The sequence below is a fragment of the Lygodium microphyllum genome, chromosome 28, assembly GCF_053477565.2.
Source record: "Lygodium microphyllum isolate KBCC chromosome 28, Lygodium_microphyllum_v1.1.10, whole genome shotgun sequence".
NCBI classification, from domain to species: Eukaryota; Viridiplantae; Streptophyta; class Polypodiopsida; order Schizaeales; family Lygodiaceae; genus Lygodium; species Lygodium microphyllum.
The window spans coordinates 77,439,187-77,583,365 of record NC_141162.1 but is presented as its reverse complement, the minus strand read 5'-3'; the positions used below and the strand labels follow the sequence as shown (position 1 = coordinate 77,583,365).

The window sequence follows — 144,179 nt, the reverse complement described above, 5'->3', positions numbered from 1 at the left end:
TTTTGCAAATAGATTTTTTCTACCACATAAGTGAGGCAACACTAGGAAATTTTAGGATAGAATTCTATTGAGATAAAATCTTCAATAGCAAAGGTAGGGTGTGCAGTTTGGTTTGGGGTTGGGAAATTTTGGATGCTAGTCATAGTGAGTTTTAGATGGTTAAGGATAGCTCTCAATTGCATCCAAGAGGTTGCAGAAGATTTTTTGATTGAGTTTTTTAAAGATTTCTATATTGTGCTGCTCATGTTTATAGGCTTACACTTATGGACAAAGACATGATAATTCTTAGGAGGTTGAGATACATATTTCAAAGATCATTGAGCTAGTTCCCCTTATTGATGTGAAGACTAAGAAAAGGTAATACATGTGCTAAGGTTGAAGATATTACCCATGAAAAGGACACAAGACTACATGAGAAAGAGAAAATGGCCACAAAAGAGAAGGCAGATAAATGGAGGGAGTATAGAAGGAAGAAGGCAAAGGAAAAGGAAACAGAGCAGCTACCATCTTTTGAAAAGGAGCTATCTACCATTCTTGAAAGGGTTGATCCTAAGGGATTCGATGTCTATTACTTTTTACCTATTACTGATATTAGTAGAAGATTAGATATGATTTTTTTTTTACTCTAACTATGTTCAAATCCTCAAGGATAAAATGACAAAAGTAAATGACTTTATTATTCTTGTTGGGATGAGGTATAATATACCCAAGTTTATTTTTACTCACTATATTTTTCTAGCAATAGGTTTTCATGTTTATGCTCACTATCTCCATTCCTTTGCTAGGTATGTAATGCATGAGCTCCCCTTTGATATTCAACAAAAAATTGAGGTTCTTGATCCATCTATCTCATATTATATAAGGAGTGAGCTTGATGCAAGTGCACTTGATCATTGATTCAATCCAATTGACTTTGAAAGTTTGGAGGTTCTTCTAATTCCATAATATGAAAAGTAAATAATTTGATATTTTGTGAAATTTTATGAGATTTTGTTTTGCTAAATTATTAAAGTATGATTTTTTTCATTTCCCATTGAAGCCTTATTGGAATAGACTGTGTGGAGCAGCAATGTTTTCTCATCAATTCTTTGAAAGGAAGCCATGAAAACGCTTAGATCTAAGTTATATAATCTAGGGCCTTATTGATAATTTGATTTTTTTAACAATTAATCTAAATTTTATTCTTTTTGGTATAGAGCTGTAAAAAGGTTGATTGAAGTGCTAGAGAAAAAGCCTCACATGCCTTCTAATTTACTTACAATAAGGTAATACAAACAATATGTGGCAATGTCTTGATTAATATGGTTGGAACATAATAAGAAAATTTATTCTATTAACTACCATAAATAAGTTTCATAGTTTAACTTTATATTGTTGGTTGCAATATTCTCACTAGGACGATAGTCACTTTTGTGATTGGAGAGTAATTGTAAATGCTAGAAGATGGTTAAGTTTATTTATCTCAATGATTATAAACTTGTAAAGGTAACGTGAAAGATACTAAACTTTAAGATAATAATAATATAGTCCACTGTAAAAAATAACAATGAACTAAAAATCTTTTCTTACAAACATATGACAATTTTTAAGGGATTGCTATACAAGCGAGCATATTTGGTATATAAGAGCAAAGGCCATGAAGTACATAATGGTCAATTTTATGAAACCAAGAATGTACAATAGTGGAGACTTGGACACTTAAGGAGAGGAGGTGCATGTAATTGCAACAAGTGAAGCTATGCCTTCAACACCTAAGCCAACCAAAGCATCAAAGAAAGGCAAAATGACTTGTAGAAAGCATATCCCTTCTCCTAAGAAAAGTCCTCAAAAAAAGAAGTAGCTTTGCCTTATCGCTTGTAAGCCCTTGTGTATAAGTCATGGAGATGGCTTACAAAAATTTGCCACAAAATTTGTACATGTATTGTATATTGATAGTAAAGAGATCTTTTCTTCAATATCTTTATGTTATATATTCTTCTCTCTCATCATTGATATCTGCAAAAAATATGTTACAAATATGTGTTAATTAAGAAGTGGAATCAAATATACACCTAAGTGGATATAATATAATATAAACATTTACTCATTTGTTATAAAGTTAGAACATAAATGAGCATGGTAGTTCAATATCTTCATTTTATAAATCTATACTCACTTGATGTAGTGTACATGATGGTCTAACATTTAGGATTGCAATAATGTCCAAATTGAACCAAACATCAAGATCCACTATAGCATCTTTGCTAAAATTATTAAGATTTTGCTCTAAAGCAACCAAGCTACCACAAACATAATGCCATCTACTATAATAAAAGCTAAGGATGAAAGTTTGAGTAGCAATCATATATTTACAAGCTATAGAGTCTTGATCTACCTTACACATAATTTTTCATTCTATCCTAGTGTTTCATCCTTCATCAACAAATTGTATGACATGATCATATATTATTCTCTTCATTGAAAGCATGGCCTTTGATATTCTTATCTCATTATTAGAAAATAAATCAAAAAATATATTTATAGTCATAAACAAAATAAATTTTCTTAGCCTACTTGAGATATTAGGTTTTAATACTCTCTATATCTTAGAAAATATTTTACATCTATAGACCTCATTAGTAGTTGGACTTGGCAAAGGCCACTCAAAGCTTGAAAATTTTGGCAAAGAAAGGGGAGATATTGATCCACATTGGCTGTGTGTGCATGGAGACAATATAAAAATGGTCATAAAATAATATTATATTCTCTGCAAGCTCTGTGTTCTTTCTATTTTTGTACATTTCTTCTCCAATCGAACCATGCATCACATCAATAACATCAACAATAGACTCGACCGGTTGCCATTCCTCAAGATTAGAGGGCTAGACATCTACAAGGCAAACAAATGTTATAATAGAAAACCTTAAATCAAGTTCAAGAAAAGAAAGACATTAAGAATCAAATTCTTATAATTTGGTCTATGTATTGGAAGATTTGAAGTTCCAGGTTCCAAATATAGCTCTCTAAGCATAAACACATGTTGCACTAGTATCTCTTTTATGCTATTCTTATTTACTCTAAGCTTGAAATACTGGATTCTACCCTTCCAAGCAGAGATGAATGAGCTCTCATATCTTCGTCTTTTCTCACGTTTTGCTTGTTGCATGGTGATCCAATTGCCTTTGCTAATGATAGTAGAAATCCATCTTCCATCTATTTGGAATGAGTTGAACACTAATATGGATGTGATTTGGGAGCTTGGACGCCTTGTTGAAGGTCAAATTTATGTATCCATGGTAGAGAGAGAGAGAGAGAGAGAGAGAGAGAGAGAGAGGACTAGGCTACCACAAAGGAGGGGAAAACACGAGAGGGATAAAAGAAAGGAGGGGGAAAAATGAGTGCCAAGCTTTTTACTTTAGATTAAAATGATCATTATTATTAATCTAGATATATTATTAAATAAAAGTGGTTGAGATTGTATACCATTAATGTAAAGAATGTCATAATTATGAATATAAGAGGCTAAAAATAAACATTTATAACAAAAAATTACAATATTAGTATTTATTTATTTATTTATTTATTTATTTATTTATTTATTTATTTATTTATTTATTTATTTATTACAGAGGCTTTGGTCCTATTGGTCTAGATAAGTCTCTCTCTATCTCTTAAAAGGCATTTTTGAGACCTCAAAAGTCCCCTAATGCTTCCTCGCTTCAATGCACTCCCAGAATAAATGGTTGACTAACTCCCTAGCCTTGCCACACAAGTTGGACCATGATGGAGCTCTACTAGTCTTGGCAAGCTGCTCCCTTGTTGATAGTGTATTCATAATAATTTTCCACAATATTAGGTTAAGCCTTTTGGAAGGTGTACTTGACTAGGCCCTTCTCAACTGGCTTTTCTAGGTGCAAAACCTAGTTTTAGGGAACCTCCTCTTCCAACAGCCATGGATCTTCATGGGATCCTGAACATTAGAAGGCCTAAAGTTTCTTTCTAGCCTTCGCTAAGGACCTACCTTTCTCTATTTTTAGCCACTTGAGGATATTGCCTTGCACTAGTCTGAGTGAAAAGGGCCAATCCTCTCTTCAGTGTGTGAACACCACCTACAACCACTCTGTGTCTTGTTCACTCAGGTTGGCTTTTCTTTTGCATTTATTTGTAGACAACCATCTCAGCTCCTAGCTTTGCCAAACATCCCTGCATGTTATCAGCCCCTTGTCATGAATCCTCTTGGAAAGTTTGGCATTAATTGTGATTGGGAAGAAATTGGCTTGGTAGGAAAAATCATGGTTCCATATCGATTTGTAGAAGACTAGAATGTTATCTCCCATTCTGGGCTCCAGACTTTTTGCTTCTTTTACTACAAACTTCCAAGTTCCCAAACTAATATTTGCACAAGTTTTGAGCCTTGGAACTTCATCTTGATCCCCTTAGAGTAGATCTTCCCATTCTAGGGAGTCTCACTTCCCTAAAGGCAATGTTTCATGGATAATGAAATGCTTGACTATGACTGTGCGTGGCCAGTCAAAGTACGTTGTTTTTCAAAGCTAAAGTAACATCCTCAATGCTTTGTCTTTTAAGGACTCTACACCAAGTCTTCCCTCCTGTTTGGATGTAGTGACAAGATGCCATGGGATTGAATGCTATATTTGTCAATTTTCAGGCAACCACAAAAGAACTCTGAAGAGCTTTTCTAACATCAGCCAGGATTGAGGAGGGAGTGGAATAATAGGTGCTATGGAGACCGTGCAAGACACCAACATGGAGTTGAGGATGACCAGCCTAAGACCATTTTTGGATCTTGCCTCTGACCTTTTGAGCATACCACTCAAACCTTTGTTCTTGGGTGATGCCTAGCTCTAGAGGGGAGTCCAAATACCTAAAAACCTCTCCAATATTGATCAATTTACACCCAAAGTCTATCCTCAATGCTTTGTCCTTTAAGGACTCTACACCAAGTCCTCCCTCCTATTTGGGTGCAATGACAATATGCCATATGATTGAATGCTAGATTTGGGAGTCTCCATGCAACCACAAAAGAACCATGAAGAGTTTTTCTAACATCAGCCAAGATTTAGTAGGGAGTGGAATAATAGTTGATATGAAGACCATGCAAGACACAAACATGGAGTTTAGGATGACCAACCTGGATCCAAAGGAAACACTCCTTGAGACCATTTTTAGATATTGTCTTTGTCATGTTGAGCAAACCACTCAAACCTTTGGTATTGGGTGATGCCTAGCCTTAGAGGGTAGTCCAAATACCTAAAAACCTCTCCAATCTTGATCAATTTACAGTCAAAGTCTCTCAACTAATTTGGGCTCTCCCCTAGCCCTAGGTATAGTATCTCTGTCTCTTTCTGCTGACGAGTGATCTAGATACCTCTAAAAAATCTTCAAAAACCTTCATCAATGCCTCTACCTACTATTTCTCCACAACAACAATGTTAGAATTGTCATTTGTAATGAATTGGGAGATGAAGTGCTTACCATCAGGTAGTCTTAGGGGGCATAAGTGCCTTTTTGCAAATGCCAATCCAACCTATGCATCAGTGGGTCATGTCTCACTAATCAAAGTACTCCAAAAGGCTCTGAAACTGCTCCATTAATGCTAACTTGAGCTGTTGAATTACTGAAAAGGGTGGAAACCATATTGATCAAGTTCTTACCAAAACTAAGAAATTCCAAGCAACAGATTATAAAATCCCAACATACTCTATCACATACCATGCCGGAATCTAAGTTAACCAGGACTCGAAAACTTGCAATGGCCCAATATATAGCCATTGCTAGGTTAAGGATTGGATCATGTATCCTCCTTTGGAAGATGAACCCATACTATTGATGACGAAGAGTTGTAGACAACACTTTAAGTCAGAGTGTTATGGCCTTTGCCACAATGTTGTAGGAGACCATGAGCATGGTCAAAGGCCTCCACAATTTCCTAGCTGTACTCTCTCCTTAATCCGTTGGTTGACATCCCAGTATACACCTTCTCACATTTCTCCTAGAGGGATTTGTACACCTCATCATAGATACTAGGGGTTTTACTATCCTCCATGCACTGGAGGGCCTGCTCCAGCTCAACAATAGTGAAGGGGGACTTCTAGTTTAGCATCTTGTTCATTTGAGATAGGGTTCACATAGCCCTCAAAGAATATGTGAACCTTCTCTTCGTAATCATAAGAGTTATGAAAGGGTTTCCCAACAATGCTGGCTAAGTGTTCTTGAAATGCCTTCAAAATTCCATCTTTGTTAGTCTTGCCTTCTCTATGCTCTATGCAACTCACAAGCTCATGTTTCCCTTTTCTTTCAAGAGCCTCAAAGAAAGTTGAGGTTGGGGCATCACCATTAACCTCCCGCAAGGCTCGAAGTTGAACTCAAGCTGCATGGATTCCTACAACAACATATATGGGTAATGATTGGTAGGATTAATTGAACTTGCAAGTGAAAGGTCGTGCCTTGCCTTAGCACAACTAGACTATTGTTGGCTCTTCTCTTTTTGGCTCGAGCATGACCATGCTCCTTTGTAGCCTTCACACCAATGCCTTGTTCCATGCCATTCAAGTGTCATAGGGAGCTACAAGAATCAATTGCCTCATCCCATGCACTCCCAATCTTCATCATGAACATGGAGTCTTCTAAGAAGCTCATGTTCATCTTGAACAACGGGGGACCTTCCTCAATCTGCCCACTCATGATAGGCCTAAAGGTTAGTTGGATCGAACAATGATCAAAGGCCACCCTTTCTATAAATAAGGATCATCAATTTTCATTCAAGAGAGAACCACTTGGCATTATCATTTTCATAAGCCCTATCCAAGTGGGCAACCCTCTAGAATCCACCAACTTGATGGTTGTGCCATGTGAACAATGAGCTAGCTTGGTTGTTTCTCAACAATGCCAAGTCAGTGAGCCTAAGCTTTAGTTTTTGGTCCTCCCACTCCACCTTCTCACTTTGAAGTATCACTCTAGCTACATGGGACCCATCGACCTTGGCTACTATCATATTCTAGTCACCATACAAAACGTGGGGGACAAGGAAAGATTCTCTACTATCTTCCTCCACTACTCACTTCTTTGCCATGAGTTGTTTACTGCATCATAGACCGAGACAAGTGTGAGCCTTTCACTCCCCACATGAATTTCAGCTGCTAGTATTGAACCTTCATCTTTAGCCCATAAGATTTTGGGCATCCACTAGTCTTTAATCAGCATAATCATACCACCCTTTCTCCTCACACAACCTTTGGCTAGGGAGACATATCCATGAGCTACTAAGATTAATGCTTCTTCCTCTCCTACTTTGATTTCTTGCAACATGATGATATCAAGCTTCCTCCTTTTTACGATGGAATACACTACATCTTTTCTCCTTGTTGAGGATAAGCCCCTAACATTCCATGATAGTGCAAAAATCTTCTTAGCCAAACTTACCATCTTAGTAGACAGGATTGGCAACAAGCTCCACATTGTTACCAAGGGAGACATACTAATTCCTATCCACAAGTGGCATTCTAGTGAGCCACCACTTGATGGACACCTTGTTTTTCTTCTACTTTCTTACCTTGCTGGTATGAAACTTCAAGTCCAAGTTCTCCTTATCCTGCACCCTTTTGTTCCTCTCATGTTGTTGATTCTCCTTTTGCATTGTAGATGTAGAAGCCCCTAATTGCTTTGCTTGTGCATTCCTATTTTTCTTTGGCAGGTCCTCCTTCAATGGCTTGATAGGAGCCTTGCCCTTGTCCATTAGAATGGGAGAAGACAGAGTCCACACCCTTTCAGCCACTGCAATAGGCTCCTTGACCTCATTGGAATATTCTTTGCCATATGCAAACCCTCCATCTTAATATGATTCTCATTACAAAAAAAAAACTTTGGATCCTCATTCTTCAATTAGATAGTTACAATAAAGTGATTGTTGATTTTCTCAAAGTCCAAAGGTGCCTATGCACCCTTTAGTCTTCTTTCATCTTCTATATTGAAAATCAAGATGTAACATTTGTCTGGGTATGTTGTATGATAAGGTTAGAAGGTCCTCTAAATGTTTCTAGAGAAACGAATCACCCTTGTGCACTTTCTCCATTGGCTTCCAATCTACTCCAAAGATTTTAACTAATATGTTGAATGATATTTTCATACCCAATCACATTGTTTTTGTTCTTTGCAAGCCTGTTCCTTGAAAGATTAATCTAAAAACATGAGTCCAAATGAACCAAGATAAAATGACTCTCCTTGATATTCTCCCAATATTCATAGAACTTTGAATATATTCAATCACCTTTAACTTGAAGCCTTGGATGATTCCACGGTCAAGATTATTCAAATTCGACCAATTCATTGAGATCATGTGAAGAAAGCTCTTTCAACCTTTCAAATACTTATGTATTTGTTCAAACAATGTAAGTTGCAAAGTAAAATTATAAATCCTTTTTAGTGAAGAAGGATGATAGATGATTAGGGTAAATAAGTTTACTGAATTTAGCTCACACGGCATTGAATATACTTGTGAGTGACTTTGGTGACTACCACTTTACTGACAATATATACACATGAAGTAGTCAAGTCAATCTACAATCCCTATGAGATAATAAAACCTAAAATAAAAAGATACACTAAATATTAATCTTCCTTAAAAAGATAAATTTCCTTACCTTACAATGAGGTGAAAATTATTACTACAAAGAGAACACACCAAGTGAAGATTCTTTATAGTATACACATGTTGAATGCTTGCATATCTTTTTTATCATATAACTTAAAACCTAGAATTTGTCCCTTCCAAAGTGAAAACTCATATTTTTTTCATTTTCATTTTTTGATCTTGTAAGGACTTTTATAAGAGAAAAGCATTATTATCCAATTATAGAGCTTGTAGATTGTTGGATGCTACATATTATCCTCTCTTATATTGGAGAATGTACATGCATATATAGAGGATTAGATGGCTACCTAGAAAAAGTCATGGAAGAATATGTTTGAGGGATTGACAAGAAATGAGGTTGCAATGGAGTAGAAGTTATACAAAAAGGAGTTTGAAGGAGCTTAGGCACCAAAACAATGATAACTATGAGACAAATGCATACAAAATGGGCATAAACTATAAAAACTTTCAAAACATACATTGGATCAAGATTAAAGTTAAAAGTATTTTAGTTTTTCAATTTTGAAGTGATATTAAAGAACCCAACTTTTATAAAAATCACATCAACATATTGAAAGTAAGAAAAATGAGTAGAAAAAATAGAGAGTCAAATGCTACATTGGACCACACATGGCAATGTCCCATTATCCTATTTACTTATCTCATAATTAGTGAACACTAATTAAAGCGACAATTATCCTTGAAAATTGATGTAATGCTTAGAGTAGCAAGAGTCATTGCACAACGTTAGGGGAAGGATGAGACGATGGATGACTCCATTGTACATGAAGTGAATATTAAAGTAAAAAATGCTTCAAAAAAGGGCCCTTTCTTAATCCATAGATTAACAAAAGGGCCAAAGAATGTTTGCCACGTGTACAAGGATATGATATTCTTGTCTCCTCTTTTTGAAAATAGTAGAGTCCATTTCATGGTTATTCCATCTTTTTCAATCAAAGTCTCAAAAGTTTCCTACATGTTTTGGGAAACCGAATAGTCATCTTTTCTTAAGATTAAGGAAAGCTAGGGGAGGGGGAGGGGGACATGTAAACTCTAGGCCTCATTGCGAATATATTTTCGATGGCCACATGTGGACTTTGGGTAACACAAATAGTGAGTTAAGAGGAAGAGGGTGAAAGTTATCATGTTATGCACATCAAGTTATCTCATAGGCATAATGGGGCACTCCAGTGGGTCAAGAAGCACTATAAAATGAAGGGAAATGAAGGGCAAGAGATTGGAGAGTATCATATTGGATTAAGATTTTTGCCTTAGTATGAGTGTGGAGAATGTGTGTAAATGTAAGCTGCATTACCATATTTGACGTGTATAAAATGCGAAATGAGCATTACACTCCACCATCATTGAGGTGGATAAAACGTCAATCGAAACTATTCCAATATAACAAAATATTGAAGATACTCTCAACTTTATAATAGAGTGGTCTCTCTCTCTTGAAGAAGATAATGCTTTAATATTTTCTAGAGACTCTCCATCTATGTGTTCAAATGTGTTCATCATAGGCCAGTATCAAACGGTAGCAAAGTGGGCAAGAAGAACTGGAGCTGTCCCCCCTCCCCTGTGATGCACCTACACTCACTACTCACTCAACACGGCACAGAAAGGTAACATGATATGTGAGAACAAGGTATACTCTTGTATTATTCAATCAAAGAAACGAGACAACATAGGCACATCCTAGGACTACACCCTCGTGGTGCCGCACATAAGAGGGTTCCCCATTGGGTATAGGGAATCACATGTAGGGTGGAAATCAAGCAAGGCTCAGAGTCACTACTACTCCCTATATAGGTGTTTTCTATAATAATGCCATGGTATAGCTACAAAGCCCTTACACTCACCCCTGCTTGTTGGATTGCTGTCCTCAGCAATCCAAGGTAGCGTTAATTTTTACTCATCTGAGGTCTTAACATAGCGTTTGCTAACAAGCTGGCCAATGTCTGTCGGTCTAGGACTTGGTGAGACATTTTCGGGGTCTTAACGCGGTCTATGTTATCAGATTGCCACACTAGGGCTTGGGGGTCTTAACATAGCTTTTTCTAGCAACCTGGTCAGTGTCTACCCATCTAGACTAGGTAGGGGCTCTTTGGGTTTATTGTTTGGGTTACCATGAAAGTCCACCCTCGACTCAAGTACATTTGAGGAGTGAAGCAATTATTGGGCCTATGATTTGGAGACCATTTGTTTGTGAAGGCTTAAGAGGCATTGGAAGGATTGGTGGGATTCTCCTTGAGCCAGATGGCAAAGGCATCATTGCCATGTTCGCGTGCCTCTGCTTCTGAAATCCAAGTGGCTTCCTTGAGAGGATGCCCACACCACTTGGTGAGATACTTAGGGTATCCTTTTTGTTCCTAGCTTTGAAGGAATGCTTCTACTTCAAAGGGGCTATTGGAATGGAGCATTGGTACGTGCCACCCCCATTGGTTGTTGGGGTAGAACCTGTGTAGAGAAGACGAGCATGAAAAACATTATGAACACGAATACTTTCTGGTAGATTGAGTTTATAGGTGACTTTGTTCAGCACTTGAGTGATGCGGTAGGGTCCGTAGTAGTGGTGATTGAACTTGGGGCTCATATTCTTTGGTAGTGACATATTCTTAGAGCTGACTAGGACCATGTCACCTTTAGTGAAGAGTGTGGGCTTTCTCTTTTTGTTGGCTTGCTCTATCATGGTGATTTTTCTTTGTTCGAGGCTCTTTGGCTGTTGCATTCTAGCCTCTCATTTCTTCAAGAATTCCTTTGCATCTTCATCTTCTACTTTGGCCACTCCATATACTAAGGCAAGGGGTGTAATGACTTCTTTTCCTGTGGCCAATTCAAAGGGTATGTAACCTATGGTGAAGTGAAGTGGATGGAGCTATTATAGTGGAATTCCAACACATCAAGGTACAAGGCCCAATCCTTTTGGTTTGCCCAAGCATAACTCCTGAGATAATCTTCAATGCCTTGGTTGACTCTTTTTTGTTTGCCTATCTATCTCAGGGTGGAAGGATAATGAGAATCACAACTGTGTTTCCAGGGTCTTGAAGAGTTCCTTCCACATGTAACTCATGAATCTTCCATCTCTATTTGACACTATGGCTGAGGGTAGTAGGCCATGTAACTTGAATACATGTGTATAGAGAAGAGGCATGCTACCTCTTTGGCATTCAATGGTGGTTTGGCAAGGATGAAGTGAGATTTCTTGGAGAAGTAGTCCACCACCACAAAATGATGGTGTATCCATGGAATTTAGGGAGCTCCACAATCAAATCCATGCTAATTACATCCCATGGGTGGCTAGGTACTACATAGGTTAAAGCAAGCCGGCTGGCTTAGAGTGTGGTGCCTTGACAAGTTGGCAAGTAGGACATGTCTTGATGTAGTCAATCACTTCTTGTTTCATGTTGGGCCAAAATAACTGCTTCCTAAGGGCCTCTAGTGTCTTACTCTATCCTTTGTGTCCTCCTAGTTTTCCATCATGTATTTCATGTAAGATGAGTTTCTTCGGCTCCACATTGTTGGGGATATACAATCTCTTCCTACAAATATGATTCCCTCCTCAAGGGTGGAATGAATGCAGTGTCTTGTTAGCTTCCACATCTTGTATAATTTTTTGCATGTCTTGGTCCTGTTCCAAGGCTTCTTTCACTAATTCCATGAAGTTGCTACTAACCACACTAAAAAAAATTTAAAGTCAGCTTTCCAACTCAAGGCATTTGCTATCTTATTGGTAGAGCCGGGTTTGTGTTTTACTTCAAGTCAAATTCGGCTAGGAAGTCTAACCAGTGAGCTTGTTTGGCCAATAGCTTGGGTTGGGATTGGAAGTATTTGAGGGAGATGTTATCGATGAAGACTATGTGTTTTTATCTTGAACATAGTGCTTCCATTTTTCAAGGACGTGGATGACTACAAGCATTTTCTTGTCATGTGTGCTCCACCTGGTTTCGATATTTGTGAACTTCTTGGATTCATAAGCTATGGGGTAGCCTTCTTGCACTAGTATGCCCACAATGCCAAAGTCGTATGCATTTGTGGAGATCTCGAAGGGTTTGGTGAAGTTGGGGACTTTCAAGATAGGGGTTTGACTCATGCATTTCTTCATTTATTCAAAAGCATCATGTTGCTCACTACCCCATATAAACATATTGTCTTCTTTGGTGAGGTGGGATAGGGGGCGGTGATGAGTCTGTAATCCTTGATGAACCTTCTACAGAATACTATGAAGCCGAGGAACTCCTGCATTTCCCTTACAGTCTTTAGTACATGCCATTTTTTTATAGCTTCCACTTTCTTGGGGTCCACTTTGATATCATCTGCTCCTATAATGAAGCCTAAGACTTCTAACTCTCTCATTGCAAACTCACATTTTTCTAGTTTGGCATATAGCTTATGTTGCCACACCTTCTCAAAAACTAAGTGTAAGTGTTGCTTGTGTTCTTCTAAGGTTTTGCTATAGACTAGTTCATCATCAATGTAGATAATGACAAATATGCCTATCTTGGGTCTAAAGACTCCATCCATGAGGTCACAAAATGTGCATGGTCAGCCCAAATCCTAAGAATAACCATTCAAAACTACCACATCTGGTGTGGAAAGCTATTTTTGGGATATCTTCTTCTATTATGCGAATCTAGTGGTAGCTTGACCTAAGGTCTATGCGGCTAAAGTACTTGGCTCTATGTAGCCTATCTCTAAGAGGTGCTCTACTAGGGGCATGGGATATTTGTTTTTTATGGTGATTTTATTAAGGGCCCTATAATCTACACATAGTCTAAGCCCCCATCCTTCTTCTTAACAAACAACATTGGGGCACCAATGAAACCTTGTTCTTCTAATTCATATAGCTCTTTCATCAATTCTAGGAGTTTTGTGTGATTCATTAGGTAAGGGGCTCTGGCTGATGGGGCGGATCCTGGAATGAGATCGATTTTGTGATCCACATCTCTTCTGGGTGGGAGACCCTTGGGCAGTTCTACTAGCATTACATCTTTGAACTCCTCGAGTATTTTTGTCACTTTTGTGTTGCTGGTTTGGGGTTTGGGCTTCTTGGTGGTCTCCTGCTCAATGGGTCGAATCACACATAGATAGACCATGTCTCCTTGCTTAACGGATTTCTCCACTTGCTTGGCACTACATGTCATGATACGTGGTCTAATAGGGTTCATTTGACACGATGTTGCTTGGGTTGGCACCCCTAGTTGATTTGGGCTTGACTTCAATATTTGGCAAGTAGCTCCAAGTTTGTTCTCCTTCATTTGCTCTTTGATTGGTGTTCTGCCTGGCAACTGCATTCTTTCACAAGATACTCTAACACTTCTCCTTGCATATCTAGCATCATCTCATTCACTCCCTTTTCAAACATTGCAATGATATATTTATCATAGAATTCCAAGCCTAGGATAACTTCAAAATCATCCATGGGGATTACTAAGAAGTTGAGCTTTCCTTTCCATTTCCCAGCTTCTACTTGTACTGCAAAGACCTGTTTCACTTCTTTGGCCTCTCCTTCTGCAAATGTTACTATCAATCCTTCTGGGGCCTGGGACAATTTCAATAATCCATGTTTGGTTGTGCACTCTGGTGTGATAAAGTTGTGAGTGGTCCCTATGTCCACCATAATAGCATGATTTCCTTCGCTCACTTTGCCTTTAATGTATAGGTGGTGGATAGCTACTACCCAGGCCGCCATGCAATGGGGTCATGCACTGACTGTCTTTTGTTCCTCTCCTCCATACGGACTAGTGGTGTTCACCTCGACCCGCTTGATGAGACCGTGTCTTCCACAAGGCATCCACCATGATGCGTTTGATCCCGTGGGACCATATGATGCACTTGGAGTCAGCCCGTAGTGGTTGTTCCCCCATCTGCCACTTGCTCCTCTTGGTACTAATGCGGATTGTGATGCAGCTAGTGTTATACTAGCCGTCTAGTTCTCGGGGTCCATGAGTTGTTGTTGAGGTTGGTGTTGAATTTGATCTGGTTCCCTTGGGCCGTCCTCTTGCCTTCCAAATCCATTAGTCTTTCAGTCATTCTCATGGCCTCAACTAAGCTGGTTGGCTCATGTCTCTCTACGTCTGTTCTAGCCCATTCTTGCATCCCAAATAAGAAGCCATGCAATTTGGTGTCGGTGTCCATGTTGGGTGGTTGTAGCATGACCTTCCTATATTTGCTGACGTACTCCTTCATCTTCCCTAGCATTTGCATTAGGAGAAATATGGACTCTCTTTTTTGCCCCTTAAGGAGTGAATAAACAAATATAGGCCTAACCAATGAGAGAGCTAGGATTCCAGATTCATGTAACATGAATCTTCTAGCTATATCTTGGCCCAAATCTTCCCTCAACAACAAAATAAGGGGAAATGTGGAGAATACAATGCTGACACTTCCTGGAAGTTTGTGACTTGAATTGTCATTTTCTTTTTTTTTTAAGTTTGACTTTTCATTTCTCCCCTTTTCAATTTTCTCCACTTTCTTAGGCAGAACTCAAATTTATCATATCTGTTTCCTTACTTCTTCTTTCCTGATGAAATCTTACAGCTTCATTGTTGCTTGCCCTATCTATAACCCTGTGAAATTTAATTTCCTCTACAACACAAACAGAGAGTGAGTTTCACATGTTTTATGAGAGTAGAGCTTGTTCTACCAAAGCCCTAAGACTTTCTTCACAAAACTTTACAGGGATATTGTTATATTCCATGGATGTTCTATGGTAAAGTTTTATCTCATTTGGACAAAACCTGTGCAAGTTACGTGCATTCTCTGACATGTAATTTCTTTTTTTTTTGTACTCTAGGAGTCTCTTATAGTCAAGAACAATTATCTTTTGAATACTCAACTTCTTCTATAACATCTTAGGATTTCTTTGTAAACAAAGTTACATGTATGGTGTCTTGTTTTTTTGCTGCTCCATAGTTAAATTTTATCTCATTTGGACAAAATGTATGCAAGCTATATGTATATTGAGCTTTCCTTTGTTTCTTAACTCCAAGAGTCTCTCAGGGTGGAGAACAATGATTTTTTAAAAACTCAACTACTTCAATATCTTTGTGCTTCTTTGCAAAGAGAGCCACAGGTATATTGCCATTTTTTTCTGTTGCTCCATGGTTAAGTTTCAACTCATTTGGGCAAATCCTGTGTAAGTTATATGTATGCTTTGACTCGAGATTTCTTTTGTTTTTGTACTCTAGGAATTTGTCAGTGAAGGAATAATAGTCTTGTTATAAGTCAACTTCTTGTTCAACATCTCTGGGCTTCTTTGTGAAAAGAATTACATGTACAATGCTTTTTTAAAATTTATCCATTTAAATTTCATTTCATTTGGAGAGAACATTTGCAAAGTATTCACATGTTGATATGTAACTTTTCTATTTGGTTATTATAGATGACTTCACGGAGAAAAAACATCAGTAAACATACTTGCAGTGGAGGTCTTCAATAGGAAAGATAGTGGCAGTAATTGGATTTGTGATAAGTACTATAAGTTGGATTGGATTTTGATGCATCCAAGTACTCGAGGGACTTTCAAGGTTAGGCCCAAGGATGTTGCAAACCCCAACAAACATTGGAAATGTAGAATTTTAGAGTTCAAAAAAGTGTTTAATGGAACAAGTACAATAACAGAAGTGCTGATCCAACATGTTTATACACACAAACACATCTCTGTACACGACAAGAACTACATTGCAAATTATAAACAAAATAGTAAGTTTTTAAATTTTATCATTGTTTATTCTTTTGCATCATAGTTGTTTTTAAAAATCTTTGTAGTGTTCTAATTCAATCTTGTTTTACTGACACCTCTATATCCATCAACTTTGCATAAATGACAGAACGTGGAAAGTTTGAGCGGCAAGATACATGTTTGACATGAAGACATAGATTCTTTGATCTATGATAATAACTTTGCAAGTCAATTTGCAACTCAAAATATATTTTTTTATAATTCATTGTATGTAGTAGAAAGCTAGAGATTGCAGCATGTCCCACTACCGCCACTATCTAGAGGTGAATGGTTGATTAGTAGCTTGGAGTTGTCAAGAGCATGTAAGTCCAAGATAAGATATATTTTCAATAGTGCTATGAAACCCATCACATGCTCCAAAGATGTGCATAGTAGTTGGTTTATTCCATTCTCATTGTTTGTACATTTGTTTGGTTCATGTGATGTTCCGAAGAAAACCAAGATTACTTATAAATGCAAGTGTCCATCTGAGGAACGGATGAGTCAGCTACTATCAGGTGAGTCTTGGCAAGTTAAAAGAACACATTTTGATGAGACGATTGAGTGTAGGGTCAATCAATCTGATCTCACATTCAGGTAAATCTTTTTTACTACTTTGCATGCCTTGATTCAATTGACATAGGTCTTGCTTGTGTTAGTCACATTTACTTACCATTATTTTTATTTTTATTACATGTATTTCATTGCTAGAAAAACTATGTGCATTCACTTTCGATATAGAAGATGGTGACTTTTGCGAGGGGAGTGGATCATCTTGGATCAAGATACCCGAGATGAGACACATACAACTCTCATAGATGTGATCATCTTGTGGAATGGTCATAATCCTTTTGTGGTCAGCACCAGAGCCATTGGCCCATTTCTTTTTTGAGATAAGAAATCCAATTAATATCCAATGAGCCCCTCTACAACTTCTATTTTAAGTTAGATAATAGAAAAGTCAGGATTCGTATATTGAGCAATCCATGACATGTAAACAATGTGCTTCTCCATATATTCTTGAGATAATGGAATCCTTGTAAATTTTTAAATAAAGAACTAATATAAACTTTTTAAAACTTTTGAGTAGAAGAGATGAACTTTAAATTTAAATATTAAATTGCATAATGATATATTGTAACTCATCTCTTCTACTAATGTCTTAAATTTAAATATTAAACTTTTGAGTAGAAGAGATGAACTTTAAATTTGAATATTAAATTGCACAATGATATATTGTAGCTCATCTCTTCTACTAGTGTCTTAAATTTAAATATTAAATTGGATCCAAGGGATTTTAAAGGTCTTTTAGATTTCTTTTCTTAAAAAATTTCTATATTTTTTGTAGTTGGACTTGAATGTACTCAGCGATCCAAGTATATTGGAGGATATAATAATGTAGAACAAAGTGTTTGTTTGTATGAGTAATTTTAACAATGACTTTAAAGTATTGAAATAAAGAAACTAAGGTAGGCATTTTAATTTGAAACTTTAGGGTTGAAAAAGAACCTTTATTTAAAACCCTAGATACATAAAAGCTATAACACCAAACTCATTTTCACTTTCATTCTCTACTTTCCTACACTTGTGCTCTCCTTGCTTCTCTCTTTTTGTGCCATGGCTACCACTCCCGCATTTTCCGCATGGATTAGTTCCACATGCTATGCACACATAGGAGACCAGATATACCCTAGCTTTTGCATGATCTTGAGTCTAGAGAGCTCACTTTTCGTTGTAGACCCTAGCTTTTGTGTGACCTTGAGTCTAGAGAGCTCGCTTTTCATCGTAGACCCTAGCTCTAGTATAGCGGCATTGTTTTGTGATGCGGCAAGCCCTCTCACATGCTCTATTCTAGACTCTGCTCTCAGATGGGTCCCCATAGATTTCTTTTATAGTTTATGTGCTAGATCGATCCATGCAAAGGTGATAAATTGAGCCCTCGTGCATGTGGGGCAGCATCTCCGCGCCAGAGTAGTGCCCACCTAATCCCAGGAGCACGCCACGATGGATCTCATCGAGCGCGATGCAGCATTTGCCATATATGTTTTGTGCACTGAGGTGTAAGAGGATAGTTTGACGAAGACATGGATGCACACTCTCACAGCTATAGCTAGAGTATTTCAAGAGGGAGCATGAGGAGATCACACTCAATCCAAGTGTAGAGGTAGCACAAAACTTAGCCATTGTGCACCCACCTCCCTGCCCTGATGAGATGTCGACAAGCAATGAGCCACCCCTTGCTTCTCTCCATGCTATCACCATCAATGGGGTGGAATATCTAATCATGCAGGATGTATTAGAAATTTTGGAGCTAAGAGAAAAGGAACTATACTGTATCATGGTGCGTGATGCACCTGCTGATTTTATAGATTTGGATATACAAGATGCCTTAGCACATGTTGATAAGGTAGCTTGATATGATGGCACGAGTATCGATGACATCTCTCTGCCATTGTGAGCATCCAAGAGCATATTAAGGATGCAGTGCCAGAGTATGAGATCTCAAGTGAGGAGTTTGAGCTATTGCAAGAAAGCCTTTTTGGTCCTCGACCCGATTACACAACACCTTCCCACCAGGAGGGAGACAAGGGTGGCCTAGTTGTAGGAGCAGACCTGGATGCTCCATTACAATAGTAGATAGATGATGCATAGAAGGTAATATTATCAGATTCACGTGCAAATTTACTGGTAGGACCTCTAGGGCATCGGGACCATTGGGATAATTTTTTGCTAGGATCAAGCCCCCACAACAACCCTGCCACAGCCCTGGCTAGAGGCTCACGTCTGGGGGCTTGAATCTGCAACTAGCTTAGAGTTGCGTAACATAGCTATACAAAAACAACATAAGGAACACAGACAAACATGAAAAAGACAACAGAACACAGAGAAAGTGCTTGAGAGTGGAGAAAGGATGTTTTCTATATTGCAGATCATTGAATGCTTATAGATTCACAACATGTAGAATAATGCATTGAGGACTTTCTCTAAGCCCATATTTATAGGGATTACAAAGTGTTGTATTAGCTGCTTGCACTTGTGTTGAGAGGATATCAAATATTTCTTTTGTATAGGATTATACAGGACTGATGCATGTGCACCAAAAAAGCGAATGGCGAACATAGGATAGTGACTACATTGTTTAGCCTATAGTATACAGTACAATAGAATATAGAGTAAAGTGCCAAGTGTTAAGGTGGATGAGAGTGGGACAATAAGTCTACAAGGACATGATCTTTTCTAGGTACATGTTTAAAGTGGATGTCCAACTCATCAAAAAAGAGTGACCACTGCCGAAAAAGTCTTTTATTCCTGATTTTTGTAGGTACCTTTTTTGTTAAGTATCCCTACACATGCTATAGATTTGTGCAGACTGAAAGATTTGAACTCCACAAAGAGACGAAAGGTTTTGATAGCTTTCATGATAGCTAAGATTTCTCTTTGATATGATGGATAATTCTTTTGGGTAGTTGAGAAGACTCTTGATGCATAGCAGAAAATTTGTATGTGTTGAATTTGGCTTGGCGGAGTTGATGGAGAAGTATGTTCACAGAGGATAGCAGCCCAAGCAAGATCAGAGGTGTCCGTGTAAATTACCAAGGGATGTCCAGAGGGTAAATGGAGAGTGGCAATTTGTGGATAATAGCCTTGATTTGCTGCATATTAGTAGTATGTAGATCTTTCCAAATAAAGTGGTTTTTTCACAGTAGTGGGTAGAGGCCTTGAGTATATAAAGCTAGGTTGGGTGTAGAAGAATTTATCCAATTCATGCATCTCTGTCATGAAGGAAAATACAACATTAATATTTGCACCTTGGATTAATTCCAACCTTTGTAAATTTAGCCCTAGCCTATGTGTGCATGTGTGAATAGCCCTTAAGTTTGGAAAGAGGGTTAGAATAAAAGGGACTAGAGGCCAAAGGCAAGACATCTTTTGATCATTCAATAATCTTGGCTTTACCATTTTCTTGGAGTTAACTTCTTCTTAGCCTTTGAAGCACTCAGCCATGGCCGTCATGTATTCTTGAATTCCCAACCATTAATACATGATGAGGATGTCTTGGTGCAATAGATTTGTTAATTCTTTGTTGTAGTTTAGTTAATTTTCAATTTCAGCTAGATTTCATTCCATGGTTGATTGCTTTCATTACATTGGTATCAGAGCAGTAGCTTAGATCCTTGCAGAAGTCATTTTCAAGTACTAGATTCAGTTTCCTAGGCTAGAGAGAGCAAACCATAGTTAGGAATTTGAGTGACAAGACTTGACAGGACATGAAGGCTTCAAACCAGAGTTACATGTGAAGGTCTGCTACAAACAAGGATGAAGATGGTGATTCTTGGCAATATCCATTGGATAATGGAGGTTCAGGGCTAATTTGACAGGTCGTCATCAAATTTTACCCCATTTTGAAGGCTTATGGACCAAAAGAGGGTTAGACATGGCTGGAGGACTCTTTAACTGTGGTTACTTTTGAGAAGGAAGGGTTTCTTCTTCTCTTTCCTCTTTGCTTCAAGCTTTCCTACAAACTGCCATGGACATTTCTTCTCAGATCTTCTTCCCATGACCTCTAGTGCTCAAATGGCTTATGTAAGAATTTTGTAAGGGTCTCAAGCTACCTATTGAATACCTATATGCTTCATATCCATCTCGTTTTCATCACGTGCTGTAAGAGGACGTATTGCAGCAGTTTGCGCTGTTTTTTTATAGACAGCAAGACTCGAGCATCTGCTGTAAGGCCAGCAAATACCAGAGCAATGTGCTCATCAAGTTTCAAAATTTTTCGAACAGTCCTTGTGTCTTGGAGCTTGGCAGTGGATTTCTTCTCCACGCCGAGGACGATCGTGTCGGTCCTGCGGACACCAACAGCAACGTTCCCCTTACGAACGGCCTCGAGCGTGTACTCCACCTGGAATAGATGCCCGTCGAGGGAGAAGACAGTGATCGCTCGGTCGTAACATGCCAACGATCGTGTCGGTCCCGCAAACACCAACAGCAGCGTTGCCCTTATGAACGGCCTCGAGCGTGTACTCCATCTAGAACAGATGCCCGTCTGGGGAGAAGACAGTGATCGCTCAGTCGTAACGTGCCATACCTCTCGCACTCTATCTCGCTCTATCTTCCTCCGCCCTTTCTTCTTCTCCTCCTCCTCCTTCACTTCAAGCCCAAGCGTCTTCTCCAAGGAAAGGAAAAGGATCGCAAATGCCCAAAGGTCAAGTTACAGCCCCCCCCCCCCCCCCTCTTGATCAACAAAACGTGATGCAATGGGAGGTTATACTTTTCATAGGATGATCAAATTGAGTGCAACTATGGAGTATACATCATCTTCTACTTGATCTTTCACTCTTTTGGAAGATGGGAGCTTTCTCAAACCATAGCTTGAAGCTTTGATGGAGCATGGATATGGAGATTGCAAACCCTATGCATAATAGTTTGGGACAGCATCAAAGATTCCTGAAATTTTTGAAGCAAATCATGGGGCTTTTGTGGGCAAAGCATCTCTAAAGCTTCCTCAACCATTTGCCCTCAAGAATCCATCAACATTGGACCGACATTGAAGGAGATTGAAGCCAATGGAGGTCTAGGTATTCAATGGACAGCATGAAACTTTTATGCCATTAAATTTTGGCATTCCCTCTCAAATTTCGGGATCTCTTGGACACATTGAAATCTTCTCTATTACCTATTGCAACCTACTTCAAGTAGAGAGGGTAATCGGTCTTCATCAACCCTCATTTGGAGCATTCATGGAGTCATGGAGCTTTCATGGGATTAATGAAGCTGAAGCTTATCAAAGAAGGGATTATTCTTGAAGATTGAAGATCTCTTGGACTGATTTTAGAAGGATTATCAAGCTCAACTCATCTATGTCAAGCATTATGGATTGAAGGTCATTCCATCAACAATACTCTTCTCCAATCAATCAAATGAGGTACTCTATTCACTCTTAATTTCTCTTTACATCCAATTACTGATCTCATTTCCAATTGTTGAAGAGAAATAAGAGGATTAATGAAGCTTTCATTCATAGCCTCGTGCATTACATGAAGCCTATAGGTTATGTCAGTCATTGTCTTTACTAAACCTCTTCAATTTACTGAAATGGCCATCTCTAAATGTCTCAAACTCTTCCATAATGAATGAGCATTACCCATCTACTTTCATTCACTGAAATCAGTAATTTCTTGAGCTTCATTACTCAATCTTTATTGCCTAACCCTGACATGAAATTGATTGCCTATTTTGCCTCTTGATCATAAGAAAATCATTACCCAATTGGTAAGTGAGAAAAGCTTTGTAAGCAGTGAGTCACTGCTGAGGTAAATACCTCTCCATTTCTCATTTACATTTCAGCCTTTTCAATTCCAATCTTGCATATCATGAAAAGGGCAAATGAAAGGCAATTGTATTTCCTTCCTATTCCATGCATATCATACTGATTTTTAGAGCTAGAATTCACTTGCCATGTACTTGCCCACGAGGAAAAGTGGATGCCGGGCGAGTCGGTAGGACAAAAGAGAGGTGACCCTCCCCTACTGACGAGGACCCTAAAGGGGAGCGCAACCCGGCCCGAGAGGGAACTTTGCAAACCCCTCGGGTCTCGGATCCCACATATTTTCAAGTTTAGGTGCAGGTACAAATCTCAAAGGCACTTGAAATCAGCCTACAGCATGAGTTATGGGCAGTGAGTTCTTGAGATATTGGCAAATGTATGGTACTCATGAATGTATGGCAAATATATGAAGACATATGGCTACAGTAAAATGTATGCATCCTATGGTAAAGACACTATGGTTCAGCATTAAAGTTTGGGACAGAGTATGTATGCATACCCTCATTAAAGATTGCAGTCTACATTGAGTTAAACAGCCATTTTACTGGTTACAGAGGTCATTTTTCAGTATGGGCAGATGTATGAGACTCTCCTACAGGGTTATGAAGTTGGTACATGCTTGGTATTGATGGTACAAGCCATTAATTGACTAGAACAGGGTATTCACTGCCTGCAAGAATTTTCAGATAGCAACAGAAAATCCCTTACAAAAATTTCTATACTCATCCATTTTCTGCACTTGATAGATCGTTGGATAGGCGGCTCTTCAAGCTTCGAATAGAGCCAGAGACCTCGTAATTTGGAGCTCTAGAAGTGAAGATAATCAAGTTTTTCTACTGCAGGAAATTCAGGATAGAAATCAACCCATGGCTAGGAATAAGAAGAGAGACCCTGTTTTGGATACTATCAATGAAGAATTGAAGGAATATCAACAGGAAAGGGGTGAACATGACACTTCTCAAGATGCCATTTACCGAATGCATTATGAGAACGAAGAGGTCGATGCAAGTTCCACCCACTCCCCTACCAATCAACCCATAGAGATGTCTCATATCTCAATGAATTCAAACAGTTTTCAACAATTGTCAAATGACATAAAGGATATGAAATCAGGTTTCGAGGGTATGAGGTTGGGTATTGACAAGCTTGTAGCACTTCTTGGTGAGAAAATGTTGCCTACAGCTGGTCTTAATGTCCCACGTCCTCATAGGGCTGAAGAACCACCTAAACCACCTACTCCTAAGGTGGTAGGTCAATTTGAAGTTGGAGAGTCATCTAAAGCTAAGGATTTTGTTCAGCCCACTTCACTTCAGCCACAATTCCATCAACAAAAGGGTCACTTTCAGCCACATGGGCAGGATCCTCAAGAGAGAGTGCAAACAAACTCAAAGCATGATGAAGACATCCATGGGTGCAACTCTTTCTACAAGCAATTTTACCCTCAAGCAAATGTTGGTGGCTATGAGCAAGGGCATGTTAATTCAGCCCCAAATGCTTTTGGACAGCCACAACATAATTTCTCTACTCAAGTGCATCCCAATAGGCCAAGTCCCATGTCAAATCATGGTTGGAATCAGCAAAATAATGGGCAGCAACCACCTTTCAACTCACCTATGCATGGACAACCTCCCAATGTGAGCAACACATACTTTTAGCCTCAAGGACATTATTTCCAGCCACAAAGTCATGGTATGCATTATGGACAGCAAACTCCTTATGCACAAGGGCATGGAAATAATGAATATCCTAGGCAAGGACCTTTTGGCAATTCTTTTGGGCTACAACACCATAGTGGGCAACAGCACCATAATGGATAACCTCCTCAATACGAGAGAGAGTACAAGGAGAAAATAATTATCTCAGGCTTCAAGGGAGAGAACCCTTCACCCACGGAGTTGGAGGAGTGGTTTGACAAGTTAGAGATGTATTCTTCCCTTTACCCAAGACCCGAGAATGCCAAAGTAAAATTTGCAGCCCTTCATCTAGAAGGCTATGCTCACACTTGGTGGAGATATATGGCGAGGATGGGACATGACTTCTTGTCTTGGGATGCATTGAAAAATGCTATGATTGAAGTCTTTGTTTCCCCTATTGAAAAAGAGCGGTTAGAGAAGAAGTGGTATGCACTTGAGCAATGTGGTCTCTCGGTTAGAGAGTACTCAAATCAGTTTTTGAACCTTTCGATGTATATTCATGGGGTCTCCGATAGTGCCAAGTTGAATAAATACATATTTGGTTTGGAACCTACTCTTTCTTCCGAAGTTGGAGCCATGAACCCTACATCCCTACAAGCTGCCATTCAATTGGTTGAACGTTATGGCAGAAATACAAGGGTTTTCAGCCAAAAACAGGGCATTCTTTTCAGCCTATGTAGTTCCCAAGGACATCAGGCCATTATGGGCATGCTAAAACTGATTTTCAGCATATTGGGAAGCCATCAAATGCTTTCAGCAATACCTACAGCAAGATACCCACTTTTCCTGCTGTTTTTGGGTCAAAACAAAGCAGTAATTTCAGACCTAATGCTGAAAATAGATTTGATGGAAAGGGAACTGATATAAGTGCCAAAACTTCAGCCCCTACTCAAGGCAAACATGTATCGAATGACAAGCTCAAGGATATGTATGCTAAAGGACTATGCTTCAAATGTGGAGAGAAATGGTCACCCGATCATAAGTCCAAATGCAAGGCCAAAAATATGAAGATTAGCATGATCATCGAGGATGATTCCGATGTTGAATCTATTGAAGGAAGCTTGGCTCAACTTGATGTCACAACAACTCAAGAAGAGGCGCATGAAAATGAAGAGAATGTCCATGATGAGTTCTATGATCCGATGGATGGGTTTCCTTTCGACCCGGGAGGTCATTATTTGGATGATTCATGGACTGATTTACATCCATCGCTATGTGCCATATCAAGTGATGCATGGAGTGGTTCAAGAGGGGATAATACCCTACGCCTTAAAGGTCAAATCAAGGGAAGGACCACTCATATACTCATTGATACGGGAAGTACACATAGCTTCATTAATGCTAATGTCAAGATTGTGGGAGAGAAGGAAGGAGTCTCACTTGAAGCTTTCTTACTTGCACAATGGGGGAATACACGAAAGAGTGGAGGCTGAAAACAGTTTTCCTCTTCTTAGTTGTGTAAGCCAAAAGAACTCAAGTACAAAGAAATAGAAGAACCCTATATATGGGTCTCAAACCAAACTCAACTAAGTAAGGTGGCATACTAACTAAGCCACGAACTAGAGTAGATAAGGATAGCTATCATGTAGCTATTATTCATGGGCGGTGTACCAACCGCGTCTGCAACTGACAAGTCGGTGACATAAATACACAACGGTCACCCTGGTGTATCACGAGTGGAGCTCGATATCTCAACACTCCCCCTCGAGCTCAATCCCAATTCCTGCACACCAAGCAGGTCTCTGAACTTGCGCAGCTTCTCTGCGCCCAATGCCTTCGTGAATATGTCAGCTACCTGATCCTCTGTGCTGACATAAACTAGATCAATAAGACCTAGTAAAACCCTCTCTCGCACATAGTGATAATGCACCTCAATGTGCTTTGTTCTAGCATGATAGACTGGGTTATTTGCCAAGTGTATACTACTCATGTTGTCACAATAAATGACAACTGGCCCATCTGTAGACTGATGCATATCATAAAGTAGCTTATGCAACCAAGCTACCTCACATGCAGCCATTGCTGCACCCCTGTACTCAGCCTCTGTTCTCGACAAGGCAACTGTAGGCTGTTTCCTGCTGCTCCAAGTGACTGCAGCACTCCCAAAAGAGAACACATATCCACTGGTAGATCGTCTATCAGAAATACTACCAGCCCAATCAGCATCAGTGTATCCATGCAACTGTATATGAACCCCAGTCTCATAAAATAGTCCATACTGCAATGTGGACTTCACATACCTGAGTATGCGTCTAGCCGCATCCAAATGTGGTTTCCTTGGAGCCTGCATAAACTGACTTACCAATCCAACAGCATAGCTCAAATCTGGCCTGGTAATAGTCATATAAATCAAACTTCCTACTATGCGTCTGTACATAGTAAGGTCTTCTAGAAGCTCACCTGCATCTGTGCTCAGCTTCACATTCTGCTCCAAAGGAATTGAAATAGGCTTACAGCATGCCATCCCATATTTGGACAGCATGTCCAATCCATATTGCCTCTGCAAGAGCTGAATCCCACTTGGTGATCTAATCACCTCAATGCCCAAGAAATAACGCAGCTCTCCCAAATCCTTCATCTCAAACTTCTGCTTCAATAGCATTTTCACATGAAGGATATCTTCATCACTGTCACCTGTCATAATCAAATCATCAACATAAATGACAAGTAGCATAATACCTTTCTCTGTTTTTCTCACATAAAGTGAGAAATCTGCCTTGGAAATCTGAAAGCCAATAGTGACAAGATACTGTCCTATCTTGTCAGACCATGCTCTAGGTGCTTGCTTCAAGCCATACAAGGCTTTCTTCAACCTGCAAACAAACTCAGGATAAACAGCATGCACATAACCCGGTGGCTGCTCCATATAGACCTCTTCTTACAAATCGCCATGCAAGAAGGCATTCTTTACATCCATCTGATGTAAAGACCATCCCTTTGATGCAGCCATAGCAATGACTGCTCTTACGGTTGCCATCCTTGCAACCGGACTGAATGTTTCTTCATAGTCAATGCCATATGTTTGTGCATACCCCTTGACTACTAATCTTGCCTTGTATCTATTCACAAAACCATCTGCATTGTGCTTCACCTTATAAACCCACTTACAGCCAATTGCATTCTTACCTTTAGGCAAAGGTACCAACTCCCATGTAGCATTTGCTTCCAAGGCATCCATTTCTTCATCCATGGCTTTCTCCCATTTTTCTTTTCCCATGGCTTGCTCAAAAGATGTGGGTTCTGGTTCCTGTATCACTTTGACCATATATGCATAGTGAATGGCTGTAAATCCATCATATTTCAGCCTATCCACAGGATACCTAGCTCTCGTAGACCTGCGCAAAGTAGGTTCACTCCTAGGTGCTCTCAAAACATCCATGGTCTTCCTTACTCCAGGTGTAACAATAGAAGGAATACCCAACTCATCATCAATGCTCTGTTCTGAGCCACTGGATTCACCATCCACATAAGAGTGACCTGCATTCACATCAAACATGGGCTGATCAACCTTCTCTTTTCCTTTTCGTGATACCTGCATACCACTATCTGCATTGCTTTGAGAAGATTCTCCTGATCTCAATCTGCCTGTCCATGGCGAAGAATGTGAACCACTGCTAGAGGACGCTCCAGGTCCACTAATATTTTGTGACTGTTGCTGTGAATTCTGTGCAGCATTACCATTTTGTGCATCTACATCATCAATCACATTTACTGGTTTATACCAGCTACTCATCTCATCAAAAACAACATCTCTGCTCACTGTAAACTTACGAGTAGAAGGGTTATAGCATCTATACCCTTTTTGCTGCAGAGAGTAACCAATAAAGGTGCACTTCTCAGCTTTTGGATCCAACTTGGATCTCAACTCATCTGGCACATGTACATAGGCAATGCAACCAAAAATTTTCAAATGAGAAATATCTGGTTTTCTACCAGTATATCTCTCCTCTGGAGTCATCCTATGTATTGCTGCAGTGGGAGTCCTGTTCATTATATAGACTGCTGTAGCAACTGCTTCAGCCCAATAAAAATCAGGCAAGCCTTTTTCATTGAGCATGGCACGAGATACCTCTCCAATATGCCTGTTTTTCCTTTCTACAATTCCATTTTGTTGTGGGGTATAACTACATGAATATTGCTGCTTTATGCCATGCTCCTGCAAGAACTTTGCAAACTCATTTGAGAGGTACTCTCCCCCTCCATCTGACCTTAGGCATTTTATTTGCAGACCTATTTCTTTTTCAGCCATAGCTTTAAGGGTTTTGAAATGCCCAAAAACTTCACTTTTCTTTTTCATAAAATACACCCAAACTTTTCTGCTATAGTCATTAATAAATGTGACAAAATAATGACAGCCTCCAAGAGATGCAGCTTTAGTAGTCCACACATCAGAGTGGATTAATTCCAATGGCTTCCCACTCTCTTGAACATGTCTAGGAAATGGTTTCCTTGCCTGTTTTCCAAACTGACAGGCTTCACATACCTTATGCATTTCTGCAACCTTGAATTTAGGCAATCTTGCAACAATATTTTGGGCCTGCATTGATTTAAGTCGTTGTACATTAACATGACTAATGCGTTTATGCCAGATATCAATATCTGCAACTACACCGGTCCCATGTGCAAACATTGCTGCACTCAATTCAGACATGTCTGCATCCAATGTAAACATTCTGCCCTTCTTCTTTCCTTTTGCTATCAAGCGACCTTTATTTTTCATATCCTCAACAAAGCATCCATGAGGATTAAATCTGACCTGCAAGCCCTGCTCAACCATTTGACCAACAGAAACCAGATTCTTGGTGATATTCGGGACATGAAATACATCGGACAGGTATTTCTTTTTCACATCCTGCATAGACAAGGTAATTTTTCCAATCTGCACAATAGGATGTGCAGTATCATCACCAGTCTCCACAAATCCTGGTTTTTCCATTTTTCTTGCATCCTCCATCCATTCTGCATGACCTGTCATGTGGTTTGATGCACCTGAGTCAACATACCATACATCATTGCTTTCTTCTGCACTTGTCACAGAATTGTTCGTGTGCTGCACCATAAACAAGTGCTCATTTCTGTCATCACCCTGTCTACTAGAAGATGCATAATTCCCTTGTTGCAGTTTTCCATTCATGATGTCATTCTGCTTTTTATAGCAGTCTTTCGCCATATGACCCATTTTACCACAGTAGTAGCATTCAACATTACTGTTTGCATTTTGGCCTCTTTGCCATCCACCACGATCTCTTTGGCTCCCCCTGCCTCTAGAGTTACCACGTCCTCCTCCATAGGACTGGTTTTCTTGAGTTTGGTGCATATTCTGATTTCTACCACGGCCTCCAAATCGGCCTCCTCTACCTCTGCCTCTACCTCTTCCAGCATTTGAGTAGAAGACAGCTTCTTTTGAAGTTCCTCCTGAAGAAGATGCACCACCATTTCTCTGCTCCTCAGAAATTAGAAGAGCAATCAACTCCTCAAAATCAGGAAATATTTCACGGACGGAAATGGATGTTCGGAACTGTGCATAATCCTTTCCTAGACCATTCAAGGTCACGGAAACTAAATCATCATCTTCCACTGGCGACCCAATGGAAGCAAGTGCATCTGCAATCTTCTTCACCTTCATGTGGTACTCGTTGATGCTCATACTTTCTCTTTGCACATTATGCAACTCTTGCTTGAGCTGCATTTTCCTGGCTTGCGTATTTGTGCTATACATTTTTGACAAAGTATCCTATGCCTCCTTTGGCGTACTTGCATCCTGAATATGCACAATCATAGAGTCTGAAATACTGATAGACAGCCAATACATAACTTTCCTGGCTCTCTCATGCCATGTTTTGAATGCCTGCATTTGCTGTTGATTGGGAACATCAGGAAGAACTGGTTCTTCTTCATTTCCTGCAACAAATTCCCAATATCCTTTTTCCATAAGGAAATTCGTCATTCTAAACTTCCATGCTTGGAAGTTGTTCTTGTCAAGCTTTTCAGTGACAATCTGTGAAAGAGAATCAGATGCCATTACAGAACACTGCAAAAAATTCTGTCACTGCAAAAAACACGGCTTCACCCTCACAAGGGAAAATTTGCAAAACTGGCGAAAGTGGTATTTGACCACACAGTCACTTCCTAGTGACAATTTTGCATCAACAGGAAACAGGGATGATTCTGTAACTCCCAATGTCTCTGCGCACAAGCATACGATGCAATTTCTACAGTAACTTTTCACCGACCTGTAGAACAATGGCTGCACAGCATAAAACTGGGCCTTTTTCTGAGTGCGTGCAGAAAACTTCCGCCTCCAAAACAGGCCCCGAAATGGCCTCAAATAATAAAAAAAAGGTCGCCAAGAGCTAAAGCCCTTTCCCGCAGCATATACTGCCCTCTTGCTTCACCGCGAAGGGCGTCTCAACTTGAGACAATGCACTCCTGCACTTTTCGGCTGTGCTACCTGCAGAGATCTGCTCCCAAAACAGAAAATGAAAGCAACACTGCTCCTCTTACCAGAACACCGCGAGCTTGGCTTGCTTTCTTGAGCTCCTTACCACGAACAAGGCTCTGATACCATGTCAAGATTGTGGGAGAGAAGGAAGGAGTCTCACTTGAAGCTTTCTTGCTTGCACAATGGGGGAATACACAAAAGGGTGGAGGTTGAAAACAGTTTTCCTCTTCTTAGTTGTGTAAGCCAAAAGAACTCAAGTACAAAGAAATAGAAGAACCCTATATATGGGTCTCAAACCAAACTCAACTAAGTAAGGTGGCATACTAACTGAGCCACGAACTAGAGTAGATAAGGATAGCTATCATGTAGCTATTATTCATGGGCGGTGTACCAACCGCGTCTGCAACTGACAAGTCGGTGACATAAATACACAACGGTCACCCTGGCGTATCACGAGTGGAGCTCGATATCTCAGCTAAGTCACTCAATGGGCTGAAATTGAATACGCATGAAATGCCTACATCACTCAAAATCCAAGTGGCAAATGGAAATTTTGAGAAGAGCAATCAATGCTGTCCAAATGTACCTATCACCCTTTCCCCATTGTGCACTACATCAGTGAGCCTAATTGCATTAGAAATGGGTCCCATTGATATAATACTTGGCTGCAACTGGCTGAAATCTTTGGGCAGATTTACCATGGATCTCAACAACATGGAAATGGAGTTTAAATGGTGTGGACAACAAGTAACACTACATGGAGTTGAAAAGAAAAGAATGGAGATGCTCAGCCCCAAGAAGGTTAAGAAAGAGATAAATGCAAAGGCATGTATGTTCACCATTCTTCTTTCTAAGATTGAAGAGGATCAGCCCTCTTCTCCTACCAACAACATGGACCCATGTCTTTGTAAATTGCTGAAAGAATATGATGATATTTTTCAGCCACCTACCTCTCTTCCTCCCAAAAGAGAAGTGGATCATCCCATTGACTTGCTGCCCAATACAAAGCCCATCAACAAACCACCATATCGCCTCTCCAAAGTGGAAAGAGAAGAGGTAGAACGCCAAGTCAAAGAGCTTTTGGAAATGGGTCTCATTAAGGCAAGCCAATCACCTTTTGCTTCTCCAGTCCTTCTTGTGAAGAAGAAAGATGGCTCCTTTCGAATGTGCATTGATTACCGCGATCTCAACAAGGTCACTATCAAGAATAGGTATCCAATACCTAGAATAGATGATCTCTTAGATGAATTGAAGGATGCCAAGGTGTTCTCCAAAATTGACTTGAGATCGGGATATCATCAAATACGCATGAAGGAAGGGGATGAATTTAAAACAGCCTTCAGGACGGAGAGGGGTCTTTACTAGTTTATGGTTATGCCTTTTGGGTTATCAAATGCTCCAGCCACATTCTAGTCTCTCATGAATAAGATACTTCAGCCATTGCTCTTTAAAACAGTTTTGGTATTCTTTGATGACATTTTGATCTATAGCAAGAATAAAGAAGACCATTTGCAGCATGTAAAAGAGGTCTTTGACATATTGAGGATACACAAACTGTTTGCCAAGGCCACTAAATGCTCTTTTATGACAAAGGAAGTTGAGTACTTGGGTCATATAGTGGGAGAAGATGGAATCAAAGTGGATCCTAAGAAGGTTCAGTGCGTCAAAGAATGGCCTACACCAACCAATGCCACTTCATTAAGAGGTTTCCTTGGTTTGTCATCCTTTTACCGACGGTTTATGAAGAACTATGCTCATGTTGCAGCTCCTCTTACCGATCGGCTGAAAAAGGAGGCCTTCTTTTGGGATGAGATCACTAACAAGAGCTTTAATGAGCTGAAGCAATTGCTTGTTTCAGCACCCATACTAGTTTGCCCTGACTTCTCCAAGACTTTTACCATTTATGTAGATGCCAGTGGTAGAGGTTTGGGAGCAGTTTTGGTACAGGAGCATGGTGTCATTGCATTTGAGAGCAGAAAATTTGATGACAAAGAGAGAGAGATGCATGTTTATGAGCAGGAGATGCTTGCTATTTTACATGCAATCAAGAAATGGCACCACTACCTCTATGGGACACACTTCAAAGTCAAAAGCGATCATAGGGTCTTGAGATATTTTCTCTCACAGCCCAATCTTTCTCCCAAGCAAAAGAGATGGTTGGCCACTTTGCAATCATATGATTTTGAAATATCATACATGGTTGGCAAGGATAATGTGGTGGCTGATGCGTTATCAAGAATGTGGGCATGCATTCTATCTACTGTGTCTACCATCTATAAGGATTGGATTGAAGACATTCAAGAGGAATATGTGCTTGATGAGCATGCTGCCCATATTTTACAGAAATTACAGCAAGGGTGTGATGTTGAATTTCCTAATTTTAAAGTGCATAGTGGCCTCTTATGGTTTAAGGGTAAAGTGTACTGATTCCCAGCAGTAAATTCAAGCTGAAGGTGCTTCAAGAGATGCATTCATCGCCAATGGCTGGTCACTTGGGCCTTTTCAAGACGTTTGATAGAGTTCATCAAAGCTTCTATTGGGAAGGTCTATGGAAAGATGTTAAAGAGTATGTATCTCAGTGCTTGGAGTGTCAGCAAAATAAGGATTCCACTCTATTACCAGCCGCCTTACTTCAGCCTTTACCCATACCTACGGGCAAATGGACAGATATTTCCATGGATTTCATAACGGGATTGCCTACTACCAGTTGCCTACTACCAGTCATGGATGGAACAGTATCTATGTGGTAGTTGATAGATTGACCAAATCAGCCCACTTTATCCCAACTAAAGTCCAATATTCAGCAAGGCAAGTCGCCGAGCAATTTATGGAAGGTGTGTTCAAACTACATGGTATGCCTATGAGAATAGTATCAGACCGTGATTCAAAGTTTATGGGCAACTTCTGGAAAATTCTATTCTCATCTATGGGTACTTTTCTCACTCCTAGCACGGCCTATCACCCTCAGACTGATGGGCAAACGGAGAGAGTCAATCACTGGGTGGAAGTGTACCTTAGGCATTATTGTCATGACACACAAGCTTCATGGGATCGTTGGATCCACCTTGCTAAATTTTGCTATAATAACACACACCACATGAGCATTGGGATGTCTCCGTTTGAAGCTCTTTATGGGTATAAAGTCCAACTTCCATCAGTTTTATTCCATGAAGACATCAACCCACAAGCAAAGGAAGAGTTGGAAAGAATGGAGTTACTCATGAGGCAATGCAAGGACAGCATAAGGAAAGCACAAGAGGTAATGAAGGTCTATGCAGATGAGAAAAGAAGACATTTAGACTTCAAGGTTGGAGATTGGGTATTTCTCAAAGTGCCCAAGACACATTATGCTTCATTAAAGGGTGGGAACAATAAGCTTGCTCATAGATTTTATGGGGCATACTTGATCTTGGACAAAATTGAAGAGCTTGCTTATAAACTTCAGCTACCATCTTCCACTAGAATACATGATGTATTCCATGTTTCACAGCTGAAGAAGTATGTTGGGCCCGATATACAAGTATTGGAAGAGTTACCACCATTGGATGAGGCAGGACTGATCATATATGAACCTAAAAGCATTATTGGAAAGAGAGAGAAAGTTCTCAGAAATCGTACTCTCATTGAGTATCTCATTAAGTGGAAGAATTTGCCCATTGAAGAGTCTTCTTGGCAACCATCCACTTTTGTCAATAACTTTCCTTGGTTATTACAGGATGATATTTGATGCAATATGCAGTGACTGTGCAAAGACAGCTTGCTGTATGAAATTTTTGCAGACAATAAAACTATCTTGACTTCATCAAAATTTGATTCTGATGTTATGGGGTGATGCTTGGGAGTGTATACTTCGTTTCTACACCTCATACGCCTCATTTGGACCAATATATCAAAAGTTATGGCAGTTTTAGTGAATCAGCCATGTTTGGACAGCAGCCAGTTTTCTCACAGTTTGGCATGCAAAAAGGTCTTCTTTTCATGGACAGGGTGTGTCTGATTCTGAGAACCGGACGCCCGATCTACCAATGATCCGATTCTATGTAAAAATGCTTCAACAGCTCTTAGGAGATTGTAATGAAAGCAATCAACCATGGAATGAAAGCAATCAACAGTCCCTTGGTGGTGACTCCTACGTTGGGAACTGCCTACGAGGTGCTCGCTAAGTTGTTCTGGGGCGGGCTGTGCTTCCAGTCGGTCGTGGGGGTCAATTTTGAGGTTTCCAGTCGGTCGTGGGGGGGAAACCTCAAAATTGACCCCCACGACCGACTGGAAGCACAGCCCGCCCCAGAACAACTTAGCGAGCACCTCGTAGGTAGTTCCCAACGTAGGAGTCACCACCAAGGGACAGGGGGACGCATTGAGAACGGAAATCCAATCTTAGGACCTGTGATCAACCCCCTAGTGAACAGCAAGAAGCAACACAGACCCCAGAATCCACTAGAATGGCCAGGATTTGAGCGACGAAGCTTATCAGGCCCAAGATGAGACAAGAGGGCATAAGCATATAGAGATTGTTGCTGCACTCACATTGAATTCCGCACTTGAAGTGCACATGAGGAAGCTGAAAGCCTGATTGACCACAAGTGCACCAGAAAAGACATACCCTGAGTGAACAATAATTGAGGACTGTATTCAATAAGTCAAGGAACTCACCCAGATAAAACCACTCAAGGAACCCACCAGCAGGAGAGAACCAAGACATAGACAAACCATCAAAGCGCAAAGTAGGACCAAGCAAGGAGTGCCAACAACGAGGATCCATCAAGTCTATTCAATTTGATTGACATCATAGTGGAGCGTGAGAACTCGACCATGACGGAAGAGAGCTCCGACCATCGGTCTAGTGAGGAGCTCGATTTGAACGTATTCCTAGATGCTATTCAGCACAGCTGGTGAGCAGTTACGACACACACGCCTGGTACGAGCACCGTGGCAGGATAGCAGACGCAATCATTGCAGATCTAGAGGAGGAGAGAAGACTAGCCCGTAAGGCATTGCAGGGAATAGCTGAGTACAATAGGGATCAGTAGGCTAGGAGCCAAAGGCAAAGCATGGAGCTGCATGAGGTGCAGCGAGTGCTGAACTTGGCTGGCCGAAACCGAACGGACCATGAGAGAGCACTGGAGGGAGACTTGATGTTAAGCGAGCTCCTCATGAAACGGCTGCTCGATAACACCACAGTAGAGCAGAGTGCCACTGCACTAGCGACTCGCTGCTCACAGGATTAGGGGCAAACCAAGGCTCAAAAAGCCAGGCCAAAATATCGATTGTTGCCAAGTAACTTGATAAGTACCAATCTCATGACCACCCATATAGCTTTGTTGAGCAGTTTGAGCAAGTCTGCGAAGCCAATGGCCTCAACGACCAAACTCAACACTCACAAGCATTCGGGCTTTGCCTAGGTGACAAGGGTAGGACGTGGTATACGAGCCTAGATGCTGCAGAGAGAGCCAACTTCAATGACAGTAAGGATCTCTTCGTCAAGAGATTTGCCGAGCCCAGATACTCCGATAACCTGCTAGTACGCTTGATGAACATCAAGCAAAAAGAGAAAGGAGGACATCTGCGACTACGTGACCCATGTGAGGAGTCTCTTTGAGAGAATCCCCCTAGGCGAGCGACTGACTAACATAGCAGTTTCGACTGTATTCATCAGCGGGATTCGAGACGAGGAGTTGTACAAGGCTTTGGCAGGCAATTCAAGCTTGCAGCGGGACGCGGTGGCTAGAGTGTTTGAGGAAGCCATCAGAGTCGATGATCAGCTGAAAGAGCGGAGCTCCAGGAGCTCAAATCCAGAGGAGACCAACTCGCAAAGCTCAGAGAGAACGTCAGCCTCTAGTGAGCGGTCAATCTCATCATCCCAAGATAAGGGGAAGGCCACCGAGACAGACCATGGCTTGGCTGAGGTCAAGATGGAATTAGCCAAGTTGCAAGACATGTAGAGAAGACCAACGTGCCCGCACATCCAATGCGTGTACTGTGGTAGAAACCACTTGCTGGCCGAGTGTCAAGACCCTAGGTCAAGACCTTGTGCTAACTGCGGTAGATTCGGCCATGATGTCATGCATTGTAGATTACCAAGAAGACTTCCATACTCGCAACCCTACGGCTAGCCTTACCTAGTGAACAGGTCGTAGCCATTCTTCGAAAGGGGAGCCCCATTGGCTCTTCCCACGCCTAACAATATGAAACCAGCCATCCCTAGAATGGACATAAATCCTACAGGCATTCCTAGACCGCTTGGTCCTTACATGACCCACCCACTGAGTGATGCTCCAGTACACTACGTGGAGAATTCGAACGATGAAGAGACCTACATATACCCTTAAGCCTTGCATGACGATGAGGGCAACGTGGTCCTCATGGATTATCGACTTGTGCCGGTGATGGTATTAGGACGAGGACGAGGTAGAGGCCTAGGAGGGCAGCCACCACAGGATCCAATCACTTGTTGGACTTGTGGTCACCCCGGTCATGTCTCATCATGCTGCCCTGAAAGAGAGCAGCAAAACAAAGACAAGGCTGACCAAAGTTGCATAGAGTGCGGAATCACCCATCTTTTCATAGATTGCCCAAAGCGAAAGCCATCCTCTAGCTCAGCCAACTTGCCATCTGTCCCATTGGGGCTGTTTGGTGTCGAAAACCCCGATGGGGAGGCCACACCTATTCCATTGCGGGTCATGACCCGAGCCCAAACAAAGCAGGCCGGTATCTCTCTGCCAGGACCTAGCAATCTTGACGCAACCTCCATAGGGAAGAAAAGTCACAGGCAGAAAAAGAAGAGATCAGAAGCTAAAGTCGCACTAAAAACCGAGAGTGCCACGACTCTGCCTGCGGGAAAGAAGGTTTCAGACGCAGAGGCATAAACTTCAGCCCCTAAGATGGCCGAAAAGGGAAGCACTAAGGTAGGGGAATACCCGCATCCGAAGCAACAATTAGAGGCCATAGAAAAGGTGAAGGAATGGGTGAAGGAGGCTCAAGAGCATCTCAAAGACATTGAGCCCATCATAGAGGACAAGATCGATTGTCACAACTCTATAGAAACAGAATTTGTATCCTTTTTCATTAATTTGTCTATATAATGATTTATTAAATTTATTTTCTTTGCACTAATTAGATATAAAGAAAAGTGCATTGGAGCTGGCCACTGATGAGTGGTCACAGGTTATGGTGGACCCACGCGGTGGGTTAGAGAAAAGATAGTTCACACTTCCACCTATATGACCCGATTGGGCGCCTGTGACTAGAACTCACGCATATCAGGGTTAGACTCGCACACAGAAAGGATTGATGCCTTGAAGTGTGGGCTAGATCCACTAGAACAGACAGTTACAATCAACAAGATGGCATGATCATGAAATGCTTGTATAATGTGCATGTGTGGGCTGAAAGCTTGAAATGCACATTTCTTTGCATAGGAAAGTCACATGAAGATTCGGATACCATTTTTGCGATGTACACGGAAAAAGCTTTCATATGACACCCATATTGGGGGGATCCCTAAATTTTAGGAGATCCCTAAATTTTAGGAGGTCCCTAAAATTTAGGAGCCTCGAATTAGCCTAAAAATGCTAGTCCTAAAAAATAGGGATGTCATTCTAAAAATAGTAAGTTCTGTACTCTGACTGTGCTTACTAAATTTGGTTGTTTCTATTCTTGACAGTATTCAACCCAAAAAGGAAGGCCATAGAGAAGAGACAAGTGTCAAGACACTTGTCACACAAGTTTCCAAGTGTCCCACCACTTGTCACATCTCATGACATGTGGTTGGACACTTGTCTTGTGCTACTCCACTTTCCCCTTTTGTACTAGCTCTCCCCTCTCCTATAAATAAGAGCTCGTTTTTCTTCATTAATCATCATTTTTCTTTGCTGTAAACTCATGTACAGCACCCACAGATAGCCAGAAACTGGCCCCATCCATCCCCATCATCATCCCCCACTTCTTCATTATCAAATTCCTTCATATTCCCTCTTCTATCACTGCTGTTTACAGGACAGCAAGCCTGTAAATTCATCACAACACCTCCTTCTCGAGCTTTTTCTTCCATTTTAGCTACAAGAAGCAAGCCCTATCCATGTACTGCTGATCAACGATGGAGAAAGGCTGAATTTCCCTTTTTCTTCTCTCATACTGAAAAGAAATCAGTTCTTATCATTGCATAATAGATAATGCATGTGTGTTTGTACATCTTTGCATGATCTTGTGAGAGTGAGAATTACTTCTTCTCACTCTCAGGTTGATTGTAACTGAGCTCTTCCCTAAGGGACTTGGGTTGAGCAGAAATGCATTCCTTCGGGGGGGGTTGCCCATCTTCAACCCTCAATCTTGTCTCCATTACTTTTACATTTTCATGGCTGTAATTTTGTGAGTAATTTTCATTTTCAGCTTTAAGTGTTCATTCTCTTTTATATTAAATCTCGAAAACAAGTGAATATCATAATTGTTAAGCATACTACGTTGTTCGGGGCGTTTACATCGATGATCTCTCCAACGTAAGCACGCCAATATCACCACCTCAACCTAAGTCGGCAAAAGCAACTGTGCCACAAGCAGTGCCGCTAAGACCAAGCCTTGACACGACAGAGCCGTAGGTCAGCCTTCGCAGCCAGTGGCCCGGACAATCTGGGTTAGGGGAGGGACGAGTATCCAACGATCTCCTGACCACATTGGTGACTACCCCTGTAACACTTAGCTTGGGGGATCTACTTAAGCAGCATCCTACCCTATGGCAAGACCTTAAGCAGTGGGTCGAAGGGTCACAAGAGCAGGTCACGGCAGGCCCTCAAGACCATGAACGCAATTACCAAGGTTGACGCTGCACTTCGTACCTAAATCCTTGCACGTCAACGCCTTTTGGGAAGGTTCTGAGATGCACGCGGTCTTGTCGGTCCTAGCCCTGGGTGACACAACAAGAAAGGGAATCGTAGACACGGGAGCTAGGGTTAGTGTGCTTAGCCACGCAGTGCTTCACACTTGGGGAAACCCGCCTGTCAAAGCTGCTAGGTTTAATGTCACGCTAGCAAATGGTATGAGAGTGAAGCCATTCGGGATACTGAAGAATTGGCCAGTGAAGATCACAAGTGTCCAGTTCTCAGTCGACTTTATAGTCATGAAGGGAGTGGGCTACGATAGGCCGACCCTGGATGCGAAACACTAGAGTCATCAAAGATTGGGGTAACAGCTTGATCTTCCTTGGCAATAGAACGGACGCCGTAAGAATAGATATGGACACTTGGAAGACCTCACCAGTCAACCTAGACGCCATCTCTGCTATGCTCAAGGGGAACACTCTGCTATGCTCAAGGGGAACACTCCGGTCAAGAAGCCCTATGGGCCCTTGACCAAGTATATCCCATGCCCAGAGGATGAGCGGGATTGGATGCATGTTCTTGCTACAATCGACCTTCCATTCTCAGATCATGAGGCATATGAGCAGGCCATCAAAACAATCGGCAAGTCTAACGAAGCACTCTCTACACCAGTCTGCATGATGGCAGGAAGCCGCTGGGGAAAGCAGAGCCTGTCACCTTCCAAGTACCATCCAACAAAAGGGAACTCCAGGGGATACTGGAATACCTAACAAACCAGCTAGCTGGCAATCCAGCTGCAAATTTCAAACCACTCCAGGATCTCTTAGAGAAATCCAAGTGGCAATGGACTAGAGTGCACGATTTAAACCTCATGTATAACTAGCCCTAGTCCCCGACCAACCGCACGAGACATACCAAACCCTAGGAGAGGACGAGCAGTCGGATGACAAAGATTCTAGCGACGAATATGAAGACTACCAATCCTTCAGTGATGAGAGCGAGGGTGAAGTAGATACCATAGAATACGACACTGAAGGACAAGAAATTGAGCAAATACGAGCAGACGCCAAGCCGCAGAAAAGGCAAACCCTTAGAGTAGAGAGAGGAGTCATGCGCATGGAATGTGATCGTGCTTGGTTGGAACGCATAGGAGCCATAGACCTTGAGCAAGCAGGCCTAACCCAGCCAAAAACGACATCAATACTTAGACTGAATCACCATCTGAACTGCGGCCACCTCTTCCAGCGAAGATGGAGGGTTTGACTCTGAATCGAAAGTTAGTTCGGATAGTGATCTAGAGATCCCTAGGCCACCCACGACCAGATGTACCAAGGGGGACCTACCCGTCCACCTGAGGCACAGACGGGTAAGGCAGGAAAAGGCAAAGCAACCCAGGGATACACGATCAGAAGAACAGCGAAAGCCATAGGACCTCCCTAAACACTTCACAAAATTCAAAAAAGGGGATAGGATAGTAGTTCTGTTAGGTGCTAAACGTCAAGGGCAGACGAGCGAACCAATTAAGGGACCAGCCAAAGTCAAGGAGGTAGACTTAGCCCAGGAAGGGGAAACACCCCGACCAGTGTTCATTGCTGATGGGCAAGGAAGAAACGAGCCTTGTGGCTCTCTTGCGAGAGTATATAGACGTGTTTGCTTGGTCCTTAGAAGAGCTATAGGGGGTAGATCTGAGTGTTGTGACTCACAACATACCCATGACGTCGGACGCGACGCCAGTCAAGCAACGATCGTACCCTATGAATCCAAAACACACTCACGCTGTCAAAGAGGAAATTGACAAGCTGATGAGAGCTGGATTCATTTACAAAATTGAGCACACAGACTGGGTATCACCCATAGTCATTGTGATGAAGAAGAATGGAAAAATCCAAGTGTGCGTCAATTACAAAAAGGTGAACGCTGCTACGAAGAGAGACAACTATCCATTGCCATACACCGAGCACATGCTTGAGAGGGTGGCAGGCAAGGAAGCCTGCAGTTTTTTGGATGGCTTCTCAGGATACAACCAGGTGCAAGTGCATCCTGCAGACATGCACAAGACTGCCTTTGCCACTGAGTGGGGTGTCTTTGCATACATAGACATGCCCTTCAGGTTGACCAATGCCCTCGCCACTTTTCAACGTCTCATGCGCACTATCTTTAAGGACATGCTTCGCAAGGAGTTAGAGGTCTTTGTCGATGATCTTTTGTGTCCATTCGACCTGGATCGAACACTTAGACAAACTCCGCGCAGTCTTTGAACGGTGTCGCTTATATCGTCTCTCCTTGAATCCCTTGAAGTGTCAGCTTTGGGTAAAGCACAGATGCATCTTAGGACACGTGGTATCGAAGAACGGCATTGCCACTGACTTCTCAAAGGTCAGGGTTATTGTTGACCTTCCACCCCCAATTAATTACAAGGGAGTTCAATGCTTCTTAGGCCATACAGGATACTATCGACGATTTGTACTGAACTACGCACTGATCGCCAGACCATTGTACAAGCTGCTGATTGTCTTCGAGTGGACCGAGGCATGCCAATGAGCGTACAAAGAATTGAAAAAGGCTCTAACAATAGCACCAATTCTACGAGCCCCAGATTGGACCATTACCTTCCACGTGTATATCGATGCTTCTAAGTTTGCCATGGGGGCAGTGTTATGCCAACCTGGTGAGCACAACTTAGATTATCTAGTGAGCTTTGCTAGCAGACAACTCACTGAGATGGAGATGAACTACTCGACAAACAGAAAGAGAAGGATTAGCCATGGTGTTCGCTATGAAGAAATTTTGGCATTATCTATTGGCCACACCCTTCATCTTCTTCGTGGACCATCAAGCCTTGCTCTATTTAGTAAACAAACCTTGTGCTACAGGGCGTATAGCTCGATGGCTCCTCCTACTTCTAGAGTTTGATTTCTCCGTGGTAGTACGAAAGGGAAAACAGCATTACATGGTTGATCACATGTCACACATCCCCATAGGAGAAGCAGTTGGACAAGGCATCGTTGACGAGTTACCCGACGCCCACCTATTCCACCTGTCCAGCGAGAGAGATTTATTTAAGGCTGATCTAACGCCATATTGGGCGGATGACATAGTCCAAGTGCTTGAGCACGGACTACCCAAGCGACCAATAGAAAAAGCCCGACTTAGGTGCTTGATCCTGAAGATTTAGCCCTACCAGCTGATTGTAGGCCAACTCTATAGGCTGGGGTAAGACGGATGGCTGCATAGATGCGTGTGTGAGCATGAGATGCATGATGTGCTCTCAGAGGTGCACAACGGCATCGTGGGAGGACACTTTAGTGGAGACACAATGGCATGGAAAGTGCTGCAGTCTCAACTATGGTGGCCCACACTTTTCTGTGATGCCAAGAGATTCGTCAAGCATTGTGATGAGTGTCAACGGACAAAAGTCCCGATTCGTAAGGATCAAATGGAACTAACCCCAATTATTGCTCGCCAACCCTTCAAAAAATGGAGAATTGACTTCATAGGGCCCATTAGTCCTGCGGCGCAATACTCACAAGCTAAGTACATCGTTGTGGCCACGGATTACCTCGCAAAATGGGCAGAGGCAAGAGCCACACGAAAAAACGACGCCAAGATGATTGCCAAGTTCTTATGGAAGCAAGTGATCTCGCGCTTCGATTGCCCCATCGAACTGGTTAGTGACCAAGGCACACACTTCATCAATGAAGTGATAGCATATCTCCTATCCACCTTTCTCATTATCCATCGCAAATCCTCACCATACTACCCTTAGGCAAATGGCCAAGCAAAATCAACTAACAAGATTCTTATCAATGTCTTGACTAAAGTAGTCTCAGCCTCATGAAGCGATTGGGACAACAAGCTGATGGCAGCCTTGTAGGCCTACCGCATAGCTTGTAAAACAGATGTCGGCCAAACCCCCTTCAGACTTACCTATGGAACTGAGGCAATTCTACCATTAGAATTCTTCATTCCTAGCCTGAGAATAGCACTTCAAGAACGATGGGAAGGGAAGGAGGCATGGACGCAACACCTGGTCGAACTGGAATGCCTATCAGAGACTCGTCTTTTGGCCACCCGCGCGCTTATCTGTGAGAAAGCCTGACGCAAGAGCTAATTTGACAAGCATGTCAAGCAGTGCGAGTTTGAATAGGGTGACTTAGTGCCCTTTATTCGGTTAAGGGGCATAAGCAAAAAATGAAATTCAGAGGTCTCGGACCCTTCAAGGTTCGTGCGATCAGCCGAACCGGCAATGTCGAGCTTGAGATACTAGACGGTGAGGGAATAGGCTTCTTCAATGGTAGTTGTGTCAAGAAGTACTACCCTCCCACGCATCCTTGGCATGAGCCACCATTGTTAGAACCGCTGGTCAAAGTACAAGTAGCTACAATCACCGAAATCAACGAAGAAGATGAGGAAGCCGTAGAACCCGCTTACCTTCGTGTCACGGTCACTGCCAAGCAAACATGCGCTTTCAACGCCTTGATCGACGAGGGAGCAGACTTCAATGTCTTAACCCACAATCATTGGATCCAACTTGGCAAACCACTACTTCAATCCACAACTGCTAAATTAAACCCATATGGGGCCCAATCATACGCACTTCTCGGCAAGTGCAAAGTCGTCGTTTCTATCGAGTCTGAGACTGTTCCAATGCTCTTTTATGTATTGCCAAGTGCTAGAAACGCAGGCACGGAGTCACTGTTGGGGCGAACCTTCAAAAAGCAGACTCACTGCAATGTTGATTATGAGTCGCAGCACATCCTCCTAGCAATAGGCAACGTGTGCATTGTCACAGCTTTCAGCAAGGGCTGCACGACATCACCACCATCCGCAAAGCCACTGGTAGAAACATCCGTAGGCAAGACTAAGGAGGGGGTATTGCGCGGCTGCCACTCCCAGACTTCCATAAACCGCAACCCACAGCCGCCAAAGCTAAGGCCCAATAGCCTCGCTTCCAGTGGGTGCCTAAACAGCCGCAATAACCGCCTAGGAGTCGACACGCCTATCCTCATAAGACCTAGAACTCTAAACCTAGGAGGCCAAGACGCAGTCACAGGAAGCGCCGCGTGATGAAGCAAAGATGGGTCCCTAAAGCCCTCTTGCATGCGCAAGGGTACTACGAGGGAAATACCTGGCTGTGGATCCCTAAGGTCCCCACGGCCAAAGGCACTATTCATGCGCCACCCTCAAGCTTGATCAGCCCACATCCCACAACACCTCAAAACCATAGGCCACAGTGCTCTCCAGAGCCCCAGCCATCCGACTCATCTACGCTTCGGCCCAAGAGAGTCGCACAAACCTATCGGCCCAAGCAACAGCCACCGTCATAGGAGACATCATCCGACCAAGTCAATCTGACTCCCCAAAGCAAAGTTGACTGTAGCAGTCCAACTGTTGTGGCTGACCCTAACCCACCCATATTCCAAGCAGCCCAACGGCAAGCTAAAGGAAACTCCCAACCACAACCATGTATTGTCAAGGCCTCTAGTTCTAACAAACCTCGGCCACCCGTCGGCCTTACGCCCTCCTATGAATGAAAATCCTTTCTAGCACTAGCCGCTGACCTTGCTGAGGACACCGGGGATGACGTGGTGGAATGCATTAAGCGACTTGATGCCACCTTCCTGTCGCTAGCCCTCAGCTATGACCGCTTGGACTTAGGTCTATTAGAAGAACCCTTTGCAACGGAAGTGTGCAATATGCCTTGCTCTTGGGAACTTTTGAATTTGCATTTGCAAAAGCTTCTCACACTGCTGCTAAATTGCTCAACAGCGAGATCTCCAAAGAGCAAGCCATTAAACAACGTCTCATCACATCCTACGATCAGCGAACCACTTCTGCTATCACTGATCCGGAAATCACCGAGTTATCCAAGCTTGCTGATACGGACTCCACGTTTTTGAAGCGTTGGTACACTCTTAGGCTGCAATGGGAAGTTGAGGGGTGCCGCATAATGACCAACGCTGAGTAGCGCCGTGCAATCAAAACAGTAGAGTACGACCCCACCTACGTCACGCCAACCTCGTATCGAGTCTTAACCACTCTTCGTGGCCGACCCATGGAAGAGCACATCAAGGGGCACCCCTACCTTGACCGCCTCTTAACAGAGGAAGAGCTCCACATTGCAAGTCGAATCGATTCTGGCGATCTCCTAACCGATGTTCTTACATACATCACGCACGTGGGTATCCACCCATTCGAATTAGACTAGGAAGCTCAGCTAGAGTATAACCCCAACTTCTATGCATGGCTCCTGCGCAAATAGACCGACACCCTATATGTTGAACACCCTTGTCCTCTCAACCTCCAATCCTGGGGACGGATTCTTCTCGTTCCAAAGGGGAAGGGGGTAAGGTGAAATCGTAAGGTGGAATTTAAAAAGTAAGCCAAGTATGAAATGTCAATAAAATTTGAAATGCAACGGTAAGATGTAATGGTAAAAGTCTGAAAAGAAAAGTTAAGGCTATACTCAATAAAATTTGCTACGCTTTTCTTCTTTCAGCGAGTTATTTGTCAAAAAGCACTAATAGTGGAAATGGCTAAACTTGCAGGCATCGATCATGGCAAGCCAGGACAAAGCGGGCAAGCTTCCCTTCTCGGAGGAGGAGCAAGCGAAGTATGGCTTCACGGTGGAGACGAGAGCCTTCAACCAGTTGAAGTTCCATCACATCTTCAACCTTGAAGATGTGGCCATCGAAGAGGCGGCAGTGCGCCAGATCATAGACCAGTGCCATCTGCAAAAATACCTAGACGCAGTGGGTCAGAGGGTGGACTACACCCAGTGCGCCGACTTTTTGTGCACCTTCAACATAAAGAGAGGCACCATCATGGTGCGCGAGAATGAAGCCGCCAGGCAAGTGCAGATCGAGCTGACCCCGGAGTTGGTGGAAAGGGCACTAGGGCTGCCGAATAAGGTGGAAAGGAAGTCGAAGAGGGATGTCTACGCCATGTTGGGAATGGACAAGGTGAAGATCCATACCAACGATGGGATTAGCTTGGCAGACATCCCAAACCCAGAAATCCAGCTGCAAGCAAAAATAGTGCACGCCTTGTTCTCGAGCCAGAGGTACAATAGCATAATGAGTCGGATCAACGTACCCCTGCCTGAGAGCATTGCGGCACAATCGCTGGACGAGGTAAACCTGAATGGGTTTGTGAGAAGAACCATAGAGGCTTCGGCTAAGGCCCTAGAAACCGAAGGAAGAGCCGCTGGAGGAGAATCCCCATCATCCTGATCAACCCGCAAGGCATCATCCTCCAAAGCTGCAACCATAGGGTTTGGAGGCGTCCTTACAGTCATAATCCAAGAAGCACTAGGGCAAGGACGGGAAGAAGAAGACAAGAAGGGAGGTGAAGAAGGAAGTAACGAGTCACCATCACAATCCCCACCTCACACAGAAGAGCAGCGTAGGTCTTCAGATGAAACAGAGACTGACGAAGATGAAGAGGGAGAGTCCCAGTGTAGCCCACAGAGGCACGTAGAACAAAGGATGAAAGCCCTGCATGGGAAGAGGGAAGAGGAGCGCAAGAAGAAAGAAAAGGAAGATTTGGAGAGGGCTCGAAGGGAGTCAGCAGTCAGGGATGAGAAGGAGAGAAAAAAGAAGACTGAAGAGGAGCTAAGAAGGAAGGAAGAGGAAGAAATAGCGTTGGCCACCCGTCGCTCCATTGAGGAGCAACACAAAAGAGACGAGGAAGGTGCAGAGAGCCCACACCGAGCAAAGGTGCCTGGTTCTAGTACCAGTATGCCGAAAATCACAACCCCGCCCCCAGTAGAAGGAAAAGGCAAAGAACCGATGATGTCAACTCCCCCCCTCTTCATACCTTCCACGCCAGCCACTCTCATCATGACAATGCCCACTGCCACCGCCACCCAAGGCTCCACTCCAAAAGCTGATGAGACCAACATGGTCACTTGGCTGCAATTCTTGGTGGAAAGGGAGTTGGCAAGAGAAGCGGGCGTGGCCACCCCAGCGTCAGGAGTCAAAAGAGCAGCCACGGCTGATATGGAGCCAAGGCCGGAGCTAAAGAGGCAGAAAACAGAAGCCGCTATCACCACCGCCACCATGTCCCATCCCCCACCTCCAGTAGGCCAATACGATGAATATATTAAGGAGCTGCTCTCGCAGTTAGAAAGGGCCAAGGAAGAAAGGAGAACAACCATGGAGGAGCTGGCAACAGAGCGAGAATCACGAGCCACTCTCCAGCTGGAGAAAACAAAGCAGATAACAGAATACCAAAGGGAGATTGCTGCGCTCAGGGAGGAAGCCAACAATAAGGATGCAGAAGAATCAAAAGCCCTAAAGGAACGTGATGCTGCTTGGGAAGGAAGAAGAAAAATCTTGATGGACCGCCTCAACGAAGAGAGGGAGACCAATGCTCACATGCGGCACAAGAACGACCAGCTCTTTGCAATCAACCTGGAAGCACAGAACCAGCTTGACAAGATCAGACAGGAGGCTGGAGAGCTAAACCAGTTAAGAGGAGAGCAGGTGCGAAGGATGCAAGTGAAGCTGGACCAGCTCAACGCATAGATCGCCGATGAATGCCAAGAGCAATCCCGCCTACACCGCGAGCTCGAGAACCAGCAGCAACAACTCATGGCTATGACCCTCCATCAGGGGGAGAGCCTGGAAGATATGGAAAAAAGAGCAAAAGAATGGGCTGACCACAATGAGGGGAGAATACGAGACTTGGCACACCACAGCTGGCCAAAGCAGAAGGAGATAGGGTACTGGATGAGAATCAGGCAGAGGCGGCCTAGCTCTCCATGATAGCCTAGCAGCACACCTTCCTCAATACACTGCTCCACTCCACCAAACCGGAAGAAAACGAAGCCAATGATCAGCTACAGATAAGCTAGCCATTGCACGCAGAGCCCTAACAGTAGGCCTGCATGTGCCACTGCATTTAGGAGGCCCGCCACAGAGCCTGGAGAAGCAAAGAAGATATCTTGCACAGGTAGGCCTGACGGCGCCGGAAATAGACGAACTCGGCTTCACAGAGGTGAAGGCGCAAGAAGACGTGCAAGCAGAAGGGAGTGAACTAGAGTTTGATCTGGGACCTCAGGAGGAGGACTACGTCCCACCACCCCCTCCTCCACAACAAGAGAAAGTGCAGCCCTCTGACACATCTACTGAGAGGAAAGCAGCCCAGGCTAACCGTAGGAGAGAAATGGTAGAGAAGGCAAGGAAAAAGCTAAACATTAGACATGTTCCAAGACAACCTACCCCTCTCCTACTGCGCCCTGAGAATCACCCCGCTGAATTCCATGCAGAGTTGATTATCTGGTAACAACAGGAATGTACCCACAATCCCTTCGACTTGAGCTTTGGGTTTCCCGCTACATTAAATAGAGTAATGCCCATTCAACTGGTAAATGACGTAATCGCCATGGGTGCAAGGCTCAAGGCCAAGTGGATAGTGGAGCGAGAGGCCAACCCAACTGCTTGGGGAGCCGAGGACCGTGAATTTTGGCAGGATAAAGTCCTCTAGGTACCCAGATTGGTGGAAGGCTTTAATTGCCAACCCACTTGGAGAAGACGCATTTTTTATGTCAACCTTGACACGTGGATGGCGTTTTGTAACACCCTCCCTTCTGAGAGAAACGACCCCACTTTCATGCCGTATCCTCAAAGGGTAGGGGTCGACTTTAATCTGTCCATCCACGACAGGTTCGACTTTCCCATTATCTATAACGCCAATAGAAAATCCCATAAGGACGCCCTTCTCTTTACCCTCCCCGATTTGTACAGCTCCATAGATAGATTTCTTAGCGAGTTCACCTCCTGTCCTAACCCCGCCTTCATAACCACTTGTAATTATCTTAGACTAATTAGGGTCCTAGTCCACCAAGAGCCTGCACCTCAAGAACGCCACCTCCCACCCCTCTACTTCGACCCCAATGCCATAGATAGCAGCACCATGACTCGCCTCATGATGCGCGCTACTCTTTTGCCATCCTTCTGTGTTGCACTGCTTGAAGATATGAGCGATAGCAAATTCACCCAGTGCAACCACCCCTTCCTTTCCACCACTACTCTAAAAACCCGCCTCAACCTCAAGGGCTACTTGTTGAGTTGCAGATTCCTTAACAAGGCACCCCGCCCTCCACCATCCCCTACCTGCCATTTAGATGACGAGGAGTAAACTCCCGTCATGGCCTTGTGTCACATGTATCCATGTATAAGCCTCTTTATTATTATTTTTTTAAAATAAAAAAGAGAAAAAAGAGAGAGAAGAAGAAGAAGAAGAAGAAGAAGGAAGCCACAAGGCAACAAAAGAAAAGGGTGAACTGGAAAGAAGAGACGACAGCAAAGCATAGCAAGCCAAGGGATGCATCTACCATTAAGCAAAGATAAGCGGTGAGACCTTCACAAGATCCGCTTGCAATTCCCCTTCGCCTCGTCGTGCACCGCCATCATAGCACCCAGGGTTCTTCCTAGCTCCTTCCCCACTTCACGCTTAGGGCACATCAAGGGCAGGACTTTCAGACCTGTCACCCTAAGACTTGCACCGCACTTCTAACAACACACGAACTGGGTCTCCAAGTGTGGGACATTACCAAGGGCCTGCCCAAGGTTAGACCCATTTCCCAATTCCACTGCCACGGGCACCACTCACTACATGGAGAGGCAGCCACACCCCTTAGGGAGTGCACAACTTTTCTTGAGGTTATGTTCGAGTTTCAAGAAATGGCTACTCCACTGAAGAGGATCACCCACGGCATCCTTTAATGACCAAAACTTTTTCCATGTGCCGGTGTCCAACCATTTGCCTGCTGATGGCTACCATGATTGAACCAAGTCTAGATAGATCTGCCATTGGCATAGATCTTGGAACCTCATCTTTCAAAGATGCATGCCCAATGCCTCAAGATCTACGGATCGCTTATTGATTCCACAAGCCTGAAGAATTTCAATGCAGAGTTGAAGATCTTCAACGCAATACTGAAGACCTTCAACTCAAAGACAAAGATCTTCAAGTCAAAGATAGATTTTCAATGCGAAGACAAACCATATCTTTGTCAAGACAGAGTTCGGGGGGGCTTCTCCAAAATAAATCCCTCCAATACCATCCTCTTAAGGGATTGCTTATTGCTTCAAGCATTTCTGATGCTCAACGGACGACCAGCTACATAACGGACACCACAACTATGTGAAAGATGCCGAGCACCTTCATGAAGCCTAAAGCATGCCAGAATCTCTCCTGGTCATCGTCATTAAACTCCATCAACTCTCATTCACACAACCACCTTGGAAGCGGTGTCATCCACCTACCAGTTCTGCCTAGCACAGTAGACCTAACTAGCCACTACTTCCCACCGCAGTGCCATGGGACTGGCACTTGGCTAGGAGGGGGGTAATGTTACCGTGTTTCCCGTTGCACAGAGGAGCGGAAAACGAAAAAAAGAAAATAGCAAAAAAGACGCAGGATAAAAGTAGAAAAAGACACCTTGACTGGTAACCAGACCCTGAAAATTTTAAATGTTTGGGCACGACCCTTAGAAAGTCTCAGTGTCGCCCCGAGGCAACAAAAGAGTAAAAGGCACACCATTAAATATGGAAGCACCCCCAAATCCTTGTAAAAGATTGCCAGGCTCACTCCTGTGGAAAGTATACGCATTAGTTGGGAATATGATAAATTAGAATGGTGGGAAATAAGAAAAATGGCCTAGGCTACGACCGGCCATGTAAAAAAGGGAAAAGGGGATGACCGCCCAAAAAGGATTTAGGGCTATGTATATAAAGTTGAAAAGTGAATGAGAAGCTCATTCTTTTGGTATGTGGCAAAAAGAGTCTTCTTCTTCCTCTCTTCTTCTCTCCTTCTTGCTTGTGTGTGCTCTTGAGAGAGGGAGTGTGAGAGTGTGTGTGGGAGTGAGGGATCAAGAGGGTGAAGCTCTTCACCATCTCCTCTCCTCTTCTTCTCTTCTCTTCTCTTCTCTTCTCTTGCGCGCGCGGCTATGGAGGATGGAGCTTGGAGATGGAGGAGGCTTGAGGATGCTTGAGTTAGCATCAAGAATTGTGGAGCTACCGGAGTGCAAGAGAGAGGAGGGTACTCGATCAAGCATCAAGGTAAGCTCACTACACTCGTAGGATCGACGACGCGTCAGCTAGGTGAGAGATAGCCATTAGAGCTCACTTGGAACGCTTGAAACAATAAGCGGTCCGTGGGTCTTGGCGGTTGAGCAAAAGCTCCCACAAGGATGAGTAGTCATCCTGCTATAAATTTGCCAAGATAAGGGGATTAGTTATTTGCTTGGAAGCAAAGGACCAATCAATAATTTGGAGCAACATATTCGCCATGATTTACTATTAATAGAACTTAAGGTATTGGTTAAGTTGGGTTAAAAGGATATGGCCTTAACCCAAGGACAAAAGGGAGAACAGACAAACCCTTGGGGATCTTGCCAAGTCGCAATTGATCCCGGATCGAACGCTGGATGCATTCAGAGAGAAGGATTCACTCCTTAGCAATGGACCAAATAACGACTATTGGAAATGATTGTGCTTGTAACAGTTTAGAGAGTACTATTTGCTTTGTTTGCTCAAGGAATTAAAGGATGAAAAGTTATTTAATGCTTTAGGTTCAAGGCCTGAAGGGAGAGGCAGCCTCAGTTACCCCCGACTGTCTGCCTGACCCTAACCAAGGGGGTTGTTAGCCGCATCGGGAAGGTGGACCGAACTTGCCGCGTAAGGTCTCTGCGTTGAGCGCTACTTGGAGCAGGAGGACGCTTGGGTTCCAGGGGGGGCTCTGGCCGTAAATCCCTCGCCTTTCGGGCCCTGCACAAGGGCCCAACGTGACTTGGGATTGGATTTTGAGGCCTGCATACTAGTCTACGGGGGCAGAATCTTGGATTAGTAATCCCTGTGGATTGCTGGATAGCCTTCGGGTGGATTATGGATAAACCTACAGGCTGGACTTTTTGAATGTATTCCAAAGATAAATATGATAACCTATTGAAAAGGAACTTATTCGACACTGTTTTTCTATGTCAAGTGCTAAGATTACGTGAAGGAATCAGTGTCTAACGGGCTAATTAAGAAAGCTGCTTGATGCCTGTCCAACTAAATGTGGTAGGTAATTAGACAACTAAAGCAACCTTGAGGAAAGTGCAGCGGATGTGGCCATGGGTCCGTCCTATGGATGGGTGGTCCCGGTTGGCTGGGAACTTTTCTCAATTATAATGGACAGCAAGGGGATCTTCTTAAAGGAAATGAATAGCAAGGGCGTTGACTCAAAATTTAGGTTATAATAATCCCGATTTATGTTGTTTTGGGGAAACGGAATGGGACTATGACTTATGGCAGAGAGGTCGAGCCTTGCATCCCTCTCATTTCCCATTCTCCTTGAACCAAGTGCAGCATGAATCCGCTTCATCCCTAGCGTTTTTGCGTAAAGTAGTTTGCTTGGGGTTTGACGCTAGTTGCCATTTAGGAAATGACCATTAGGGGAAACCCTAATTCACGTTAGTCCTAAGTGGGAATGGCCAGAATACTTCCGCTACATGGCAGACACGGAAAGTCCTAGATCGCAAACCCCGTAACATTCCATGAGAGTGCCGGGCAGAGCTTTCTAGACCTCCTTTCCGATGGACTGCTAAGACGTGTCCTGATGGGAACAGGTGGACACATTACAGTTGGTATCAGAGTGAACCAATGAAGGATTCGTTTTTAAGAAATTTTAATAATAAGTAAAGCAAATTGTTGCTGTTGAGAACATTTCCTTAATTTTGATACTGTCTTGCAAAATTATGAAGCGTGGAACAGGTTATTACTGTTCCGAGTCATGTTTATGACCGCGATGCATTCCCCAGATTATCAACAAAGGATCGATATGATGAACATCCTAGACCGTATTTATAATCCATCGCCTTTGTATGTGAAACGAAGATGGACGGGTGACTCAGGAATCTACTACATAGCTACCCACGGGTTTGCGTACCTTCGAACCAATCTAAAGAGGATCAAGTGGTTGGAGGACCTGAAGATCGTGAAGCTGTTCATTTTCTTGGAGGCTCACGTAAACTCAACTTTACATATCAAAGGTCGAAGGGTTGAGCTGAACTCGTATGTGTACAAGGAAGTGACCCGCGTAATCCCCGTCGACATGATCAAGGTGTTGGGACGTTACGAGAAGAATGGGTACCAAAGGAAAGGGTGCCCTAATCTTTCGATGACTTATCGATTCATGAAGATCCATGACCTGAAACCATACTATTATCCAGTTTCCGTAGCTAAATGTAATACAACATTATTCTCCCCGAACTAAATGTAACAGTTGCTTTGCCATCCCAAGAAATATTGTACTCCGAAAGGGCTAGGCCCATATAAATGGAATAAGACTTCTTTTTATCAATGTCTGTCTTGTCTATGAGAATTGATAAAAAGTTAAGTGGCTAGGTTTCTTGGTTGATGGCTGAATTGGGTATGAAATATAAAATCATAATGCTTAGTGAGTTATAACGTTAAGAATCCTCTATCCAGGCACAACCCTAGGTACAGATTCCCAGTTCGCCCCCTACATCAAGTACCGCCGTGATCCAGGAAAAGAAGTTTCTTGTCAAGCAGATCAAGCCGCCAGAATTTGACAAGAAAGGTAGGACTGACCAAGTGGATCTGAGATTTGGATAGAGTCCATGGAAGATTACTTTGAAGTAGCCGGTACTGCACTCGCAAATTAGGCTATACTCGCAAAGCTGAAGCTCACCGGTGAAGCCAGGCTTTGGTGGAAGCAATGGTGCAGAGATCAAGGGATCTCGGAGGGATCTGTTACCTGGGAAAAGCTGAATAAAGCTATGTAATGAAGATACTTACCATCCGTGTATCGCACGCAGAAAATGAATGAGTTCTACGAGCTGAAACAACTGGGACTCACTCTTGACGCATACTACTCAAAATTCGTTTCACATTTGAAGTATGCGCCACAGATGGACATGACACAGCAGGTGTCGAAATTTTATGCTGGATTAAACCCACTAGTGAATACCCACCTTGAATCTATGCACCCAACAAATCTACAGGACGCACTCATTTGAGCTACGCCCATAATTTAGGAGGTGCAGGCTAGGCCAAGAAGTAACAAAACTTGGTCTTATAATGACCCAAACAGAGGAGTATATAGGCCTCAAATGAAGAGAGTTCAAGGTCAAAACCGGAGACAAAGAAAGAAAGTAAGGACTAATAATGTCAACAATTTTGTCCCTACCCAAAGCAAGGCCAAAATCTCTGTTGTTTCCACTACAACGAGCCCGGTCATTTCAAGAGGCAATGTCCCAAGCTTGGCGGAGGACATCGTCAAACACCTTTCTAAGGAACTGGCCGTGGCTAGGGAGCCACCACCCGAGGCAGAGGAAGAACCACCTGTGTTGCCAACAGGGAAATGCGTGAAGAAGAAGATCTGACCATGGAAGCAGAGGTTGAAAGGGCAACAGTCTATGCCGCTCTTCACAAGAAAGGCCCGAATCACCAGTTTTCGGTGATTCAGACACCATCGGACTATCAAGGTAAAGGTTTCAAAACCTTGATTGATTATGGCAGTACACATTCATTTATCTCACCAGCTTGTGCAAGAAAATTAGGAATAGCCAGAGTAGAAGCACCTACCTTGCTTGTGGAACTAGCAAATGGTCGTGAGGTCACTTGTACTAGGCAAACTACTAAGGTGGAATTCTTTCTAGGAGAAAAGACGACTTTGGTCAAATTTAGAGTCATGAACCTAGGTATCCACGAGTGTCTACTTGGAATGGATTGGCTTAAACCTAATGATGCCCACATTCATTATGGAAAGGGCCAAATTTCCTTTCGAAACTCTAAAGGGGAATTGGTCACAACTCAAGGAGAGGCTGGGAAGCCGAAAATTAAATTGGCCAAAGCATCTCGAATTATAAAGGGAGTTAGAAAGGGACTACCGGTCTACTTGATTAAGCTTAATAAGCTAGATTAGAAGCAAGTGTTTAGTGAAGAACCTTCATGGCTAAAAGAGTACGCGGACGTATTTCTTGAAGAGTTGACAGAACTTCCGCCTCAAAGAGAAGTGGATCATGAGATCAAGCTAGTGCCAGGAGCTGCGCCAATTGCAAAGAGGCCTTATAAGATGTCCATCACGGAAGTAATTGAGCTGAAGGAGCAGTTCACCATGGGGTGCTCCAGTACTGTTCTAGAAAAAGAAAGATGAAACGCTTCGACTGTGTATTGATTATTACAGAGGGTTGAATCAATCAACCGTTAAAAACAAGTACCCTATTCCTAGAATAGATGAGCTTCTTGATCGTCTTCAAGGTGCAAAGATCTTCTCCAAGATTGATCTCAGGTCTGGTTACTATCAGATAAGGATCAAGGAAGAAGATATCCCAAAGACGGCCTTCAACACAAGATATGGACACTTTGAGTTCCTAGTTATGTCATTCGGGCTCACGAATGCACCTGCCACCTTCGACAGGTTAATGCAGGATATCTTTAGGCCATATCTTGATGACTTCATACTCGTCTTCTTCGATGACACCTTAGTCTATTCCAAACAGGAGGAATATCATGAACCCCAGCTTCGCATTGTCCTAGAGACAATGAGGGCACACAAGCTCTATGCAAAAATGAAGAAGTGTGCATTCTTCAAGCGTTACATTGAATATCTCGGATTCATCGTATTAGCGGAAGGAATCTCAGTGGATCCAGCCAAAGTCAGAGATGTTCTAGAATGGCCAATACCAACAACTGTCAAAGAAATACACAGTTTACTTGGATTGACAGGATGGTATAGGGTCTTCATAAAAAACTATGCTTTGATTGCAGCACCTCTGATGGATTAATTGAAGAAGCAAACATCCATTGCATGGTCAGCTACTGAACAATCTAGCTTTGATATATTAAAGCAAAGTTTGGTATCAACACCTATACTGAAACTTCTGGACCTCAGTAAGGAGTTCGAACTTGTAACTGATGCTAGCACGCTTGCCTTAGGATGTGTGCTCATGCAAGAAGGTCATCCTGTAGCATACTCTTCAAGAAAACTAAAGAGCCATAAGAAGAATTATGCTACCCATGATCTAGAACTGTTAGCTGTCATCCATGCTCTAAAGCTTTGGAGACACTACCTGTGTGGGTAACAATTTTACTCTAGTAATGGATCATAAAAGCCTCAAGTGGATCTTTACCCAGAACGAGCTCAACATGAGGCAATGTCGGTGGATTGAAGTGGTGGAGGAGTATGATTTTGAAATCAAATACCGACCTGGAAAGGAGAATGTAGTTGCCGATGCACTTAGATCGCAAGGCATTCCTTAATTCTCTAATCTTGCAAAATCCATCAACAGCTAGATCTCTAGCCACAAAGATATCCATGCCAAACAACCCAATACTTGAGCTAGTGAGAGAAGAAGCATGCCATGATCCAAACCTATCAAAAGATGCTAAGGGAAATCCCTATCAAGGAACATGACCAGAAGCTACATGCTAAGTATCATGAATTCTCTATCAATAGTGGACTTGTCTACTATGGAACGAGATTATGTATACCGGCAAGCCAGTTACTTAGACAGAAGATATTGTGGGAAGCTCGTGATTCCCCTTTCTCAGGACTTCTTGGCTATGCCAAGACTCTCAATGCAGTTAGGAAGAGCTACTATTGGGAGAGGCTTAAAGGTAATGTTCTCAAATATGTCACTGATTGTTTATCTTGTCAACGTATCAAGGCCGAACATGTCAAAATGCCAGGGAAGTTGCAACCACTTGACATTCCCCAAATGAAATGGGAATTCATCAGTATGGACTTTGTTGTTGGCCTACCCCAAGTTCAAGGAGGATACAACTCCATCATGCTTGTGGTTGACATGCTTACTAAGGTTGCACACCTTACTCCTGTTAAGACAAACTATAAAGCCTCAGACATTGCAAGGTTGTTTATCAAGGAGATATTCAAGCTACATGGGTTACCCAGAAGAATCATTAGTGATCGTGATTATCTCTTCACATCACACTTCTGGAGAGCTATCTTTGAAGCCATTGGGGCTCAACTCTGTTTTAGGACAGCCTACCATCCCCAAACTGATGGCAAAACGGAGCAAGTCAATCAAGTCATTGAGGATATGCTAAGGACACATTGCTGCCGTGAACCAAAAAGGTGGATTCAATACTTGCCCTTGGTTGAGTTTGCCTACAATGCTTATTCCCAACAAAGCATTCAGATGACCCCTTTTCAAGCATTGTATGGTCATGACTATCGAAGTCCCCTAAACTTCTCAGATCCAACCTTGAGGGTTGAAGCTTCAAGGGAGATGCTGGAAGAGATGGATCTCCCATTGCTCATTTCTAGTTTTCGCGTTCTATCTTAAATAGCCTAGCACGCATGCATAATCAAAAGCATGTTTGCATTGAATCAAGCAATATGTGGATCTAAAATCCTAATTGAACCTAGGATTCGAGCAAGATTACAAGTTATTCTCCTTGCTTGTTTCAGGCTCTGCAAAGTTAGTTGCGTTGCTTGCTTTTGGCATAGCTGCAAGCATCGATGATGCTATAACAGTAGCAGTAGTGGTGGGGTGAGGATTGGTAAAGGGTAGAGATGGGCTAGGAACAAGGGGGTGGTTGTGTTGGGTGATGTACTAGCATGTACAAATGTGTTGGGAGCTAGAGCCTATTGGCGAGGGTGGTGCACAGCGAAAAAAAAATAGAAGTAGAAATAGTGTTTGGAATGTCATGGGATCTGCTCATCTCTATAGCTTGAAAGGAGACTAGAAATTAGATTGGCCTATAGATCAAATAAGCAATGGACATGTTGGTCACACAAAAGGGATAGAAGAAGGTGAAACATCTACAAAAGCACTAGTCGAATGGGAGTTGGGGGTCTTTGGGGTGTTGATGGGGGTCGAATGTGTTGACATGCCCTACAAAAAAAGTAGGGGAAGGGGACAGAAGAGCAGCCCTATACGTTGGATAGTTTAGGATGGTCCTTCAAACTCTCTAAAAGCTTCATTGGGATCTTGAGCTAGAGGGAAAATGTCTTTAGAGTTGCCTTCGAAAAATTGGTTCAATCGCTCCAATTGCATGGCAGGGTGTGGCAATGTAGTGTTTGAGAGCCTTGTGCATTTGGGGGCCTTGAAGAAAATGCAAGTGGGAGATGGAATAACATCTCACTATGATTTTGTTTTGACCTAATAAGAAATAACAAAACATGACTCCACATGATTTCATGGGAGGGTGTGGCAATGTAGTGTTTGAGGGCCTTGTGCATTTGGGGGCCTTGAAGAAAATGCAAGTGGGAGATGGAATAACATCTCACTATGCTTTTGTTTTGACCTAATAAGAAATAACAAAACATGACTGCACATTGACCTTATTTGTCTAAGTACCAAAGTTGCATAACATATTTGGTTGCCTTTAAAAATTTGGAATATAAAGCAAACAATTCATTACGATGTGCAGCACAAGTAACACGCAACAATGATGCAAAGGTTAACATTATTGCCTTCCTCTAAAAAAATATTGAAATTTAGGATAACAATATATTGCAATTGAATGTGCTTAGCCATTTAGAATTTTGTGAACTTCAAGATACAAAGCAATATGGCACAAGTATGTGTACTTCTAAGATTCATGGAGGTTACATTATGACCATGCAAAAGGGTGTCCAATCACATTTTGTGCCAAGAAAATTCAATATAACATTTAACTATTGTTGTTGCAACATCCAATAACACCACAAGAAAATAAAGCATCCAATTACAATATTTATTACTTGTGCTCACATAGAACTTTCTTCACAATTAATTGCAATGCAGTGATCATCACCATGATGCACCATACTAGAGGAATGCACAAAGAACAACAAATATTACACACATCCATCATTTCATTATGAAACCGTATTTCTAGAGGTGTTAACCATTCAAAGGATTAGAACTTCAAGCTAATAATGTCATTAACACCAACAATTCAATAAAGTGAATGCACTAGATCATATAAAAGCTTCTTAACGAATTCATATTATTAGAGGCAATAAGATCCTTCTACTTGATAACATAATACACAAGCAATGAATGGAACAATGCACCTACTAACAAATAACACATTGTGGCTTTGCAAGGATTGGGAGGGCAAGAGGCATCATGTTATGGATCATGATGGCCTGCACATCACTAATGTCAGAGGCAAAACAAAAATCTTTGACAAGTTAAGAATGTTGAGTGTTAAGATGATGAATCTTTGTTGAATTATGGAACACTTTAAAATATGGATGCTAGCAAGCAACTATATTTTCAATGACAAGCACAACCACTTACCATCTCTCAAAAGCATCACAATCGAAAAGTGACACTGCGCTATAACATGAATAAGAGCAACATGTATGTGATAATAACACATGCGTGTCATGCAAAATGAAGGCACATACTTAGTTCCCAAGAATACAAAAAACAAAAGCCTTGTGCATTACATGTATTGGACCTAAAGAGATGGGAAGTGCATGTGAAAACCATGAGGCATAGAAGATCATAATTATAGGCAACGTATGAAACATGAGTCCATAATGCGAATACATGATGCAGTGGATAAGATCAATTGCAACTAATTATTGATCCATTGGAAACGAGACACCCTAAACCAGTAAAATGCAAGTGAAGACATTGTCCATTAAGTCACATGTTTTGGAAAATCACAATAGGAGAAATTTCATAAATGCAGAGAACTTATTTTAGCATCACATGCACTTGAGATGCAGAAAGAAGCATGGGCTAGAAACCCATGTTGGTTATGCCAAGAACGCTTCATTTTGAACATGACTAGAAGCCAAGAGTGTTGCGATAAGTCGGGAACATTTCAATTAACCTGCATATTATGAAAATAATAACTTCTACCATCACATGAATGATGCATTTGGATGATTGACCATTTTTACAACTATAGAAAACAAAAATAAACTCAAAGTTTAAGCAGCAAACCGTCAACAACAGTAATGCACATCCAACAATTTCGGGCACCAACAGTAGATGATACAAATATCGGAATAATTGAATGTGGCAATACTAAGATCCATTCAACAAAGAGTGAGAATTGATGGTGGATAGGGATTTTCTTGGCCATGGTAGCATGTAAAATTCAGGGGCTTTTTGTGCCGTTGTGGGGGTGGGGTGGGGTGGGGTGGGGCGAAGGGCCTGTGTGAGAGACAAGGGAGAAGGGAGGGTTGTAATGAGCATGAGATTCAAATAGAGAATACATGTTTGTATTGTGATATTTCATGATCGGACTGCAATATGTGAAGGAGGGGAAGAGGGGTACATATATCATCACATAGAGAGGAAAATGAAGTTGAAGAAACTGCACACCTAGTGACTATTTCTTGCGGCGAAAAACAACGTAATAGGGCAAACATGCATCTCCTCCACCACCAACACCTCTAGTTGCAAATGATATCCCCCGTTTAGTAGCATCATTGGCTATAGTCTATATAATTTTCTTATATAAGAAATGATGAATATGAAGAATCTATCTTCTTGCTTTAATAGTACCTCACTAAACTAGAAGCTACTTTTGGCTATAAATTACACTCTCTTGCCTTCATCCAAGCATGCCTTCCTTTCACTCTCACCCCTTGCTTGGCTCTTCTAAATGGTTTGTTATTGCTTAGTTTCCTATTTTATGATCTTCCACTTGCTTTTCAACTTGTTGATGCTTGTATTGTTCAAATGGAGCATAACAAGGTAAACTTATGTTTGCAAGGGTACATGGATAATAACTAAGGATTGTTGTTGATACCTATAACATAGGTTTAGATCTTTTAGTTCTCATTAACGATCTATTGGTTTGGCTTGTAGGTAACAAATCATCCCTCTTTCTTCCAATCACATTTTTATATTGTTTTATTGTACCTTAATTATATTACAACATTCACTATGAGGCTTTCTGTTGTTCCATTTTGTTTAGACACTCTTATTTGCAAAAAAAAAATAATTGAAGATCACTTTTATGCTATTTTTCTTCTATAAGTTCCATAGGACTTAATATTTTGCTTTGAGGTAGTGTGCACGCAGGCGCACACACATATACACATAGAGCATGTATCATTTGCGTGCGCGCACGCACGCACGCACACACACACACACACACACACACAAAGATCATGCTATAGGTAGCATGCAATGTAGAATCTACTACAATTTTGTTTTTTAAAAGATAACATCAATGATTATGTAATGACTTGATACAATCAACTGCTTGGAGTACTAACTCTAAATTCTCTATAGAGCTCTTTGAATTCAGATTATTTTCCTTACATCACCTTCCATGCATTCTCTTGTCATATGAAACATGCTTTCAAACCTCGGTATGAAGCACGAGAAAAACACTTGCGTGAAGTGCCAAGAGAATCTAAGTGCAGAGCACCTGATACTTATATTAGAAGGTTTTGGGGTTACCATGTGGCATCCTCTCATCACCTCCCAAAACCTACTTCTTCTTTTTTCAATATTCTTAATAATCTCCATAGCAATTGAGGAGGAGGATCTCTCTCACCTCTTTCTCCTTCTCCCTCCCCCTCGCTTTCTCTCTTCCCCATGAGGTATCATATTGCTATTATAACTAAATATTATTATATAAATTATACTTAACTTATAATTGATATGCATATGTATAGTGAATATTTATATTATGCATTAATAGTTTTTTATTATGTATAATTGTCATGAATTTAGGATTACATGCATACCACGATAGGCTCAATGTGAATCAAAAGAATCATTGAATGTGTTTGTCTTTGAGAAACTATGAGAAATAGTCCCGTATATTGCATTTTTACGTATTCAACATTGTACTAGTCTAAGTTGCCAACCAAAGCTTGCGAATTTCGGATTGTATTCCTTATATCAACCTCCAATGGACCTTCTTACCATCGGAAACATGCTTTCAAGTCCCAATGTGAAATGTAGCTAGGAGAATAAGGAGAATTTAGATGCGGAGTACCTAATAAATATATAAACACTTTTTTTACAGGTGCAACTATGTGATGTTTTGTAATTATCTTTTTTGTTTTTTTTAATTTAAGAATAAGCGCATACCCAAAATTGAAGAAAATCTTTTTTAAAAAAAGCTCAAACATTGAAAAGCTTTTAGGCTTAAGCTTTTAGTTAAAGATGTCTCTGAGGGTAGGATTGGTTTTGTAGATGGTGTTATGGGCGGCGATAACGGTTGTGGTGGTATAGGAATGTGGCGGCATTGGTGGAAATCATGTGTAGTGGTGGTGGTTAAGCGATGATGGTGGCAGACTAGGTAGTGGTGGAGATAGAAGGTGGCGGAAATGGCATTGGTGGAGGCGTTGTTGGGGGACAGTCATGGCATGCGGGACGGAGGTGGCATGAGTAACGGCGGTGGCCTGAGGGAGGGTGTGGAAGGGGCAGCCGATGGGAATGGCAGTTGCATAGCGGCAACTAGCATGTATCAGTGGGCAGCGGATTGGGTGGCTGGAGGTCAAGGCGAGTCAGTTTGCGAAGAGGGGCGGGTTGGCAGGAGCTCGTTGGTGGCCAAAGGCGGCGAGAGATGGAGAGGCAAGGCATAGGGTGGGCTTGATGGTGACGGGTTGCCGATGGAAGCGCAGACGGTGTGGCGGGTGAAGATAGGCGTGGTAGCTGCCAGGTTGTGTTAGACAGTCGGAGCGGCAGTCACTACTGGGGAGGGGGCATGGTGGCCTTAGATGGGCATCAAACTACCTGTGGGCACCTACAAGGCAGTGCAGGGATGGAGTGTGGAAGAAGGCTAGGGAGCTGAGGGACAAGCGTAGCAAGTGAAGTGCTGTGGCATGTTGGCTGGCAGGGTTGTGGCGGTGTGGCCAACGAGGGGCCGCAGATGGAGGTCGTGGTAGGCGTGCAGGGATGGAGCATGGGCGGTGTGAGGCATGGGAGAGTTGGTGAAGGGGCTAGGTGGAAGGGGACGAGGGGAGTGAGGAGGGCCGATGGAAGAGGAGATGGAGGGGTGGCTTTATCGCAGCAGGTGGTGATGGTGGATGGCTCGGGAGGCCTGTTGGCATGTGGCGGGGGTTTGCAAGATGACGGGGAAATGGGTAAGAATGTCTAACTTTAGTTTTCTCTTTTTTCGGTGGGCAGGGAGGGGGGAAATTGACGCCTTTCTTCCCCTTTTTCTTTTCTTCTCCTTCTTTATCTTATTCTTCTCCTCTTTCTTTTCCTCTTATTTACACATATAGCTATGTGATGTTTTGGAATTATATTTTTTGGTTAAAAAATAAGCTTACACTCAAAATTAAAGAAAGTTTTTTTTAAAGTTTAAATATTTAAAAACTTTTAGTTTTTCAAATGGGAGAGTTAAGTAATATGGGCCATTCTCTTCATTATGAATTTCATATCTTATTTGAGGAGAGAGGAAGGTTATACACAAATGTGTGGAGACATGTACATTAGTTCCTTTGTCATCACGTTTATAAGACAAAAGATTAGATTCAAATCATTGTCATTCATTTTTTAAAGGATTAGTTTAAATAAAATTGTAATTTGTCTTTTTTGTTTATTAAGATTAGATTCAAATCTTTATCATTTGTTTTTTAAGATTAGTTTAAACAATTTTGTCTTTCGTCTTTTTAGTTTATTATAATTAGTCAACATCATTAGTTAGTCTTTGTCTGTCCCGAGAATAGTTAGTTTTGTTAAGATTAGTTTACTATAATTAATCAATATGATTAGTTTATTATAATTAATCAACATTATTATTTAATAAGTTTTCGTTAATAATTTTAATAGTTCTAGTGTAATTAGTAAATTAGATATACTTTTGTAATATCAATAGTATTTGTAATAGTTAGTATGTAATTAATAGTTATAGTTTAAATAGAAAGACTTATACTAGCTAATAGTTAAATATTAGTGAAATGAAAATGAAAAAAAAAAGATATTTTGAATGCATGATAAAAATGAAAGCATAATGAACTTTTGAACGTACTGAAAAAAACGAAAATGTAAAACTTCAACAAATCGGATATTTTGAATGGACGGGGGAATGACACATTCTCTCATAATTATTTAATTATGAAAAATTTTGTGCTAACTCTTTAGCATATTATATAGCACGTTTTCTCATTTCATTTAGTTTTTAAAAAGTCTTTGAAGTACTGTTATTGTTAATTAATTTTATTTATTTATTTGATTAGAAACTTACTATTATATTATTTTTGCTATATGTTCGAAAAGCCTTGAACCTCCAAAGGGTTTCCCGAACCTACCCCTTTTCCAAACCTCATTTTTTCAATCAAAATCCCTTCCCTCCACTCTTTCTCACATGTAATCTCTCATTTTCTCTTCCCCCTCTCTTTTTTCATTAATTCCAAACCTCATTTTTTCAATCAAAACCCCCTCCCCTCCCCTTTTTCTCACTTGTAGTCTCTCATTTTCTCTTCCCCCTCTCCCCCCACCTCCTTGTTTAAAATTAAAACCCCTTCCCCTCTCTCTTTCTTTTTCCCCTCCATTTTTTAATTAAATTCCTCTCCCCTCTCTCTCTATCTCTCTCTCTCTTTGAGTTAGATTAAAATTTTTAATTTAAAGTTTTTCGAACATAGTTTTTCACACACTTTGAGAGAGAGAGAGAGAGAAGAAGAAGAAGAAGAAGAAGAAAGATAAAACTTAAGAAGACGGAGAGAGGAGAGGGAAAAGAGGAAAGAGAATAGTCATTTTTAAATTAATATTTCTCTTCTCCTCCCCCCTCTCTCATGTATAGGGCCTAGGTTCTCTCTTTTTCTCTCAGTTAAGTTAAACTTTTATTAATTAAACTAAGGAGAGAGAGAGAGAGAGAGCAAAAAAGAAATAAGAGAAGAGGGAGGGAGAGAGAAGGGGAACGGAGAGAAAGAAATATAGAGAGAGGAAATATAAAATTTAAGAGAGAAAGAGAGGAAAAGAAAAAAGGAAAAGAAAGGTGAGAAGGGGAAGAATAAGAGGAGAGGGAGGGAGAGAGAGAAGGGGAACAGAGAGAAAGAGAAATATAGAGAGAAGAAATATAAATTTAAGAGAGAGAGAGAGGAAAAGAAAAAAGGAAAAGAGAGGTGAGAAGGGGGAGAGAGATAGAGAGAAGAAAAGGAGAGAGAGAAAATAAGAAAAGAGAATTTGAATACAGAGAGAGAATTATATAGAGAGAAAATATAAAATTTTAAAAAGAGAGAGAAAAAATCAAAAATTGAAGAAGAGAAAAATGAAAAAAGAGGAGAGAGAAGGAAAAGAGAGGAGAGGGGGAGAGAGAGAGAAAGAAAGAAAGAGAAGAAGAATAAGAAGAAGAAAGAGGAAAAGAGGAAGAGAGACGGGGAAAAAGAGAAAAGAGAAGTTTTTTAAAATTTAAATATTTTTTGAGAGAGAGAAGAAGGAGAGGGGAAAGAGAGAGAGAAGATAAAATTAAAAAGAGAGAGAGAGAGAGAGAGAGAGAGAGAGAGAGAGAGAGAGAGAGAGAGAGAATATAAAATTTAAAAAGAAAATGAAGAGAGAGAAAAGAAGAAGAAAAAAAAGGAAAAAGAGAGGGAGAGAGAAGGAAAAGAGAGGAGAGAGGGGAGAATAAAATGAGAGAGAGTGAGAACCAAGAGAGGAGAAAAAATAAACTAAAATAGAAGGCAGAGAGAGAGAGAGAGAGAAAGAGAGAGAGAGAGAAAATTAAAAAATTAGAAACATAGAGGAAAAAGAGGAGAGAGAGAGATGAGAAATGGATTGTTGAACGACTTCACTTGCCACTTGCGAAATGGCCTAATGTTCCGTGAGTGCAAAGCACGCGTGGAACGGTTATTATTAAGAAAAAAAATCATCATAGGGCTGTGTGGCTTCTTCATAATAACTATGTTCCGTGCGTGCAAAGCACACGTGGAACGCTAGTTATTTCTTAAGAAAAAAAATAGTTATTATTAAGAGCCCAAGGCTAAGACCAAACTGACCAAAGAAAGAATGCCAAAAAATATGTAGTCGAAATTTTGTGCAAGTAGGTGGCAAGAACTACATATAAAACTTCATACTCCTTTACTAAGGTGCACATGTTAACATAATTTTTCTAATCGAGGGTTTTTTATTATGTATTGTCGAAAATATTGTCTTACAAACCATACATGATACGAATGCTTGGATAATCGATGGATTTCCAACTTCCGAGACCGTCAAAGACTAGTAGGAGACTATGGATTGACTTGCTTAAAGGCAGACGAGACGTTGCCACGTGTACGCGCTGTCTGAGTAAGCCCCTCTCCCTCGATCTCTCTGTCGTCTCTGGCTCTCTGTATTTGTGCGTGCGCGCGTCTGCGGGTATATTTTAAAGAGATAGACGCGCGGATTCCACTTAAGGAAATACAGACGCGATGGTCCTCCTCTCGGAACACGAAGGCATCGAGGGCCTGGTTTTCGTGGTGACAGGCGGCCTCGATGCCGTGGGAGCTGCCCTTTGCCTTGAGCTGATGCAGCGCGGTGCCGATGAAGTGCGCTGCTTCGACTCCCGCACATCCTCGCAATGGTTGCCCGTCCTCAAGAGAAACCATATCAAATGCATCTCAGGTGTACTCTCGATTGTTAAATGAAGCATTTGATAACAACAAACAGGGCTTTAGATCGTGAGCTTTACCGACAGATTCATAGATAAGTATTAGAGATCTCTCTAAAAACCCATAATCTGACTGGATTATGCTACGATTTGCCTAAATGACGATATAGCCACATTGTTTATAGCGACAAAATTAATATTTATCGGTCTTAGCGAACTGTCTGGCTGCCATGCAGTACTTACAAACTGGTTTAGAGACACAAAAGAATGACCTACTCACAAACTGCTTCAGACAGATGAAACATGTAACAAATATATAAACATGTTCAACATGAAGTTCTATCAATTGGATCAATCAAGCCTATGCATAAGTTATTACTAGTGAAGCATTTGAGCAGCAGTTAGCACGACTGTTGGTTTTGCGCATACTGAAGTTACAGCTCAACTGCCTACACCAATTGATGAACCGTACAGAGTAAAAAAACAGTATGTGAACCTTCTGTGCTGCCATGTATATGTTCGGAACATTTTATTCTTTAGAGCTTAAGCTGATGCTACATTTACGAAGCAAACATATGTTTATTTAACCATGTTTTGGATGGAGAAGTTCTCTGATGTTTCTTGATGGAAAAGATCTTTCATATTGTTAATATCTGAGAATTCAAAGAGGAGCGGATAGGCTTGATTGCTTCCATTCAAAGAGGAGCAGATAACGCTTGATTGCTTCCATCAAACATTAATATTCCAAATTTGTGAAATATTCAATGTGCAGGTGATATCAAGTCAAAGAAAGATGTTGAAAAGGCACTCCTTGGTGCAAATTGTGTTTTCCACCTTGCTTCTCATGGCATTTGTGGCAAGGAGATGTTGCAAGCCCGCCAAATTGATGAAGTGAACCTGACTGGAACTTGCATCATCCTTGACAGCTGCATGAAATGCGAAGTTCAAAGGCTTGTTTATTTGAGTACATATAATGTGGTGTTTGGAGGTCAGCAGATTGTCAATGGCAGTGAAGCAATGGATTACTTTTCCATAGAAACCCATCTAGATGCATATGGTCGATCTAAAGCCCTAGCTGAGCAGCTTGTATTGAAGAGCAATGGCCGTTCTTCAAAGTAAGTTGACAACTTGATGCCTTCATTTTAATTTTCATGCTAATGTTAAAGAAGAGCAACTGCAATGAAGTTTGGCTAATTTTATCAATCAAAACCTTTGTTGCACTGTAGCAAATAGTTATACATTGTTTGTAAGTCTCTCCTGCAGGAGCAAAAAAGGCTGGAAACTCAATACCTGTGCAATCCGTCCTGCAGCTGTTTATGGCCCAGGTGAGGAACACCATGTGCCAAGGTTTTTGAGCTTGGCACAAAAGGGAATATTCTTCTTCCTTATTGGTGGTCCTGAGGTAAAAACAGATTGGGTGTATGTTGACAATCTGGTCCAAGCACTATTACTTGCAAGTATGGGGTTGATAGATGATATTCCTGGGAGAAAAGGGGCTCCTGCGGCTGGACAGGCATATTTCATTTCTGATGGTGAGTTCACATGCCTTGTGATATTAAAAGCCGTACTATTGCCACTCAATACCTGAGTCAGCATTTTGTAAATCCGGGTTTTGAATGATTTCTGATAACGAGTCCAGATGCCTTGTGATACACAAAGTCATACTACAGCCACTTAATACCTGAGAAATAAGGAAGGACAATAGTTAAGCTGGGTTGAGATAGCTATAAAAATTTGCGACACATGGATTTTTTTTAAATGGCTAGGCAGATTTCATTTAGTTCACAAGAAAATGCATCCTCACTATGTGTAGCAAAACCTAGCTTAGTGCAGAATGTGTTTGGAACTTGGCATAGCTTGTGTAAAAAGCCCAAGCTTTCATAAGCAAAAATTATGTACATTCATGTTTGAAATACCATAAACATAGAGGAATTCAAGCTCTCATATATATGAATAAAGATTTAGAGACTTCTTATTTTCTTCCATGGCCTATGCACCACCAATCATGCACACACATAACACTACATCAGAGAGAATAATACAGAACATTTTGGGGTATAGCTTTTCCACTTGTTGTAGACCCTCTCCTAGTCTAGAGTGTTGATCTTGAGGATGACATGATTTTCTGTTGCCACTCTTTTTGGACCATCATCAAGAAGAGGGGGAATATGGACGAGCCAATCCATGTCAGTGACATGTTGATACATGCAGATGGCAATCTTTTGTGTTGATCTGCAGAAGGACAGTTGCCAATGCTACCCAAATTCATGCCATCTTGAGATTCCCTTAATCTTCTTGTAGTTTTGCACCTTCTTAGAACTGACAGTGTAACATATATTTTGTAAATCATGAGAAACAATGCACCTATTGAAACCAGCCTTCCTTTTTACAGAAGGGTGTTGGAATCATACAATTCATTGATTTGCAATAGTTTAGAGCAAGCAATAAATTCATAAAGTAAATGCAAATCCAAAATTGAAACCTTTACTACTTTGGGCTAGATTGCCCTTAAGAAATTGAGACGAGCTGACACCTAATTGGTCCCAAAGTATTAGAGCCTCTTACAGTATTTCTTTTCATATTTAATTCCAAAACACCTATTATACAAATGGGAATTCATTGAGCCGATTCTCCAACAGCATTTGGAATAATAAGTTGTTCTTTGGAGCTAGCAACCATCAAGTTCAATTTGTCCCTTTATCAAATGCACAATTGGGCATAAATTGGGTCAAGAATATTGGCATGCATGTCTCCAATGACCAGCTGTATCAAGCCTCAAATTGCCCCTGGATTACAAGGATGTGCGGGGAGAAATTGAGTTTTGAACATTTGCATCCAGTACCGATATGAGCAGCCGCATCAAGCCTCAAATTGCCCCTTTGTTGTTGCATGTAAATCAGCCCACTTGTAGATCTAGAATCTCACCTATTTTTCTATCTACCATATGCAGGCACAAATCAAGTCCTCCACACTTGCATTCAAACCACTTTTAGTGTAGCTTAGCAATCCTCTTCAAATCTGCTGTTATCTCTCAGATTTTCAGCAAACCCCTTTGTGCTTCTTGAGACAACTGAGAAACCCTAAGTTTTGCAAAAAATTCAAAGCTGTATCTACAAACTAGGGCTGAGAATGTCAGAGTGCAGCGGTGCGGAAGCGTAGGACTGAGAGAGAGAGAACGCAGAGAGAGGAGAGAGAAAGAGACAGTGGACGATGAAGATTTGCTGTATAAAGAATGCTGAATACAAAGATATACATGGGCGCAGTGTGCTGGACTGCGTGTCTCCACCTCGACGATGCAACCTGCTGTCCACCTCGAAGTCTGCTACAGTTTGCACTGTCTGCTGTCTGAAATCTGTGAACAGAGACAGAATCTGCGCGTCACCGGTCTGTAATCTGCGTCAGAGAAGTGTGTAAGACTGCTGGGAACGTCGGGTATAAATAGCCGATATCTGCTAGAAAATAGGGCGCCAGAAATACCCTGTTGGCTGCATTAAATGCAGCCGACTGACTGTACAGGTCGGACTGCCACGTGGCAGTCCGACTATGCAGTCCGACTGCACACCTATCTGACTGCACTCTGCCTAGCTGCCTCCTGCCTGGCTGTGATCTCTAACACCCCCTCTCAGAGCTGGGGTAGGGCAGAAGCCTGAGGGATCTGGAATGTCTCCGAAGTAGAGCCTGAGGAAGCGCCTTCGTAAACAAATCCGCAAGATTGTCCTCCTTCTTGCAATACTCCACAGTGATGGTCTCATCCAGAAGCTTTTCTCGGATGAAGTGGTACTGGATCTCAATGTGCTTCGTCCGGGCATGAAAAACAGGGTTCCTTGCCAAGGCAATGCGACTCTCATTGTCACATCGCAGCAATGTAGGACGAGTCTGGGGGCACCCAAGCTCCTCCAATAATCTCCGAAGCCACACAACCTCGCATGTGGTGGAAGACGCGGCCCGATACTCCGCCTCAGTAGACGAAAGGGCTACCGTGGGCTGCTTCTTGCTACTCCATGAAATAATACCTGCACCCAAAGTAAAACAGTAACCTGTAGTAGACCGCCTGTGGTCCACGTCACCGGCCCAATCCGAGTCGCTCCAACCTGCAAGTACAAGATCTGACCCATCTGTCCCTGCGGGGTAATGAATCCCTAAATCAGACGTTCCCCTTAGATACCGAAGTATCCTCTGAGCAGCCTGCCAATTCACCGTCTTAGGTTCACTCATGAACCCTGCCAAGAGCCCAACAGCAAAACATAGATCAACCCTGGTGTTGAGAAGCCAAATCAAGGATCCAATCAACTGTCGATAGCGGGACGTATCCGCCAAAGGAGAAGCTGAATGGGAAGTGGCCTTCCAGTTCGGATCCATAGGAGTAGAGAGGGCCTGACAATCCTCCATCTCAAAAGACACCAAAAGCTCTTGTATATATACCTGTTGAGAGATAAAGATCCCCCTCTGAGACTGATAAATCTCATGGCCCAAAAAGAAATGGAGTAGACCCAAATCCGTCATCTCGAACGTCCGATGTAAAGCTGACTTCGTCTCCTGGACCTGTTGTGTAGCATCACCTGTGACAATCAAATCATCAACATATAAGACAAACAGCACACAACCATCCTCGGAAGTGTGAACATACAGCTGCGGATCGGCCTTGGACCGCTGATATCCCAACTGAGACTGGAGGAACGAATCAATCTTCTCGTTCCATGCACGCGGGGCCTGCTTGAGGCCATACAAGGCCTTCTTCAACCTGTAGACTTTCCCATCTGAAGAACCAAAGCCAGGAGGCTGCTCAACATAGATCTCCTCCTTCAAATCACCATTTAGGAAGGTCGACTTCACATCCAACTGATAAACAGGCCATCTCCTATGGCCAGCCAAAGCAAGAACAGCTCTAATGGTCGCCATACGAGCTGTGGAGGCAAAAGTGTCATGACAGTCAATACCTGGTTGCCGTGCAAAACCTTTAGCAACAAGGCGAGCCTTGTGCTTATCCAAAGTACCATCACTGAGGTATTTGGTCTTGAAGACCCACTTGACTCCAATCACCTTCTTCTTCGGGGGGCGGGGCACGAGTGACCAAGTGCCATTCCTCTCAATAGCCTCCAACTCAGCTTCCATAGCTTTCTTCCATGGTGCGGACTGTAAAGCCTCCTTCACGGAGGTGGGCTCTCGATCCTGCGTAACATGGGTCATCAAACAATAGTTGGAGCAAACAAGCTCCGTAGAATGTGCTTGGTGCCTCCGTGACCGCCGCGGACCATCATGCGGTTCCCACTCCTCAGGAACCCCCTCGATCCCTGAATCATGGAGTGTGTCACGGGCCCAGCGAGGAGGAGGCCGAACCTCCCCCCGTCGTTCTCCATCAGCAGAAGACTCTGGAATATCCATCGGCGGTAACTCCTCAGAGGTGTCTGGTGGAACAGTAGATTCTGTGTCAGAAACAGAATCATAATCAAAAGGCACGGGCTCCAGTGGAACTGTAGAAGGAGCCCAACTCTCCCCTGGATCTCCAAGAACGGGATGCTCCTCACCCGTTGAAGTAGCCGGAACCTCCACAAACCGCACATCACGGCTAGTGTACACATCCCGCTTGACGGGATCATACAGTCGGTAGCCTTGGGACTGGGAGCTGTAGCCAACAAATATCTGTTTTCGGGAAGCAGCTTCAAATTTATCACGGTGAGCCTTGGGAATGTGAACATAGGCATCACACTCAAAGACCCGAAAGTAAGAAACATCTGGCTTCGTCCCAAAATAAGCCTCAAATGGGGTCATCCCTTCCACGGCCAAAGTAGGAGATCGATTAAGGATGTGGACTGCAGTAGCCACAGCCTCGGCCCACAGAACCTGAGGGGTCTGTTGGTGCTCCATCATGGTGCGCGTCATCTCGATCACACTGCGGTTCTTCCGTTCAAGAATACCATTTTCTTGAGGAGTATTAGTATTGGCAAACTGCTGGTGAATTCCTCTATCTGCACAAAACCGAGCAAACTCATTAGACACAAATTCACCTCCCTTGTCGGATCGCAAGGTCTTCAACTTCCGGCCTGATCGGTTCTCCTCAAAGAGAAGCCAATCCTTGAAGTGCGAGAAAGCTTCTGACTTTAATACCAAAAAGTAGGCCCATATCATCCTGCTATAGTCATCCACGATCAGCATGAAGTACGAGCTTCCACGCAGGGACTCATTCCTCATAGGGCCACATAGATCCGTAGATACTAGTTCCATCGGGGAAGTAGACCGCCTCGAAGCTGTGTGGGGAATGGCATCCCTATGCTGCTTCCCTCGAATGCAGGAGACACATGGCTGCTGGCTCACCACTATATTCGGCAACCCTCGAACAAGCTGTCCACGTGACGCCTGCCGAAGATAGTTATAGTTCAGGTGACCAAACCGAGCATGCCATAATTCTGACTGTGACTGTGAGGTAAGAAGAAGAGTAGAGAGGGCGGTGGAAGACTTCAGTTTATAAATGCCGTTCTCCTCATATCCGGATGAGAGAACCTTCCTCGATCCACGATCAAGGACTCGCACCGTAGAACTGTCAAACTCCACCAAAAGACCAAGGGAGCAAATCTTATGAACTGAAAGGAGATGGTACCCTAATCCAGAAACATGCAGAACCTCTGAGGTATGGGTACCACCTCGTCCATCCGGAATAAGCTGCATCTTACCCTGACCTGCGATAGAAACTGAAGAGCTGTCTCCAATGAGAATCTGCCCACGCGAGGGTCGCAGCTGGGCAACACCATCTGATGAAGGAGTCATGTGCCGTGAGGCACCACTATCAACAATCCACTCTCGAGCTTGGGGAGCCGTCATCGCAGCATCAGAAGCATTCGGTGAAGCGTCCTCAATGACAGCTAGATGAAGAAATGCAGCTGATGAGGGTGCAGTCACCGCTCCAGAATCCTTGGTGTCCTTCTTGGTGTCCTTCGTGTCTTTGTCAGGGCAATCCTTCTTCCAATGGCCAGTCTTTCCACAAATATGGCATGTGGAATCTTTGTCCTTGTCCTTGTCCTTGTCCTTCTTGGACTTGTTATCCGCCTTCTTCTTCTTTTGGTCCTTCCCCTTCTTCTGAGAGGCTTGACCTGTCAGCGCCTCCGACTTGGAAGCATTCTGTCCCTTTAACTATTCCTCTTGGTCCAAAACCATAGGAACCAACTCTTCCCAGCGAAGAGTAGACTCTCGCCCCGAAGCAATAAGGGCAGAGTAAAATGTACCAAATCGTGGTGGCAACTGGGACAATAGTGTGATCACCATGTCTTCGGAGGAAATCGGCTTCCCCGCATTCTGAACCTGCATCTGTAGCTGCCTTAGCTTGTTAATGTGCTCCCGTAGCGAAGAAGACTTATTTACGGACAAGGTCCGCATCTGAACCTCCAAAGAAACCCTCTTCATCAGGGTCATCCGATTGTACATTTGATCAAGCTCCAGCCATATCTCCCGAGCCATCGTCAAGTGCTCGATGTGAGCGATCACGGCTGTAGTGCATGATAGAAAGAGAAAGGATCGAATCTTGGCATTCAGTTTGTCCCAATGAGATTGGGCCTTGGCCAACTCCGCACGAGCATCGGAAGAGAGTTTGGACTCATCTCTTACCGAGGGCCGGTCAATCTCCTGTACCAACTCCGCCAAATCATAGGACTCAAGGATGGCCAACATCATGACGCGCCAAATGCGGTAGTTGTCGCCGTCGAGCTTCTGATCTGTAGGAAGAGTCGGTAAGACAGGCACCTTCTGGTCCATAATTGCTTGGAACTCCAAGTCCATCTCTGTAGACATCTTCACTTGCAATGCCTTCACAAACGCAAAAGTAGCCCCCTTTGACTGGGAAAACTCAGCCTGCTAAGGCTCTTCCGCATCCTGAAGCTTCTTCACCGGCCGGAGGCGATGAAAAAGCAGAACCTGCACTTGTAGGCTGAAAACTCAAACTTCCTCCGCGTCAAACAGCAGTAAACAGCAGCAAATCCACCACCTGTACTCCTTTCCTGTGCGCCCACACTCGTTTCAGCCTTGTTCCAAGGCGCAGTCCTCCTGTCTGCCCTTAAACGCAAAAAACACAAATTTGTGTCGCGATGGAAACTCCTCTTCAGGTCAATTCTGTGCTCAGTCAGCCCTTAAAAACTGCTCTGATACCATGTCAGAGTGCAGCGGTGTGGAAGCGTAGGACTGAGAGAGAGAGAACGCAAAGAGAGAAGAGAGAGAAAGAGACAGTGGACGATGAAGATCTGCTGTATAAAGAATGCTGAATACAAAGATATACACGGGCGCAGTGCGCTGGACTGCGTGTCTCCACCTCGACGATGCAACCTGCTGTCCACCTCGAAGTCTGCTGCAGTCTGCACTGTCTGCTGTCTGAAATCTGTGAACAGAGACAGAATCTGCGCGTCACCGGTCTGTAATCTGCGTCAGAGAAGTGTGTAAGACTGCTGGGAACGTCAGGTACAAATAGCCGATATCTGCCGGAAAATAGGGCGCCAGAAATACCCTGTCAGCCGCATTAAATGCAGCCGACTGACTGTACAGGTCGAACTGCCACGTGGCAGTCTGACTGCACTCTGCCTCCTGCCTGGCTGTGATCTCTAACAGAGAAAATCCTGATATGCTGAGGGAGTACAACTAAGATGGTCCCACTAGACCATTCATAGTTGGTGTGGGTTAAATGGATCCGATTTTATCTCAACGTCCCCTCCTAACAACACCGATAAAAATGGAGATAAGTAGAATGCCCCAAATGGTGAAAGGTACGTTCAATGTACAATGGCGAGGAGAAAAAAAGAGCCTCTTTCAACTTGAATTCAAAGGGTTCCAATCAAATTGTGTGAGCAGTTGATCAAGGCTGATCCAAGGAAGGCCCTTGTTGAAGACATCAGCCATATTCTCTCTTATACGGATAAATCTGTATATAATGATCTCCAACTCTATTCACTTCTTTACAAGATGGTATTGAACTGCAATGTGCTTGGCCCTCAAATATTAGACAAGGTTCTGTGCCCATGCCATGGAAACTCTACTGTCAGGTCAATAACTTTTAGCATAGCATTTTATTATATTGTGTATTTCGTCTTTGTAGAGGAATTTTTGCTGCTATGGGCTGGTTCTGACTAGGCCAGCATATCAAGTCAGAAACAAATCATAAGGCAATATGATCTGATGTAGGCCTCCTCACCTCCTATGTATGAAGAAAAACGTATTGATATTGGATCCCAACTATAAATGTGCCTCTGAAATCACCATAACAGTCTCATAGCAGCTTGCTAATGGTTGGTGTGAGGTGCCCACGCGACTTGCTTAACACATTTCCAAAATAGGAATAGCAAAAGTTTGGGTGTCTTTGTAACTTGCTGCCCATGTGGCAGTGTTTTTGATTGTGTTCAGAGCACATGCATGATGGGAACAAATGCATGAGAAGAATCTACTGCACATTGAATGAAACCGGTCTATGACTCACATAAAGCGGTAGTCCCTTCAATTAATACTTGGTCTTTTCACATACACACACGAATAGAGATCTCACTTCCTTGCTCAACACCAGATTGGCCCCGAAGATCGGCGCTCCTCTTGGTATTTCTTTATCAATTAAAAGATGGAAGGTTACAAAAAAAAAAAGAAATGTTCAAAGTACAAAACCTGTGAACAGTTGGCTTTCATATTTTCTGAGTAAATTTCAGCTGCATAAGGACAGTATAGCATATCCAGAACAACATCCCTTTCTGAGTAAATTTCAGCTGCATAAGGACAGTTCAACATATCCAGAACAACATTTCAAGTAGGAAAACACTTTCTGTGACCATAACTCAATAATTCAAGTGTAGAATTGCAATCTACAGAACTTTGTACTTACTATTTTTCACCTATTTCTTAACTTGTTCTCACCCTTATTCCATTCCAGATATATTCCATACCACTTGCACTACAAACCCTTTGACCCTGTCATCATTCCAGCAGTAAAACAGTCCCACAAACAACACTAAATCAGAGCTGAAAACCTTGTTCTCGTGTGGCGTGGTCATCACATTCTTTAGTTCTTGTATTGGAGAAGCAATCAGCTACTCCTGAACTTGGACAGCGAGGCTCTTGCCTCAACAGAAGTGTAAAGAAAACACAAAATTGTACATTCGATGGAATCAGTCTATCATGCAAAGCATTTCCTCTGAGAATAGAGAGAGAGTTGACCAGAGGGAGCAAGCTCTACCTCCGTACATGAGTTAGAGACAAAGAGGTACTCTCTACAGCTGATGTACTTGCAGCAATCTACCCTCAGGCCTTGAAAGCTTCACACTTAGATTTGCCCCTCCTACTGCAACCAGCCTTCCTTCTTGGAATGGGTGGTGATAACCCAATTTAAGAGTTAGTTATAACAATAAATAAATGCACATAAAATAAAATACACATTTTACCATAACATTCTTGGATAGTAGACTCCCTGTTGGCCCCAAAACTGGCGCCCCTTGCGGTATTTTTTTAGCTTCATTCAATTGGAAGGAGTACAACTTAAGATTCTTCAATCTCCTCTTGCTAACCAATTGCTCTTGCTGTCATAAATGACCAGCAAGCCTTTTGGGTCATTTGCCCCTTGATTCACCCAGGACTTCTTCTCCAATTTGACCCTTGGCTGGCCAAATGTTGTCCCAAATCAATTTGGGATGGGTTGGCTCCCAAAATCCCTTGATAATCCTCAATTATCAGCTGCTGATTTTAGTCCCTTGAGCCTTCAATCTCTGGCATGGATCCCAAGGTGGCTACTAAAACCTAATTTCTGCAGTAAATTAGGGTTTACTGCAGAAATTACAGATCAGCCCACCAAAAATGGCTGAGATCTTCTCTGAATGGCTAAGAATTGCTGAGAATGGCTGAGCATAGGCTGAAGGAGATGAGAGAATGCTGCAGAGAGAAAATTTTGAGATTTGTCACGAAGAACTGATCAAAATCTGCTGCTGCCCTACTATACCAGCCCCAAACGGATGCATCAACAACAATAGGAGCATTAGAGATTGTGATCTTCAGGAGAAAGTGTATCAGCAGCAATTGTCAGCTTCCCAAGGTCAAGAATATGCAATCTCCATCACCAAAATGGTCTCCAATGGCTGGAAAATGGCCCCAAAAGTTGGTAGCAACAGTCCAACACCTCTTTCCAACAGCTCCAAAATGAAAAATTGAGATTTCTCTCTTCCTTCAGCCCTATTTAGCCTTTCCCCATGGGAAAGTTTTGCCAAGTGGCAGCTTTCTTAATCCATTTTCAGCAATTTTCGGCCATTTAATTAGTTTTCAGAATTAATTAATTCTAAAAATTAATTCAGCCCTTAATCCATGCCCAAAAAATTGACCTTGCCTATCTAAAAATTAATTGGCTAGGCCATTTGCAACCCAAAGTGGTCCCATGCATTAATTGATCCTTGGACAAGCATTAATTCCTTAATTAATGCCTAGTCCCTAGTGTCACCACTGACACTTAATGGCCAATTAATGGTTCTAGGGACAAACTGACACTAAAATTCACCTAGAATCTAACAAGTGTAACTTGTTATAACTTTTGCCTTTGACACCCATCTTTTTCACAGGGTCCTTCGGTCTAACTGTGAAAAAGTAGCTTGCATCTCATATGTGTGAGAGTGCGCAGCGAAAGAAGAACACGAACACGGAGGAGAGGAGAGAGAAAGCAGAGAATAAAGGAAGAAAGTCTGCACTGACTGAGATGAATGCTGAATACACTGAAATGGACAGAGCAGTCCCTGCACGCAGCCCGGAGCGTCAGTGAGGGCACCAGGACAGACTGGAAGCAATGGCAGCACCAATGCCGGAGACACAGATGTTGGAGGCAGTGCTGAACCTGCAGAGCACAATGCTGGAATGACTGGGGGGGACTGCTATATATAGCCCCCAGGCCAGAGAACTGGCCGACCTGCCAAATCTGGCTGACCTGGCCAGATTTGGCCGACCAGCCAGATCTGACCGACTTTGGCCAGATCTGACCGACCTGCCCAGAAAATGGGCCGACTGCAGAAAAACAGCCCAGTTTGGGCTGTATGACACCCACACGCTGCCGACTGACAAGGACAGCCACAAAATGAACTGATAGAGCTCCTCTGTCTCCTGTCAGACTCTGACAGGAGCTCACAACCAGGAGATGACAGACTGAGAATGATAAAGAGCAGGCTAACACCCCCTCTCAGATCCTGGGAGAGTTTGAAGACCGAAGAACCGCATGTGATGAAGCAAAGAAGCCTGAGGCAAAGGCTTCGTAAAGAGATCAGCTGCATTGGCCGCCGTAGGACAATAGACCACCACCAGCTCCGAATCCACGATCCGCTCTCGAACATAGTGATACTGAATCTCAATGTGCTTCGTGTGAGCATGAAACACTGGGTTCTTGGCCAGAGCAAGAGCACTCTGGTTATCCACGCGCAGCTCCGTAGGTCCGGTCTGGGAAAAGCCAATCTCCGCGAGTAAGCGACGGAGCCAAACTGCCTCCATAGCGGTCGAACATAGGGCCCGATACTCAGTCTCTGTAGAAGAAAGTGCCACAGTAGGCTGCTTCTTGCTGCTCCAAGAGACATCACCGGATCCAAGGGTGAAAGCATAACTTGTAGTGGATCGTCTCGAATCCACATCACCTGCCCAATCAGAATCACTCCATCCAGAAAGGGTAGTCCCATCTCCATACATGATCCCGAAGGATCGAGTCCCCTGTAAATAGCGAAGAACCCGCAAGGCCGCCTGCCAGTGATCTTGGGTAGGAGTCTGCATAAAAGAAGACAATAAAGCCACCACAAAAGAGATATTCGGCCGAGTGTGAAGCAGCCAGATAAGAGAGCCGACAAGGCACTTGTAACGGGTGGGATCTGGAAGGGGAACTCCAGCTGTCAAAAGCTTGGACTCGGGGTCCATGGGGCATGAGATAGGCCGACAAGCAGCCATATCAAACTCCGAAAGAAGCTCGGAGATGTACCTGTGCTGCGAGATAAAAATGCCCTGTGCCATCTGATAGATCTCCAGGCCTAGAAAGAAGTGAAGGATCCCTAGACCCGTCATGTCAAACTCCTGCTGAAGAATGGACCGTGTATGCTCCACCTGCTGAGTGTCGCTCCTTGTAATGATAAGATCATCCACATACAAGATAAGGAACACTGAAAGAGAATCCACAACCCGTAAGTAGAGGTTGGGATCATAAGCGGAGCGCGCAAAGCCACTCTGTAGAAAGAAGCGGTCAATCCGCTGGTACCAAGCATGAGGAGCCTGTTCAGGCCATAAAGAGCCTTCCGCAGCCTGTAGACATGATCCTCCTTCCCCTGCACAAGAAAACCAGGAGGCTGTGAAACATAAATCTCCTCCTCAAGAACACCATTCAGGAAAGCAGACTTGATGTCCATCTGATAAACAGGCCAATGGTGGTGAGCAGCAAGAGCCAAAAGAACTCGAATGGTGGACATCTTGGCTGTAGGAGCAAAAGTCTCGAAGTAGTCCAAGCCTGCACGGAGTGCAAAACCCTTGGCAACAAGCCTAGCCTTATGCTTGTCCAAGGAGCCATCTGCAAGATACTTGGTCTTAAAGACCCATTTCACACCTATCACCTTCTGTTTCGCGGGACGCGGAACAAGCTCCCACGTATGGTTTCGCTCGATGGAATCGAGCTCGGCCTGCATAGCCTGTCTCCAAATATCCTGTGCAAGAGCCTCCTCCACAGTGGAAGGCTCGGAAACCTGAAGAATCTGTGACATAAGAGCATAGTTCACACATAGTAAACTATCCCACTGGGCCTGTAAATGTGCTGATCAATGTGGACCTGGAGAAGAGGCAGGAAAGTGAGTAACACCTGAATCCTGCATGAGCCGGCGATACCATAAAGGAATCCTGAGAGACTCCTGCTGCTGTGAGGGAGACCGGGGGGTCTCCGGAACCTGCAAAGCACCCAAATCGGAGAGGGACTCCCCCTCACCGAGTGAAGGTAGATCCTCCGCATCAGAAGAAGGCTGTGTATCCCGTGAAGATCCCGAAGCGGTGGTGGAAGAGCTCGTAGAAGACGGAGTCACATCTACCAAAGGGGAAAGGGAAGCCGAAGGAGGAGGAATAGGGGGGGTGCTAAGGGATATCCTGGAAGGAAGTGAAGGGAGAGAAGGTGGGGGGGGGGGGGGGGGGGTCCGTCAATGACGAAGAAACATGTGTAATGGAACCATCAATCGGATCCTCAGAGGCCGAAGCCTTATCAAAGATCACATCCCTGCTCACCTCAACCTTCCGCGTCGTCGGGTCGTAGAGCCGATATCCCTTCGTGGTCGTGCTATAACCAACGAAGATAAGCTTTCTCGACTTAGAGTCGAACTTCGTCGTCCTTTTCTTCTTATCCACATGAACAAAAGCATCGCACCCAAAGATGCGAAAATGGGACACGGAAGGCTTCTTGCCAAAGAAAGCCTCATAAGGAGTCATGTCCTGTAACGCCGAAGTCGGAGAGCGGTTGCGAATATGCACCGCTGTAGCCACCGCCTCACCCCAGAGGAAATGAGGAAGACTCCGATGCTCCAGCATAGATCGGGCCATCTCCAACATGGTCCGATTCGCACGCTCCACCACACCATTCTCTGATGGTGTGTTCGGATGGGAATATTCCACCCGAATACCATGATCCCTGCAAAACTGAGAAAAAAGGTGAGAAGTGAACTCGCCACCGTGATCAGCTCGAACGCCACGAACCTTGGAAGTTGTTTGGGTCTCCACAAACACCTGCCACTCATAGAAACAGGAGTATGCCTCGCTCTTGTACTCCAAGAAATAAGGCCACACATAACGACTAAAGTCGTCCACAATCAGCATCAAATACTTGGCCTTCTCGAGGGAGGCCGTGCCCATAGGTCCGCAAAGGTCGGTGTGAACCAACTCAAGCGGAGAAGTAGCCCTCCTAGAAGCAACCTGAGGGTGTGGCTGCCTATGCTGCTTGCCCCTTAAGCAGCTGGGGCACAAAGTGTGAAGAGGAGGGAAATCGGGAAGTCCCTCCACCATCTTCCTCCTAGAAGCCCGGCGAAGAGAATCGAGGTTCAAATGACCATACCGAGCATGCCAAAGCAGCCCAAGCTCATGGGAAGTCCGCGCAGCCAAGGCTGTGAGGGTATAAAGCCCACCCTCCTGTGTACCTGTCCAAAGAGCATCACCTGTAGAAGCATCCTCCACTGTGACTGCATCTCGCGTAAAAATGACTCGGGTACCAAGCTGAGTGAGGCCATGCACAGATAATAGGTTAAAACCCAAATCAGGAATATAGAGAACTTGGGCGGAGGAAGACCGTCTGTCAGAAAACATAGGTAAAGTCCCGACGCCTCGTACAGGGACTGTGGAATTGTCACCAATGGTGACAGTACCCCCTCTGGAACGTAGATCCTGAAGCCAATCCTGACGGAAGGTCATATGTGAAGATGCTCCACTGTCGACGAGCCACGGCTTCTCCTGTGTGGTAGAAGCTAGGGCTGTATCCTCCTCAACAAAGACATGCACAAACGCAGATTCTGTTGTGGTTGGGGCAGCCTTCGAGTCCTTCTCCTTAGGCTTCAAATGGGGATACTTCTGCCAACACTTCTCCTCGGGATGAGTGCCCTTCCCACAATGGGGACACTTGGGCTTCTTCTCCTTCGCATCCTTCTTGTCCTCCTCCTTCTTGTCCGTGGCCTTCTCCTTCTTTTGTTTCTTCTTCTTGCCACCACCTGTGCCGGCCGTAAATGCCTTGGTGGAGCCACTGGCTCCCACCTCTTTGAGACGCTCGTCATGCTCCAAGACAAGCGGGGAAAGTTCCTCCCATAGGAGTGTCTCAGGGGTCCTCGAAGTGATGAGGCTGGTGTAGAAGACATCATAACGGGGTGATGGCAGCTGAGTCAACAGAATCATCGCCATATCCTCAGACGATATCAGACGACCAAGAGAGGCTAGCTCGCCTCGCATATCCTCCATCTTCGTGATGTGCTCCTTCATGGAAGGAGAACCATCAAGACTGAGCATCTGCAACTTCTTCTCCAAGGAAATCTTGTGGGCAAATGTCTTGTGTTGATACAAAGACGCAAGCTTCTTCCACACTTCCGCCGCGGTCTGTAACCTGTGAACATGTACAAGAACGGAATCATGGAGACTCATAAAAAGAAAGGAACGGGTTCGAGAGTTGAGCCTATCCCATAAGGCTGCACGGTCCATAGAGGTGCCATCGGACGAATCCACAGGGGGACGGTTGATGGGTGAAGAAACAAGCTCCCAAAGGTCAAATGTATCAAGGATGCAGGCCACCTTGCATGACCAGAGGGAGTAGTTGGAACCATCCAACTTATCTTCCTTCGAAAAGGAAGGGAGAATCGGCACCTGAATAGAGGGAATTAGGGAAGGCATCCGCACATCTGAAGCAGTCTTCACGGAAGAAACCTTCGCGGTAGATGGAACCCTTTGAGATGCATGGACTAAAGAAGGACGAGTGCGAGGAGGTTCTTCCCGACGTCGAACCTCATGATAATCCCGCCTCCGCTCAGAGGAATGATGAGAAAGAAGTTCATCCTCTGAGTCTTCAAAGCTTGAAAACTGGTAAGACATCTTCCAATCTGCAAAATACCAAAGAAAGTTGTGCCGATGTCGAAATATGACCAGCAATGTGGTCACCAACCACCAAGACGCAGGCAGAGAATGCCTACAAACACCTGGATCTGCAAAACACAAAGATAACTGATGTTGAGCACCAGAGAAGAGACCACCAGCACCAGGAAACAGCCCGGACAGAAGTCACCAGCAGGAAATGTGCCGCCTGGAGTGGTAGCGACCAGCAGGACAGCAAAACGCAGCCTGTAGGGAGGTCGCCCAGCAGAAGGAGGGACAGCTTGGTGGAAAACGCAGGGTTTCTGCGTCGCTGGATGACGTGGCAGCCTCTGCAGGCAGCGTGGGCAGCAAAACGCAGGCTGAAGGGCCTCCTGAAAAAGGCGCCTGGCAGTTGTTGATCAGATGGCAGCAGCAGTAAGGTATCTCACTCCTGAGGGTATGTCTTCCGTGCTCTCAATCAGGCGATGATACCATGTGAGAGTGCGCAGCGAAAGAAGAACACGAACATGGAGGAGAGGAGAGAGAAAGCAGAGAATGAAGGAAGAAAGCCTGCACTGACTGAGATGAATGCTGAATACACTGAAATGGACAGAGCAGTCCCTGCACGCAGCCCGGAGCGTCAGTGAGGGCACCAGGACAGACTGGAAGCAATGGCAGCACCAATGCCGGAGATGGAGATGTCGGAGGCAGTGCTGAACCTGCAGAGCACAATGCTGGAATGACTGGGGGGGCTGCTATATATAGCCCCCAGGCCAGAGAACTGGCCGACCTGCCAAATCTGGCTGACCTGGCCAGATTTGGCCGACCAGCCAGATCTGGCCGACTTTGGCCAGATCTGGCCGACCTGCCCAGAAAATGGGCCGACTGCAGAAAAACAGCCCAGTTTGGGCTGTATGACACCCACAGGCTGCCGACTGACAAGGACAGCCACAAAATGAACTGACAGAGCTCCTCTGTCTCCTGTTAGACTCTGACAGGAGCTCACAACCAGGAGATGACAGACTGAGAATGATAAAGAGCAGGCTAACAATATGTGCATCTTTTAATTGCATATTTGATTAATCCTTTAATCAAATGTCAATTAAATATAAGCAAAGCATCAAATTTTCACGTTCTCGTAACACCTATCTATTACTTTTTTTTAAAATGCTCTCTCTCTCTCTCTCTCTCTCTCTCTCTCTCTCTCTCTTTTGGGAATTTGTGCCTAAATTGTGACACATGGCATACACGTAACAATTTTCCCGTTTAAACCTTCCGGTCTTAAATTCTCCATGATCGGTGCAAAATTTGACCTCGGTATAGACCAGAGAATTAATCCTCGTGCAAAAACGAAGATAATGACGCGGACAGATTTTGGGGTCCAAAAAAATTAACTCCCTAAATTTTAGGGATGATGACCCCTGCATTTCTCAAGTTGTTATGAGCAACTTTTATCATTGCAACCACATCAAAAAGTGTAACGTGGCTTAGTTAAGGCAACTTTCATTTTGTGAGCATTCTCACATGTATATTTTCTGTCTTGGCCAGGCTCATTGTCCTGCATCATTTGCAGTGGCTAAGCACACAGTCCCAAACCACTGGCATTTTGTTCTTCAGTGCCCATTCAATCTGGTCCCAAGGCTCAAAGAAACCATTAGTCCAATTTATTCCAATGGCTGCCTCTTCTGGCCATGCAAAGATCTCGACTTAATCCAAGAGAACTCTGGGGATAAAAAGCAACAACTAAAGAAAAGAAAAATAAAATATTTATATAAGTAAATAAGGAAAGCAACTGCAAGAAGTATCACCACCTGGTGACATATCCCCCTCTTGAAAGAAGCAAGCGACCTCGATTTCATGCCACACATGCTAACGGATGACACAGGACGATAATAAGATTCTCCATGTTATTAGTGCCATCGCATGTATCACTTGCTAATAGATGACTCGGAGCGATGGTAGGAGTTTCCTTGCTACCATTTGTGCCATTGCAAGTTCAAGTCTCACATAGGTGGAGGATCACATCCTATAGGTAACTATGGTTACTAGGAGCCTTTCTAATATACATGTTTCCGGATGCAACACAGGGTGATAGCACGTATCCCTGAACTATTAGTGTCACAACATGTATAATCATTCAATTGAAGTGTAACAAATACAACTTCAAAGCATTGAGATTTCATTCAATGATACACATATTAATGCTAAGTGTAAACCATACATTGTGCATTATTCAATGACATGCAGTATTCAACTGTACAATAGAGAATGTACATTGCTTCAAAACGCATTCTAAGTCACTGTAGGTTCCAGCAAGAAAGCTTCTTGGTAAAGTTGCAATAATTGAGGCGAATCTACCAATTCAGTCTTTTCCATCCATTTGGCATCCATTGGTGAATAGTTCTTGAACTTCACCAAAAATCTTCTTATAACTCTACCTTTCACTTTCCTATCCTTATGTGCCAGGATCTGCTCAGGAACTAGAATCTCATCTAATTCCTCTACTTCAAGCTGTTCCTCTTGAACCATATCTTTTGGCACTTCACCAATAAAAGGTCTCAATAGGCTCACATGGAATGCATTATGAATTTTTCAAATTTCTGGCAATTTCAGCCTATATGCCACGTCATTGATCTTCTCTGAGACTTGAAAAGGGCCATAGTAATGCATACTCAGCTTTGGGAACAAATGTTCCTTACCGTTTTGTTTTCTCAAACGTACCTTTTCAAAATGCAATAAGACAATCATCCTTTTTGAAGAAGAGTTCTCGATATGACTATCAACAGCTCTTTTCTGTTTAGCTTGTGACTTTTCTAAGGCATACTTGACCTTTTTATATGCTTCTTCCAATCTTTTACATAATGATCTGCTTCAAAAATGTTATCTTTTGTTTGCAAAATGGGAGGTAGTTTCTTTCCACCTTTCACAATCTCAAAAGGTGCTTTGCCAGTAGATGAGTGCACTATATTATTGTATGCATACTCAACCAATGGCAAGTAGTGTTCCTAAGAAGTCTTATGGTCTGAAACATAACACTTCAGTAGATCTAAAACAATCGAATTTGCTTCTTCAGACTGTCCATTAGTTTGTGGATAGAAAGAAGATGAAAATTTCAGCGTAGTGCCCATGTTTTCAAACAATGCTTTCCAAAACAAGCTAGTCATTCTTGGGTCTCTATCACTGACAATTGATTGACCGTGGCATTCCATGGTACTTGAAGATATTATGCATAAATATCTTTACCATGTGTTATGGCTTAACCTTTTTCCTTACAAGAATGAAATGTGCTTGTTTGCTGAATCTGCAAATGATAGTCCAGATTCCATCATTCCCTGAAGAAGTTCTTGGAATATAAAAAATGAAATCCATGGCAATACTTTCCCATGGCCTTTTTGGAATAGGTAGTAGTTGCAATAATCCTGGTGCCTTTTGTCTATCAAATTTGACCTTTTGTCATTCAAGGCAAGATTTGACATATGCATCAGCATTAGATCTCAAGGTTGGCTGATAGAAGAAAGTCTCTACTGCTTTGACTGTAGCATCTATATCACAATGTCGTGCATACGGTGGAGGATGACTTTCTAATAAATCTTTTGGCCTTAGCTGTTTGTAACACATAGTTTTCCATGCATCATGATAAAGGCTTCTTTGAACACATAATGATCATGATATTGGCCATTGACCAATTGTTCATAGATTTTAGAGAAATTTTCGTCATCAGCATATTGCTCTTTCATATCATGGCAATAAGAAATTGAAACAGCTGATACTTGTGGTTTGCGAGATAAAGCATCTGCAACTACATTCTTCTTGCCTTCCACATGCACTATTTGAAAATGAAACATAGATAAGAAATTTGCCCAGTGTTTGATGATCCGTTTGTACTACAAAATCAACACCAAGCAAATAGTGCTTCCAACTAGAAAGTGCATGGATCACAACCAATAACTCTTTCTCGTAAATTTGGTAAGTCCTTTCAATGATAGAGAGTACTCTACTCTCGTATGTCACAACTCGGCCATTCTGCATTAATACAGCACCAATGCTATTTCCACATGCATTACACTGCACTATGAATGACTTAGACAGATCTGGCAAAATAAGTATGGGATCTGTAGTCATTTTTCCCTTCAAATATCTAAATGCTGATTTCTCTTTGTCAGTCCATTGCCATTTGACATCCTTCTTTTCAAGCACATGTAAAGGAGAAGCAATCTTTGCAAAGTGTCTTACAAATCTTCTATAGTAAGAGCATAGGCTAAGGAAATTGTGAACATCATGAATGGTTTTCAAGTCTGGCCAAGAGACAATTGCTTCTATCTTTGCAGGATCCATCTTCACACCATCTTTAGAAACTATGTGCCTAAGGAAGTTAATCTCTTTAAAAAAAAATTCTCTTCTTGCTATTAATGAGCAATTTGTTACGCTTAAGTTCATTAAAGACTATAACTAAGTGTTTTGTATGCTCCTCTTCATTCTTTGAAAAGATAATCATATCATCAAATGTGCTAACAAAACTTCGATAAGGGCGGAAAATTCTATCCATCATCCTGTTAAACGTGGCAGGAGCATTGGTCAATCCAAATGGCATGACTAAAAATTCATAGAGACCAAATGTCATTCTAAAAGCAGTCTTATGGATATCCTCTAGTCTGATTCTGATCTGATGGTACCCACTTTTCAAATCTATCTTGCTAAACATTCCTGCTTCTTTTAATCAATCAAGAATGTCATCTATCCTTGGAATCGGAAACCTATTCTTGATCGTGTTCTTATTCAAGGCTTTGTAGTCAACACACATTCGCCAAGAGGTGTCCTTTTTTTGAACTAGAAACACAGGGGAACAGAATAGAGAACTACTGGGTTGAATTAGTCCCTTCTCTAAAAGCTCATTAATCTATGTTATAATCTCTTTCTACTGTGCTGCATTGACCTTATATGGTGGCCTATTGGGCGGACTGGTCCCTGGAATAAGATCTATGGTATGATCTTTAGGTCTCTCAGGGGGTAATTCTCTTGGTAATGAATCTAAGAAACAATCACTGAATTTATCCAAGAAGCCCTTCTACTTTCATCTAGTATAGATACATTGCTGTCAACTTCATCAACTTGCTTTGCAAAAACCAAGAAAGCAGAAATATGATTTTTCATTACAAAAGTAATTGCAGAAGCAAAAACAATTGGGATAGACTCTCCTTTAAGCTTCACATCTAACACATGAGTCTTGCCCTTATGTACAAGAGTAATCGTTTTGTTGTAAGTATCCAAGATAGCATGCTTCTTGTGGCACCATGGAATACCCAACAGAACATCACAACTCTCTAAAGGCATAATATGGAACTCCTCTGTATCCACATAGCTCTGGATGTGCATACGGAGTTTGCCAAGAATGGGGTTGATAGGTTCAGTATGTCTTGGGCATGCCAAGTCAGGCTGTCCAACTGGTCCCATTTCCTCGGGACGTATACCCAGCTTAGCTACCAATGCCGGTGAGATAAAGTTTGCACGAGCTCGAGGATCAAAGAAAATAAGCATTGTGGAATCTCTGATCTTTCCCCAAGCTCTGCACAATTCTATAGCATCATTAGCTGATTGATCTCCCACCATATCAGGCACTAAGCCAATGTTGGGCTTCTTTTTACTTGGCACATCTTTATCCTCTGCATCTTTAGAAGATTGCTATGGGCACTTAGAAGCAATATGGCTTTTTTGTTCACATATAAAGCATTTCCCAGCCATCATTAAAGCCTTTCTTTCTTTCAATGATTTGCCAAAAAGTGGCCTCTTCTGTCCTTTGCTTTGTTTAAAAGAAGTCTGAGGTTGTTGCGCAAAACTTTTCTTCCAAAAAGAGTTCTTTGTAAAACTTGTCTTTTTTGGAAATTGCTTCTTCTTCTTGCCAAGATCCTGCTTAAATTGAGAATCCTTCTTTTTAGTGCCTTTAAAGCTGTCAACTTTTCCTTTCAACAATGTATTTGCCACACCAGCGTTTTCAATTAATTGTACCGTATTTGTAACCCTAGTCTTGTTACAATGATCCCTGATGGCTTCGGGCAAACCACAATAATACTTTTCAATTTGTTCTGACAGGGGCATTGTCCTGTGAGAACTCACGGGCAAAAGTTCTTCCCAAAATTTCTTATTGTACTCTTTTAAATCCCCACAATTCGCCGCGTCCAATTCATGCCATGCAGTCTTGACATCTACTTCAAAACGTGTTAGTTAACCATGAAGCTGCAAACAACTGTTTAAAATGGACCCAAGTGGCAAGTGCATATACTTGCATCAATAATATGTTCCACCATTGCAAAGCATTACCTTTCAAAAAAGTTGCAGCCTTTTGCACCTTAGAAGTCTCAGTAAAATTCCCTCTAGTGTAAGCTGCATCAAACTGCTGTATAAATGTCAGAGCTTTCAGCTTATCTTGCATACTACTGGAGGTTTCAAACTCTAATGCCTAACCACCCTCTTTATAGTCTTTAGGTTTTGCACTTTTTGGTGCTAGGTTGTCATAGACAGGTTGTTGAGAAACCCTTTATCCTTCACCCGCAGTTTGCATTTTTTGCGTTTCTGCGTTTTGCGTTTCGGGTTTGCAGCCCCAAAAAGGGGCGCCATCCTAGACTGACTCTCTCATTCATTCCTTACGGCTGATTCGTTTAGTCCGTCACCTCTTCTCCCTAGCCTTTCCACTACCCTCACACCCCTTCAGGAGGACATTGTGGTTTGTGGTTCATGGCTGTCTTCATCATCTTCCTTGTGCTACGACACCCCTCTTCCCTTATATCACATTCACTCCATGATTCAGAACTTCATCATTCCATTCATTAGAGTTTCTTATCTCTTCTCTTCTCTTCTTCATGTTTGTCGAGTTTCCTCCGTGTTCCTCCCCACAAACCCTACTGTCTCGTTGGTATGTCATCTTTTGACATGGTATCAGAGTTGGATTTGCTCAAATAGCAGCAAAAATTCTCCACTCCAGTGAAGGCAAAGACCGGTGGCGGGTTCAGCATCCACTTCTCTTCTTCTTCCACTGCATCAGAATCTCGTTTTTGCAGGTTTCAGGTGTTTTTAGCTTGTTGCCCACACCCCTTTCATGGAGGAAATTGCAATCTCAGCTGTCCCTTGCTATCATCTACAATTTGGCGCCTGTTTCCAGCCTTCCACTTGCAGTTTGCAGCTCTTTACAGCAGAGTGACTATTGTTGATCACTCTCCATTCAGAAAACAATCTCGTTTTTGCAGATTTCAGGTATTTCAGCTTGTTGCCCACACCCCGGATGCGGAGGAAATCGCAGTCTAAGCTGGCCATTGCTATCTATAACAGTCTGACGCTTGTTTCTAGCCTATCACCCACTGTTTGGAGCTGATTTTAGCATGCTGATTGGTATTGCTGGTTTTTCTCGCGTTTTTAGTCTTTCTCTCTCTCACTTACGTTTTTCTACTGGTTATAACCTCTTATTGCTGGTAGCATCCTCCTCCCACTGCCAGTTCACTTTCAGGCCTTCCACTACCCTCCCACTGCTTGAGGCAGACATTGCGGTTTATGCTTTGCGTTGCCCTCACACCCTTGAGGCGGACATTGCAATTCGTGGTTCATGGCTGACCTCTTCCACCTCTTTCTTCTTTAGCAAGGCACACCCCTTCGCGAGACCCGTTACCTTGCTGGTACTAGTAGACCATATGGGATTCGGGGATCCTACCACCGGATTCCACTCCGGAGGGACCTAGAAGGTCTGCTCGGCTTGCTCCTCAAGTATCATTTGCATCGTTGTTTATAGCTGATTACATAGCGCATTTTGAGTCGAATATCTTGCAGGAGGCTCTTCAGCACCCTCAATGGTGAGAGGCCATGGAAAGGGAGCTAGAGAGTATTGACCGAAATGAGACTTGGATATTGGTGGATCGTCCGAGCCACAAAAAGGTCATCAGGGCAAAGTGGATTTTTCGGACAAAGCTAAAAGCTGATGGGACTTTAGACAAGTACAAGGCTCGCCTTGTAGTGCAAGGGTTTCGACAGAAGCACGGCATTGATTATGAAGAAATCTTTGCTCCTACTGTATGGTTGACTTCCTTTCGGTTGCTACTTGCGCTCGCCGCTCACCACGGCTGGCCGATACATCAGATGGATGTCAAGAGTGCCTTCCTGAACGGATACTTGGAGGAGGAAGTCTATGTCGAGCAGCCACCGGGCTTTCCCTCAGGGAACCCTAGGGATACTGTATTCCGCTTGCAGAAAGCTCTTTATGGGCTGAAGCAAGCGCCGCGGTCTTGGTTTTATAGAATGGATGAGTTCTACAAACTCATGGATACTATTCTATCCCTTATGACCCGAACTTATATGGTCGATCCACTCCAGAGGGGGTTAGCTATATCCTACTATATGTTGACGACTTACTCATCACAGGTTTAGATTCTGTTACCATAGCGGAAATTAAGGCTAAGCTTAAAGCTACATTTGAAATGACAAACCTTGGTTTGTTGTCTTATTTTTTTGGGAATGGAGGTAGTTCGTTGTGGAGGATGTATTTTTGTGTCACAGTAGAAGTATGCACTTCAACTTGTGGAATAGTACACTTCGGATGAGACACGGCTAGTGGCTACGCCTATTGATCCTACTGTCCACTTGTCGAAGGATACCCTAGGACAACCCTTCGATGCACACACCTATCGTTCTATTGTAGGAAAACTTCTTTGGTTAATTCACAGTATGCCAGATTTAGCTTACTTTATTAGCATACTTAGTCAGTATTTCACAGCAACTAGGATGTCACATTGGATTGCATGTCTTTGTGTGTTGCATTATTTGCGGTGTACTTTTTCTTATGGCTTGACAGATGGTTCTGGTTTATGTTTGCAGGGGTACACTGATTCTGATTGGGCAGGAGATCATGACACCTAGTGTTCCCATGGCGGCTACCTCTTTATCTTGGGCATGGCTCCCATTTCTTGGTCCAGCCATAAGCAAGAGACGGTGGCGGCTTCCATGGCCGAGGCTGAGTACCGGGCTCTCTTCGATGGCAATACCGAGGCCATCTATCTAAGGAGTTTACTGGCGGCGCTTCATTTTCCATGACTCTCCCACAGTTGTCTATTGCGATAACCAGAGTGCCATTGCCCTTGTGGGCAATCCGATCATCACACCACGGACACGGCATGTGGGAGTCCACTTCCACTTTTCCAGAGAGCAAGTTGAGCTAGGCACTATTCGCCTAGAGTTTGTACCTTCATCAGATAATTTTGCAGATATCTTGACCAAAGCGGTCAACCGGCCGGTTCTTTAGTACTTGCTACCCAGGATCAGCTTGGGTACACCCTTCCCTACTTCTTCAGCTTGACGGGGAGAGGGTGCTTCTCTCTTGCTTTCCCTTCCAGTTTGAGAGGGGGCAGCTCCTACTCTTGATTGTGACAGTGATGATGCTTACAGTTTTTTAGACATTACATTCACTTATTCTTTTGTATTGTATTATGGGCATTTGTAACTTCATCCGTACTATCAGGATGACCTGATTGTAAAAGGGCACTTGGACAAGTGAACACTTCCCTTGCGAGGGCACTGTCCTAGTGGTACCATTACATCGCATATTGCATGAGCATGACATCTTGCATCTTCCTTTGCATTACCCTATACATTGGCATTTTATTCATGTCAACATGCATCTGTGCGCATTTATCCCTTTTTGGTCTTTTGGAGTGGTTGACTCTAGGATCCACCATATTCGTAGCATAACACATGGCAGTTTTCCTAAAGGCAGTTTCTCTACCCTTGTTGGCTTGCTTTACTTGTTTTGCTAAGCTCACCGCTTTTTTGCCTCTCACATATTCAACACATGATTGATACGTATACTCACTTTTATCATCCTTAGGCACTTATTCTCGTCAGTGCGAGGGATTGGCTTGCTAGTTTTGTGAATAACTTGGGTTTAAAACTCTCTTTATCTTTTCCTATCTGTCACTTAATCGGCCCCTAGCCCTATATTACTTATGTATTTTCAAAACACATTTAAAAAAAAAAAAAGTCCATTGATTCCATCCGCCTTTATAGGACTTGGTAGGCCCTTGGGCAACCGCTGAGCACCCTTGGTCTAATGCCCTGACCTCTCTGGGGTGATCACTTGGGCTTCCTTGGTAAAATATCCATCGCCTCTGTAGTCTTGGTAGGGCACTGGGCAGCCGATGTGTACCTTTTGTCCGATGCTCTGGCTGCTTTGGGGTGAGACGCCTTGGGGTAAATCAAAATTTAGGCCGGCCTACTTTTCTTGCCCTATTTTGGGCCTGAGAGGGGGTGTTATACTAATAAATGCACTTAGCCACTTAAACATCCCCAAAACATGCTTATTTTAGGCTTATTTTAGCCGAAACCCTAAAACGGGGAGCGGATCGAGAAAGTTAAGTGGGAGAGGATCTAAAACCCTAATTTTCTATAAATTGGCAGCCAACCCTCCACTCTTTCACTATCTCATTTTTGCAGGTTTCAGGTGTTACCAGCTTGTTGCCCACGTCCCGGTCACGAAGGATATCTGGGCCCTTGCTGTTCATCACTGTTTCCTACAATCTGGCGCCTGTTTTCAGCCCTCCACACACTGAATGCAGGCTGTCTTGTCTGCGTTTTCAGTCTTTCTCTCTCCTGCAAGCTCCGTTTTTAGTATTTCTCTCTCCTGCAGATTGTCCTGCTTGCGTTTTTAGCCTTTTTCTCTCCTGCAGGCTCCATTTTTAGTCTCTCTCTTTCCGTGTTGCTGTCTGCATCAGATCCAACTTCTCACTGTTGCGTTTGCTGGTGTTCGATATTCGGAGGCTGCCTTGCTGCAATTCGGGATCTGTTCGGAGTATGATACACTCTCCAGCTCATTATCCCTGCCCTGATCCTAGAGATATAGGAGTTCGAGGTTCAGTATTCGTTCAGTGCATAGTGTGTTTGCTGCATGAGCATCGTATTATTAGTAGTCATATCATTTCATTTATTCACTGTGCTCATTGTCTTTGAGTTACTCTAACCCTAACCCTAATTGTGTTATTTTTATCAGTTTGTGCTTTGCCGTACGGTTTTTGTTTATGTTTTTGTGTTAGGGTATTTTCTTTACATATATTGCTATCCGGAACAACATCCCTTTCTGAGTAAATTTCAGCTGCATAAGGACAGTTCAGCATATCCAGAACAACATCCCAAGTAGGAAAACACTTTTTGTGACCATAACTCAATAATTCAAGTGTAGAATTGCAATCTACAAAACTCTGTGTTTACTATATTTCACCTATTTCTTGACCTGTTCTTAGCCATTCGAGATGTGTTCCATACCACTTGGATTACAAACCCTTTGACCTTGTCATCATTCTATCAGTAAAACAGTCCCACAAATAATACTAAATCAGAGCTGAAAACCCCGTTTTTGTGTGACGTGGTCATCACATTCTTTAGTTCGTGCATTGGAGAAGCAATCAGCTGCTCTTGAACCTGGACAGTGAGGCTCTTGCCTCAGCAAAAGTGCAAAGAAAACATAGAACTGTACATTTGATGGAATCAGCCCATCATGCAAGAGAATAGAGAGAGAGTTGACCAGAGGGGGCAAGCTCTACCTCCGTACATGAGTCAAAGATGAAGAAGTACTCTCCATAGCTGTTGTATTTGCAGCAATCTGCCCTCAGCCCTTGAAAACTTCACGCTTAGATCTGCCCCTCCTACCTATTATGTTTTGTTCAAATGCTCTCTCTCTCTCTTTTGGAAATTTGTGCCCAAATTGTGACACATGGCATACACATAAATTTTTCCGTTTAAACCTTCCGGTCTAAAATTCTCCATGATTGGTGCAAAATTTGACCTTGGCATAGACCAGAGAATTAATCATCGTGCAAAAACAAAGATAATGACGCGGATAGATTTTGGTGTCCAAAAATAATAACTCCCTAAATTTTAGGGATGGTGACCTCTGCATTTCTCAAGTTGTTCTGAGCAACTTTTGTCATTACAACCACATCAAAAAGTGTAATGTGGCTTAGTTACAGTGACTTTTATTCTGTGAGCATTCTCACATGTATATCTTCTGTCTTGGCCAGGCTCATTGTCCTGCACCATCTGCAGTGGCTAAGCACACAGTTCCAAACCATTGGCATTCTATTCTTCAGTGCCCATTCAATCCGGTCCCAAGGCTCAGACAAACCATTAGTCCAATTTATCCCAATGGCTGCCTCTTCTGGCCATGCAAAGATCTCAGCTTAATCCAAGAGAACTCTGGGGGTAAAAAGCAACAACAACTAAAGAAAAGAAAAAAGAAAAATAAAATATTTATATAAGTAAATAAGGAAAGCAACTACAAAAAGTATCACTACCTGGTGACATTGAAAATAATTGACTCACACTGTTGAACACAAGTGAACATCTCACCTGTGTGTTTCTCTATTGTAAATACTGTCAGAGTGCAGCGATGCGGAAGTGTGGAACCAAAACTGAGAGAATAGAGTGAATTCAGAGAGACGAGAGAGAGAAAAAGAGACAGAAGAATGAGATGATCTGCTGTATGAAGTATGCTGAATACAAAGGAATACAGATATGTACACAGGCACAGTGCGTATGTGTGCGTATCTCCACCTCGATGATGCCACTTGCTGTACACCTTGAAGTATGCTGCAATCTGCCTGATCTCAGCCCTGAAATCTGCAATTGCCTAGTGTGGAACAATGTGCTGGAGAGCTGCTATATATAGCAGAAAAGAAATGCGAAATAATGACCAGGTTGTCTGCATTAAGTGCAGCCGACTGATGCAATACCTTTCAAACTGCCACATGGCATCTGACTTGGCAGCGATGACGCGGTTTCTGACGTGGCATTTGTACCTAATCTGACCCTGACAGAGCCATAATCCTGCTCCTCACACTGTAACTCTCTCGAATGGCTGCTTGATTGGAAAATACATATGTACACAACCTAGTTGAGGAAAATGCCTGTCCAGGGGATGATAGTCTCTAACACCCCTCTCAAATCTTGGACAAGACATAAGGCTGAGGGATCTGGCATGCCTCCGAAGAAGAGTGTGGGAAAGTGCCTTCGTGAACAAATCTACAAGATTGTCCTCTGTCTTGTAGTACTCCACATCTATGGTCTCATCCAGAAGCTTCTCCCTTGTGAAGTGGTACTGGATCTCTATGTGCTTCGTCCGGGCATGGAAAATAGGATTCCCTGCCAAGGCAATGCAACTCTCATGCTGCAGTGAAGAAGAGTAGGACGAGAACAATCTCCGAAGCCACACAACCTCACATGTGGTGGAAGACGCGGCTCGATACTCTGCCTCAGTAGAAGATAGAGCTACCGTGGACCTGTTCTTACTACTCCAAGAGGTAACACCTGTACCCAAGGTAAAACAATAGCCGCTGGTGGTCCACATTGACAGCCCAATCTGAATCGCTCCAATCTGCAAGAACAAGAGTGGAAGCACCTGTATCTGCTAGATAATGAATCTCTAAGTCGAAGGTTCCTCTTAGATACCGGAGTATCCTTTGAGCAGCTTGCCAATGCACCTGCCAAGATGCACTCATGAACCCAACCAAAAGACCTACAACAAAACATAGATCAATCATTCTCAAACTCCACCAAAAGACCAAGAGAGCAAATCTTATGTACTGAAAGCAAATGATACCCTAAACTTGGCACATGCAACACCTCGGAAGTATGGGTGCCACTGAGTCCATCTGGAATTAGTTGCATCTTACCCGGTGCAGCAATAGACACAGAAGAGCTGTCTCCTACGAGAATCTGCCGATGCAAGGGTCGCAAATGGGCAACATCGATTGTCGAAGGAGTCATGTGCTGTGAGGCACCACTGTCCACGATCCACTCTCGAGCTTGGGGAGTTGTCATCGCAGCATCAAAAGTCTTCGATGTAGAGTCGTCAATGACCGCTAAGTGTAGAAAAGTAGCTGATGAGGGTGCATCCATTGCTCTAGAATCCTTCGTGTCCTTGTCCTTGTTGGGGTAGTCCTTCTTTCAATGGCCGGTCTTACCACAAATATGGCATGTTGATTCTTTCTCTTTGTCCTTCTTGGGTTTGTTGTCCTCCTTCTTCATTTGGTCCTTCCCCTTCTTTTGAGAGGCTTGAATAGTCAATGCCTTTGATCTGGAAGTATTCTGTCCCTTCAATTGTTCCTCTTGGTCCAAGACCATAGAAACTAACTCTTCCCAACGACTCCCGCCCTAAAGCAATAAGAGTGGAATAAAAGGCACTGAATCGTGGCGGCAACTAGGGCAGTAAGGTGATTGCCATGTCTTCAGAGGAAATTGGCTTTTGTGCATTTTGATCTTGCATTTGAAGCTATCGAAGCTTGTTGATGTGTTTTCGAAGCAAAGAAGACTTATTCACGGACAGGGTCTGCATTTGCACCTCCAAAGAGACCCTCTTCATAAGGGTCATTTGGTTGTACATCGAGTCAAGCTTCACCCATATCTTTAGAGCCATCGTCAAGTGCTCTATATAGGCTATCACGGTTATAGTACAAGATAAAAAAGAAAAGAATGAATCCTGGCATTCAGCTTGTCCCAATGAGAGTGGGCCTTGGTCAACTCCGCACGAGCATTTGGAAAGAGTTTGGACTCATCTCTCACCGAGGGCCGCGGTCAATCTCCTTTGTCACAAGCTCCGCCAAATCGTAAGACTCTAGTATAGCCAACATCATCACGCGCCAGATGCGGTAATTGTTGCCATCGAGCTTTTGATCTGATGGAAGAGCCGGTAAGACATGCACCTTCTAGTTCATGATTGCTTGGAATTCCACGACAGTCTCTGTAGACATCTTCACCTGCAATGCCTGCACAAACGCAAAGGAACCTTCTTTAGTCGCTAGAGGTGATGAAAAAGTAAAGTCTGCACTTGAAGGCAAAAAATGCAGCCTTCCACCTCTTCAAATAGCAGTAAATTCACCAATCGTGCTCCTTTCCTGTGCGCCCACGCTCGGTTCAGCCTTGTTCCGATGTGCAGCCCTCTTGCTTGCCCTCGAACGTTGGAAACATAGCCTTGTGTCACGCTGAAATCTCCTCTTCAGGTAGGTTCTTCACTCAGTCAGTCGGTCTTCACTGCTCTGATACCATGTCAGAGTGCAGCGATGCGGAAGTGTGGAACCAAAACTGAGAGAGAGAGAGAGAGAGAGAGAGAGAGAGAGAGAGAGAGAGAAGAACAAGAAGATCTGCTGTATGAAGTATGCTGAATACAAAGGAATGCAAATATGTACACGGGCGCAGTTCGTATGTCTGTGTATCTCCACCTCGATGATGCCACCTGCTGTACACCTTGAAGTATGCTGCAATCTGCCCGATCTCAGCCCTGAAATCTGCAATTGCCAAGTGTGGAACAATGTGCTGGAGAGCTGCTATATATAGCAGAAAAGAAATGCCAAATAATGACCAGGTCGGCTGCATTAAATGCAGCTGACTGATGCAGAACTGTCCGACCTGTACCTGTCCGACTGCAGACTGTCACGTGGCATCTGACCTGGCAGCGATGACATGGCATCTGCACCTAATCTGACCCTGACAGAGCCGTAAACCTGCTCCTCATACTGTAACACTCTTGAATGGCTGCCTGACTGGAAAATACATATGTACACAGCCTAATTGAGGAAAATGCCTGTCCAGGGGATGACAGTCTCTAACAAATACATGTATAGGGATAGCTTGTAAAAATTCAAAGCTTTGAAGTGTCAAAAACTGGGAAGGACAGCGTTACATGGAAGGCAGCATGTCAAGAATCAAAGCAGCGGGTAGCTGATGTACCCATGTCAGTACCAGACACTCTACATATGGGAACTTCAGATGGAGGACCTATGGAAGTATCCAATTCAAATATACCATTTCCAGTTCAACTCTATGATGTGCAGGGATACTGGTACACTCTTACACTAAGCTGAAGGCTGTTTGGATCTATTTACCACCAGACTGAATTCTGGACACTCCTAATAAGTTGGGGTTTGCTGAAAAAAGGAAAAAACTATTAAAAAGGTATCCATCTGACCCTCTCTGCCAAACTGGTTGAGAAAATTCCATTGATTAGATTGGACTCTGAGCAATTGGCCTGGTAATCCATCAAAGTTTGGAAAGAGGGTAGAATATACATCTGTGGGAACAGACGGGTTGTCCCAGTGGCAAAAATGATTAAAGCAAGCAGGTTAATAAAATTTCTTAAAAACGAATTCACAGCTCTGAAAAATTATATTGGAAGGATAGTGTTGCAGGGCATGCTTGCCCAGCTAGTCAAGTCAGCTTTTGATGACTATGTTGTGTCAAATGCATTTTTCTTTTCATGACACAATCTGTTTTCAATGTGTTATTAGCTCGCTCAAGTGCTCATATTGTTACTATTTTCAATCAAGTTGATCTTCTATGATTGGCATCAATAGTGACGAGATAGACTAGCACTTCTGGCTTGTCTTTCCAGTTTGTGAAATATAGGGGCCCTAGATTAAAAATTGAGTGGTTGCTTCATAATGCATAAAACTTATTGCATTTGGTTTCTTGCTTGTTCACCAAATATGATTTTTGAGGCAGGTGCTCCTGTCAACAGTTTCAAATTTATGCAGCCCCTTATTGAGGCATTGGGCTATAAGCTTCCTCAACAAAGAATAGCTGTTGGAACTGCCATGATACTTGCATGGGTTTTTTGGGGTTTGTATGGGATAATGTATCCCTGGCTAGATAAATCTTGGCTACCAGAACCTTCAATCTTTCCTTCTGAGGTTTATAAGGTGTGTTCACTAGCAACTCCTCCTAATATGTCTTCAATAAAGAAAATAAAATCACAGCAAACAAGCTTAAACATGTCATAACTTGAGTCACAACATAATAAGAATCTCATGTCTGTTTGCAAAATGTTGTTTAAGGCACGTGGTAAGAAAATAATGTGCAGTTCTAATAGTTGGTGAACAAATCATCCAATTCAGAACCAAACCATCCAGGCATGTTTAAAAAGTTTACTTCCATGGATGTTATTTAATCATGGCTTGTCACACGACTAATGGCATATCTATGAGTGATTTATATTGAGAAAGATGAAAAGTATTGAAGTGCTTCTTGGACATGGATTGGATTGTTTGCTAGTTAGAATATTGCCCTCCTATCAGGAAGCCAACATTAGCATACAAGTTTTTGAATAAGAGGGAGGTTGAAGCTATACTGATATGCATGCTTGTCATTGCCAGAAAATGAGAGCGACATTCTATGGAAGTTAACACATTTGTAAGAATACACATTGTAGGATGCCAGGTTGTGTGCCTACATTTGTGGGGCACATCATGAAAAAGCTCATTCGTTAAGCATGGATGAAGGATGCTGTGGCTGATGATGAATTCAGTCTTTCATTTTCATTGCAAATGTGTTTCATTACATTCAATTCCTAAATACAGATAGTGTATTACCTTGTGAATATGGCGGGTGTACAAGGGGGTGGCTATTTTACTTACGCTAGGCCCTGGAGCCTCTCCTAACAAGCATCACGTGCCTTGCTGTCCAGTTTGGATTAGACCAAAATCATTGCAAGTGCTGCTTATTCTGCATTCTCATTTATTGTCAACATTTCGTTTGCATCGTGTTCCCAAGAGGGGCTTGCTTTGGCCAAGGCAGGGATATTAGACCTTTGGTGTAAGATTAGGTGTTTATTTCTAGATCATAGTTTTTAGGCTTTGAAGATGTGAAGAAAGGCACTTTTTGGATTGCACAAATATCATACATTGTCTACAAGGAAGCATCAATGCTTGAGTGGATAGTCAACAGACATAAAGCCTAGACATTTTGACTTGGTCACAAGTTGAGGTTACACATCATTCATTATGAGGGTTTTGCTTAGGCATCACTGGAAGGCCTAATCTTGCACTAGTCAAATAAGCCTCAAAGATGGTTTGTGCACAAAAAAGTCAAGCATGTTTTGTATGAATGGATGTGGATGGATGCATGGTGCATTTTAGAATCTCCCTTCAATATCTTGATTCATGTCAAGGTTTAGGTTCATTGTTGGAACTTTTAGTTCTATACATTTAGGTTAGCTAGTCAATGTTGACTATTTAGGACCAATCATTGAATATCACATGCCCTTATCTAGTTCAATGATTAATAACATGTTCTTATCTAGTTCAATGTAGACTCTAGTGTTGAGCTAAAACACACTTTACAATTGATTAGCATTTTTGAACAACTCCAAAATGCGCTTAATTAATGAAAAACACAAATTTGGTACGTAGTTCAAGAGGGTTTAAGTGGTCCCCCAAAACCCTAATTTTTTGGGGCACCCTTCAACATCTATAAATAGATAGGTTGCCCACCACCCGGCCTCATCCTTTTGTGTAGGTTTCTCACTCTTGTGTAGATTTCAGCTATCAGCCACCTACCATCTGTAGTCCAGCCATCACCGATTGCAGTTCATTACTATCCACATTGCCCTGCTGTTTGGAGGTCTCCATTTGCTACGTCATCATAGCACCAATTTAGCCTGCATTTTCAGCATTTGGTGTCGAAGCGACAGGCTGCTGCCATCTCTCCCACCGGGCAATTGCTGCAGTCCCTTTGTTTCTCCTGTTGTTTGCTTGACAGTTCTTTGTCTTCAGTGATCAGTTTTCAGCCTTTCTTTGGTGGCATATTGTTGCGTTTACTAGATTTCAGCCTTTGAGTGCTGTGTTTTGGTGACCAGCTTGGTGCCCTTGATTATTCAACACTCCCTCATCTTGGATTGGTGGTTACTGCACTCGGGATCCGTCTCTGGTGGATGTCACTCTTTGGCACTGCATTGCTCTGCTCTTAAGCATTTTGTATACTCTTACATTCATTTACATCATTCATTCACTTTAGAGTTTCTTTTCTCTTTGTTTTGCGTTTTGCGTTTTGCGTTTAGGGTTTGAGTTTTGCTTGTCTTTGTCTGAGTCTTTGTATCTCAATCTTGGTTATATATGTTGTGTTTCCTCAGTGCAAACCCTAGCATATCTTCACATCGTATTAGAGCCGGTACTCTTCTAAAGAGTATCCTATGGTGATTGTGGAGGCTAGTCTTTGTGCAAGACTCACATGTGTCTCAATTCTGATTCATAATATCTCAGACACATTTTTCTAGGGATTCTATGATGCCCTATCATGGTTCTCTATCATTGGAGGCTTTGAGAAGGCATTATGGCCTTGAGGAGGAGGTAGACACACCTTCATCTTTACCATCTTCTTCTTCTCGTTTTGGTCATCTTACAGATGAAGAGTTTGAGGAGTACTTTTGCATCACATACAATTTGGTTTACACTCCTCCAACAAGTGATATTACTTCCTCTGAACCGATTGGTGAGACTAGCCATATCCATGATCTTAGAGAGACTACGACATTCGGCGCATTTGCTGATCCATCTTCTTCATCACAGCCAAGCCTAATGTCAAGTTCGTATGACCCTTTCAAGTTTCAAGTCGTATGAGCCAAAGTTCTCTTTTGTTTCTTTTTTTGTTGTGCAAGATCTTGATGATTTTTAATATGTTAACTTTAATAGAGGAGACTCTGAAAGCAAATTTCCTTCATCAGGTATATCTTTACCATCTATTTCATTTGAGTAAGCAAACCATACTTCTCCAACTCCCTCCCATCCCACCACTATCTTCTCCACATTCTAATCTACTTGCATATTCATTTCAAAGTCTTGGATTACATTTCACTTCCGCTCAAAGTACACTAGGAGTTGGATCTTTCATCTCCGCTCCTAACACTTTCTCTTTCTTCATCCCACCATCTACCTATCCTCCAATCACTCCACCTCTTGGTGCATCATTAAGGGAATTGCCACCCTTCAACACTGTACCTTTCACATACCCTCACTTTACCATATCCTTCCACTTTGGGGCAGTTGTGATGGGCATCCCCCTCACTATCCCTGGACACTCACAACCCCCCCACACGACCTTTAAGACGCAAGGATATTAGACCTTTAAGACGCAAGGATATTAATTCTCTACTTATGGATTGTTGTCTCATATTCCTTTTGTCACTTCTATGCAAGGGCTTTCATCCTCTGCTTCTTGTATCCCTATCCCTCTACCATGGGCTCCACATGCGGTTATCATGCCCGCCCATGTCCACATTTGGATCCGCTATGCACACTTCTCATACGCATGGTGGATACTCTGGGATTCCTTCCCAAGTGTACTTCACTCTCCCATCCCATCCCCCCTGTTCACCCTTCTTCCATTGCATACCTTCTCCATCTCCAAGCACTACTATTTCTATTGCGACAACTAAGAATGCCTTCATAGATAAGACTCGTTTTAACGGGTCGAAATTCGCCACTTGGTCGAATATGCAACAAGTGCTTCAATCTCAAGGACTTTGGACCTCGTCATTGGTATCGAGCGTATGCCAGATCCTCAATTAGCTTGCCTTGATCACATTTGTTAATGGAGAGCCCGCAATGCCACATGCAGTGTTGATTTAATGTAGGGGTTGCTTCTTGAGTTTCACTCTTAGTTACAACATTTCCCCCTTGCATCTGATGGTTGGAGTCATCTCATTGATTGCTATGTGTCATGAGATTGCACTCGACATATTAATCTCGATTTTGAGCTTTCAGATTTTTCCATTCGGGAAGGGATGATTTGAAAGTCAAGTTGACTGAGTATTGGCGTCTACTAGTTGAGTTTGCTACTATTGGCTCCCCAAGGTCAGATGATGATTAGGTTACATTCTTCTTGAACAAGTTGTCTGATAAATACTTACATTTTATCCAACACATTATCTCACTTCCTAGATTGCCGACCTTCTATGAGTCTGAGTGTCTGTTCTTGCATATGCAAGGCTGCATGATCAAGTCCATAAGAAGTTCTCCATGCACATTTATTCGTTGGAGCAAGGATTGATTGCCTCTTTGTCGGAAGGAAAAACCACCAATGGCAAGAACTCGCAAGTTGCGAAGGCAAGCCAAAACAAGGGTGACACCATTTTCTCTGATGGGAACAAAAGAAACACGATCCCCTTGGTAGCAAATTCTTCAGAAAAATAGGCTTTGCACACACTGCCAGAGGTTGGGCCATGTGGACAAGGAGTGTTGTACTAAGGCCCAAGGTCTTCCACTTAGAAAATCCCAGCAGATTGCTGCGATTGCATTCACTCTGGTCGGTCTTTTTTTTAAAGACTGCCGCTACATACTTACAACATACTCATTCCATTGCACTTAGCCTTGCTTTCTTTTATTTTCACTTTTGTTTTTGGAGCATCTCATTACTCACCTTTGTGCTTGTAGATTTTGATCTCTTTTGTAGGGTTTTGTATTTCAATGCAGGGCTAACATGCATGCTTGTACAATCCTTCTTGAGCTGGAGGTAGGAGATGTGCTTTCGTGGTTCCATTTACTTGGAGTTTTGCTCTTCTTCTAGTATGGAGGCTTCCCCTCCCGCGGTGATAGATCTTGCAACATCTCTCTTGGAGCTATCATGGTGGTGGCTTCTATCCTTGCCCTTCTAGTAGGGATGCTTCATCATCTTCATTCATATGGTTCTTGGCACCTCTTGAAGACTGACATCCTCAGGCTTCTCTTTCTTCTTTAGTATCGAGATCTAGGTTGAGAGGGGGTTTCTACCCTTCTTGGTATTCTACAGGTTTTGGCACTTGTCTTCGACATTAGCCTTTCCTCCCTGTTGTATCTTTCCCTATGCATTGCATGATTTCATCATCTTTGTGCTAGGGAGCTTGGGCAAGTGAATAATCTTGTAATGGGAGCTCATGCTTAACCGCCAAGACCCATGGACCGCTTATTCTTTCAAGCGTTTCAAGTGAGTACAAATGGCTATCTCTCACCTAGCCGACTCACCTTTGATCCTACGGGGTTGTAGTGAGCTTACCTTGACACGTGAACGAGTAACCTCCTTCCTCAAGCAACCCGGTAGCTCCTCGATTCTAGATGCGAGCTCAAGCAACCTCAAGTCTTCACCTTTAAGCTCCATCCTCCATAGCCATGCGCGAGACAAGAGAATAGGAGAATAGAAGAAGAGAGGAGACAATGGAGAGTTTCTTTTTCTTGATCCCTCACCCTCACACACTCACTTCTTCACACTCACACTCCCTCTCTTAAGCACACACAAACAAGTAAAAAGGAGAGAAGAAGAAGAGATCACTTTTGCCACACACCAAAGAATGAGCTTCTCATTCGCTTTTTGAGTTTATATACAAAACCTTAATCCCTTTTGGGTGGTGATTATTTTATTTGCATGGCTGGCCGTGGCCTAGGCTCTCTTTCCTATTGTCCTCCTATGTTCTTAGCTTCCTTTCTACTACTCGTCTACCCTTACAATTTGCACAGGAGGGAGCTTGGCGCTCTTTTACAAAAGTTTGAGGGGCAGCACCTTGTATTTAAAAATGTGATTTTGCCTTTGACTTAGTATTTGAGGGTACCCTTGCGCTTTCGGTTGTTTCCCTTCCTGCTTCTTTCATTGTGTTACGATTTTCTTTTGGGCTGCCTCTTTCAGCTCCTGACTTACGCTTTTCCACTTTTTTTTACTTTTTCTTGTGTTGAGGTTAACATTACCCCCCTCCTAGTTGAGTGCTTGTCCCATGGCATTGATGGGTAGTACTTGGAAGGTGGGATGGGTCGAATCAAGCCTGGGTGTTGTCCCATACTTGAGGACCCAGTTTGTGCATAAGGGTGGTGTGGTGTAGGAAGATAGGTCTAACCGTAGGTGTGGGTGACCTCCATAGGTATGTTCTACTCTTGATGTGCCCTAAGCGTAATGTGGGGAATTAAAATGGGCTAGGGGGTTAGAGATGGAGCCGGCCGGTCGAAGCCACCGGACGTTTCTAACTTGAGGACCCCTAGATGTAGTGACTGCGACCTATGTGTGGTGCATTTCCCCTGTGATTTTTTTTTGGCTTGCGTATCATTGATCTAGCCATTGGATAGTTATCTTTGTCGGTGTTGAGATAAAAAAAGAGTGATGGGAGGCGGCATTCTTGCGAAGTAGGGTCTTGTCTTAAAAACCTTCTATTACGGAGCTGCGTCTTACTGCCCCCTTTCAAAACTTGGCCTTGTGTCTTTAGTTAGCCTTTGCTTCTCTTCTCTCTTGTGCTCTGGTGGCCTTGCTTCTTTGGGCCGTGTAGTTTGCGGTTGGACGTGCAACCCATGTCTTAGACCCCCACAGGTGATCTGCAACTTTCTCCTTAATGACTTAATGGCCTCCTCTTCCTTAGATTGCATGGCATCCAAGAGAGTGGTAGAGGAAGGTGCGTTGTTGGGCTTTCAAAGTCACTTGTGCGGTCTCTGCCCTACTCTTTGCTAACACCCTGTCGCCTTCCGCAAGGGCTAGCCGGTGCGCTAAGTCTCTCACTCTTTCTTCACTCTTGTCCATCCATTCATCTGCTTTTTTCTGCATTTCTTCTAGGCTTTTGTCATGCCTGTAGGCTAATGCCCTTAGCGTCCTCTCCTGTTCTTTGATTTCTCTTTCCAAGCGTTGTTGCTCTCCAAGCTTTGAGGCTATCATTTTTTCCAGATTTTCTATGTGCTTTTGTTGCCATTGGCTTCTCTCTTCTTCTACTGTTGCTACTTGCTTCGCGGCATTTTGGATCTTTTCATTTTCCTTTTGCAGGTCTTTATACAATACTACCAGCTCATCGTAATGGCGTTGTAAGCTCATGAGGCTGTGTGTTTTTGCCGCAAGCTTTGCTTGCCACCTCTCTTCTTCTCCTCCCTCGGCCTCAAGATTCTCTTTTAGCTTCTTGATCTCTTTTTGAAACATGGCCACTTGATGGGTTTTTTCTAATTGAGAATTTGCCATCGTCTTCCTTTCGGCCTCGAGCTCAGCGACGATTATTTTCTTGTCTTCTTTCGCCCGCTCCAATTGTGACGAGTTCTTGCACATAGTCGTCGTAGTTTGTAGACAACGGCAGTGTGATGGGGGTCGTGGTCGTAGATGCTTCTATTATATGCCTTTTGGGATCCTATTTCGACTCCGTATCTACAGTAGCTGGTCTTTTAGCTCCAGTCACAGGGGTTTCTCCACTTGCACTGTGAGTTGTCTCTTTATTGACCAGAAACTGCACCCAGTCCATAAGATTGCTGGTATCCGCCATGGTAGAGGAGCCTTGGGTGGGTGCAATGATTGGGGTGGTGGGTAGTAGGACGGGTGGGATGGGGTTGATTAGACCCTTGCCCTTACCCTCGGTTACTGGGGGTGACAGGCTTTTGGGTGCTTTGGAATTGGTGCTTGGACTCATGGCAGCTAGCTCTTCTTCCCTTAAAGGCTCCTCCATTGAGAGGTGTATGCCAAGGGCTACGTCTTCTTTTTCCTTCCTTCTTAATCCCTCGGCCTCCTGCTCTGCTTTCCTTCTCCTTTCCTCTTCAGCCTTCTTGGATTTCTCCTTTATTTTTTTGTCTCCTCCTTTTCTATTATTTTTCTTCTTTCTTCGGCACTTTTGGACTTCCTTTGGGCTTTTGTCAGATCTGCTTTTTCTTTTGTCTTGCTTTCGTCTTTGGTCTTCTTTTGTAGAGTCCGTTTCTTCGATTTCTTGGTCGCTTCCCGGCTAGATGGTACTTGCTGCTCTCCTTTCTCGTCACTTAATGTTCTTTCACTGGATTGTTCTTGTTCTTGGTAGGGAGGCGACCTATCAGGTGTTTCACCAACTCCTCCTTCTCCATGTCCTTTCCCCAAGGCTTCCTTGATGATAGCAGTTAAGACCCCACCAAACCCGATGGCCGAGGCCTTTGAGGATGATGCCTTTCTTATTGTCTTAGCAGGTAGGGGACTCTTCTCTTGCAGGTCTTCCTCCTATTACCAATGCCTTTGCTGAAGACTCAATGGTCTTTTGCACGAACCCATTCAGGTTTACTTCATGTAGAGATCTTGTAGCAATACTCTCTAGCATAGGCACATTGATCCGGCTCATTATCGAGTTGTACTTTTGACTAGAGAACAATGCATGCACCATTTTGGCCTGTAGCTGGATTTTTGGATCAGGAATATCAGCTAGGCTGATACCGTTGTTAGTGTGGACCATCACTTTGTTCATTCCTAGCATGGTATACATGTCTCTCTTTGGCTGTCTTTCCACCTTGTTGGCTAGGCCCATTGGCTTCTCCATCAACTCCGGTGCCAACTCAATCTGTACCTGGTGGGTTTTTTGTCCTTTTCGCACGATGACGGTGCGGCGGTTCCTGTTGAAAGTCCGAAGGAATTCCATGCACTTCTCATAGTTGACGCCTTGGCTCACCTTCTCCATGTACTTCTGTAGCTTACACTGCTTCACGAGTTGCTTGATGGTTGGCTCTTCCATTACGATGTCTTCCAAATTCAAGATGTGCTTGAATTTGAATTGGTTGTAGGCCCTTGTTTCCACTGAGAGGCCGTACTCCGCCTGCTCCTTCTCCGAGAACAGCAGCTTGCCGGTTTTCTCTTGTTCTGCTATTGTAGGTGCTTGTCATGAAGCCATGCTCACGATTAGTTATCTTAAAACAATTTCTCTCAGAAAGATTATGTACTTATGGGCAATTGAAATGCTTAAGTATAGAGAGAGACTTTTCCTTTAAGCAGTTCATTCATTCCAAAAATTTTACCACTTTTTTTCTCAATCACGAGTTGATTTTCATATACTCTCTTTTGCTCTTGGACATTGATTGAGGCTTTTTTCCTTGTGTTTCATTCACCTTACATGTTTGCATGTTTGATTTCACCTTACCCCCTTCCCTTTGGAATTGAGAAGAATCCTTCCTAGAATTAAGGTTTGAGAGGTCAAGGGCATTCAGCGCGTGCTTGCGGTGTTTTACTTTCGCATGAGCCAAGCATAGAAGTTTGGATTATATTCTAGATTAGCATAGCAGTCCATGTCGAAAGGACGGATGCCTACTTAAGTGATGTAGGTGAGGACATCTGTGAGGAAGTCACCGGAGTGGATCCTGCTAGCAATGTGTAGCTCTTATTCAGTAAGGACTCGATCTAGATAAGGGTGGCTCATGACACGATCTTCCAATGGTCAGTTGCGAGTCATGGCCAATATCCTAAAAGAGGTAGGAGCTACGTAAGTGGGATTATACTTGGAGGTCTTAATGGCGCGTTGTTGCTCAGGATTGGTCATGATTTGGTAGCCTTCTTGTTCCCATTGGAGTTAGAGAGCATACCACTTGTGTAAGAAGGATGAGTCATTATCGGCTAGCTTGCAGAGTTTGTCCAACTTTTGGCTTGTGGTAGTAACTTTGCTATTGCTATAGGAGGTGATCAGTCATTTTTTAAGGGCTTGGTCTCAAGATATCACGGTATTGGCGATCAATTCCTCTGCGATTGTGGGGGTTTTTACTGTCACAAATTCATATTTCTCCCAGGTGCATAGCATGGAGTGGATATCCAACGCTAAGGATGGATCAAGTAGACCAAGGTCTAAGCACTCATAGCTTTTAGCAAGTAGGGTGGAAGTGGCATCTAAGCACTTGATGCAGGTGACTAGGTCGTCTCCTGTGTTTTCAGCTAGGTCTTTAGCCAACGTGAGGATTGATCGTCGTTCGTAGGATGGCTTAAGACCTGCTGGTGGGTAGGGTCGAGACGAGCTAGACAAGGGAGCTTCTAGTGATCGACCCTCAGGTGGGTCCTTAGGAGTACTGGTATTCTCAAGGACCATGGGTTGGGCTTGCGGCTTAGAGGATGTGCTATGCTTGGGTTGAGAGGTAGCTTGGTCACTAGACTCCTTGAGGATGGTCGAGTCGATGGGAGTCAGGTGCAGTTTTGGTCGATGGACTTGTTGTAGTACCGGCGGCTTAGTGTTCTTAGGCTTTATAGGTTTAGTAGCTCTGGGCTCTGCAGGCTTGGGTATGAGGGTCTCTTGGGGCCTTGCTTTCTTAATTGTTGTTTGATCTTGCGTGGAGGGGTTTGAGGGTGGCACTTAAGTGGTGCCCTTGACAGTTTTGGCTTTAGGCACCCATATTTAGACATTGCCCTTGTAATAGCCTTGCGCTTGCAACAAGGTTTTGGGAACCCATTGTGGCTTGACCGTTTGTCTTCACGTGTATCGCCTTTTCTGCGGCCTCCTAGCTCTTGGGTGTGAGTTTCTTGTGTTGCGAGGTTGTATGTGCTTGCTTCTAGGAGGTGGGCCTTTGTGCTTAGGCATCCATTTCAGCTGTGGTTCTTGGGCCTTAGCTCTGGTTTATGTGGTTTGATGGCATTGAGGGTTGGCGGGTTGTGACAAGTCACGACTCCCATCCTTAGGCTTTATGGTGGATTTCTCTACCGGTGGCTTGGCAGACGTTGATGGAGCCGCGTCGCCCTTGTTGAAAGCCGTGATTATTTGCACGTTGCTGATGGCTAGATGAATGCGTTGTGATTGGTAGTTGACATTGCACAGTGTGTGCTTTTTAAATGTACATCCTAATAGCAATTCTGTACCCCATCCTTTGTATTTGGTAACACATAAAAGATCATGGGTAGGCTTTCAGACTCAATAGAGATAGCAATCTTGCACTTTCCCAAAAGTGCGTATGATTGATCCCCATATGAGTTGAGTTTGGCGTGAGTCAAGATATTAAAATCAACAGCCTCATCGATCAATGCATCAAATGTATGTGTTTGCTGGGCAATGACAATCACTTGCAGGTAGGCCGGAGCTACGGATTCCTCATTTTCATCTTCAATTTCCGTGATAGTGGCCACTCATGCCTTGACAGGGGATTCTAGCAATGAAGGCTCGTGTAGTGGGTTTGTGGGAGGGTAGTATTTCTTTATGCGGTTGCCGTTGTGAAGAAGCCTATGCCCTCACCCTCTAGGGTTTCAAGTCCTAAATTACCGGTTCGACTGATGGTGCGAACTCTAAAAGGTTCTAGTCCTCTAAACTTCATCTTTTGTTTATGACCTTTGATTGAGTACAATAGTACTAAGTCTCCTTGTTCGAAATCCCGTTGTTTGACATGCTTGTTAAACCAACTCGTGTCATGCCTTCTCGCATATTAGTGCATGGGTGGCTAGAAGTGGAGTCTTCGATAAGCATTCTAGCTTGATTAAGCACTCCATCCATGCCTCCCTTCCATCCCATCTCTCTTGAAGAGCTATTCCCAAGCTCAGAACAAAGAACTCTACGGGTAGAATCGCTTCAACTCCGTAGGTCAATTTGAAGGGAGTCTATTCTACAACCGTTTTATAGGCTGTCCGATAGGCCCACAAGGCTCCTATTAGTTTGTTATCCCAATCACTGTGTGAAGGAGAGAATACTTGGGTTAGGACATTTACTAAAACCTTGTTTGTGAACTCTGCCTAGCCATTCACTTGAGGTAGTACGGTGAGGATTTTCGGTGGATGATCAGAAAGGTGGACAAGAGATGAGCGATCACTTCATTGATGAAGTGCATGCCCTGATCACTAACCAGTTCCATGGGGCAGTAGAATTGTGAGATGACTTGCTCCCATAGGAACGTAGCCATGGTCCGAGCGCTGTTCTTTCTTGTAGCTCACGCTACCTCCCATTTTGTGAGGTAGTCAGTGGCAACAATGATGTACTTGGCCTACGAGTACTGTGTTGCGGGACTAATAGGCCCAATGAAGTCGATCCCCTACTTGTCGAATGGTTGTCTTGCAATAATTGGGCTTAACTCCATTTTGTCCTTGCGAATAGGTACCTTGGTCTGTTGGCACTCATCATAGTGCGTTATGAATCGTGCTACATCTTGGAAAAGGGTAGATCACCATAGTTGAGATTGCAGCACCTTGCGGGTGGTTGTATCTCCACTGAAGTGTCCTCCTGCAACTCCCCTGTGTGCCTCTATGAGTACATCATGCATTTCATGCTTACACACACATCTTTGTAGCAACCCGTCTTGCCCTAGCTTGTAGAGTTGGCTTGCTATCAACTGATAGGGTTGGACTTTAAGAATGAGTCGCCTAAGTCGGGCCTTTTCGATGGGTCTTTCGAGCAGTCCGTGTTCAAGCACTTGGACTATGTTGTCTGCGCAATATGGCGTCAAGTCAGCTCTAAACAAATCTCGTTCGCTAGATAGGTTGAATAGATGTGCATCTGGCAACTTGTCTGTAATGCCCTGTCCAACAGCTTATCCAGTGGGCATGCGAGACATATGGTCAGCCATGTAATGCTGCTTTCCCTTGTGTACAACCACAGAGAAGTTGAATTCTAAGAGCAATAGTAACCATCGAGCAATGCATCTTGTAGCACACGGTTTATTCACGAGATAAAGCAATGCTTGATGGTCAACAAGGAAGGAAAAAGGTATAGCTAGTAGATAATGCCGAAATTTCTTTACAGCAATCACCATGGCTAAACCCTCTCTTTCTGTCGTTGAGTAATTCATTTCCGTATCCACGAGTTGTTTGCTAGCAAAGCTCACCGGATAGTCTAGATTGTGTTCACCTGGCTGGCACAACACAGCTTCCACGGCAAACTTCAAAGCATCAATGTGAACGTGGAAGGTTATGGTCCAATTAGGGACTCGTAGGATTGGAGTTGCGGTTAGAGCCTTCTTTAATTCCTCGTATGCACGCCGGCGTTCCTCAGTCCATTCGAATATTATCAGCAACTTGTACAGAGGTCTAGCAATTAGTGCATAGTTCAATACAAATCTCCGATAATACCCCGTATGGCCTAGGAAGCATCGAACTCCCTTGTAATCAGATGGTGGTGGTAGATCAACAATAACCTTGACTTTTGAAAAGTCCGTGGCAGTGCTATTCTTTGACACCATGTGCCCTAGGATGTCTCCATGTTTTACCTAGAACTGACACTTCAAGGGGTTCAACGAGAGACGATACAATTGATATCGTTCAAAGATCGCTCGGAGTTTTTCTAGGTGTTCCATCCAATTATAGTGAATACACAGATCATCAATGAATACTTTTAACCCTTTCCTCAGCATGCCTTTGAATATGGCACACTTGAGCCTTTGAAATGTGATTGGTGCGTTTGTCAACCCAAAGGGCATGACTATGTAGGTAAAGATTCCCCACTCAGTGGTGAATGCAGTCTTGTGCCTATCGCGAGGATGTACTTGCACCTTAATATACCCTGAGAAGCTGTCCAAAAAATTGTAGGCCTCTTTACCAGCTACTCGCTCGAGCATATACTTAGTTTACGACAATGGGTAATTATCTCTCTTGGTAGCCGTGTTGACTTTCTTGTAGTTGATGCATACTTTGATCTTTCCGTTTTTTTAATTATTATAGTACGATCACTATGGGTGAGACCCAGTCCGTGTGCTCAATCTCGTAAATGAATCCTGCTCTCAATAGTTTATCGATTTCTTCTTTGATAGCGTGAGCATGCTTGGGATTCATAGGATATGGTCGCTGCTTGATTGGTGTTGCATCGGGGGTCATGGGTATATATTGAGTCACTATACTTGGATTTGCCTCTTTTAGCTCATCGAGAGACCAAGCAAAGATGTCTATGTACTCCCGTAAGAGAGCAATGAGCCTGGCGTTCTCCTCCTCAGTCAAGTCATCGGTTATAAAGACAGGTCGAGGTGTCTCCCCGTCCTTAGCTAGATTAATCTCCTTGACTTTGGTTGGCCCTTCTATTGTCTGCCATGTCGTTTGGCTCCTAGCAAGATCACTACCCTATCGCCCTTCTTAAACTCTGGAATCGTTTCGGTAGGTCTTGCGGCGTTCTTTGCTCCTTAGCTTGTGGTTCCTTTGATTGTCCCCTTTGTTCCTCCTTTAACCTTCGGCACCTTAGGTGGACTGGTAGGTCCCCCTTGGTATGTCTAGTCTTAGGCGGTTATCTCAGGATCAGTATTTGAGCTTACCTCTGACTCGGAATCGAACTCTCCGTCTTCACTAGAGGAGGGAGTTTCTCTTGGTGGTTGAAGCTCGAATGGTGACTCTGTCCTGAATAATGAAACGACGCTTGGTTGGGCTAGGCTTGCTTGCTCATAGTCAATTGTACCTATGTGCTCCAACCATGTGCGATTGCAATCCATATATGCATGAGTTCTCTCTCGATTCTAAAAGTGCTATTCTTTTGAGGTTTGGAGTTTGTCCGATTACATGTCTCTCAGTGTCGTATCCTATCGTGTCAATTTCCCTTTTGGTTTCCTCACTTATAGAACAACAGTCTTCGTACTTATCATCCGAACTATTTCCCTCTGACTGCTCATCATCTCCTAGGTTCTGGTCTCTAGCCTCACTCTCATCAATGACTAGGGTCCAATTATACATCAAGTTTAGGTCGTGCACCTTAGTCCACCTCCACTTAGGTTCGTTCATGAGATCCTTGAGAGGTTTCAAGTTAGCAGCAGGGTTACCGGCTAAGTTGCCTGTCATGTACTTCAAGACCTTGTGGAGTTGTAGCCTATTGCTAGGGACATGGAACGTGATAGGTTTGGGTCGGCACCAAGAACCTCCGGCCATCATGTAGAGTGGCACTGTAGGATTCCTCTTGGGCACTCTCACTTAGGGTCTTTGATTACCGGTCTAAGTTTCAGGGTCTTCTTCTACTAGGGGGTAGTTCAGTTTCTTAGGTCTGAGTGAGTTCCTTATTATTTGCAAATAGTCCTCAATTAACCGGTACTCAGGGTATGTTTGTGTGCGTGTGCTCTTTTCCGTGCATTGTGTGAAATCAAGCTTTCAACTTTTCTTTAGGTGCACTTTCAAGTATCAAAAAATAATGTGGGGTGTAATGCAGAATGGTAAATGTAGCTTTAGCACTCTCATCTATGTTCTCGGCCCAATAGGGCTTTAAGCTCGGTTGCTGGCCGCTCTTGCTGGTCTCTAGGGTCTGTGCTGCGTCCTTCCGCTTAGTCAAGGTCTAATTGAGGGTCTATGGCTCAGTTTGGTGCTCTTAGTAGGGTGGATGGCTAGCAAGTTGGCTAGCGTCGTTGCTAGATTTGCAATTCACTAGTTCGGGGATGAAACCCTTACTCCTACTATCTATCCAAACAATAAGGTGATGGTTGGAAATAGGTTGCGTGGGGTTGGATGGTGATGGGGTGTGGTCGGTGATGGTTGAACATAGGAGGTTTGTCTATTTATAGATGCAAAAGGATTCTCCCAAATTAGGGTTTTGTAAGGGACACATAAAGTGCCTCTAATCTCTGATGGTCAAGGGAGAGGAGGTTGTTCAAGCACCTAGTAGAGCGAGGTAGCACATGTGTGCCACGTCTTTGGAGAGGTAATAGGGATATGGGCTTTGGGCCTCCTAAAATGCCTTTCACATCACCTTGCTATCTTGCTCCAAGAATAGTTGACAGGACTTATCCTCTAACTTGGCCAAGTATGCCCTCTTCTTTCTCCTCACTAGGCAGCGAAAGATAGGCTCCTTGTGCTTCCTCTTGTTGGAGGTGAGTTTAAGTTTCTCTTCTTTTTGCATTGTACTGGGTATTGTATGGGACATTTTTCTTTGAAGGGGTGAGAGGAGGGTGAGTGTGTAGGGAAACGCATAATAGCCGAGGTATGGAGTGTGACGAAACCCTTACTTCGTCGCTCAATTTGAGGCATGCAAGTGCTTAAGCTTGAATCCGTTTGTCTCGGCAATGGAACTAAAATGTAATGGGAGCTCACGGTCACTCGCCAAGATGGGCTGCTTATTCTTTCAAGTGTTTCAAGCGAGCACAAATGGCTCTCTCTCACCTAGCTGATGCGCCTTCGATCCTATAGGGGTGTAGTGAGCTTACCTTGATGTCCGAACGCGTAGCCTCCTCCCTCGAGCAACGTGGTAGCTCCACGATTCTAGATGCGAGCTCAAGCAACCTCAAGCCTCCACCTTCAAGCTCCATCCTCCATCGCTGCGCGCGAGACAAGAGAAGAGAAGAAGAGAGGAGACGATGGAGAGCTTCTTCTCCTTGATCCCTCACCCTCACACACTCACTTCTGCACACTCTCCCACTCCCTCTCTCAAGCACATAAGCAAGCAAGAAGGAGAGAAGAAGCAGAGATCACTTTTGCCACACACCAAAGAATGAGCTTCTCATTCACTATTTGAGTTTAATTCCTTTTGGACGGTGATCCTTTTTTTTGGATGGCCGGCGGTGGCCTAGTAGGCTCTCTTTTCTATTGTCCTCCTATCTTCTTAGTTTCCTTTCTACTACTCATCTACGCTTGCAATTTGCACAGGAGGGAGCTTGGCACTCTTTTACAAAAGTTTCAGGGGCGCCTTGCATTTAAAACTACGCTTTTGTCTTTGACTTAGTATTTGAGGCCGCCCTTGCGCTTTTGGCCGTTTCCCTTCCTGCTTTTTCTGTTGTGTCCGATTTCCTTCTGGGCTGCCTCTTTTAGTTCCTGACTTGTGCATTTTTACTTTTTCCGCTTTTGCTTGTGCTGAGGTTAACAAATCTCTCCATGAGGGACACTGTCCAAGTGGCACTTGCTGCATGAGCAGTCTTCATCATACAATATACTATGCATTCCATTGTGCAGAGCACAACTGGATAGATCCTAAGGTGTTTTTACCGGTGGATTACACCACCATTCTTCTTTACATGATACTTCATCACCTTTTTCCTCATCATCAACATTCTTGAGTGGTTGGGTAAGCTTGTATTGTTTTGTGATGTGTTGGGTATACCATCCCTATTCTCGTATTCTGGGTCACTGTTACTTAATTGGCCGCCGCCCCTAAAATTAGCTTTCCACAACCACCATTTAAAAAGAAAAGGAAGTTCAATGTGGTTCCATCCACCTTTGTAGGGCTTGGTAGGCCACTAGATAGCCGACGACACCCTTTGTCTGATGACTTATCCTCTCTGGGGTGACTACTTGGATTCCCTTAGTAAGGTAACCATTGCATCTATAGTCTTGGTAGGCCATTGAGTAGTTGATGTGTACCCTTTGTCTGATGCTTTGGATGCTTTAGGGTGGTACGCCTTGGGGTAAACATTGCCGGCCTTCTCTTTTAGGCTTAGTTTAGGGCCTGAGAGGGGGTGTTGATCTAAAACTTTCTTTTCAATTGATTAGCATTTTCAAACAGCCCCAAAACGTGCTTAATTGATGAAAAACACAAATTTGGTGTGCAGCTTCAGAGAGTTTTAGTGGTTCCCCAAAACCCTAGTTTTTGGGCCACCCTTTAACATCTATAAATAGATAGGTTGCCTACCATTCAGTCTCATCCTTTTGTGCAGGTTTCTCACTCTACCTTGCAAATTTCAGCTATTAGCTACTTACCAGTTGCTGGCCAGCCATCACCGATTGCAGCTTATCACTATCCAGCCATAGGCGGCTTGTTTTCAGCCATCACCCTGCTATTTAGAGGTCTCCATTTGTTGTGTCATCATAGCACCTGATTAGCTTGGGTTTTCAACATCTAGTGTTAGGCGATAGGTTGCTGTTATCTCTTCCACTGGGTGATTGCTGCAGTACCTGCGTTTTTGCTGTCCAGTAGGCCATCCATATCAGCAAACATCTCTCCTGTTGTTGCATGATAGTTCTTTGCCTCCAGTGATCACTTTTCAACCTTTCTTTGGTGGTACACTGTTGCGTTTACTAGATTTCAGCCTATGACTATGGTGTTTTGGTGACTAGCTTGCTGCCCTTTAGTATTCAGCACTCTCTTTGGTGTGCAAATCGGATGCTGTATGCGTATGTAGCGAGCACTAGAAGGTTCCCAAGAACAAAGAACTCTACTTTAAGCTCAAAATTCAAGAGAATAGACTTGTGCGACATGAGGCAAAAAGACCAATTGAGTACAATATTTCCCTATGTCTTGTGTGAGCACTCCACAAAGCATGCATTTAATATTTTATTCATCTCCAAGCTAAAAAATAACCCAATTTTACAATTAGCATGTCTTAGCTTTTGTGTTTGTTTTTGTCTAAATAAAGAATAAAGCGGTTGGGCGGCCCAAGAGTCGAACAGTACCCAAATACAATGTCCAATAATGAATATTTAAACCGTGCGTCCATGTGCATACAAAATAATAAATATATGTCAAGCGCTTCAATAAATAAGCGCACCAAAATAAATATTAGCGCCATGCCTAAGACGCGTGCCTATCAAAAATGATAATTTTTTCTAAATAACTTGAATACACGCTATCACTTAGTGCTTCCCAGCGTCACCGTCGCTTGCTCTGCACATCAACTGAAGCATTCACAATTGTTAGAAAATAATAAAATTAAATCGACAAAAGTGAATACCTAGCAGTCTTCAGCTACAAAATAAATAAATAGGTTGGAACTCTGTCATAACCTTAGCTTAATACGAGTGCGCACTCTAAACTCATAAACGTCCATTAATTTAAATATGTATTTTGCGGAATCACCCACTATGGAATCACCCACTTATACACTAAATTATCGTGATGCCTGAAAAGGACAGGCGTCCCCGTCAAATTTTCGCACAAGGAATCCACCTTGTGTACGAGCCCCGGCAAATAAATATAATTTTATGGAGTCCACTGCAAAATCTCACGGAATCCACCGTGGAATATGCCTCATGGCATCACTCTCATCTCTAATTGGTGGTTACTGCGCTTGGGATCCATCTCCAGTGGACGTCACTCTTTGACATTGCATTGCTTTGCCCTTCGGCATTTTGTATATTTTTACATTCATTTAGAGCATTCGTTCACTTTAGAGTTTCTTCTCTCTGTGTTTCTCTCTGTGTTTGAGTTTTGAGTTTTTATGTTTTGTGTTTTGTATTTAGGTTTTGAGTTTTGTGTTTCGGTCTTGGTTGTATATGCTATGTTTTCTTAGTGCAAACCCTAGCATATCTTCACATCTAGGTGTTCAAGTCTTGAGTTGATCAAATCTGGGTAGAGATGGGTCCATTTCAATCAAATTCAAGGTCAAATTCCTCTAGCTAGGCTAGAAGGGTTGAAGTGATGCATACAAGGTGTTTTAAGTGTTAATGCCTCAAATTTTGTGTTAAATCCAAGGGTATGGAGTCAAGTAAGTCGAGGTATTAGCTTCCAAGTACCACTTAGGAATGATTTAGTGCTAACTTAAGAATGGAAAGCTAATTGAAAAGAGTGTACAATGGAAGAGGAAAGACAAGATGAAGTCCTAAAGAGTACTTAATCTAAGGACAAGTAGCCAATGGGCTTGACTAAATTAGCCGACGGAGCTAAGCGTGGAATGAGTTAAGACTAGGCTAAGGATACACTAGCCTAATATATCCTAAGCATCTTATAGGCTAAGGCAAAGTTGATGTGATGAATATGTACAAGAGCTCTTGGCTTTCCTACTATCTACAATATCCACTCTTGGCTTTGCTACTATCTACACTATCCCTTGTGTAATCTAGAAGTTACAACTAATAACTTGCTACCATCTATGTAATGTAGTCATCTACAATTTTATTCTTCCATAGCACCACGGTAACTTGCAAAGTTGCAAGTGTGTTCACATGGGACAGTGTATCCTACACCATTTGCATTTAAGGTTAGATCTTAATTTGGTGAGGTTTTTTCTGTGAGACTAGATGTTATGATTTTCCACTTGAAACACCGAGAATGACCTCAAAAACATCCACCTTTCAAAGTCTGTATGCTTCAGTGACCAAGCTCGTATCAATTTCACAAGCATGAGTTTCCATGACACTTTCATCTTATAGAATGTCATTTATTTCCTTGCCAAGGGGATATTAAAACATTTAAACCCCCGTGCACTTGTTCACAATTAGCTCCAAGGTTGTGATAATTTGTTAGTGAGATGGTTGCTCCAAAGTAATCCATGACAGCTGATGTACATAAATCTATTTCATTGAACAATTTTGAGTTGCACATGTAACAACCATGCTTATAGTTTCATATATTTCAATTTTGAATTTAGTCTTTGCATAGAACACTCTTTTCCCTTTTCCTTGAGGCATTCTAGGCTATTGGATGATGGCTAACAAGCTCTTTGGGTTGCATTATAATTTACTATTAGCAAAAAATAAATATGTCAATCTTTGTGACCAACTTGTGCACTCAACCTACAGCGAATCCAAGTAGGCTCAACGTAAATATGAGCCCACAAACATCTCTTTTCTCATTTTGGGGCAAAAAAGTTCATTAACATAGGTTTGATTATGAAGTGTAAGCCATATGACAACATGAAGGCTTCTGTTGGATGCATAGCCATGTGGTGAGGAACGCCCTCAAAGGACATCCTTGTCTTACTGATCCACCAAATATGCTTGATTTAGACAGACTTATACAATTCATTGTATTGTTCCATCCTTTTGTTAGAGTGAAGCAATGTGGAAGTGAATGACCGTGACAGAGTGAATAGAGAGAGAGGAGAGAGAGAGAAAGAGAATGAAACGCAGAAAATCTGCAGTGAAGAATGCTGTATAAGGATGCAGAATTATACATGGGCGTAGAGAGAATATTTGCGTATGCCTCCACCTCGAGGATCTCGATCTCCGTCAGCCCCAAGAGCAATCTCCGTAGTCTGTAGGCTGAAATCTGTGAGACACAATTGCCAAGACTGCAGAAAACGCAGCCTATTTATAGGCTGAAAATAGTGCCCGAAAATGATCAGGTCGGCTGCAATTAATGCAGCCGACTGATGCAATTCAACTGCTGCCACGTGGCAGCCTGCTTGCGTGGCCGTGCTTGCCAGTCTAGGGAATGACTCTTACACCCTCTCTTAGATCCTGGACAAGGTAGTAGATGGAGGGATCTGGAATGTCGGTGAAGTAAAGCTTGGGGAAGTGCCTTTGAAAACAAATCTGCAAGGTTGTCTTCGGTCTTATAGTATTCCACATTGATGGTCTCATCCAGAAGCTTCTCCCTGATGAAGTGGTATTGGATCTCTATGTGCTTCGTTCGGGCATGGAATACAGGATTCTATGCCAAGGCAATGCAACTCTCATTGTCGCACCGTAGAATAGTAGGATGAGTTTGGGGGCAGCCAAGCTCCTCCAATAATTGCCAAAGCCACACAGTCTCACATGTGGTAGAAGACACAGCTTGATACTCTGCCTCAATTGAAGATAGGGCTACGGTGGGCTACTTCTTGCTACTCCAAGAGATGGCACCAACACCCAAGATAAAACTATAACCTGTAGTAGACCGCCTTTGGTCCACATCGCCAGCTCAATCCGAATCACTCCACCCTACAAGAACAAGATCGGAAGCACCTATACTTACTGGATAGGAAATTGCTAGGCCAGAGGTCTCCCTCAGAAACCGTATTATCCTATGAGTACCTACCAATGCACCTGTTGACCAAAACTTAGATCAACCCGTGTGTTGAGGAGCTAAATCAATGATCCAATTAGTTGACGGTAGTGGGTAGCATCCGCCAAAGGAGAATCTGAGTGTGAAGTAGCCTTCCAATTCGGATCCATAGGAGTAGAAATGGACCGACAATCCTCCATCTCAAAAGTCACCAAGAGCTCATGTACATATCTTTATTGAGAAATGAAAATCCCCCTTTGAGTCTAATAAATCTCGTGGCTACTTATAACAATCAAGTCATCAACATACAAAACAAACAACACACAACCACCCTTGGAAGTGTGCACATAAAGCTGCAGATCGGTCCTAGAGCACCGATATCCCAACTTTGCTTGGAGAAAGGAGTCAATCTTCTTGTTCCAATCACGTGGAGTGTGCTTTAGGCCATACAAGGCCGCCTTCAACTTGTAAACCTTCCCATTTGAGAAACCAAAGCTAGGAGGCTGCTCTACATAGATCTCTTTCTTCAAATCACTATTTAAGAAGGCCGACTTCACATCCAACTGAAAGACATGTCATCTCCTATGACCAACCAAGGCAATAACATCACGAATAGTCGCCATACGAGTAGTAGGGGAAAAAGTATCATGGAAATCAACACCTGGGCATTGAGGAAAACCTTTAGCAACAAGGCGAGCCTTGTGCTTGTCCAAAGAGCCATCACTATGGTACTTGGTCTTGAAGACCCATTTGATACCAATCACCTTATGAGAGGGATGAGGCACAAGGTACCAAGTGCCGTTCTGCTCAATAGCCTTCAATTCGGCTTCCATCGCTTTCCGCCAATGATCAGAGTCCAGACTGTAAAGCCTCCTTCACGGATGTAGGGTCTCTATCCTACGTAACACGTGACATCAAAAAGTACTTAGAGCAAACAAGCTCCATAGTATGTGCTTGGTGCCTTTGGGACCTCTGCTGTCCATCCTACGGTTGCCACTTCTCAGGGATCCCCTTGATCCTTGAATAAAGAGCGTGTCATGGGCCGAACGAGGAGGAGGTCGGTTGGCGCTCCCCATCTACTGAAGTTTTTGGAAGGTCCACTGTCAATGGAGGACCAATTAGTAAATCTGGTGGTTGGGAAGTAAGCTCTTTATCTGAAGAAGAGTCCTTAACAGACACAAGCTCAAGAGAAACAATCGCGGGGACCCAGCTATCACTGGGATCTCCAAATACAGGGTGGTCCTCATCTCTCTCTGGGGCTGGAACCTCCACGAACCGAACATCTGGGCTCGTGTAGACATCCCGCTTAATAGGATCATACAATCGGTAGCCTTGAGATTGCGAGCTACAGCTCACAAGCACCTGTCTTTTGGAAGTTGCTTCAAATTTGTCACGTTGTGTCTTTGGGATATGAACATAAGCATCATACCCAAAAATCCTGAAATAAGAAACATCTAGCTTTGACCCAAAGTACTCCTAATAAGGGGTCATACTAACAATGGTGGAAGTAGGGGAACGATTAAGGATGTGAACTACAGTAGCCATAGCCTCAGCCTATAGACACTGAGGTACAATGAGTATGAAATACAAACTGCCTCGAAGGGATTCCGTCCTCATCGGTCCACAAAGATCGATAGAAACAAGCTTCAAGGTTATCGAAGACCCTCCTTGAAGCCTTGCAAGGAACAACATCACGAGTCTACGTCCCACGGATGCAGGATACACAAGATTGCTGACTCATCACAATATCTGGAAAACCTCGAAGAAACCGATCCTTAGACACCTTCGGAAGGTAATCATAATTGAGGTTGCCAAACCGAGCATACCAAAGCTCGGATTGAGTTTGAGAGGTAAGAAAAAGAGAAGTCAAGGTAGAAAAAGGCTGCAACTTGTAGACTCCATTCTCCTCATCCTCGATCAAGAATCCGAAAAGAATCCCCATCAAATTCGACCAAGAGGCCGAGGGCACAAATCTTGTGCTCTAAGAGAAGATGACACCCCAAACCTGGCACATAGTACCTTAGATGCATGGGCACCACCACGCCCATCTGGAATAAGATGCATGTTGCCCTGTTCTTGAATAGGAATAGACGAACTATCTCCAATAAGAATCTGTTCATGAGAAGGCCGCGAATGAGTAACATCTCTGGAAGGAGTCATGTGCCTAGAGGCACCACTGTCAACAATCCACTCCCGAGTGAATGGGGCCGTCAACGTAGCATCAGAAGTCGGCAGGGTTGAATCCTCAACCACCTCCAAATGGGGGAAAGTAGCTGATGAGGGAGCAGCCATCGCTTCGGAATACTTTGAAGATTTCTCCTTCTCCTTGTCAAGGCAAATCCTTCTTCCAGTCACCTGTTTTGCTACAAATGTGACAAGTAGACTCCTTGTCTTTGTCCTTCTTAGATTTGTCTTCCTTCTTCTTTTGGTCCTTCCCCTTCTTCTGAGAGGATTGACCAACCAAAGCCTTAGACTTCGAAGCATTGGTTTCTTTCAGTTGCTCCTCTTGGTCTAAGACCGTAGGAACCAACTCTTCCCATTGAAGAGTCTATGACCGCCTTGAAGCAATCAAGGCAAAATAAAAACCACTGAAGCGAGGTGGTAACTGTGAACGGAGCCGCCGTTATCGCCATGTATTTAGAAGTGATCACCTTCCGTGCGTTTTGAACTTGCATCTGAAGCTGCCTTAGCTTGTTGATATGTTCCCTCATGGATGATGACTTGTTGATACTCATGGTTCTCATTTGCACTTCCAAAGAAACTGCTTCACGACGACCATCCGATTATTCATTTTTGAACGTTGAAAACGCAGCCTTGTGTCGCACTGAAAACTCCTCTTCAGATGGGTCCTTCGATGCTTTGATACCGTGTCAAGAGTGAAGCAATGTGGAAACGAATGACCGTGACAAATAGTGGAGAGAGAGAGAGAGAGAGAGAGAGAGAGAGAGAGAGAGAGAGAGAGAGAGAGAGGAAATCTGAAGTGAAGAATGTTGTATAAGGATGCAGAATTATACACGGGAGGACAGAGAATATCTACGTATGTCTCCACCTCGAGGATCTCAATCTCCATCAGCCCTAAGAGCAATCTCCGTAGTTTGTAGGCTGAAATCTGTGAGAACACAATTGCCAAGACTGTAGAAAACACAGCCTATTTATAGGCTGAAAATAATGCTTGAAAATGATAAGGTCGGCTGCAATTAATGCAGTTGACTGATGCAGTCTGCGACTGCTGCCATGTGGCACCTGCTTGCATGGCCTTGTTTGCTAGTTTAGTGAATGATTCTTAACACCTGCCACATCAATACATGACAATTAACCTTTTTGAGAGATATCCTATTTTATCAAGTCCCCTCATCCCCCCATGTGAAGATATGCTAGGGTTTGCATAGAGGGAACATAGAATATACGACCACGGGTGAAACACAAAGACTTAGACAATGATATGTAAAACTCAAACCATAGATGCAAAACACAAAACACAAAATGCAAAACACAAACACAAATAGAGAAGAAAGAGAACTCTAAAGTGAATGAATCAATGCTATAAATGAAGGAAAGAATGTACAAGATACTCAAGGAGAGAGCTGCCCATTAGCTAGTGGCTCTTGTGGGAGTGGGGTGAGGGAGGTTTTGATGTGTATTGTCCACCAAAGATAGTTCCTAAGTGTAGTAACCGCTAGTCAGAGCAAAGGCTGATGAAGAAAGGTATTTAAAACACAAAAATGACCTAATGTAGATGATAGAAGCTCACCATCGTAGAAGTGGGAGGTTGGGTGGCAGTTGTAGACCATATTTCAGCAGTTGCTGGGGGCTGGGTAGTGGAAGAGGGTTGATGGTTGAAACTTGTAAGACAAGGATAGGGTTGAATGGTGGGTAGTCCATCTATTTATAGATGTGGAAGGATCCTTCCAAATTAGGCTTTTGCATATTGGATGCTGCTCCTTGTTTAATGAAACTTTTGGTAATTTGTTGTTTTGGGGCCATTTTAAAGAGCTAATCAAGATGTCATGACTTTTTAGCTCAACACTCTCTCTTAGGTCCAAAATTGGAACCAAGGAGGGATTGGAAGAAAAGCTCAAGCCCATTTTTACCCGAAGGTATCCTATCCCAAAGTAGCCAAGGCATTTGACAAAGGGTGCACATTGATTGCCTAGTGGCCTAACAAGACTATAGAGGCGATGGCTATCCTACCAAGGGAGTCCAAGTAGTCACCCTAGAGAGGACAGGGCATTGAACAAAGAGCAGGCGTCAGTTGCCCAGTGGCCCACCAAGTCTTGCAAAGGTAGATGGAACCATAGTGTTTTTTTTTTTTTTTTTTTTTTTTTTTTTTTGGGAGAATAAATATGGTTTGTGGCCTTTCAAGTAACTATGCCCCATAGGGAGAACGAAAAGGGATGGTTAGATCCAATACATTACAAAACAAACAAGCGAACCCAATCACTTGAGGGTGTCGATGACGAGGAAAATGGTGATGGAGTAAGGCGGTGGTAAGGCGGTGAAGATTATTGGTGGAGATAGCTTGGGATCCGCCTAGGTGTGCTCTGCACAATGAGATGCATAGAGGAGTGTGTTACATGATGAGAATGTGCATGTAGCAGGTGCCATTGAGACAGTATCTTTGTGGGAAAATTATTCACTTGCCTAGGTGCCCTTTGCAAAGATGATGAAATCATGCAATGCAAAGGGGAAGGTACAAGTAGGAAGGGAGGTTGATATGGAAGATATGTGTTGAATCTTGTAGAATACCATGAAAGGGTAGGAATCCCCTCTCAACCTTGGATGTCGATGCCAAAGGAGGAAGAGGAGCTTGATGTCGGTCTTTGCGTGGTGCCAAGAACCATGAAGATGAAGATGAGGATGAAGCACCCTGATTAGAAGAGCAAGCTAGAAGTCACTATCATGATAGCATCGAGAGACGTTGCACAAGTTGCGATCCTTGAGAGGGGAAGCCTTCATACTCGGAGAAGAGTAAATCTCCTAGGAAGATGAAACCATGAAACGAATGGTGTGCATCCCATGTCTCTAGTCGAGGAAGGATTGGTGTGAACTTGAATGTTAGCCTTACACTGAAATATAAAACCCTGCAAGAGAGATCAAAATCTGCAAAACAGAGGCCAGTAGTGAGATGCTCGAAAGCAAAACAAAAAAGAAAAGTAAAGCTAAATGAAAGAACAATGCAGTGAGTGTGTATGCATGAGTAAGATTAAAGAAAGAAAGACTAAAGATGGGGCTATCATGGTGTATGTTTGTTAGTAGGTATCTGCCAGTGAAACGACAAGGTGGAGAAGTGGTTCTAGATGAAGGTGCAGAGGATGATCTAGGAATGGATGACAAAGAGTGTGATGGGCAGGGAGCTAGTAGACCAATTAGCTAATTCTTCAAGAGTACTGAAAGATATAGGCTATTGAGGCTGTTTGCATGCCACATGTCCACTAGTCGCATGGGGTAGCAGTGGAAGGCGTAGTGAAATGTCCCCTTAAGATCTGACCTGTACACAAGACATGATGCAAACCAAACTCACCATAAAAGGGATTGGACATTAGACGCACCTCGTAGTTGTAGAGCTAAATGGGCTCACCCTTGAGCTTGGGAGCTAGCAGCATTCCAGGTCACGACTACATCCCAAGGATTGGTGTTCCATACTACCAACGCATACCATCTTGGTGCACACGTCTTGAACAACAGGCCAAGAGTCTAAAAGTGGTAATCACACAATGAATGTGAACAATAGGGCCTTGAGTCCTATCTATAGGACTTAGTTGCCCTAACCCCAAAGTATCCTTAGTGCATTCGAAGTAAGTTACTTTGTAACCACTGTGACCAATGCTACTAGTGCCCATTTGGATGTATAGGGACATAACATGTAGCCCACGGGACTGTTCAATAGAATTGGAGACATCACAATGGTCTACTAGGGTTTCTTAAAAGGAAGACCCTGGGCCTTGGTATGATACTTCTCATCCACATGGCTCGATCTTTGGCAATATGTGCAAAACTCTTTTTTCTTAGGGAGTTGTTGCCAAATGGGTTTTGTTTCATTGCTTTCGTCGAAGGAAGGGGTGCTACCCTTGTTTCATTGCATTTGTGAGTTTTTGCCATTGCTAGTTTTCCCTTGTAAAGAAGAAGCAACTAGACTCCTCTTTGAATAAGAGTATGTGGAGGACTTGTGGACTTGATTGTGTAGCCTCATGTAATGCAATAACTAACACTCGAATCCATAGAATGTTGGCAATCAGGGCAACAAGATAATGTGTTGAATGAAATGGAAATATTTTTCAAGAAGCTTGTTGAAAAAGAATATAACTCGATTGTCATCAGACTTTGGAGAGTCAATAGTGGCAAACTCAGCAAGTAATCGTCGATGTTCGGCCAACTTGACTTTTAGATCATCCCCTTTTTTAATGGAAAACTCATGAATCTCAAAAGTCAAGATTGATATGCTGAGTGCGAATCTTGCGTTGCATAGTAGTCAATGAGACGTCTCCCATGCTCGGATGCGAGGGAAAAATGCTATAACTAAGAATGGAACTCAGAAAGTAACCCTTGCATTAACTCAACATTGATTGTGGCATTGTGGGCTCTCCATTGACAGATGTGCTTAGGGTGAGAAAATTGAGGGTTCAGCATAGGCTCTAGACCAACGATGAGGTCCCAAAGTCCTTGAGATTCAAGCACTTGTTACATGAAGTTCGATCAAGTGGTGAAATTCAACCCATTAAAATGTATCTTATCCGTGAAGGCATTTTGAGCCATAGCAACAAGAGTGGTAGTGCTATAGAATGGGAAGGTGGGGTAGGGTGTGTAGGGCAAGGGAGCGAGAGTACACTTTGAATTAATGTGAGAGTGTCTACCATGCATGTGGGAAGTGTGCACAATGGATCCAAAGGTGGATATGGATTGATTGGGCATGGGCATGGCAATTGCATAAGTAGCCCATGGACGAGGGAGAGGGACATATGGAGTAGAAGATGGAAATCCCTATGTAGTGGTTAACCGTGGAGTGTGTGATGGCACACCATAAGTAGAGGATGGACGTCCTTATGTTTGAGAGGTTGATAGATGAGGAGGTAGTGTTTGGGGGAAGTCAGGGGGTTATCCATCATTGCTGTCCTAGAGTGAAAAGAAGTGCTCTCTTGTGGATATGTGGAAGACACAGTGTTAAAGGGTTGCATTTCCCCTAACAATGTATTGGATGTAAAGGGGTAGTGCAGTGAGGGTAGGTAGAAGATGGTGTGGAAAAAGAGAAAGTGCTAAGAGCTGAGATGGAGGATCCAACTCCTAGCGTGTTGGATGTAGAGGTGGAGTGCAATCTGAGGTTTTGGAATGAAGAAGAGGGGAAATTGAGGTGTATATTAGAAGAGGTTGGAATGGGAGAGTTTTGAGAAGAGTGTTTTACATGCTCAAATGAAACAAAAGATGTAGATACACCTAATGAAGGATGTTTGCTTCGAGAGCCCCCTTTATTGAAGTTTACATACTGAGAATCACTTGAATCTGGCACACCAAAAGGAGAAACAAGAGAGGGTTTTGATTCATATGACTTAAAGGGGTTGTACGAACCTGACACTAGGCTTGGTTGAGATGAAAAAGATGGGTCACGAGTCGTCCCAAATGTTGTATATTCTCCACGATCGGAGAGGTGGCTAGCCTCACTGATCGAATCTGATGGAGTAGCAAAGTTGGTAGGAGGGGTGTAAGATCGACTATATGTGATGTGCAAGTACTCTTCAAACTCCTTTGTCAAGTAATTGAAATTTGGAAACAAGAGAAGAAAAAGAAGGTGAAGGTGGCGTGTCGCCTTCCTCATTGAGTCCATAATGCTTTCTTGGGGCCTCCGATGATGGAGAAGCCTGATAAGACATACTGGGATCCCAAGAAGAAGGTGTTTGAGACATTATCAATATCCGTAGGATGCTTTTTACAAGTATATTCTAACACCATGTGAAGATATGCTAGGGTTTGCATAGAGGGAACAGAGAACGCACGACCATGACTGAAACACAAAGACTCATATGATGATGCACAAAACTCAAATGCAAAACGCAAAAACACAAAGACAAATAGAGAAGAAAGAGAATTCTGAAGTGAATGAATCAATGCTATAAATGAAGGAAAGAATGGGCAAGATGCTCAAGGGTAGAGCAGTCCAACAGTCCATGGCTCTCGTGGGAGCGGGCTGAGGGAGGTGTCGATGTGTGTTGTCCATTGGAGACGGATCCTGAGTGTAGTGACCACTAGTCGGAGCAAAGATTGGATGAATAGAAGTGCTGAAAACAAAAAAACGATCTGACGTAGATGATGGAACCTCATCACTGGCAGCAGTGGGAGGTTGGACGACAGCTGTAGACTACATAGCACTAGTCGTTGGGGGCTGGACAGCTAGTGGAAGAGGACTGATGGTTGAAACCAGCAAGACAAGGATAGGGCTAAATGGTGGGCAGGGCTATCTATTATAGACATGGAAGGATCCTCCCAAATTAGGGTTTTGCATGTGGGACATAGAAACTCTCTAGAATTTCTCTGTTTATGAAACTTTTGGTAATTTGCTGTTTTGGGGCTGTTTTAAAGAGCTAATCAACATATAATGAAATTTTAGCTCAACACCCCACACACTTGTTAAATGGCCATTCTAAATTACATTGTAAAGAAGATAGGTTATGTAGTGTCAGCATAACCATAAACAATGTTAGATGCGGTGAGAAACACAACATACTAATTATGATCAAATTTTTAAGGCCTATTTTGGATCTTCATGAAAATACTTTGGCTTAAAAGGAGAATCACAAAGACTTTGGTGAAGAGATTTCCAAAGCCATTGCAATATCTTGTCCAAGCAAAAACGTCACAGTAGGTATCCAAAGATGTAGGTTGGAACCATTCAACAAAAGCTTGTGAAAACCATGAGATTCGGACCCATGATTTGGGACATAAAATTTTCATCCATGTATTAGAGTTTTGAGCTAGTAGCCTACGATCATCCATTGAATGCACTGTTACAGATGGATTATTTGGAGAGTATTCAATAGGCAACCCTGGGAGTTCTTGATACCCTCCCACAGGACCTGACTGCCCAATCTGAATCTGACATTCATGCTTGCTACCATTTTGCCACTTCTTCACCACCCCTCAAGCTCAATCATTGTTCAATTGGCTCCTTCTACTTTGCTCCTAGATATGCTTGCCCTGCAATGAGCTGTGGGCTATTTTTGATCTCCTTGATTGTCTGTTGATCCCCGCAAGACTTATTTGCCTATCTCTACTGTACACTCCCTCCCTCCCAAGGACACCTACCATGGACCACCGCCATAGTATCCAACGATTTTTGCAAAATCTCACCAACTGACGGTTTTGCTTGGGCTTCCCTCCCCAAATGAGCCTGACTTCCTACCCATCCCATGCCACTCCAGGTTGCATGAAACAGCTTGAGAAAAAACTCCAAACAACAAGGTTCCTAAATGATAGGGGCAGGATTTTGTTGAATTTGGAGTGAAAGGCAGAGGGGAACCCTATAAAACTGGATTTTTTCTCTGTTCATTGGCTGATGTAGACAACATGAAAACTTATATGTAGCATGTTTTGGTATTTCTGTGATATGTAATGTAACTCATGATAGATTATGGTGGTTATGTCCGAGCCTTTCTGAGGCAGTTTGCATTCTCGGCTTGGGTTTAAGACCTATATGGATAACACTTGAAATGATGATACAACTATGTAAACCAGTCTGGCTGGTTGGTACATACTTTCCGTTGGCACATCACAACAGACAGGGTGCAGAATGAAATGGAGGAAGAGCACAGTTTCCATTGGTACATACTTTTTGTTGGCACATCACAACAGACAGAGAACAGATTGAAATGAGGAGGAAGAGCACAGTTTCCATTGGCATGCCACAACAGACAGATGAGCAGATTTAGATGAGGACGAGAAGATTGCAAAAAGGACATCAGGAAGGGGAGGCCAAGGACAGAGGATGGTGCAGGTTGTGGAAGCTCGTATGAGCGGCAAAGCTACTTTTCCTATGTAGTGAAAATGTCTTTTTGAAAACATCCTTTTTGAGTTGTCAGGCCGCATTGTTATCCGCAGTTTTGTATCCTCCAGCCACCAAACATTGATTGCCCTACTTTTTCATATGCTCAAGTAGGCACAAGGTTTGTTTAATTGATTTTAAGTCTAGGTTAATGCTTCTCAAATAGACTCTAATTGAAATTGTAAAGTCACTCAGTATCTGCTTCAAATGATCTGACTAGGATATGTGTGGGTGCAGGTTGGAGTCACTCATTATTTTACTAATTTGAAGGCCAGGCAACAGCTGGGGTATGTTCCTTTTGTAGAACCAAAGGAGGGAATGAGACGGACCATAGAGTATTGGAAAGACAAGCAATCTAAGGAGCTTATTCCAGTTGCACTTTGGGTATCAATGACATCTTTGACGGGCATGCTGCTAGTTTTCTTATGTGCTGTTGTGCCACCTCCATATCTGGGCATTCTTGAGTGGGTTAGGTCACTTGGACTACTAATATTCAGAAGCCCAACAGGAATTCGAATACTTTTTGTGATTTCATTCCTTTTTCACTTAGGGGAAGCCATTTATGCTTGGCACTTGGCAAAAAGAGTTGACATGCTCAATTCAAAGGGATGGTTCTGGCAAACTTTTATGGTAGGTTTCCCATCTCTTAGGCTGCTGCTGAAAAGATCAAAGCAACGATCACATTCTCAAAAATGAGGCTTTTCCAGCCATATGCAGGCCTAACAATCAGCAAGTCCTGCTGCTGTTAAAGTTCTGAACTGTAAAAAAAGAAAAAACAAACTCAATATCTCAGTTACTTCATGAACCCTTTAGGAACTCGATGTGCAATTAAGCACAAGTTCCCTTGTTTCTCAACCAAGATGCTATGACCTGATTTTTCTATTGTTTTAAGAAGATGGTTAATGATATCAGTGTTTAAAACTCTTGATGAGATGAAGTTGAATTGTTGGTCAAATTGACCACTGGGATACCAATCAAATCTGTTGTTGAAGAAGAAAACCAAGTACATGCAAGGCCATCCAGTTCAGTTATTCTCAAGCTGAAGACTCAACATTGCTGGCCATATCAAGTTTCCAAGATGATATTTGATAACTTCTGCACACACGGAGGCTCTTGGTTACTCATTAAGCTGCCAAGGTATTCATCTTTCAGCCAATCAGTGGATAGCATTACATGCTTCATATTCAGTTGTAATAAACACTTGAAACTGTTGGTGTTGTGATGAAAGTATCCTTTGAGCTCGTAAGTTGCTAAACCTAAAAGCGAAGTTCAAAATGTCTCTGCAAGTTGGGCTAACTAGGAGATCCACCATCTAAGTGGTCAGCTACAGTCAATAGTAGGCTATAGTCTTGCATCATAGAAGAAGGTTCTGTAGGCAGATAAATTCAATAGGTGACATGATAGGCATGTTCGATCATCGGTGATTCCATGGTAGAGATGTTATTGGTAGACCTGGATGCGATCTCTAAGATCCTGAAAGGAGATTCACAAAGTTCCTTCAAGGCTAGACCACTCAACAAGTTTATCCCTTATCTGGGAGATGAGTGAGAGTAGTCACTACACTAGTTCTTGTTTTTTCAGTTTAGGAACTATATTTTGTAGCCTGTTTTCTTTGTTTTTATCCTTCGCAAGAGAGGCAGGCCTTCAAGTACTTCAATTCACTATTTGTTTCATGGGTCATTGTGGCATCCTTTACATGTGCATGTGTGCGTGCATGCTGTGCGTATGCGTGTGTGGGCATGTGTGTACGTGTGCATGATGTAAATTGCCATTACAATGAAAAATCCCAAGTGAAGGTAAAGATACACAAAAGATTATGGCCATTTGCACGATAAATGCAAGAGTTGCAAAGTTTGCCTCACCAATTACCAGGATAAAGCCATTGTAGACTTGTCACATTTAATATGTATGAAGTTGACCTTTGCAAGAAGCCTTTTGTGCATGGCAGTGGTTATTATAAAGCTGGAAATAAAGGAACTCAACTTTTGCTTCTCATTGCTTTATTCCACCAATGGGGCATCAAAATGAGGTGTGGGACAGTTCAAAGTTCCCCAATTCCCTTCATTTATCCTCACGAGTCTTTCCTTCACCCTTTCTCTTGTTGGCACAAACCTCATGCTCTTCCTTGTTATGCTTTCTTGCATTCTCTTGAGAGCTGAAAAGGATGAAGATGAAGATGATGTAGGTTCTTTGTGTTCCTAATGTGTATAAGGGCTGGACTATGCAAGTTTTGAGAGCATTAGTGCAGCTACCATTCCAAGACTCGGGGTCTTTGGCAGACTTGGTCTTTGGCATTTTTGATGAGGCTTACCAACGCTTTTGAATGAAACAAGGGGCAGAAGTAAATGCTTTCATTGGTTCATGTTATACGGCAAGAGGATTGAAAAAGGCAAAGCTTTAGCCCTCTCTATGTAGAAAGAGTAGCAAGTTGCTAGTAATAAAAATAAAAGAAGGCAACAAGTAGACATCAACTTCATTTGCTAATAATGTGAAAATAAGAAGTGTAGAAGTTGGTCGTTGCAATGGAGCAAGTCTCCTTAATTTTGGTCAAGTGGTGGCTACATTTCATCAGGAGTAAGTGGGTTTTATGATCTTCTTTTTTGGCGGGTGGGGTGGGGGTGGGGGTGGTGTGTGTGCATGCACGTGCGCATGTGTGCAAGTACATGGGTGTTTTTCTCTCAAGGGCTTCATGGGTTTGTTTAACTTCAATGTTGCACGTATCAAAATGACAAGGGCCTTAACTTCAAGTTCTTTGTTGGTTTTCACCAACTTGGAATTCAAAATTTGACTAAAGATTCTAAGTTTTTTGATTCCAAACTTGATTCCTACACATTTGTATTGGTTATTTTTAATATTAAAAAGTATGTTTAAACTTCAAATAGTGCATTATTTTTATTTTTTCAAATTAATATTAATGAAATGTATTATTCATGCATGTGTATACAAGTTGGTGTTCCCTTACACTAGTAGCCATATGAAACCTTACATGTAAGAAAAGTTGAAAAATAAGTTTTCATTGCACTTTGTAGAACTATAAAAAGGGAGATTTTCAAAGTCTTTGCTTGTAGGTGGTACGCCTCCTATTTAAAGAGTGTATCCTTGGGTTTTTGTTTGCCTTTTCTCTAAAAGAAAAGGTTCATATTTTTTTGCTTACATGTGTGCGTGCACAACATTGTGAGTTGTAATAGTAAACATGTGAGCTTATTGATTTGTCAATGTTGCCTAGATAACTTCTAATAGACCATGCACATGAGCTCTGACTTGTCGGTGTGTTAGAATCTTCCTCTGTGGCAATGACTTTTCTATTGCTCCATTATAACACACTTACGAATGGAAAATTGCTTGTTTTAGTTAGTCTTGCAACATTCTCCAATGTGGCCACACTTGATTGGAAACAATGGTTTTAAATTGACTTGTAAACCACTCGTGTGAGGTCAACCCCCCTTTCATGTTCACATAATCAACTATATGTGGTTGGATATAGAGAATAAGTAGTAGCGGCATGTTCTTCATGTGCACACTTTATAAAGGTGTGTCCATAGTTTTTAAATTAGGTTTAGTTGACTAGTATTGTTGATTGGACATGCTTTTGATGCTTGAAGGTGCATTTGCAATTGACATGATAACCTTCTAAAGGGTGTAACAAATAAGTATTGTTAACTCATTGGCTCCTAAAGAAATGATAAGCTATCTCACTTGGAAGACAATGATGCTTTGTGATTAACCAAATGGAAAAGACTTGGGTTTATTTATCTTTTCATTGCTAAATTGGTTGGTTTGCAATATTCTTAACCCATGTACCAAGTTTAAAAAAAAAAAGTGCACATGTTGGTTCCTTTAATTATGGTTATCATGGGAAAGAGGGTTGGTCTTATCTCAAGGATTATAATCACATGTAAAAATTCATAAAAGGTGAGTATGAGTTGTGGGATTTGGAAGGTTGCAAGGAAGTTCAAACTTGTTTATCTTCTCTATATCTTATTTCACAAGCAACCTTATCTTCTCTCTTGTTGCACAATGCTACGTGCTTTCTTGCATATTCTATGAAAAAAAGTGAGAGGATGGAGATGATACACATTTTTGTATGGCTACAAAGTATGAGGGCTTGAATTTGCAATATTCATGAGTACGAAATGCATAGCTATTGAGGTATTTTAGTGTTTTTGATGCTTCTTGTGGGCTATCCATTTTGGTAATCTTGCTAAGATGCTTGTTGGGGATGCTTCTAATATCTATGCAAATCAAGCTACATTTGTAGTAAAGGAGAGGAGAAGAGGCTTACTAATGCTTTTCAAAGAAATAGGGGGTAGAAGGAAAGGATTTTATTGTTTAGGTTGTATGGATAGAGGTGATTGAAGAGATCAAAGCTTTAGCACTTGATATGTAAAAGAAAAAGGAAGTTACCTCCCTATTAAAATGGAAGATGACAAATCAACAAAGAGGGAAAATAATTTTATTAGTGTAGAAGGGAAGTTGAAGATAACACATAGATGTTAATTGTGCCAATGGAGCGAGTCTCCTAGACTTTCCTTGGACAATGTAGCCACTTGTTTCTATCACAATCTCAAAGTTGTTACAATCACGTACCATGCTTTTCTTTCACTCTGCTCAAAGTAACAAGACATGGCCCATTCCTATAAAACTTACACTTTAACCTCTATTGGGTGGAGCTTTGCATTGGCAACTTTTTATTTATGTTACAATTCATTTTAGTACATTAGAGTCTTGATATCAAAACTAAAAACTTTCTAACCTTCATCTCTTATCTTTAGGATTCAAGTTTTGATATTGGGGCTAGTGTGGATAGATTTTCTCTAAATATCAAACTTGAGTCGAAATTGAAGTCATGAATTCTAAAGTATAGATAGAAACACTTAATTTGAGGGTTTTAGTAGTAGAGCTGAGTCTAAAGAGTGGATAAGGCTAGGACTACTACGGAAGATTCCTCCTTTCATGGTAAAGAAAGATTGAGTAAAACTTGTCAAAACATGTCATTTAACATTCATTTCAAGGCTCGCAACAAATTAAACTACATATACAATACAAGAACATAATACCAAATATGTATTTTCATTAAATTTGTATAATTTTGAGATTATGCATGAAGTAGTAACAACATGACTTAATTCTTTAGGACATAATTAATTAAGATAAAGGCAATTATATCAAAGCTTGTATTGGTTTTGATTCACAAAGCAACAAAATAAAGAAGCTCCATTCCATTCTATTATGTAAGAAAGAGACTACGCACACGCACACGCACACATGATAAGTAGAAAGCAAACAAGATGGAAGCTAGGATAAAAGAGCACATGGAGCTCATTCAAAGGAGCCTCATATAGTCATTCACATAGGCAATATAAGCAATGAGCCACACATTTTGTTGAGAAGTAAGCATGTGAACTCTCCTTATACTGGAGGGGATAAGGGTAGCTAGGTGTAAATGAATTGGAGGGCAGAGGAGCAAGGGGAAATCCTAACCCTAACTTCTCTAAAGGCTATATAAACTGCCTAAAGGTCACTCTCATAGTTGAGGAGAGTGTACTAGTTGTACCTTTGAACAACTTACTAAGCAAGATTTTCTTCTTGTACTTGAGCTCTCTCTCTTCCTCTTGTGCATACTCTCATGCTTCCAACTCTGCTTTTTCACATGGTATTAGAGCCACCTCTGATCCTTTAGCTTCCCTCAGCCTCCTTACATCATTAAGTGTACATGAGCTTTCAACTTCTACCTCTTGCCTCTTGACCACCATAGCCACAATCTATATACTTAGGTTTGAAGGAAAGAAGAATCTTGATCTTTGGTTAGATCACAAGCTATATCTCAAAGATCCTAGCAAAAATAGCACTCCGCCTTTCTATATAATAGCTCCTCATTGATGAGGTTCATTGGTGATGGTTATGATGGATTTTTAGGTTATACACTTAACTTGGTTGCAGAAAATGATGTCCTCAGATTGGAGAACCATCTTTTATCAAACATAACAATTAGTTATTGTAGAAAAGCTAGAGGGCTGTCAATAGAGGATCCATTCATTAGAGAAATGCATCAAATCTTTTCAATAAAGCAAACTATTTTAGGCCTTTGAAATCGACAAAGGGCTCTTAAAGATATTGAGAGTCTCAAATGAGGAGGAGGTGGTTGTACTAAAAGAATCCAAGCAGCAATGTATTTTTTTTTTCACTTTAAAAATATTAAATGTGGCTTTGTTTATAATTAATTATATTGATTTGTGATGTTAATTCAATCGAATACAAGTGAAAGTGATTCTTTAAAAGCATCTCAGTTTTATTATCATCATCTTTCTTTAGTAGTTTCAAAATATATTTCAGAGGAAAAGAAATTTAAAAAGGAAAATAAACAATGCTTTAAGTCATTTATAAAGGATCATTCTTTGGATACTGAGCTAGTGCAAAAGACACTAGATAATATTGGCATTAGTCGAGATTTTTGTATCTAACTTTTTCAGCTTTTACAATCAAATATGAACAAGGACATGTACGCAATTGCATATTTCGAAGGCCATATGTGGTTAGAACTATTAGACATAAAGTGAATAACAAAGTGATGGAGATTCTGGTTTAGTATTCAATTTGAACACAACATCTAGTGGCTAGGAGCATTTGAAGTAGATACAGAGGATTTTGATATATTGTATTGAGTTTTTCATCAAACACCAATACATGATATTATTAAGAGACAATAGGTAGGAAAAGAGCTATTTGTTGAATGATTTGGAATCTATAAGATTAAGTGGCACATAGCTTGTGACTTAAAGACACTCAAATGCACGTACAATGTATCAAAGGGAGCCAACTCTAGATCTCCTTGCCTATGTTGCATGTCCTCAGCTGGCCATAGAGTTGAACTCACGCAATTGGAATAGAGTTTCCTCTAGGCACAACAAGGATCCACAGTTTGAGCTAGTCCTAGATATTCCTTTAGTGAATGGCCATATCTGTACACTTCATGTGCTTTGTAAGATAATTGAAAAGCTTGTTCATCTTTATATAGCATTTACATGGAAGCTAAAGTCATTATTAGCTAGAATAGATGCTATTAACAAAGATTGAAAAAGTCTTATATGCAATTGGCTTGCAAGGTGGTAATGTTGTTATTGAACTAGATCTTCAAAAGTCTAAGGATAGCAATTGTGTTCCCAAAAAGCCATCTATTGGTGGAGTGAAGGCTAGAAGGTTCCTAGGCTTTCATGAAAGACTTGGTAAGATAAATTCTACGAATGGTGGCTTAACTATTAGATACAATAAGTGAAAGTCTCTACATAATGCAGTTGAGGATCATGCTAATAATGGATAAGCTCAGAATAGAAAAGCCAATGTTTGTGAAATACTAGAAAAAGTATTCTTTTATTGTGATAAAATTGAATGGAATGATGATGATCTCAAAGACTTGAACCTTTTTAAATATGCAATGATGGATGCTTGGGATAATCATCACTTCACTCACTATATGGTAATAAGTTTGCATATGTATGTCTCTTCATTGTTTTACTCATATAAGGTTTTTTTATTAACTTTTTTAATTTGTTAATCATGTAGTATATTTTATACAATCATGCTTCATATTTTATCAAAAAATACGGATCTCTATCTATCTGGTAAACCCAAGGTATGGAAAAATCACATTATCAAGCAAGAACAACATAATTTAGACACACAAGATATGGAGGTGGAAGATACAAAGTAAGCAATTTATTAGAGGTTTTTTAATGGTTCTATAGACAAATTTGGCACAAATTCAAGCTCAAAGACACAACCACATCATGTAATACATTATCTTTGGCAAGGACTATACAAACTGTTACCCAAAGAAGAAAAGAGGGATATTTAAACTCTTGTGCAAATAAAATATTTTTAGAATGGCTACAAACTAGACAAAGAGATGGAAAAAGATGGGTTTCAAGAAACCCTTGACATATTGAGATGGAAAAAGATGGGTTTTAAGAAACCCTTGACATATTTTAGTCTAACTCTATTGCAGAAGAGTCTCCTTTTCTTCCACTTTTGTAATGTTCTCACTTTTAATCAAAGCAACATCAAATATCCTTGCACTAGCTGGTCCTCAACATCCTCCTAAAACATTTCCCCCTTCTCTTCAATCTCTTTATCTTTACTTGCAATATCCTCTATATTCTTTTCTTGTATTGTATCTAAAGAAAAATAGTCCATATACTGAAGATATACAAGAAATCCAACATCCTTGTGGATAAGAAGACATTGTTGCTAATTTCGATGAAAAGGACAAATTGTTTCCCACTTCTCGAATTCCTCATCACACCGAGGCTAAACCTTGTTTGCAAAGTTATTCTAGCAGCATTGGTAACTTCCACTACATCACTATAATGGACAAATCTCTCAATCTCTAGGCCCTGCACATGTCTATCATAACACTCCCTATAATCCTTCAGTTTGTCTTCAAGATCCTTCAAGAGCTCTTGTAAATCAAAGGGAACATTGAGCATATCTCTAATGTAAATGAATTTGGATGAATTTTCAGTTGCATGGAGGAAATCAAAGAGCTTCTCATCACACGTATCCTCCTAATCATCTTTCTCCATTTTCTCTAGAGAAATCTTCCTTTTAGTCATCATGATTACTCACAAAACCAAATTTTGAAACAACAAGACAAGTTTAGGAATACAAGGAACCAATCCATATTTGCTATGCCTTCATGCCATATTTGGCCTTTTGGCGTTTTGTAAAGCACTCACTCTTGGCTTTACCCTTTTGATGTGACTAGTGTACTTTCGATAGTTGCTTTTGATTTTTGCTAGTTGTTTTTTACTTTAGCCTTTGTATTCCCGTTGCACATTGCCTTTCACTTTTTTGTTGCGCATTACCTTGCTTTTTGCTTTTGCAACCAACTTCGTGGCAAAAGGGTTAACACAAGAGATGGACATTCATGTTAGAGAAAATGGATCCTCTATAGCAAATGTAGATCCAATTACAATCATATAAATGCACATTAGAAAATAGATTGTTGGATCAAAGAAAAGAGGAAAGAGCATGGGGTCTTCATGAATGAAGGATGTTATTATTCTAGGGAGAAAAATCATTGTCTTTTTCTAAATATTTTATCACTAACAATTTACACTTTGACAACCACGATCCTTGGTGGATTGATATTGGGATAAGGCCCCACATGACTATTACTCTGAATGTGACTAAAGGAAAATAACCTAAATAAAATTAGTTAGAATTAGAAATCAAAAGAGGATTACCTTCAAAATGACTTATGAAACACGAGTTTAGTATTCAAGCAACGAACCATGGCATCATCTTTCGTGTTTCATCGAGCATTTGTGATTTATGACTTGACGACTTATGAAATGTGATTATGGAGGTCAAAGGAGATTTGTGGAGCCTTATCACGTTCCATCTTATTAAATTTACCGTTCTACAATGGGAAAAATTAACACAAGTAAAGAATGACTCCTTAAAATGACCGATTCAATCATTTCTATTGCTCTCAGTAAATGGTGCACAGATCGGATGCCGTAAGCGCACGTAGTGAGCGTTCGAAGGTCCCTAAGAACAAAAGAACTCTACTTTTTGCACGCAAATCAATGTAGAAAGCTTGCACGACATGAACAAGAGACCAATTAGGTGCAATCTCCCCCCATGCCTTGTGTGAGTGCTCCACAAAGTATGTATTTCATATATTAATCATCTTCAAGCTCAAATAATAGCCCAAATTACAAAATAGCACGCATTAGCTTTTGAGTTTGCTTTTGTGCCAAATAGAGAATTAAAGCTAATGGGCGCCCAAGAAGTCAAGCATACCCAAATACAATGTCCAAATACAAATATCTAAAGCGTGCGCCCATGCACATACAAAAATAATAAATAAATATCAAGCACTTTGATAAATAAGCGCCACAAAATATAGGCACCATGCCTAAGACATGCGCCCATCAAAATATTGACGATAATTTGAATACACGCTATCCTCCAATGCTTTCCACTGCCACTGTTGCTATCTCTACATATCAACTGAAGCATTCACAATCGTTAGTAAGATAATACAATTAAACCAATAAAAGTGAATACCTAGCAGTCTTCAGCTACATAAATAAATTGGTTAGAAATCAATCCTAACCTTAATTTATCACGAGTGCGCACTCTAAACTCATAAACGTTTATTAATTTAAATATGTATTTGCGGAATCACCCGCTATGGAATCACCCATGTACACATAAAATTAACAAAACGCCCGAAAAGGATAGGCATCCCCATCGACTTCTCGCACAAAGAATCCACTTTGTGTATGAGCCCCGGTAATAAAATCTTACGGAATCCACCGTAAAATCTCACGGAATCCATCGTGGCACGGAATCCACCGTAAAATATGCCTCCTGGCATCATACCCCCGGGGTGGGATAGCAATTGTCCTCAATTGCTATTAGCTAAATGTGGAGCTAACAGAGTGGGGAAAGCATTTAAGTCTCTAGCATGCATCCATTGGGCCTTTTCAACAGGATGGTTTTTAAACTTGACCAAATATCTAGAATATCTACGGCCAGTTCTAGTAGTCATAAAGTCAGTATCTATAATAGTTTCAGGCTCAAGGATTTCAACCTTATCATCTAGCAAAGGTGGGTTTTCATAGACAGGGTGTACATGTAATTGGGCTCTAAAGGGTCATAGTAAACTAATATGAAAGGTGTTGTGGATTTTTCAATGTTGTGGTAGTTCTAGTTTAAATGCATTGTTATTGATTTTGTGTATGAATGATCCATAGAATCTAGGTGCTAATTTCACAACTAGGTGTTTATCTACACTTTGTAATCTACGTTTTTCTATTCGTAACCAAACATAATCATCAACTTTAAAATTCATAGTTTGTCTTTTCTTATTTGCTTGCTTTGTATATGATTGCTGGGCTTTGGCAATCATATCTTTAACTTCATCAAAAATAGTAGTGTGCTTGTTAGCAATATCATTAGCAGTCTGAATTTTGTTTGATAAGGATGCAACAGGTGTAGGCAATCTATATCCATAAATAACTTCAAATGGTGCTTTCTTTGTAGCTGTATGCGGTGTATTGTTATATGCAAATTGAAGTAAATGTAGATGTGTATCCCATGTGTGTGGTTTTGAAATAGTGTAAGCACGTAAAAGATCTAAAATAGTACTGTTAGTAGCTTCTGTTTGTCCATTTGTTTCAGGATGAAATGCAGATGAAAAATCAATCTTTGTTCCTAAGTTAGCAAACAAAGTAATCCAAAAATTATTACAGAATCTAGAATCATGATCAGAAATAATAACTTTTGGTAAACCATGATTAGTGAAAACAATTTTTAAAAACAATTGAGTTGCTTGAGATGCAGTTAAAGTTTTCTTGCATCGAATGAAATATGCTTGTTTGCTAAACCTGTCTACAAGAGTCTAAATCATATCATGGTTAGCTGTTAGGTAAACCAGTAATAAAATCCATTGAAATCTGTTCCCATGGTCGTGATGGAATAGATAATGGCATCAGTAAATCATATTGTTTTCCATGGTGTCTTTTAACTCATTGACAAACTAAACATTCAGATACAAAGTTAGATACATCAGTGTCCATATGTGGCCAATAAAAATCTTCAGTTAATGTACGCAAAGTAGATATAATACCTCTATGACCTTGATATGGAGGACAATGAATCTCATTCAAAACAAAAGATCTAAATGGAACTGTCACACATAATCTCTTTTCATAAAACATGAATCCATTATTGTAAGACAGTGAATCAATAGGAATCCAATTATTTGCAACTAATTTATTCCAATCAGTATGAAAAGTAATATCCTGATGATAAGTATCTTTCATAGGGATAAGAGAATCAAATGATATCACAGAAATATTATGAATTGTCGGTCTTCTACTCAAAGCGTCAGCTACTACAACATTCTCTTTTCCTGGTTGATATTGTATAAGGGAATGAAAACTTTGAATGAAAGCTGCCCATTTAATATGTCGGTGAGATATTTGGGGTTGACTAAGGAGATGTCTAATACTTTGTTGGTCAGTTTTGATCATAAATTCAGAACCCATTAAATAATGTTTCCATTGACATAAGGCTTGTACTACAGCTAGTAATTCTTTATCATACGTAGAATATTTAAGTTCAGATGGTTTCAGTTTACAGCTAGAGTAGGCTATGGGATGGTTATCTTGCATAGGGATAGCTCCTATTCTAGATACACTAGCATCAGTAACTATTAAAAAGAATGGTCTATTGAAATCAGGTAGTTGTCAATACAGGAGCATGGCTTAATGCATGTTTCAATAAATCAAAAGATTTTTGTTGATTGTCAGTCCAGTTATAAACAATACCCTTCTTTAAAAGTTTAGCCAAAGGCAAGGCAAGTAACGAGAAATTTCTTACAAACTTTCTGTAAAAACTAGCAAGACCTAGAAAAGAACTTAACTCATGTACATTTTTGGGTATGGGCCAATTTAAAATTGCTTCTATCTTTTTAGGGTCAACTTTAATACCTTCTGATGAAA

At 42.5% G+C, this 144,179-nt stretch overlaps 1 protein-coding gene across 3 annotated transcripts; it reads left to right on the top strand.

The window, feature by feature from the left end:
• The first annotated feature begins 66,775 nt into the window (after positions 1 to 66,775).
• On the top strand, positions 66,776 to 132,570 carry LOC148011632 (NAD(P)-binding Rossmann-fold superfamily protein). Of its 3 annotated transcripts, none has more exons than XM_087670110.1 (5): positions 66,776 to 67,125; positions 67,884 to 68,226; positions 68,363 to 68,643; positions 100,166 to 100,362; positions 131,902 to 132,570. In XM_087670110.1, the coding sequence occupies exons 1-5, from the start codon at positions 66,933 to 66,935 to the stop codon at positions 132,358 to 132,360; spliced, it is 1,473 nt and encodes a 490-aa protein (XP_087526236.1). In that variant the 5' UTR covers positions 66,776 to 66,932; the 3' UTR covers positions 132,361 to 132,570. The 3 variants fall into 3 exon arrangements, with proteins under 3 accessions (XP_087526236.1, XP_087526237.1, XP_087526238.1); XM_087670111.1 differs by having other exon boundaries at positions 66,782 to 67,125; positions 68,375 to 68,643; XM_087670112.1 differs by lacking the exon at positions 66,776 to 67,125 and adding an exon at positions 67,343 to 67,597.
• Positions 132,571 to 144,179: the final 11,609 nt, after the last annotated feature.

Coding starts and splice junctions, on each gene's coding strand:
- LOC148011632 (XM_087670110.1), top strand. CDS start 66,933: ATGGTCCTCCTCTCGGAACACGAAGGCATCGAGGGCCTGGTTTTCGTG. Junction 68,644..100,165: donor GGCATATTTCATTTCTGATG/GTGAGTTCACAT, acceptor TTTTTGAGGCAG/GTGCTCCTGTCAACAGTTTC. Junction 100,363..131,901: donor TTCCTTCTGAGGTTTATAAG/GTGTGTTCACTA, acceptor GTGTGGGTGCAG/GTTGGAGTCACTCATTATTT.